The sequence below is a fragment of the Acartia tonsa genome, chromosome 14, assembly GCF_053477335.1.
Source record: "Acartia tonsa isolate MP-2025a chromosome 14, ASM5347733v1, whole genome shotgun sequence".
NCBI lineage: Eukaryota > Metazoa > Arthropoda > Copepoda > Calanoida > Acartiidae > Acartia > Acartia tonsa.
The window spans coordinates 41,962,691-42,106,869 of record NC_137273.1 but is presented as its reverse complement, the minus strand read 5'-3'; the positions used below and the strand labels follow the sequence as shown (position 1 = coordinate 42,106,869).

General features: G+C 32.1%; 4 protein-coding genes across 9 annotated transcripts; 1 reads left to right on the top strand and 3 right to left on the bottom strand.

Moving 5' to 3' along the window:
* Positions 1–33,053: 33,053 nt before the first annotated feature.
* LOC145305489 (uncharacterized) lies at positions 33,054–51,801 on the bottom strand. Its single transcript, XM_080147108.1, has 13 exons — positions 51,763–51,801; positions 50,066–50,188; positions 48,801–49,051; positions 48,383–48,612; positions 44,570–44,960; positions 44,369–44,433; positions 43,670–43,777; positions 37,391–37,489; positions 36,913–37,011; positions 36,545–36,643; positions 34,581–34,679; positions 34,272–34,370; positions 33,054–33,772 (listed from the first exon to the last, which is right to left on the bottom strand). The coding sequence occupies exons 1-13, from the start codon at positions 51,799–51,801 to the stop codon at positions 33,690–33,692; spliced, it is 1,785 nt and encodes a 594-aa protein (XP_080003234.1). The 3' UTR covers positions 33,054–33,689.
* Positions 51,802–54,372: 2,571 nt separating this feature from the next.
* Positions 54,373–64,430, bottom strand: LOC145305488 (uncharacterized). The gene is made up of 4 exons (XM_080147107.1): positions 64,349–64,430; positions 56,131–56,256; positions 55,182–55,371; positions 54,373–54,438 (listed from the first exon to the last, which is right to left on the bottom strand). Exons 1-4 carry the CDS (start codon positions 64,423–64,425, stop codon positions 54,373–54,375), a joined length of 459 nt encoding a protein of 152 aa, XP_080003233.1. The 5' UTR covers positions 64,426–64,430.
* Positions 64,431–78,362: 13,932 nt separating this feature from the next.
* On the bottom strand, positions 78,363–133,443 carry LOC145305918 (uncharacterized). 3 transcript variants are annotated; one of them, XM_080147792.1, is made up of 13 exons: positions 133,359–133,443; positions 132,659–132,781; positions 131,794–131,983; positions 130,384–130,432; positions 127,543–127,664; positions 127,023–127,273; positions 121,829–122,058; positions 120,586–120,967; positions 120,398–120,462; positions 83,296–83,403; positions 80,671–80,769; positions 80,251–80,349; positions 78,363–79,757 (listed from the first exon to the last, which is right to left on the bottom strand). In XM_080147792.1, the coding sequence occupies exons 1-13, from the start codon at positions 133,436–133,438 to the stop codon at positions 79,675–79,677; spliced, it is 1,881 nt and encodes a 626-aa protein (XP_080003918.1). In that variant the 5' UTR covers positions 133,439–133,443; the 3' UTR covers positions 78,363–79,674. The 3 variants fall into 3 exon arrangements, with proteins under 3 accessions (XP_080003918.1, XP_080003919.1, XP_080003917.1); XM_080147793.1 differs by lacking the exons at positions 78,363–79,757; positions 80,251–80,349; positions 80,671–80,769; positions 83,296–83,403 and adding exons at positions 108,772–110,618; positions 111,113–111,211; positions 111,534–111,632; positions 114,171–114,278 and having other exon boundaries at positions 132,659–132,788; XM_080147791.1 differs by lacking the exons at positions 78,363–79,757; positions 80,251–80,349; positions 80,671–80,769; positions 83,296–83,403 and adding exons at positions 108,772–110,618; positions 111,113–111,211; positions 111,534–111,632; positions 114,171–114,278.
* Positions 84,094–103,929, top strand: LOC145305679 (uncharacterized). 4 transcript variants are annotated; one of them, XR_013874679.1, is made up of 27 exons: positions 84,094–84,515; positions 84,819–84,911; positions 85,007–85,067; positions 85,553–85,590; positions 85,737–86,039; positions 86,427–86,485; positions 86,768–86,848; positions 87,257–87,305; positions 87,395–87,425; positions 87,706–87,758; positions 88,170–88,220; positions 88,527–88,626; positions 88,842–88,878; positions 89,045–89,130; positions 89,651–89,737; positions 89,836–89,918; positions 90,099–90,170; positions 90,240–90,291; positions 90,953–91,043; positions 91,698–91,752; positions 92,394–92,456; positions 92,605–92,635; positions 92,717–92,765; positions 92,837–92,872; positions 93,464–93,848; positions 94,033–94,068; positions 94,601–94,701. XR_013874679.1 is itself a non-coding variant. In XM_080147390.1 (18 exons), the coding sequence occupies exons 1-18, from the start codon at positions 93,821–93,823 to the stop codon at positions 102,939–102,941; spliced, it is 1,191 nt and encodes a 396-aa protein (XP_080003516.1). In that variant the 5' UTR covers positions 93,689–93,820; the 3' UTR covers positions 102,942–103,929. The 4 variants fall into 4 exon arrangements, 1 of the variants encoding a protein (XP_080003516.1); XR_013874680.1 differs by lacking the exons at positions 84,094–84,515; positions 84,819–84,911; positions 85,007–85,067; ... (1 more) ...; positions 85,737–86,039; positions 86,427–86,485 and having other exon boundaries at positions 86,550–86,848; XR_013874681.1 differs by lacking the exons at positions 84,094–84,515; positions 84,819–84,911; positions 85,007–85,067; ... (1 more) ...; positions 85,737–86,039; positions 86,427–86,485 and having other exon boundaries at positions 86,550–87,305.
* Positions 133,444–144,179: the final 10,736 nt, after the last annotated feature.

The window sequence follows — 144,179 nt, the reverse complement described above, 5'->3', positions numbered from 1 at the left end:
GACAGGACAACTCTAACATGCCTAAATTACCGATAAATACTATCCTTTACGGGTGTACGAACAGACCCTAATCATAGAAAAGCTTCGCTTTCTAAAAAGACAACTTTATTAAGGTACTAATGGTTATTTATGCTGTGTAATCACTTCCACACATGTATAACATTATCAAATTCCTAGCAGCTAAGCCTTTAGCATGTAGTGCCGCTTTTTTCGAAGTAGAGGGAGGTACCAGATAAAAAACCCCAAAAACTCCCAAGACTACTTAAATCTAAAATGAAAAAGCCTAAAACCACCATAAGACCTAAGTGAAGTTTCCCTAAAATGGAGAACCACATTCGATTCAGTAATAAAAATGAAATAGCCTAAAACCATCCAATGACTTATGTGAAGGTTACCTATAATGGAGAACTCAATCGGTTAAATAGTAATGGGAATCTTATGTTTATTAACTCACAATAAATCACTATATGCGGACATAATTGCACATCTTTTCTTTTAATGGTGTAAATTGTAAAATATAATGTAATAAAATGATTATCATGAAACAATTATAAACTTTTTCAGTTTCAGTTCAATTTTCCCAGTACAGGGTTTATTATTATTTTAGGCTATTTATTACACTTGTCCTAAAAGTTATATTATAACGTTTTCTTATTCGCTGGCTCAACAACTTTGGGGACTTTGATTGAATTTTGATTGGTTGATTCATTAACTTGAGTGTCCAGGCGTTTAAACCACCAATTGTAATTGACAGAAGAGATTATTTTGTGTGTTATCATTGTGGATGTACATCAATTTATTTTCTAACGTAATATCCTTTAAGATTAGTGTATTTTACTAAAGTTTATTTTAGGAGGTAAGATGTCCTCTTTCTTCTTTTCAGGGAATCTTATGAAAAGTTCCATGCAGATAAATATACATTTTGAGGGAGTGTCGGTTTAACTCAAGGACTCCCCCCCTCCCAACTAAAAATATTAAAAATACGTTAGTTGGTACCCCAACCAAAAAGTCCTAATTTTAACTATTTTAGAATTTGTAAAGACATTTTTATCGCATCTTCTGACAGCCAGACAGACAAACGAACAGACTATCTTTTAGAATAAATTCTCTGTCCTAAAATTATTTGAAAATACTGTGAATGTTTTTCTTTCTCACCAAATGGTAGTACTGTCATTAAGATTCTAGAATAAGGTGTTCATACCTAATAACATAAAAAGCGGCTACGCCTCTAGAGGCCATTGGGGGCACTTAAAAGGAGGGGGGGGGGGTATATTAAATTTTTTCTTACAGATTTATAAAAAAAAATTTTATTTCCTTTTTGGGTCAGGAATTTGGAAATAGGTGGTACCCTCCCCCAAAATAGTTATAAACCTTCCCATGACCTGTAGCAACCCTGTAAAGGTGAACAACATAGGTTAAGCGGTTTGCAAGATCCTTTGGTACAAACAGGTAGACATTCTGTTACTTTATTATCTACTAGCTGCTACGCCCCTAGATGCCTCTAGGAGCACTTGAGGAGTAGAGAGTCGAATTTTATAACCCAATTTCTTATTTTAGATTTTAAAAGAAAAAGTAAAAAAAAAAATTTTTTGGAGGGGGGCAAAATTTTCGGGGTGGGGGGGGGTATTTTTCATTTATTGGGGGGGTTAGGGGTGTTTCATCCCCCAAGAAAATAGTTATAAACCTTCCCGGGACCTATGAGAAGCTTCCCTGTTAAGGAGAACCCGATCGGTTCAACGGTTAGCGAGATCCTTCGGTACAGACACACAGACAAACAGACACTTACACACACAGACATCCTGTTACTTTAGTATAAGGATAATACAAAGTAGAACGATGTCTGTCTGTCTTTCTGTCTGTTTGTTTGTCTGCTTGTAACGAAGGATTTTGCTAACAGCTGAACCGATCAAGTTCTCCTTAACAGGATAGCTTCTTATAGGTCCCGGGAAGGTTTATAACTATTTTGGGGGAGGGTACCCGCACCCTCCCAAGAGAAATCGCCTCTAGAAAAAATTCTTCCTCCCAAAAAAATGTTATTTAAATTTTTTGAACTAAAATTTAAAATCGGGAAGGGGGGGGGCACCCGAAATTGTTTTTTCTTTTTTCTTTTAAAATCTAATTTAAGAAATTGGGTTATCAAATCTAATTCACCCCTACTCAAGTGCCCCTAGAGTACTCTAGGGGCGTAGTAAGGATACAAAGCGAATGCTCTAGGGCCATCTCTAGGTAGAAGACGTCATATTACCCCATGAGGTGTCCACCCCCCTACATAATCAACATACTCAAAAGTCAAATTCTCCCTCTCCTTCAATTTAAGTAGGTAACACCACCCCTTGCATTGGCTGTTTTTTTTCTCGTGGGTGTAGACCCATTTTAAAAAAGGTTTTTAGGGGGATGTAATAGGTGGACAACTAAGGGGGTGTAACAACAACCCCCTTTAATTTTGTCGATGGGGTTGTTACACCCCCTTCATCACCCATTGGGACGCCTTAAATTGCAACAAAATAACTAATTATGAAAATCATAATAATCAAACATTATTACTATTTCATCAAAAAAACTTTGGTAGAATTTGTGTAACGTTTCCAACGCCTAGGTTTTGGTGTCATATACATCTGCCCTATTTTATTACATTATTCCGTTCCAAGCATACCTACACACACACACACACACACACACACTCACACATACACACACACACACATACCCCCCCACACACAAACACACACACATACACTCATATTCAAACACACAAAAGGTAGGTATCCAAAGGGATAAGACAATGGCCGATAATTTGATGTAAATCCTAAATGATGATACACAAAATTACCCCCTATGTAGATTACAATCAATGGTTGAACCATTTAGACACTCAATTTAATAAACCAACCAATCAAAATTCAATAAAGGTCCCCAATGTTATTAATCCAACGAATAAGAAAAACTTTGGGGACTAGTGTAATAAACAGCCAATTGCACAAAAGGCCTACAGAAAAGGTTCAGAATTCTGTATACAAATAATTTAGCATAATAGACAAAGATCTAAAAAGATAAATAGATAAAAACCTGCTTGACCTTAAAAGGCAAAAACTATCTGTCCAGTGGTTAGTGAGGCCAACTGGTACAAAGTACAAAAAGCCTCACATACATCCTAGCTCTTTTTGTAAAACACTCTGACAATTTTAGTAAGATTGTGCGTCCATTAGGATCAAGAAAACGGCTTTAAAGTAAGTAAAAACATGATCGTTTGCAATTTATATTCATGCAAACAGACATTCTAAATATTCTTCAAAGAAGGTGTATCAACTTTTTTTTCATAGCTAGCCGGTTCTTTTAGTAAGTAGTAGATGTAAAATTTTTCATAGAATTCAGATATGCAATCGGTTTTTTTGTAGACCTCTTATTTATAAAGTAACTTAAGATTTTTAAAAAAATAATTAAGTTGGTTTTAAGGTACTAAAACGCAACAAAATAAAAGAAGAAAATGGCCAGTAAGAACAAAAATAGTAAGATCTTTAATTTGACACCTTACTTTTAAAATTCTGTTGAGTAATTATTGAAAAAATCTATTTTTTTAACCTCGGTTTAATAAAAACTTTAGACCTAAATATTTTCTCAAACAGACATAAAAAACATGGGTTCATAATACCTTTAGAATCAGAAAAATATTACGAATCCATTGTAAGCAAAATTGAAAAAAAGTAAAAAAATTAAAAATTAAACAAATGGCCAATTGTATTTTTTGTTCAGGCAACACTATCGTCTTCCCTTTTTTACCCCCTCTTTACCCCCTTCCCATTTTTATACTCAATTCAAGAATTAAGACGTTGCCTGTACAATATAATATGATATTTTCATATAATTCCTTTTATTGTAGTTTATATACTATATTGTAAACTTTTTTTTTCCATTTTGCTTACAATGAATTCGTAATATTTTTCTGATTCTAAAGGTATATATGAACCCATATTTTTTTACCTGTGAAATAATAAAATTAATGTCAAAGTTTTTATTCTTGTGGACAGAATTGAAAAAGTAAGGTGTCAAATTAAAGATCTTACTATTTTTGTTCATAATGGCCATTTTCTTTCTTTTTTTTGTTGCATTTTAGTACCTTAATATCGACTTAATTTTTTTTTTTAAAACTTAAATTACTTAAAAAATAAGAGGTCTACAAAAAACCGATTGCATATCTGAATTCTATGAAAAATTTTACATCTACTACTTACTAAAAGAACCGGCTAGCTATAAAAAAAAAGTTGATACACCTTCTTTGTATTAAAACATGCAAACTATTATGGATCTTAATGTATAAGACAGCAGCCAAAAAATTAATGCATATCCTCAATGATAATGCACAAAATTACCCCTTCTGTAGATTACAATTAGTAATTGAAACGTTTGGACACTCAAAAGTCAATGTTTCCTCCCACCCTGAAAATTATACAATATATAAAATGTATTATATATACTTCCTTTTTAAGCCGCTAGGTGTCTCTTATTCATACTTCATTGCTCGTGTTATTGCTATATTAAATGTAAAAAAATAAAGAAACTAATTAAAATTATCATATAAATATGTACATAAAAATGGTGTTACTTTAACATTAAAATACATGTTAATGATCTGAAATATTATTGTTTGATCTTTTAGCTAAAGAGGTATTGAAAGTTGAAGGCTGAAATATCAATGTGATCTATTAGTTTAGCAATTTCTGTTTCTATATATTTATTTCTTACGGCCTCAAAGCTTGTAAAGATATCGAGAGAGTTGCCTGCCAGTGTGGAACTGAAGCTGATTAATATCATTGGGATGAGAACCGGTTCTCAGCAATTATGAAAAATTATGTATAGCAATGAATTGGAGACAATTTTATACGGCTAATGGGTATTGAAATAAAATTACAATTTTTGTTCTGATGGGCCTGGTTTTAATTTTATAATTTTAAAATCCGCGGAAATCTGTTTATAATACAATGCGATAAAAAAATATTACCTTCTTCGTAACTTTAAAGGTTTGGTGAATTTTAATGTTTCATAAATATTTAAAACAAATTGATTTACGATCTATCTACACTCCAAAAATTGAAAAGTATGTATTTACAATTATTGGCGGAAAATGATAAATAGAGAGGTTTTAAGCCAGTTAGAGAACTTGCTTATAAAACACTAGCGGCTGTGCCCCTAGAATCTAGGTGCTATGTATTTCAAGAGCTAGGAAATGGGAAAAAATGGCCTCAAACCATCCCAAGACATAAATCCGGAAATAAAGTAGTTTAAAACCATCCTGGGATATTGATTTCTTGATAAGCAGAACTAAATCGGTTCAGCGGTTAGTGAGATCTTTCGTTGCAGAGAAAAAAAGCTTATTACTTTATAGATAGGATTGTTGACCATTATAATAATGAGAGTCCAATCTTCCCTGATTTTTTTATATTTTTAAAAACAAAACTTTAGGTGATACCCCCAACCTCTTGTATTACCCTAGAGGCCTGTTCTAAACAAGGATGACAACCTTCAAAAAACGATGCGCTTCAAATCTTTGAAAGGATCAAACGAACAATAACTATCTTAGATTGGCTACTCTTTAAAAATCAATGCGTTTTAAAAGAACGTATGACCATCTTATGGGTTGCTACGCTTCTTTTAGGAAACTTGAAAACATTCATTCGATTTTAAATCTTAATGAAAATTACAACAATTTTAATGTCGAGACAGAATAACATTTTCCCTTACTTTTAGAGGTTTAATTCTGTTTTCATTTTAAATTCAATCCACAAAATAATCAGTTTTGCATATAGCTTTGTGTGTGTGCATGTGTGTGTGTGTGTGTGTGTGTGTTTAAGTGTGAATGAGGCATTAAATGGTTAGAACTTTAAAGGGTAGAGATATAGGGACAGGGATAAAGTGATAATTAAATTAATTTACAATTTATAAACAGTTTCCAGTTACCAAAAAGGAACAAATAGGAATTAAAATAAGGGTTTCTTAACACAAAGTGCCGGTTGAGCACTTATACCCCCCCCCCCTCTAACCATATGAGAGCAGCATAACAGAAGGACAGACAGACAGACACAATCACTTATATAGTTTTACTAATAAAAAGATTTTAATTCATCAGTTGAAATTATTTAAACTATCTTCTTACTCCACCCTAAAGTGATAACAGTGAAGCTTTTAGGGCACTCGAAGAAAACTGGAAGAAAATTGAAAACTATGATTATCAAGCCATTAAAATCCTCAAAATGCTCCACTAAATTTTGTAACAAAAATCAAAACTGGAATTAGCATAAAATGACACAATAAAAACTGTCCTGAATTTGTATTAATTTTGAGGAACACGACTCCAGTTACGTCAAATTTTTCTTTCCCAAAAAAGGGAAGGGGGAAAGAAAAAAAGGGAAGGGGGGAAGAAAAAAGAGATGGGAGAAAAGGGGGTTTTCCCCATCTCTTTTGAAGAGATTTTCTTCCCCCCTTCCCTTTTTCAGGAAAGAAAAATATGACGTCACTGGAGTCGTGTTCCTCAAAATTAATACAAATTTGGGACGGTTTTTATTGTGTCGCATAAAATGAGTTTAAAAACTGTTTAAAACTTGAGAAAATTAAAACAAAAAAGTAGCGGTACATTTTGATTACTTTAGATGTTTGATAATTTTAGTTTCCCAATTTCTTTCATTGCTTAGTAGCTTTTGCAAAATTCTGTAAATTTATGAGTAAGATCCCACTCAAATGCACTTATTAGGTCAAACCGTTTTTTAATATGCTTTTAACTACAGGGTTCGCCACATATAACCGGACTTTTAAAAAACGGCCATAGCATCAAAACTACTTGGCCAATCAAGATGTTTGACCCCACTATAAAAAGCTTAGGTAATGACCTCTAGCAATAAAAAAATCATTGGAGGAAGATGGGCTCGTACTCCAAGCTGGCTGCGCTTATGTTCAACAAGCCAGATTCGAGTCGCGCCAGTGGTATAATCTGGATTCTCGACTAGGGCCCAATAAATCGGACCTTAGCCCATCTGTAGATGAGGTAGAGTTATGCAACTTGCTGGGGATACTGTTGGATACATTAGACAATAGAAAAGACTAGAGATCTCTATCTAAAATGGCTTGGCTGTAGTACTCCGCCAAAGTGAAACGTGGCAGATTTAGAGATGTCAAAAACGTCCAAAATCATGTAAAATCGTGAAAATTTCTTGGTTCTCGTCTCTAGACAATGGATTGCGATGACAACCCTATCTGAATCTTCATGCCATTTCTAAAGATATAGAATGTCGTTCTAGCTCAACTGTGGTACAAATAAAGGCCTCCGTGTCAAAGGGTAGCTTGAAAGTTGGGTGAATTTGGATCCTGCAGTTACTCATGTTCCCAAGGAAATGGGGACACCCAGCAGCCTGATCTTAATTTGATGGACTTTTGGGCCTCTGGCTACTTAGAAGCATGCACCAATAAACCTGCCTATGCCACAAAGACCTCCCTCATTGCCACTATCAAGGAGAACTTTGCCAGCTTGGACAGGTACATTTTGACCTGGGCCTGCCGGTGGTTGAGGAGGCGGGTAAAGGCGGTGATTGATGTTGGCGGTGATTTTATTCAATGATCTAATAGTCATATACCTAGTTGGCTTCCCAGTTTTTTAAATTTAATAAAATCTTTAAAATTGACGATTTTATGTTCATTTATTTACAATTTAGAAAAAGTCCGGTTATATCTGGCGCAAATGTATACTATACATTTGGTCAACATTAAGAACAGTTAGACTTGATAAGCGCATTTGACTGGAAGCTTGCTCACAATACGGAATATTGCGAAATCTACTATTCCCATTTATTTATAATCATTTTGCTGAATCCTTTATCCGTGAGTGCTAGTGTGGAATAGGTAAGAAGTTAAAAGCCGTCAATGCATCAAGTATTGAAGACCAATATATGTATGTGTATGTTTGTGTGTATGTGTATGTGTGTGTGTATGTATGTGTGTGTGTGTATGTGTATTTGTGTGTGTATGTGTGTGTGTGTGTGTTTAAGTGGGCTTGCAGTTAGGCTAGTTCTTTAGTAGATAATAATTGAAATAATTACTTAATTGTTTAATCTAAAATATGACTTTAACAAAACATTTAAGAGTATGATCTGCACTTCCATGGAAACCTACTTTTAAGCAGACACCATTATTTGATCCCTTTCAGTATTTTTCTTTGATTACATGACCTTTGTCTCTCTCTACTCTCAATATTAGATATAGCAGCAGTAGATACCATTTATAATGTCTCTAGTCTCCATTAAGTTTGGATAATATAAGTTATGCTTATACTACTGATGCTCTCTATATTGCCTATAAAGTGTATCAGTGATCTAAAAGGATAAGACAATGGCCGATAAATTAATGTACATACCCAATGATGATAATCAAATTATCCCTTCTAGAGATTACAATAAGTCGTTGAAATGATAGGACGCTCAACTAAATGAACCAATCAATCAAAATTCAATAAAAGTTGTAGAGTAAATGAATAAAACACTTTGGGGACTAACATAATATAAAGCCCTTGTCCTGATATAACCTCCAAAAAAACTTTTGAACATCCTCATCTCATTTTAAGCTTGGACGTCCTTGTTTGTAGCCTAATGAATCAGCCTCTGGAATCTGTAGGCTTAAATACGGATTATGTGCACTTTAACCTCCACCAATTATCATTTATTAAACCAAACCAAACCCAACCAAACTTAACCAAACCAAATAAAAAAAAACTTTAACCTCCACCAATTATTATTTACCAAACCAAACCAAACTAAACTTTAACCTCCAATAATTATCATTTACCAAACCAAACCCAACCAAACCAAACCAAACCAAAAAAAAACTTTAACCTCTACCAATTATCATTTACCAAACCAAACCCAACTTTAACCTCCACCAATTATCATTTACCAAACCAAACCAAACTTTAACCTCCACGAATTATCATTTACCAACAAAAACAAACCAAACTTTTTTTTATTTTGATTATTTGGTCACATTAAGAAAGATCATTTACCTCACCAAACTTACTGAAAGGGACAATTGTTTCAGTATATTTTGTCATTTACTAAGTTATTAACCATTCAAAAAGTGACAGTCCTTTTAGTCCATTTGGTTGAAATAAGAAAAATTATTAACCAAATTGAACTTCCTAAAAGGACAACTTTTTCATAAAATTTTTCCTGCTTGATTTATCATTTACCAAATTAAGCTTTTACAAAAGGATAGTTCTTTAAAGACATTTTATTTTAATTTATATTATAGATGAATACAACTAGCGTAAAAGAATATAATAAAAATTGAAGTAAACTATGATAATAATTATTGATTTTTAGAATACTTTGTTCTTTCTTACACTTTATGTTAACAAAAAATATGAAAAATTTTAAAAATTGAAGAAGTTTGAAAAGCACAAACTAAACAAGGATGACAACAATAATAGAAGCTCAACAAATCAGAATAAAAACATTATTGTATACAATGCTTTTAGGAAATAAGGTTTTTTTTTATAAGAAACTAGAATCTTAGAATGTGCTTTAAGATTATGCCAATAATAATAATAATAGTTGTTATGCTGGTGAGGGGGGGGGGGGTAATTTTTTCTAGGAGCTATTCCTCTTTGGAGAGTGGTGTTACCTTCCCAAAAAAAGAAAAAATTCCCTGTAAAGTCGATACAAGCAGACAGGTAGAAAGATAGACATCCTGTTACTTTATTCTAAGAACTAGCGGCTTCGCCCCTAGCCTCTAGGCGCTTTGCCCCAAGAGGTTTGATGAACCTAATTTTTGTATTTTAACCTAATTTTTTTTCTTATTTTAGATTTAAAAAGAAAAAGTAAAAAAAAAATTTTTTTTTTTTTGGGGGGGGGTATTTTTCATTTTTTGGGGGGGTTGGGGGTGTCCCACCCCCCAAGAAAATAGCTTAAAACCATCACAGGACCAGTAGGTATATTCCCTGAAGAGTTGAGCCCAATCGGTTCAGTGGTTACTGAGATCTTAAGCTTCAGACGGACAGACAGACGGACAGACAGACGGACAGACATCGTTCTACTTTGTATTATAGATAACCATCTCTTTAATACTTATCTCATAGCATTATTCCTAATCATCCTTGGACATCACAATTTTAAAAATCCATTCATATAGTTAACTTTAATTAAAACGGAATCCTCATTCAAGGTTTGAAGTTGATAATTTTAACATTCTAGCTATCCGTTACAAACAGTTGGACACAACCTCAATGTACATATAAGCTACGCTTTTAAAGATAGACTAAAACATTATGTAAAAGACAAACATTAAGGAAATATGTCTCCCCCGTTTTTAATGTAAAAGCAAATTAATGGGATGTTAAACATAGCCTTTTAAAATTACTTTTATATGCTAATAACATTGACAAAATGGAGAAAATGGAAAGAATATAATGGGAGGTAAATTGTTTTGAAAGATTTGGAAAATGTAAACAACATAGAATTCTAAGGGACCAACCCTAGCATTTAAAGGGCGAATATAGGTTCGATATGATATGAGCTTATATCAAAGGTGCCATTACATACTTTTAGAATATCTATGCCAAATTTAAAAATTCAAAAAAATCCTTAAGTAGATTTTGCAATTTTCTGTTTCAATTGAACATATAATAAATGAGATTGCCGACAAAATCGTTTATTTTAGCCCTTTACAAGACTTTTTTTTGACTATTTTGCTTAAGTTTGATTGACTATTACATTGGCACGCACCTTAAAAGATAATTTAAATGTTTATTATTTTAGATTATATACTAGTTTATTTAATTTTTTAAAAAGCATAAAAATAATTTGCGTAGAAGGGCGTCAGGAGTATTGACAGGGTAAATAATACGTCTTAAAGTTTATTTTCTGTACAAAGATCTTTGATTAATTCATGATGATATAAACAACCCTTGTGTACGCATTTTCAACACACACACACACGGCCACAAAAAAACAGGGATTTGAAATCATTCTTCCTCCAAGAAAATTTTATCAATTATTTTTTTTACTTTTTACATTATTTGATGTTTTTTTTAACTTTTAAATAATTTACTTTATGAAGGTAGAAGGAGGGTATATTTACCCCTGATTAATTGGTTTCCACGTTATTACGACTATCATTTAACGAAAGCTTTTCATTTCAACCTTGCCACGAAGCCTTGTGTGATGCTAGGGTGTTTGAGTTCTTAGGGAACCACACTAATTACAAAATATTTTCTTCGAGATTGACGGGTTTTAAGCTATAAACAGACTTATACAATTGAATATGTCAATATTTTAAAGTTATTTATAATCTATGGAATTGCACCTTTGATATAAGCTCATATCATATCGAACCTATATTCGCCCTTTAAGGGCTCAGTATTTAAAAAGGTAATAAAGAAAGGGACATAAAAGTACGGTAAAATCATCCCAAGGCTTAAATGAAATAACCTAAAACAAGGATGACAACATCCATAAAAGCGAAGCTCTGAAATAGTAAGACAAACGAACATTAACACTTATAGTAGAGTGTTAGAATAATCAGAATATAAATGTATAACATTCAAAACAATTTTGTATATAAACTGCATAAATACAGCTAGGATAATGTTTAAGAACTTGATTATAGAGATGCTTTGCTAAACTTTAATACTTTGTTGTCCAAGGAATCAATGTTAGAAAAAATTATATTTATTGGATAATTATATCATACAAAAAGTTGTTGTCAAAAAAATTAAAAGAATAGCATGTTTTAAATGAACGTTCGAACTTACTGTCAATAAAATGTAGTTATGGCGTCTTTAAGTTGTACCTTGTTGTTACAGGAATCATCATCTAAAATTTGAAGTCAATAGGACAATTCAAACAGGCCCAAATAAATGCCTAACACGCTAACAGTTACATGCCGATGGACGCACGTAAGGCACTTATTATAGTAACGCTTCGCTTTTAACAATAAATCATATTTTCTCTACAAAATTTACTTATCCCTTTATATGAGATAAATGGTTAGAGTAGGTTTCTGAATATTTTAACTTCTTAAAATTTTATGTTAAGAAAAGAGAAGCACAATTTTTAAAAACTTATATCAATTAATGTTTTCTACAAGTTAGTTACGATATTACAAGTGTCATAACTCTAAAAATTTAATCTTATATTCTGTTTTTATGGATGTCATAATTCTTTATTTCACAAGTCTCAAATGAATGATTTCCTACCTTGTGTTTCTGTGGGGATTATATCTGTTGTGCCCTAACCCTGCGGGTCTAGTACCAAGTACCCTAGATAACCTAACCTAACATGACCTAAGGTAATAAACAAAAGAAACTACTAAACCCCACCCCCTTATATAATTTCTTTTAAAGATGTGCCGTGTATAGGTGTAAGCCGTTTTGCGCTCAAAAAGGCACTTTTAGGGAAAACGTCGGTTTTAGCCAGCGAGAAAAAATATATTAATATTTCTTCTAAACAATAAATGTATAAACTTAGATGTTTTTGTTGAGTCACATATGATTCAATAATACGAGCGTCGATATAATTACCTAGCTAGGATAATCTAGCTTTACTCTTAGAAATTCAACTATCTACTATTAATGACTTTTATTTGTGGTTTAAAACCGTGCAGAAATGTGTTCATATGTTCTAACCAATAATATGACCAATTTGCTACCTTTAATTACCTCGTACGGGCGGGATGGCAGTCAAGGACCTTTTCGACTTGATATGCTGTCAAGGTCCTGGTTCAGCAATCCAGGAGAACTAAAGATGACTTTTGCGCAACATTCTTTGTCCAACACCCAAGGTTATTAGGTTAAGTAACATCCAACAGACACCAATTCTCTGTGATGCACGACCTTTTTGTCTTAGAAGTCCCAACTGCGCATGGTAACGAGTTTCGCCTGTTTTGGGCCAAGGCATTCCTCCTACTCTAACTATTTATGTCGTGCATCTAAAATAGCAGCAGTAGGAACCATTTTTAATGTCTTTAGTTATGACGCGGTGTCGGCCCGAGATTCGAACCTATCACCTTCCCGACGACGAGCGGATGCGCTACGTGTTGAGCCACGGTCGCGGGTTGTCCAATTTGCTGAGTAGATCTACAATATTTATCCCTTTTTCATAGTCCTATTCTGAATCCAAGAGGAAAAAAATATACAAAGTTTTGTAACAAATGTTGTCCACTTTTAGTTTAATAGACAGTCATGAATTTTAGACAGTAAATTAGATAAAACTCAACTAAACAAGGATAGGGGGATCTGTTAGCAAAATGAATTGAAAAGTTTTTACTCAACTACCGGCTAGAAGCCTCTAGGGGCACTTAGGGTAGAGGTTGTAGCAGTTGTAGCAGTTAGCAAAATTCTTCTGTACACACGGACATTTTTTTTTCGCCAGCCACTTGTGTATGCTGTCATCCAAGGATCTAAAGGAATTAGACAATGGCCGATAAATTCAAAAAAGATAAATTATGTACTTCCCTCATGATGATACACAAATATATCCATTTTGTAGATTAAACTAAATGGTTGAAACTTGAGAACACTCAACGTATTGAATCAACCAATCAAAATTCACAAAAGTCCCCAAAGTTGATAAGCCAACAAATAAGAAGACGTTATAAGAAAACTCTGGGGACTAGTGGAAAAAACAGCCCATTGTCTCCTCTCTCTCTGGTTGTCATTTTTACTTCTTCTATTTCTAATTTATTTCCTCGCATATTTATCTTTGTTTCCGAGAAGACAAAACTTCAATGCTCACATGGTAGAAAACAAGAACAAAATTATTTTATTCTTCGCAGCTTATACCATTATCAACATTAGTAATTTCTAACTTGCAAATATGGCTTAACACATACCACTTCCGGTCATTGTTGGGAAGGAGAAAGGCTTGAATTACGGCCCATCGCCGTGTCATAACTGAAGATTCTAAAAATAGTTCCTACTGCTGATATGTCAGATGTGCGACATAAATAGTAAGAGTAGGGGGAATCAGGAATAAGGTATAACCAACCAGTGAAATAAATCTAAAATTATATTTGGGGAAAGGTCGTCAATTCTACTATGTTTTAATATCCCAATGAAATGTGAAAATCATGTGTATTTTTCGCGATTTTTTTTCAAATCAATTCGTTGTTGGTGTAGGTTGAGGGAGATTGAAACTCAGGCGCAACCTATTACCATGCAAAGTAGGGATCTCCAGACAAAAGTCGTGCTATCGAAGCTTTGTTGTCATAAAATCATGTACATCAATAAGCAAGATTTGGTTCAGAGATACATCAAATAACATCTGGTGGTGTATCCCGTAATCTAAAGGCTAGGGAGAGTTAGCAGTTTAATATTACTTTTTTGAAAATTCTGTCTTAAATATGTTTGTAACTTGAAAGTGAGTTAATTGTATAAAAGTCTGGATAAAAACACTAAACTAATTTTGCCATGAGTTTACTAAATAAAATTACCAACTTTTTACACACAAACACACAATCCAACATACACACACTCTGAGACACATACAAACACACACAGTCTCACACAGACACACACAAACTCTCACACACACATACTTACACAGACTCACACAGACACACACACAAACACACACACATACAAATACACAAAAATTATATCTTAAAATATTATGCGCCCCTAACATCTTAAAACTCTGTATTTAAATGGTAGGAAAGAATAGAAAAATACCCATATGAAAAAAAAATCTAAATAGAAAATAATAGAGAACTGGTTTAACCAAAATCTTAATCTACAAAATATATCTTACTATTTTGTATTATGAGATTAATGTAATTATCTTATCCTTTTTTGATTTATTCTTGAATTATTGTATATGACATATTATTGGCTTCTGTACCTATAACTTATGGCTTGTTGTGAGTGAGTTGGTTGGCGTACAATGTAACAACATTATAATCTATGGATTAGCTTCAATATGAATCAAGAATACTCTTTAATCAAATAGTAATAAAACCGGTGCATCCCCCATCCCCCATAGCTCCTCGAAGTACCTAGTAAAAACAGAACCCTAACCCTTTATTACTAAATTATAAAATAAATAAGAAATAAAGAGTGCATTAACCCTGTGGGGCTACCCTGTGATCGTAAGAGATTTGAGGAAACCTTTTTTATTTTTTGAAATTATTGAAATATGTAATAATGTTCAGTTTAATTATCAGAACATTGAAATGTCATCATTTCAATATTAATTTAACTGATTGAGCAACCCCCCCCCCCCCCATAAAAAATAGAAAATAATCTTCCCGGGTTCTTCACTAAATTAGAACCAAATCTTTCCTTATGCTTATAAAAAGCTTCACTGTAAAGTAACATATAGACAGATAGACATCCTGTTACTTTAAAATAAGAATTGGCAGTGTCATATGAACATTACCATTCTTTTTATTATCAATGATGTTTTATTAACATTACTATGTGTGATATGTCAACTCCATTATACCTGCTTTGACTTTTGGCGTTCACACATTAACTTAAACTTAACAGTGGCTACCTCCCTAGCCTAAAAACAACCTATTTGTACCAGCAATTTACAAGAAGTTTTGCTTCAAACAAAAAAAAACGTTACTACTTTACATAAATGAACTAGCGACTAGTCCCCAGAGGCTTTAAGGTTACTGGAAGTGGTTGAATTCGATCCCCTAATTTTTTTTTATTTTTGCTTTAAAAAATCATTTTTTGGGGATGGGGGATGGATGTTTCTAGGGAGGCGGAGTACCTTCCCCAAGAATAATTAAATCCTTCTCTGGACCCATAAGAAGCCATACTTTAAAGGAGAACCATATCAGTTGAGCAGTTAGCAAGATCAAGGCCAATAGACGAAAAGTTAAATCTTAATTATCAAGAATTATGTCAAATACTTTGAAACCGTACGTTTGATCAAGACAGGACTTTTCTGAACATCTTATTTACGTTTTTAGGGTAAAAAGTAACTAACAGAAGAAAAAACAGACTTACAGATAAGATGTCGAATACAGAAATAGGCCCCAACAAATTTGCCCTCCCTTAAATAAAATAAGTGTGTCCCTTTTTGCATTTTTTATTCAGGGGTTCTAGGTATGTGATAATTGACGATAAAAAATGTAACATTCAAATTGTCATCATCATCATCAGGCGCATCTCTCTTTTTGACTGTTAAGTCCAGAGAATACGGACACCTTGTTCCTCCATGAATTCCTTTTTTTGGCAAGTGCTTCAGCTTCTCCCCATGTTAATTTCAAATTAAAGAGGTCCTTTTCAGTGCTCCGCCTCCAGGTCATTTTTGGTTGTCCCCGTTTACGTTTACCAGTGGTGGGGTTCCATTTTAAGCACTTTTTTGGAAACCTATTTTGTTCCATTCTGAGCACATGTCCTAGCCACCTTAGTCTTTTATATTTCACTTCTGCTTCAATACTATTGCACTTGGTCTTAGCATACAGCTCAATGTTTGATATTTTGTTTGGCCAGAATATTTTGCAAATTCTTCTTAGGCAGCTATTGTGAAATGCATTAAGTTGATTTGTTTCAGTTTTCACAGTTCTCCAGCATTCAGCTCCATAAAGAAGAACTGATTTCACATTACTGTTGTAAAGTCTGATTTTTGTTTTCAGAGCAAGTTTCTTTGAATTCCAAACGTTGTGTAGACTGTTGAAAGCAACCCTAGCCTTATCAATCCTGGTCTTAATATCAGCTTTTGAGCCATTTTCGCTGCTGATAACACTCCCTAGATAGGTGAATTTGTTGCTTTGTTTCAATTGTTCACCATTTATTGTTATATTTTGATCAGGGTTTGTAGGTATATTCATAATTTCGGTCTTCTTGACATTAACAAAGAGCCCGACTTGTCCTGCATATTTGACTAGTCTATCTGTTTTAGCTTGTAAGTGTTTGATTGTTTCTGAAATCAGTGCCAGGTCATCAGCAAAGTCCAGATCCTCTAAGTGTCCTAGTATGCCCAGCTGGAGACCACGTTTTTTGTCCTCTGTGGTTTTCTTCATCACCCAGTCAATGACCAATATAAATAGAATAGGTGATAAAATGCATCCCTGTCTAACTCCAGTGCTTATTCTAAAGAAATCAGATGTCTTATTGTTTCCAACTGAAACACAGGCTTGGAAGTTGTCATAGAATTTAGTTATCATAATTATCATCTTCTCAGGTATACCATAACTTCTTAGTATTTTCCAGAGTGTTTGTCTGTGTATGGAGTCAAAGGCCTTAGAGAAATCAACAAAATTTACATGGAGTGGCTTGTTAAATTCAACACATTGTTCAATAACCGTCCTAAGGGTGAAAATTTGGTCAACACAGCCCCTTCCAGCACGGAATCCAGCTTGTTCTTCTCTTAGTTTATTGTCAATTTTCTCATCAATTCTGTTTAAAATAATTTTACATAGGACCTTGCTTGGGATAGAAAGCAGCATAATTCCTCTCCAATTATCACAATTGTTTAAATCTCCCTTCTTAGGAAGTTTTATGATTATACCTTTAGACCAGTCCGTTGGTATCTTTTCTTGCCTCCAAATTTTATCAAAGAGATCAGTTAGAGTCCTAGCAGAAAGATCTATGTCTGCCTTAAGCATTTCGGCAGTTATTAAGTCAGGTCCAGGTGCTTTGTCATTCTTTAGACTATGTATAGCAGCTTTAACTTCTTGAATAGTTGGTGGTCGTGTGTCTATGTCTATTTTATGTCCTGGTTCTGGTTCAGCAGTAATTTCTGGTTCAGGTCTGTTCAACACTTCTTCAAAATGCGATTTCCACCTTTCAGCAACTTCTTTTTCTGTAGTGAGTAATTTACCATCTTTAGCCTTGATAGTTTCACCAATCTTTTTGTTATGTTTTCCACTTAGTTGCCTGGTTATGTTGTATACTGTTTTCATGTTACCGAAGTCAGCTGCTCTTTGGGCCTTTTCAGCCAGATTCAAATTGTAGTAACTTCATAATTACATACAACCCAAATACGCTTACAAATGACAGGATTTTAAGTTTTAATCCTTTATAGTCTCCTAGCGGCTACGCCCCCTAGAAGCCTCTAGGTGCACTTAATGTAGGAGATGGAAAAGTTGACCTTATCCCATTTTAAATTTGAGTTTCAAAAGGATAAAATTTTTTTGGGGGGGGAGGGAGAGGGGTGCAGATACCCTCCCTAAAAATAGTTTAAAACCTTCCCAGGACCTAGAAAAAGCTTCACTGTAAAGGAGAGTAATATCGGATGAGCGGTTAGGGAGATCATTCGGGACAAAAAAAACGCTTACTTCTATATATAATAGGAAAGATTGTCGCATCTCCCCCATTCCTGGTTTTTACCTAATATTTATCTGTCATCAACAATAACTTTTTATCATAGGCAAAGCAGGAAGGGAGGGGACAATGGGCTGTTTATTACACTAGTCCCCAAATTGTTATAATAATAACATTTTCTTATTCGTTTGCCTAACAACTTGGGGGGCTTTAGTGAATTTTGAGGTTGAGTGCTTATATAAAAAAGGATGATTTTATTAACCATCTTTGCGGATGTATATCAATTTATCGGCCATTGTCTTATTCCTTTAGATCCCTGAAAGCAAAGTCCTCAGGAAAATATCTGGAATCTAAAAATAGAAAATAAAGCGAAGTATTAAACAGGGATCTAAAGGGATAAGATAATAGCCGATAAATTGATGCACAAACCCCAATGATGATACATAAATTACCTCTTGTGTAATTTATTATAATTAGTGGTTGAAACGTCGAACACAACTTAATGTAGCAACCAATCAATACTCCAAGTTGTTCAGCCAATGAATAAGAAAATACTATTCTAAAACTTTGGGGTCAATCTTAATCAAATTCCCAAAAGTAGAAAGGTTCTATTAATTGTCCGTTAAGTTTTCTAATTGAGGAAAATGTCACATTTGTCCTGGGAAGGTTTTATGCTACATATTTCAAATTTATACATTTATGATTACAAAATTTTACTTTTGTAGAGGTTATTGTTTTTTTTATAAACTTTCACAAATTCTAAGGTTCTATATCAAATATATGTATATGCGAAATTGTAAAGTTTAATCTCGAGGCTGTGAGAATTAGTTTGTATATATTTTGGCATTAATAGCCAATATTGTATTTCCCACTGTTTATAACATTTTTTCAGTAAAATACAGAAAGCTATCTTTTGCTCTAAAAAACATCATTATCTGCAAATTCTTATAATTAGAAATTAAGAAAGTCTATAAGTTTTTTTTTTGGGGGAGGGGGACGGTTAATTTTTTCTAGGCGTTTTCTTGGGATGGTTGACGTATCCTCCCCCAAAATAACTATAAACCTTCGTTGGAACTATGAAAAGCTTTCATATATAAAGGAGAAGCATATCGGTTTAGACAGACAAACATCCAGTTACTTATATATAAGTATTGAATTATGAGCTAAGTTCACAAAAAAACGTCTTCTTGCTTAAAGATCCGCGTTTATTGATGGGAAAAAACAGGATTAGTCCCTTTCGTGGCAACGCCCCATAAGGGGCGATTCGTAGTATTTTTAAAATGGCTTTTTATAGGTTATTTTAGGTTAGGTGATTGAATGAATATATATATTTTCGAATCTACATTTGATAAGATTACAATTTTATAAAAATTTATAATTTATATACATGCAGACCATGGTCAACACCCTCCTCTGATATGCTTCAATCAGTGGAATCTTACAGTTGACCAGGTTCAAATTTACAGGGCTACAGTTTAAAGTGCTTTAAAGCTACACCAAGCTTAAGAAAACCAGCAGGCTTCCAATGAGATGAGAAAAGGAAGGCTGATATAAACCTACTTTTGCTGATAATTTCATTTTTTTTATTGTGTTAGAGTATTTTTTAATTAAGTCAAGTTTTTTGATGTAGGTCTATATTTTTGCATATTTTTTACTTTAAAAGTGTATTATTTTATAGTGTATTTTTAAAGTGTAATTTTTTTTGTAAAGTATTATTTTTTAGTGTTTATTTTTATGTTTGTCATTTTTTGTAGTTTAGGTATTTGTTTAGTTTTTTTTTTTAGTGTATTTTAGTAATTTTAGTATTTTTAGTAATTTGTCTTTTAAAGTAATTTATTTTATGATAACAAGTCTTTTTTCCTGAAATAAATGAGAGGATTTTTAAAAATTTAAAGTGTTAAACTTTTATTTATGAATGTTATATTTGATATGCTTATTAAGCAAATTCTTGTTGCGTAAGAAAGAAATAAGTTGTTATTTCATTTAAAATGAATTATTATATATGAAAATAAAGAAATATTTAACATTTTTATTAAGGAATGTATTTTACATAAATATCTTTATTTTCTGTGTGTATCCATTTCTCTTTCGATGTTTAAGTTAGGATTACTTCTGGAGCTTCTAATCAAGGCTTGTCCTGCAGACAAATAATGTGCATCCCTAACAATTTTAACATTCTTTTTTGGGATTGTTCTAATTTTAAAAAGTTTGATTTTGTAAGAGTAAGAGTAGATAGTCTGATTAGCAGCGGATTGGGCATATTGTGTTTATATGTTGACCAGATATGAAAAAATTGTTATGATATGAATTGTTTTACTTGTTGGTCTATGTAGTTTTTTTTTATAAGATTTACTATTTCAGTTTGTATATCATAATATTTTTGTTTTATGTTTATTTTACTAATTTTACCTTTTATGTTTGTGAGTTGATCTGAGTACTTTTGAAAAAAAACTTGCTACAATTGTTAGCAAAAAAATTTAGTTTCATTTTGAAATGTGTTTAATTTAGTCACGCACTAGTATCACATTTTTAATTATTTTAATGTTTGCACAGAGAGACATGTTCTCTCTATGACTGCCTTTCCTCAACTAATTGCCCCACAGGGTTAGGCAATTGGCCCCACAGGGTTAGAGCCCCCCTCAGGGGCTAGAAATAGGAGAAAAGCTACTGTGAAAAATACGTAGAATCTCCCCTTAAGGTGCGTTGCCATGAAAGAAACTATACCCGAAAAAAACTTAAATATAGCTTTTTTTTGCTAATCATAATGCAAACTAAGAGAAAAAATATGTGTTTCTAATTTTATCAATTTTGGCACACACACATATATACTATACACATTAACATAAAGCCAGGGATAAGGCAATGAAAGTTAAATCAATCATCCCCCAAATACCTATCAATTACCTCATGCGGGCGAGGTTGCTGTCCATGACACTTTAACGTCAGGTCCAACAACCTAGGATAACTAAGGGGAGCCAATTTCTCCTTATCTGTTCTAACACCCGGGGTATTAGCTTAAATCACACCTAATTGGAAACCTAACTGTGCATGGTGATAAGTTAAACCTGTTTTGTGCCCCGGCATTCCTCCTACATAGCAGCAGCATAAACCATTTTTAACGTCTTTAGTTATGACGTTATCAAATGCAGAAAGAAGTTAAATAATTTTGGGGGAAGCTTTATTTAGGACCTCTTTACCTCTATAAAACCCAAGGTTAGATTTTTGAACATGTAATTTTAGTGCAAATATAAACTTAATTCTTATGTATGTTTGTTCTTACTTCTTGTAATAAAGTAGGACGTTTGTGTGTCCATCTGTGTGTGTGTGTGTGCGTGTTTGTATGCAAAGAATATGTTTATACTTTACAGTGAAGCTGTTTAAAGCTCCAGGGAAGGTTTATAACTATTTTGGGGGGAGTTCAGAGCCACCCTTCTAAGAATACTAACCCTTAGAAATCCTATAATTCCATTTTAGCTAGAAATTTTACTGAAATATTTAAAAATCTGATGGATAAAAATTTGTAACTACCTATAATCTTGTTAAATCCTTTAAATACTTACACTTTACCAATTTTTAGGCGCGCAAAGTTTGTTCTACAATACTTCATAACACTCCTACAATCCTATTATATAAAGTAGTAAGCTATTTTTTTGTCTGTAGCGAAGGATCTTGCCAACCGTTAAACCTATAGGCTCTCCTTTATAGTGTAGCTTCCTATATGTATAGAATAGGTTTATAACTATTTTGGGGGAAGGTATTTATACCCTCCATAGAGAAATCACGCCTAGAAAAAACATTTACCCCCCAAATTTTTTTTTCAACTTTACTTTTTTAAAACTTAAATTAAAAATTGGGGAGTTACTTCCGCCCTCCCCTCCCCCCACTAGAGGCTTCTAAACGGGTGTAACCGCTAGTCTTATTTATATATGGTAATTTTACTTCAACGTAAAAAGAAAAGCTATTTTTAATGTTTTTGTAAGCTTGATTAAGGGTTTAGAGAGCCCTGCAAGGTTAGAACCCTAACTCCCTGAAAACTATTTTTAATTTGAACTTATTTTTCCATCAACCAGTTTTTTAGCCCATAGGTGCCGTAGGCACGGGCTAAAAAAAGCTGGTTTTAATCTTATGATTGTACATTTTTATATTCGTAGGAAGCTGGATATAATACGATGCTAGACATCGTTTTTTCGTATGGATGAAAACCGGTTCCTATCCACCGGATTCGAATGAATTATCATATTCCTTAGAACATACTTATCCTTGTAACATTATAAAAAGTAATTTTGACAAAATCCTGTCTAATGTCCAAATTTTACATAAAGTTCTTACAGTATAAAGTAGATGAGTATAGGGATTTTAAAAGGGATAAGACAATGACGGATAATTTGATGTATATCCTCAATATTGATACATAAAATTACCCATCTGTAGATTAAAATTACTGGTTGAATTATTTGGACACTAAACTTAATGAAGCAATGAAAATTCAATAAAAGTCACCAAAGTTGTTAAAACGTTATTATTATAAAACTTTGTGGACTTGTGCAATAAACAGCCCAATGTCCCCTCCCTCCCTACGCTGAGTAAATGAGGATACTAAGAATTTCCTAATTTATAATTTGCCGCTAAACTGAACCAATCATTATCAAAAATCGTCGAATAAAAACTTGTACTTTGGCACGTGATTGGTTCATTTTGTCGGCAAATTCAAGAGATCTTAAGGGATAAGACAATGGACGATATATTAATATACGTTTCCAATGATGATAAGCAAAATTACCCCTACCTTACATTAATATCAGTGACTGAAAGTTGTGTGTACACTTATAAGATAACTTTTTTCTTATCCCTAGAAGGTAAAATTTTGTTGCTTTTTAGCTATTTATAATTCATCAAGTTTACCACATATAAACAAATCTTTGTACTTATAAAGGGTAGGGAAGGGCATTAAAATGGCCTAAAACATCCTAAGACTGAAATCAGGAATTAACCCTTAACGATTGGGGGGGGGGGGGGGATTGTTGAACGCCCCCCCCTCCGGTTTTTTCTATCTCATTTTCTGTGTGTGAAAGGTAAAGATCCCAAACTGCGTGACTTTTTAAGTTTGGGTATGACACATAACTGAGAGTTGGAATTATTTGAATATCTCCATCCTGGCGGGCACAGGATGCAAACCTGGCAGGGTCATCCAGTTAAAGAGCAAAAATATTTTTTTTTAGACTAAAACAAAGCATTTTATCATACCAAAATACTAAAATATCCTCTAGTAGTACATCCTTACATGAAATACAGGTGTTCTAGTCATTTTCAGGTTCCAGGTATGATCCTGCAGGTCCTGATCCTCCAGGTCTCCAGAAATCTTTAAAATGCTCCTGTAGCCGCAATTTTTGACTTAGAGACTTCAAATTTTAAACTTAAGCTTTTCTGACATGTCTACATAACATATTGAAATTTCATAAAGATCCGCCGCCGTTTTCCTGCCGACCGCCGACTGCGGCGGCTGGCAGCTGCCAAGTATAGCTGCAGCCGCTGAAATTTATATTTTGATATTTCTAATGTAAAATTTACATAAAGATAAACATTTACTGAAAAAAAATTGTTCTTCTAGCTTCAAAAATAAGAAAATTACAGCCGTTTGAAATTTTTAAGTAAAAAAAGACCTAAAAACAAAGGTTGTTGAATAAAAGGGTGAAGGAAGCGAAAATTGACTTAGACTTATAAATGGTCGGAAATATATTATCAAACAGGGGACTTGCACACAAAAAATGTAGCCCTCTAGCTTTAATAGGAACTGAGATAATAACTGATTAAGGTGCGGCAAGGGGCCCGACTGTAAAGGGTTAAAATAGCCTAAAATAATCGCAAGACCTATGTGAAGGTTCCTTAAAACGAAGAACTCAATCGATTCAATACTTAATAAAAATTTTAAGCTGGAGGCAAAAAGCCCTTACTAATAGGACCAATGGTTTCGCCCCTGGCCTCTATGTGCATCGCCCTATAAGAGGAAAAAAATAAATGAAAATTGAACCACATGTCTCGGTATAGTTTTTTTGTTAAAAAAATAGTTTAAAACCACCACAGGACCAGTATCTGTGTTCCCTGAAGAATAGACAGACTGACGAATGGATCGACGGACATTGTTAAACTTTGAATTATAGACTCTGTAAGGAGTAAGAAAAGTAGAGAAATGTCCTAAAACCAAATTTAGATGTAAAAATTATTTTTCTTTCTTTTTAAGGGGGATGGGGGTGTCCCTTTCCCCAACTAAATAGCCTTAAACCAACGCAATACATTTCCCAAAGAGTAGATCCCAATTAGTTCAGCGGTTGCTGAGATCTTGAGCTTCATATATACAGACGGACGGACAGACATCATTCTACTTTGTATTATATCTATCTATGCATCCATCTTACTAATGCTTTTCACCAGTTTAATTTTCCATCAAATAATGTTTTCTTAACGCTAACACTAGAAATGGAAAGAAAACAATATAAAGTCAAAATGGTATTTTCCAGGGATAAGACAATGGCCGATAAATTGATGTACATCCCAAATAATGACAAAATATTACCCTTTCTATGGCTTACAATTAGTGGTTGAAACGTTTCGACACTAAATTTAATAAACCAAGTAATCAAAATTCAATATAGTCTCCAAAGTTGTTGAGCCAATGAATAAGAAAACATTATTAAAAAACTTTTGGGACCAGTGTAATAAACAGCCAAATGTCCCCTCATTCCCTGGGTGTTATACCTTGAGTTGTTGATTGGAACAGAGCTCTCCCCCCCCCCCCTATTTTAACTTTACCCTGTGGGACTCTTCTTACCCTTACCTAAAATATCCCAGAATAAGAAAAAAATACTTATATGTTCATTTATGATTCACTTTCTGTTCAAGGGAAAGTCCAACCAACAAAAACTCAGATTTTATAAAATGTATAATTGTGCAACTATTCTTTATGTACACAATGTTCTTTAATGCTGCTGCTATGTCAGGAGCTTGATGTCATTGGTAATAGTAGGGTTACCTTATACTCTTAATACTTTACATAAAGGTCTTGTAATCAAATACCATGGGTATATTCAAACTCAAGAATAAAAACATAAGGAAAAACAAAAAAAAATAAAAAGTAATCAAAATTTCCTCATTCTGATTTTGGTTTTGTTCCAGAGCAGGTTTTAGGCTATTTAGCAGGGCGTTACACAGCTTTGTAAAATATTTCTTGATTTTTCTTTTTCCTAAAGACTGGGGCTGAAGGAAAAGATTCCAAAATTTGAATAAAATAACTGCTTTGTTGTAAAAATTTATGCTTTGTATGCGTTTGGCATTTTGTGTTCTTATGGTTAGAATAGTTATTTATTGCTTAGTATTATAGACAGCTTTCCGTGGATATGAAAAAGAAAATTAATATGATGATAATCAGTTTTGTTAACCCCCAGGGGTCAAAGGACCGGGCTAACGAAACTTGTTTAATTTTATTATTTTATTCTAATATTCATGAAAATTTTCTGTAATATGATGCTACACAGGATTTTTCAGTATGCCAGAGAACCAGTTCTAATCCAGCGGATATCAATTGGTTTCGAAGCCATACTGGAAATATTTGTTTAAATAATCTTTTTGAATTTTAATAATCTGCTTTTGACAGAACAATAATGTAGAAAAACAGAAATTTTAAAGAATTTTTTTTATACTCTTTGAGGACAGTTTTCATGCATACATCAAGTGAAATATATGATCAAATTGCTTTTAATTGTATATAGTAGCCTTTTGAATCTACCACCCCCCCTCATTTTCAATCTTTGTTGTAAAGGAAAAAAGTAAAGAAAACCTTTTTCATGGGGGACGGGGTATAATTTTTTAGAGGCAATTTTTCATAAGAGGTTGTTGGTACCCTCTCTTAAATTAAGAAGCTTCATTGTAAAGGAGAAACATATTTATTAAGCAAGTAGCAAGATCTTTCGGACAGACACACTAACATCATGCTACTTTTATATAATACAAGCGGCTACGACCCTATAGATCTCTGGGGGCACTTGAGGAGGGGGGAATTGAATTGGATAACCCAATTTCTTAATTTAGATTTTTAAAGAAAAATTTTTATTTGGGGGACTTTTTTTATAGGGGCGATTTCTTTTGGGAGAGTGGTGGTACCCTTCTCAAAATAGTTAAAAACCTTCCCGGGACCTGTGAGAAGCTACCCTGTTAAGGAGAACCCGATCGGTTCAGCGGTTAGCGAGTTCCTTCGCTACAAACAAACAGACAGACAGACATCTTTCTACTTAATATAATATAATATAATATTACAATATACAATGTTTTATTACTTACAGACAAATCTTTCTTGTCCATACATGCTAAGAACTCAACTCTTCCTTCCTTCCAAACGTTTTGATGTACTGGCTTTAATTTTAGAGTAGCTATGCTCAATCTTATTACAGTTCACATCAAATGCTACTCGAAAGTCAAAACAACACAAACTATTATTTATTAAACAATGTCTTAAGCTCCAGCAGTCTAAATGATAAGACAACGGCCAATAAATTTATATACATCACCATGATACACAATATATCCCCTTCTGCAGATTACCTTTTGGAAACACGTTTGGACACCGAACTTATTGTAGCAACCAATCCAAATTCAATTAAAGTTCACAAAGTTGTTAAAAACGCACAGTTGTTTTATAAAAGCTTAGCGACTTTTATTGCATTTTAAATGGTTGGTTCATTAAGTGTCCAAACATTTTATCTACTAATTGTAATCTAGAAAAGAGTTAATTTTGTGAAACATCATTGGAGATGAATATCAGTTTAATATCAATTAGATCCCTTTTTTTGCAATTTGTACTTTCTATAGCTGTGCTAATTATGGACACAAACGTTCTTATTATAAGAATAATATCATATCTTTTTTCCATCTAAAAATGTAAATGTTTGACCCGAATAATATAACTATGGATATAGCATACGTGGATATATTGACAGGGGAAAATTTGTCGTCAATTTTGGTTGCTATTATGGACCTCAATTGTTGGTCAGTTCGTTCATCCAGTAGTGGGGAGGGGATGAAGTCAATGGGGTGGATGGGGCGGTATTGTTATTATAGCCAGCTACGAGTTTCATTTTATTAAAGTACATAAAAATATGGTGCAACATCCAAGTTATGATAGTTGGGGGTATTGTTATTTTAGCCAGCTGCGAGTTTCACTTTATTAGAGTACATGAAAATCTGGTGCAACATCCAAGTATCAATATGGTGGGGGGGGGGGTATTGTTAATTTAGCCAGCTGCGAGCAACACCTTAATAGAGTACATGAAAATCTGGTGCAACATCCTAGTATCAATATGGTGGGGGGGGGGGTATTGTTATTTTAGCCAGCTGTGAGATTCACTTTATTAGAGTACATGAAAATTTGGTGCAACATCAGAGTAACGATAGTGGTGGGGGGGGGGGGGAATATTGTTATTTTAGCCAGCTTGGAGTTTCACTTTACTAAAGTACATAAAAATCTGGTGCAACATCCAAGTTATGATAGTGGAGGGGGGGAGGGGGAGGGTATAGTTATTTTATCCAGCTGAGAGTTTCACTTTATCTCAGTACATAAAAATCTGGTGCAACATCCAAGTAATAATATATCGAGTAACCAATATCTTTGAATATCTTTTTGACATTCCAATTTGGTTTTTGTGTCACACTGGAAAATTACCTTTCTCCACCACAGACAAAGATAAATATCATAAAATAACCAGTTAGGGAGGGGACATTGGTCATTTAAATTACACTAGTCCCAAATCTAAGGATAATATTTTCTTATTCGATGGCTTAAAAAACTTTTTTATTAAAATTTGTTTGGTTTGGTTATTAATTTGAGTGTCCAAATGTTTCAACATGTAATTGAATTTACAGAAAGGGTAATTTTGTGAATCATCATTGGAGTTGTACATCAATTTATCTGCCATTATCTTATTCTTCTAGATCCCCATTAAAAAATTAAGGTTAATTTCATCCAAGCAATAGGGGGCAAATGTAGAGGTCGTCAATTTTACATTGTGTTGCCCCCCAACGACAGCTGAAAAACACGTATAGGTTTCGTGGTTTTTTTTCAAGAATTAATTTCGTTAATGGTATAAGCTAATTACTTTATCAAAACTAAGCTAGTATTTTCTTAAAAATCACAAAATCTTTCAAATGTGTTTTTTATATTTATCTTAAATAGCCACTAATAGAATATCACATTTCTTGGATAGTGATATGGACGAACGGACGAAAGTGAATTATAGAGTAGCTTCACTATAATTCTACATGCAGAAAAATCAAAAATAAGAATACATGAGAAGCAATAAACAGCTTATTTTTTCCTATAATAATCATAGTAGTTACTTTTTTACTCTAATTTGTTTTAGCAAGGAGGGAAGAAGCATTTCAGTGTTATTTTTTTTATAAACCTCTCATTTGTTGGCTTCAAAAATTAGGGGACTTTTAAAAATTTATGATAGAAAAACAATTAAAAATTTTATCTTTTAAACGGGTAATTATGTTTATTTTAATTGGGATTTTATTTATTATTCTTAAATAAAACTATGTCTGTCTGTCCTTCTGTAAATGCTTCTTTTGTCTTCCTCTTTATTTGGAAGGGGTAAAAATTTTATAAGGGGGCGGTAATTTTTTTGGGTGGGTAAAATGGTGAAATTTTTTTTACCTCTCGAAATATTTTTTCCCCGGGGGTAAAATTTGCTTGGGGGGGGTAATTGCCCCCCCTGAAATCGGTTGGCAGGGGTAAATTTTGTTTACCCCCCCAAAAAATTACCCCCGAGGTAAAATGTTTGGGGGGGGGGGGTAATTTGATAATGTAAAAAGGTACCTACCTAATATTGAAATACTATTTAATATTTAGTAGTAAAAATGCGCGCGAAGCGCGCATAATTTTTTTTGTTTGGGATTTTTTATTTTTTTTTTTTTGTTTGGGGAGGAGACGCTTGGACGTCCTTGGTCTCCCTATTGGTTACAACAATTGTTTTCCATTGGTGTACCGTGTAAGTTACACTTTTTTATCAATCAATTTTAGTATAGTTGCTGTCTGTCTGTATATCTGTAATGCACATTACCCATATCTAACTATACTTTTTTTCGCAATTTTCCCCTACCTTTAAACCTTGTAATATTGTCTATAAAGAATAATATTATGACCATAATGACATAATTTTATGGTCCTATAACCCACAAACAACAGATTCTTTAAACTTCAAAATCTTGTCATTTAAGGCCCTTTCAAAATTTATAGGCCTTCTGTGGTTCATCCTCACAAAGTATCAGTTGATCATTGAGGAGCCCTAACACTGCGGAGCTACGCAGTACTTAATGTAACCTAACCTAACCTGACCAAAAGAATTAAACAAGCAAATGAAAACTACAACCACCGCCCTTGTTTTAAAAAACAAGGGGTTTAACGCTCATCAAGGTACTTTTTGTGAAATCGCCCATAAAATGTAACTGATTTAGTCGACTAGATAACATTAAATAAAAGAGTCCATTACTGACATAATTTTATAATACAATTCTTGGTGAATAGAAATAAAAGACTTATATATTGTCGACATAACGATATAGAAACGGTATTATGACAGCATATTTATGTGTAGGGCCTAATATTAAGCTTTCCTAAAAATTAAATTTTTGTATTTTTGTGTAAGAACTGTAAAATGATGTTTGAAGAATAGTTCCTTTAATACTTGTAATCTTAATGTCCAGTTATTCTAGACGTGTGTGTGTGTGTGTGTGTGTGAGTGTGTGAATGTTTGTGTATGTATGTGTATGTATGTGTGTGTGTGTATCTTTGTGTATGTATGTGTATGTGTGTGTGTTTGTGTATGTATGTGTGTGTTTGTTATATATGTGTATGTGTGTGTGTTTGTGTATGTATGTGTGTATGTGTGTGTATGTATGTGTGTGTTTCTTGGCTGTGAGGGAGAAGACATTAGACTGTTAATTAATCTAGTACCCAAAGTTTTATAGTCACGTTGCAGATTATTCGTTAGCTCAAAACTTATTAAATTCTATTGTTTGGTTCATTAGCTAGAAGTTTCCAAACGTTTCAACAAATATTCTACAATATGGATATTTTAGTTGGGGATGGTTATCAATTCAGTATAATGTTTGTACAATAATTTATAAATGAGTAAAGAATTTGTGATAATATGTGTCCAAACGTTTCAACCACTAATTGTAGTCTATAGAATGGATAACTTTGTGTATCTTCATTTGGGATGTACATTAATATATAGGCCATTGTTTAATCCCTTTAAATCCATGGCTTATATGTGTTTATAGTTTACATTAGGGTTGGGAAGGATACTTTTTGGGCCGGATACCGGATATCCGGCTAATTTCTAATACCGGATATCCGGTGTCAGGCCGGATATCTGGCCAACGTTTCATATCCGGCAAATTACCGAATATCCGGCATTATAAATCGTCCGGATATCCAGCCAAACCGGATATACGGAAATATTCCTCCAATATTCTTAGTGTGGCGCTAAGCTTCTAGAATACAAAGAGGCTACAACCAACCAAAGGGATCTTAAGAGATAAGCCAATGGACGATAAATTAAAATTATACCCAATGATGATAATAAAAATTACCCATTCTATAGGTCAACAAGTTGGGACATTACAAGATTTTAAAAAATTGCTGAGACAACGAATTAGATTTAAGTCGATATAAACCTTTGGGCATTTACAGTATCTCTCTCTCTCTCTCTCTCTCTCTCTCTCTCTCTTTCTATATCTTTCTTTCTTTCAATTTCTTTTCCATTTTTAAACTTGTTATTCTTTTCTTTTATTTCTCTTCCTTTAATTTCTTTCTTGTAACACTTCATGTGTTTTTCCTAATAGAATTATTTAAAAAAAAAAACTTAAATTACTTAAAAATTAAGAGATCTACAAAAAAAACCGATTGCATATCTGAATTCTATGAAAAATTTTACATCTACTACTTACTAAAAGAACCGGCTAGCTATCTTAAATAAAAAGTAAAAAAGTTAATACACCTTGTCTCATTTTAAACAGCTTAGCTACTATTGGATTTAATCGTCTTTGTATTTACAACTAGCGGCTTCGAACCCCTAGCCTCATTAGATTTGACCCAAGAGGTAATCTAAAAAAAATATGGGTATTTTTTTTGTTTTTTGAATAGATAGAAATTTAAGCAAAAACACTACAGATAATATGATAATGTAATTTTTTTTGAGTATTATACTTTAAAAGACGACTTTTAAGGTCATTTTTATATACATCAAGGATGCAACAACAGATCTATAGTATAGATGTATATACAGATAACTACCTCCCCTCCTTTTTCAATGACCTTATTCGTCTGCTACTTGGCTGTATTAATACACACCACATCATTGGTTGATTTTCAAAGACACAATTGTAAGTCGGCACAAGGACAGTGAGATGGGGAGATACAGTTATTTAACCCTTTAGTGTTTTACTCTAATAATGCACCTTCCATAAGAAGCAAAGCATAAAAGTATTAGAAGACATTAGAATTAAACATAAAGCGTAAATGTTTATAAATATGAGGAATCATAAATTTAATTTAGCATAAAACTCCTGTCCTTCTACAAATATATAATTAACCTACAGAACAACAAGAAATTAAATTCTAAAGTTATTATTACCCCGATTTTTTTAAAAATCAGACTAAAAGATTTGTAGAAAATGAGAAAAAAATCTATTTTACCTCTCATACACATAGAGATAACTAAATCCCATAAAAGGCTTTAAAAAGTGGGGGAGGGGGTTGAATAAAGGTGTGTAATACCATAAAGAAAGGTATAGAGAACATCACAAAAAGCCTTAGCTTTATAAAACAATGATGACAATAAAAAATAAAATTACTGCCTGTTCCAATACTTAGCTTTCCTGAGAATTTGTAGACAGACATGCAAACATCCTGTTACTTTAGTGTGTAGTATTAAGCAAATTAAAATTTTATCATGTTTATCTCTTTCAACATTTTGATTATTTTCTGAAAAAAATATGGTAATAAATAACAATGATTTTTGCTAAATAATTTATTCAAAAACTTATTAGTAATAATCAAGTTTAATATATAAATATAATCATATAAGTTGTTAGTAAAATAGCTGTATACTATAATAATCAAGTTTAATATATAAATATAATCATATAAGTTGTTAGTAAAATATCTGTATAATATAATAATCAAGTTTAATATATAAATATAATCATATAAGTTGTTAGTAAAATATCTGTATAATATAATAATCAAATAAGCAACATAAAAAATATATTGACATCTTTTCACAAGAAAAAAAAAGTTATATTTAAAATTTTTAAGCAAATGATTATAATGGAAGTAGTATTAGTTTTGTTAAATATTGATAAGTTGTCAAAAAAAGATATATTTAAAATTGTTAAGCAAATGATAACAATGGAAGTATTATTAGTTTTGTTAAATATTGATAAGTTGTCAAAAATACACAAAATAGATTGTATCTAATAGAATTAGGTATACATATCTTACAATATGATATGTCTTCCAATATACCTATAGGTAAAACTTTTATTAGTGTTATAACAAAAAAAATAATATTACTCATTTTCAAAACATAGAAAGATTTCAAATAATAAAAGCAACAAGCATTATCCCTAAAAATCTTAGTGAAAAAATTACTTTTAGGAAAAATATAATTTAGAGACTTGCTTTAAAGTTAGGTAAGGATTAAAAAAAAGAAAATTTGAAAAGGGGATTTAATTAGTTCACTAAAATATAAGAGATTTTACAAAAAAATAAAACTAAACTTACTTTAAATATCTCAATTTAAAATTGACTTTAAAAATGAGCTTTTACAATTGCTTTGAATATAATATAAATATCATTGTACAAGTGAAACTTTACTACATAAGGTTGAAATCAAGAATAAAAAATATAGTTTAGGCAACTGTTTACATCATAATCAAAATATATTTAAAGTTTTTTTGAAATGAGGGATTGGAGTGGTAATTATCCTAAGATTTGGGGTTAGTAAGGGTGGGGGAGTTACCAAATAGTTGGCTGGAGGTTTTTTTTTTTTATAAAATATCCCCTTGTTTTAAATCCCTCATTTGGAAGTTCTTAATCAAAAATTAAATTTTTTTAAACGTTTTAAAAAAGTAAAAACTGTAGTAGGGATTTGTTTTAATAATCCTCAAAGGAACAATATGACATTATAATAAATCAGCAGAGTCTCCAAAAAAATAAGGTCACACAATACAAATGACTAATGAAGGGCTAGTATACATTGAAATTGACCAATGGCAAAATGTATACTGGCCTAACATTGTTCATTTGTATTGTTTGACATCATGTTTAGAGGCACTTTAAGCTGATTCTATTATAGTTGTTGAAAATGTATTCCCTGATTAATTTTTATTCTTTACAACCTTTGGATCTCAGGAATGCAGCAATTTCAGGTTGTCCTCCAAATTCTGCAAGCCATAAAGCAGTTTGACCTAAAAATATTTATACTGAAAATAATAAACTAATAATAAATATGTAGCAAGAATTTTTACAAATTTTGGTTTTCTATAAAACACTAGCCACTTCACACCTAGAAACTTCTATAGGAACAGGGAGGGGGGGAGGGAAGAAGACAAGCCAACCCTCCACTTTCTATTTTAGTCAAGAAAAGGTAAAAAAAGTAAATGATTTAAAACCTGGACTTAAGAAGCTACACTGCATAATATAAGTTAAGCTATCAACATACAGCAGACATCTTCTTACTTTTAAACAAGGATGTTATAAAAAGATGAAAGACATTTATGTAAGATGCAAAATATCTAGACACTAAAAAGATAAGAACATAGATATATCACAATTCAAAGGTGTAAATACTAATTTTAGATGATTATATTTTGTCATTTGTATCTTTAGTATGTGTGTATATTTATAACAAGGAAGAAAAAAATTATCTGTAAAAAAAAAAAAAATAGATAGAGAATTAAAATTTACCTGTAGTATTCTTTTCATTTAAATTAGCACCATTGTTGAAAAGGAACTTCACTATCTCTAGATGCCCCTTTAAGCTAGCTATCATCAATGGAGTGTGTCCTTTAAATAGAAACATGATAATGCACTATATAATTTATAGTTCATATGTATTCATATGTGTATGCATGTATTTACAGTTATAGATTAATGTTTAGCAGAGGGTTAAGTCAACCCACAAATATTTTTTCTTTCAATAGTGATATTTATAGTTTTATCAAAAGGAAAGAAATAATAGTTTATAAATTTTCAAATAGAGAATTAAAAACTTACCAAAATTATCCTTGTCATTTATATTAGCTCCTTTGGTGATTAGGAACTTCACAACCTCCAGATATCCTCTACTGGCAGCTATCATCAATGGAGTGTCTTCTTTAAATAAGAACATGATATTAAAGTGATCGCGAATTTAATTTTTCAAAATGCATTTTCGTTTACCTTCTTTTATATTTTAAGTAATTTTCAAAGAATTATGCCTTAAAAGTTCAGTTAAGTTAGAAAAAAATCAGTTTAAAATGCGGAGAGTGTTTCCACATGAAAATAATGTTAAAATCTGAGCATCAATTAAACTAAGAGAAAATAAGTTATTTCTTCGCTTGCAGATAAAAACAAAAAAATTGATACTTAGAAAATATTTTTGTAATATATCTCTTTTAATATTTATCTTTGAACTTTCTCTAAAATGTAATGAAAAAGTTTGGTTTATTTTAAAAAATCATTAACCAAATACCGCTTTGTTTATGCAGGTATAGTGACAAAAGAAAAATTGATTAAATCTGTAGAAAGCATGATATTTAAGAATTAAAATGTTTAAATAGAATAAACAAATATCATTTTCTGCTCATATTCAGCATAAAATATAGCAGTCTTTCTATAGTATTTACATAAAAAAAAGCATTTTATCATCGTAAAATAATCTTGTAATGTGTCGAATTTAATTATATATCTGTCATTATACACACACACACACACACACACACACACACACATACACACTCATTCACTTACCTTGGGCATTCATGTTTCCCTTTTCCATTCTCCGTCCCCCTCCTTATCTTTTGTGGTACAAATGGTACCAACGGATTTTGTTAAGTTGAAGTATAGAAACCAAACATTACTAAATATTGTAAAAGTCGCAGTCCCTTCAGTGTATTTTAAGTTGTAAGTTTGGACCAGTACGGGAAAATTTCAATAGCTATAAAAAGTAAATAATTTTATTCCCATAACTGAAAAAACATGTTATTTTATTTCAATTTTTGTATAGGTTTATTGGTAACTGACTTGATTTATTACCTCAGGAACCATCTTTACATTGTGTTTAGGATTAAGATAAAAGCCTTGCTTTAATTAATGTACATCCATGAATAACAGATTAATATTAAAAGAATATAATTTGTGTTGTCTCTTTATCTTATTCCATGTTTTGAAGTATTAAACAATCAAGTTCTGTGGAGTCCTATGTATGTTTGTGTATGTGTGTATTTGATTTAACCTGGCTGTGCTGTACTCAGAAAACGCTTATAGCAAATTAATTCATGTTTCAAAGATTGTTTCTTTTAAATATCTTTTATAGATTTTAGTTAATTAATCAAATATAATCTAAGCAAGAATTTTACCCCAAAATAAAAAAACCATAATAGCTAAAAACTTTCTCAATCTATAGTAAAATCCCCCAATTATGTGGGGGCCTAATCGTAATTTTAGCTCTGCAGTATGTTGAAGCTTTTTTAGCAAGTAGTAAATATTGAGATAGGATGAGGGTGCTATGTTACACAATCGACAACTATAAATCAGCTGACCTTATACCCATATTTGGTAATATCTTTTCGATTTTCGGTAAAAATCATTTAATCTCCCCGTAAAAAGAAATTACAAACTTTTTTGGTTAGTTTAATATGTATGTAACAAAAGAATTTATTCTACTCTAAATTTGCAAGTAAACTTCAACAAAAAGATTGTTATTTGTCGATTTTGATAGGTTTTAAGATATGTATAATAAAACTCAAAATACAACGATGTTTTCAAGGGATTAAATTCGTTTTTTTAAAGTTTGATTTATTTTTAAATGGGAAGTATTTAAGACTTAATTCTCAAAAAAGTACTCTTAAAAAACATTAATCAGTGACATATATCAACTTTTTCCCAGCTTCGTGAACACTTTAAAATACAGGATGTATAGGTATAGCAAGTCAGATTTAGTTGTGCTTTAAAGAAAAACTTTGTAGAATTAAACTTACCTTTTTTACTCTTTTCATTCAAATTGGCTCCATTGATAATCAGGAACTTCACAACCTCCAGATGTTCTCTATCGGCAGCCAACATCAATGGAGTCCATCCTTTAAATAGAAACATGATATTACAATACAGGATTTATAGTTATAGCTAGTCAGATTTAGTTGTGCTTTACAGAAAATCTTTATATTTGCATTTGAGAGGGTAGTAATAGTTATTTTTTGAAAAGTATATTTGTCTGTATTTATTTGTGTATGCATGTATTAATGTATCATTTTAAGCAGAGGGTTACCAAATATTTTGTCTTTCAATAATTATATGTATAGTTTTATCAAAAGGAAGCAATAATAGTCTGTAAAAATTAAAATATTACCTTTATTATTCTTATCATTCAATCTAGCTCCATTGTTGGCTAGGAACTTAACAACCTCCAGATGTCCTCTACAGGCAGCATTCATCAACGGAGTTTCTTCTTTAAATAAAAAAAACATGATAATACAAAACAGGATTCATAGATATAGCTAGTGCTTTATTAGTGAATTACAATACAGGATTTTAGATATAGCAAACAAGATTTAATATGCTTTACAGAAAAGCTTTATATTTGCATTCAAGTGAGTAGAAATAGTTACTTTTTGGAAATTTGATCTTCAGAAGTACAAAAAAGTACATGTATATATTTTGTATTCATTTGTGTATGCATGTATTCATGTACAGTTTTAGTTACAGTTTTGTTAAGCAGAGGGTTGAGTCAACAAACAAATATTTTGTCTTCTAATAGTTATATTTATTGTTTTATCAAAAGAAAGAAAATAATCTGTTAAAAATTAAATAGTGAATTAAAAAATTACCTCCATTATCCTTGTCATTTACATTAGCTCCATTATTGATTAGGAACTTCCCCAAGTCCAGATGTCCATACCTGGCAGCATACATCAATGGAGTCCATCCTTTAAATAGAAACATGATAATACAATACCGGATTTATAGCTACAGAGGGTCAGATTTAGTTGTGCTTTACAGAGAAGCTTTATATTTGCATTCAAGAATATTCAATCAGATACTTTTGTACGTTGCAATTAAAGGAACCTTACAAGAAATTCAACGCTTTAACTGCTGAAAGACTATTACTTAAACAAACTGCTGATATCTGGGGGGGGGGGGGGGTGGTAGTGTGATTACTATAGATTATTAATTTGTAATGACTTTCACTTACATTACACATTGAATAATCTTAATTTATTTTCAATTATTTGCTATTATAAATACAATTATTAAATGAACTGCCATAAATTGGCAAAAGGCCAATTTATTTTAAGGAAAAACTTTATATAAGGAGAGTAAAGGCACAAGATATTGCAGAGGTTGTTTATTTTACAACGTAAAAACATAAAGGAGTTGTCTTAACTTTGTTGATTTTTATTGAGCGCCATGAAGCAATTGATTTCTTTGCAAAAAGATCGCAAAATTGTTATCAAGGCTTGTGATAAAACAGGTGGCTCTGCAATTATGAATACCTGTGACTACGTGGATTCAATGAACACAATTTTGAATGCCACACACAAAGACCCAGATGGTACAGAGCACAAGTATTTTGAGCAGTTAGATCCAAATGTAGCTAGCCAGATGTTATTTAATGACTTGGATAACCTCAAGAGTGAAGTTAATAATGCTCTTAATATGCAATGGATCGATAAAGAGCAGGCTAAATGGCTGGTCCCAGACAAACCTAAAGAGGGCCGCCTTTATGGTCTTGTTAAAGATCATGTGGCCAAAGAGAAGTGGCCACAGAATAGCAAAATTCCCCCCCTGCGACCTGTAGAAAATGCATCTGGTACCACTTTTGAAAACTGTTCACACTTTGTTGACATGCACAGTAACGACATTGTTAAAAGCCTGCCGTCATACTGGCAAGATACACCTGACATGCTGCGTTTTTTTAAGTCAGAGAACGATGCCGGACCGCAGCCGCCTGGCACAATTCCGGTCACCTTGGACGTACAGTCTCTATACACAAATATACCAATTCAACAAGGTATAGAGACTTTCCGCTATTTTTTGAACCAGAGACAAGATAAATCTGTACCAACATCGTTCCTGATTATACTTCTTACATTTGTCCTTACGTGTAATATTTTGGTATTTAATAATACTTTCTACCTACAGACTATAGGCACCGCGATGGGCTCAAGAGTCGCCCCGACGTTCGCGTGTCTATTTATGGCTGGTGTAGAGCAATTGGCTCTTAAAAGATGGAAAGGCCTACAACCCCGACATTTTCGCAGATATATTGACGATATATTTTTCTTATGGAATGGTAGTGAAAATGAGCTTTTAAAATTTATTAAACATTTAAATGATTTCCATCCATATCTTAACTTTCTTAAGTTTACAGCCAGTTATGATTTCACCAAGAAAACCGTTGTTTTTTTAGATACAGTTATTTCTGTGACAAAGGATAACTTTATCAAAACTGACCTTTATGAGAAACCGGGGCGAAAATGCAACTATCTTTTGCCCTTATCCTGTCACCCCTCACACATTACAGAAAATATACCTTACTCATTAGCGTTAAGGCTAAAACGTATTTGCAGTGAAAATTTAGATTTTTTAAACAAATTAGATTGTTTGAAAATAAAGCTTTTATCACGTGGTTATAAAGTTAATTATATAACAAAAGCTTTTGATAAAGTGAAAATTATTGATAGAAATGTTGCTTTACAAAAAGTTGCTAAGCAATCTGAAATAAAACGCCCAGTTTTATCTTTACAATATGACCCCCGTTTACCCTCTATTTCAAATATAATTTTTAGATTTTGGAAAGTTATGGTAAAAAATCCTATACTAAAAAGAATTTTTCCCCACCCACCGATGATTACGTGGACTAGGCCAAAAAATCTCAGAGAATATTTAATTCGAGCCAAACTTCCTGTTTTAAATGATCGAAAATCAGAGAGAAAAAAGATTGGTTTTTTACCATCTACAATTGTGATTTTATGTAGATTAAACATTAAACAATATGATCTGAGTTTTTTTTATTTTTTTAAATTTCCTCTTGTTTCAATGGTCTTAAAAGTTGGAGCACAAATATCCTTCCACCTTATTTTGATCAGTTGATAGTAAGAGCCATTCATGATTCAACATTCAAACAGTTTTCATATATTTTTTTTATCATATTTTGTAAAATTTTTCAATTTTGCTTACAATGGATTCGTAATATTTTTCTCATTTTAAAGGTATATAAAAAACATATTTTTTTGCCTGTATTATGATATATTCAATTTCAAAGTTTTTGTTCACTGAGGTTAAAAAAATCTATTTTTTCAATAATTACTCAACAGAATTAATAAAGTAAGGTGTCAAATCAAAGATCTTACTATTTTTGTTCATAATTGCAATTTTCTTTTCTTTTAGCATTTTAGTACCATAAAACCGACTTAATTTAAAAAACAAACAAACTTAAATTACTTCAAAAGTAACAGGTCATAACAGGTAACATAAAAAAAAACGATTGCATATTTAAATTCTATGGACCATTTTACATCTACTACTTACTAAAAACACCAACTAGGTACTCTAAGTAAAAACCCAAACAGTTAAGACGCCTTCTTTGATAGAAAAACTAGTAAAACAGTCTAATTTTACAAATTTTCTGATATTTTATGTAAAATTTGGTAAAAAATCATGTAGCCAAATTTTCAACGATTTATTTGCCGAATCTTTCAAGTTCTACAAACAAAAATTATGATGTTATGTTGTTTTAACCTTGTCAAATTAGAGTGAATTTTCATTCCCATATAAACAACTCCTTAAATAGTGGATGTAAATATTCATTTATTTCCCCAGTATCATCATTTATATCCCTGGTATAATTTTTAGAAGATTTTAGATTTTTTTTGGAAGATTTTAGAATTTTTATCAATTACTAAAAGAAAGAAAAATGATACCAGGGAAATAAATGAAATTTAAAAACCAAAATTAAACCACATTTTAGCATAAAAATGAGTTTTTGTTTAAATGAGAATGATATTCCTATCCAAAAAACTGGATAGGAATACCCCATTCCAATTTTACAATGTATTTCTGGAGGACACAAGTCAAAAAATCAAACTTTAACAAAAAAAATTATTGTAAAATGAGAATAGATTTTTATTTTTGTTAAAATTTTACAATATAACTTAATCATATTTAGTTTATAATTTTGCCGCTATATGATGTTTTTAAAAATATTTAAAAGTGTATTAAAACTAAATCATATAATACCTTGACTCAAATTTTGTTTATTTTTAATCATTTAAGTTATAGTAACATATGTAATTGTTTGTGCTTAGTTGTTTTAAAAAATTAATATTAGACATTGACAGTTTGATTTCAATATCCAACTATACCATGATGTCATAAATTTCATTAATTTTGGGCAGTATTTCAAAACAGTAACCAATGATCTTAAAAAGAGAGGAACTGGTATTTTTAGTTGAAAACTATTTTCTATGCCCTGCCCATGAGATGTGGATCATCCGTCGAATGGTGTTGGAATATTTTTTTCAATCCAGTATGTTTATTTATATTTAAATTTTTGTCTTCAAATCAGAATTAGATCCGAGGTGCCAATTGTACCCTCTTTGGCATAATTTACGGATTTAAAAAAATTGATATTTTACTAAAGTTTCCTTAGAATCTTACAGCAATTTTCGTGATTTCTAAGCAGTAAAACTGTGTGAGGAAATTGTAGAATTTCAATTAGACTATCGTAATGACAGAATTGTAATGTGTTTTTACAATGACCATTGATTTATATGTATGAAGCTAAAATTACATTGCCTTTTTTTGGTAAATATACACTATGTGTCTGTGCATCAAAAGTTTAACAAAGTTTAATGTTGCTAGATTTATTTGAGAAAATAAGCACTAAACCCTATTTTATTTTATATAATGACTGTTAGACCGACAGCAAAAGTAAATGCTTAGAACAATGGAAAAAAAGTTATTACTGTCATCAAAAAAGGGGGGAAATATGTAAAATATAAAAACAGCCCAAAACCTGCTAAAAGACAGTCTGACGGCCATGGATGTTTTATAGTTGTTTCTCATATTCATTCGAATCCAGTGGATAGGAACTGGTTCTCATCCATTCGAAAAAACTATGTCTAGCATCGAATTTTATCCAGCTTTCTACAAATATAAAAATGTACAATCATAATATTAAAACCAGTTTTTTTAGTCAGTGCCTTTGGCACCTCGGGCTAAAAAAACTAGTTTTAATCTTATAATTGTACATTCTATATCCGCGGAAAGGCGTTTATAATACGATGCGAGAAATAACTATTATGCTCCTTGATAATAGGAATCTATCTATGTCTAGCTTTTTCTACACTAGTTAAAAAAAATTTGGAATTTCCAAATATGGTAAGATTAATTGAATATTTATTTTTTGGGGTTATTCTTGATCTTTTGGAAACATTGGGACAGTTTTGCTTTTTGGAGAGGGGAGGGGGCAAAATGGGGCTTTTTTGTTCATCAGGGGGGGGGAGGGGGCAGGTGGGGGCGTTGGATAGGGGGGAAGGGTGGGGGCGATTTTGGCGCTAGGGTGGAGCAATATCCCCAAGTGCCCCCTTCAGTTCGCACGCCACTGATGAAAAACTCTTGCTTAAATGATACTTTTATGAAGTTTGTTTTACAGAACTATTTTATGCTATCATTTTAAAAGTATTTTTTAAAGGCTGTAGATTACTTTTGATAAAATTCGTTTTTCTATTTTTTCTAATATTTAAGAATATAAATGTCTCTTCCAAGAATAGGTAGATTATAAATAAAAATAAAGTATATTGAACTTATTCAGACTCAATAATAACCAATCTTCTTTTTTTGTAGCAAAACTACTCTATAATTTGAAATGTCCATCGTCCGTCTGAGGCAAAGAGGGAGAAACATGATTTTCTCGGCTCCTATAAAAGATAGAACGCTGAAATTTCGTGTCAACATTCCCATAAATATGGGGCATAATTAAGTATAAAACACCCCTGTCAGTCACTCAGCATTTAGGTAGGTTTTTAGCTATTTTTATATTTTTTAATGTTTTTGGGGTAACGTGATTATCTAGGCTCCTATAAAAAATAGACAGCTAAAACTTTTTGTCAACATTCTCATCAATATGGAGCATGATTTAGTATGAAACATTTAGGATGGTCAGACCGCTTTTCTGGGGTATTTTTGTTTCCAAAGATGAAACAACAGGTAGATTTTTTAATTATTTTTTTTACATATTTTCCCATATCTTTGGTATTTTCAAAGTTTTTGTGGATAAAAGTATCAAAATTGAATTTCCTGTAATTTACTTTGACCATTACTCTGACAGTCATCATTTATAATATAAATTTTAAAAAATATAGAGAAATTATATTAGAAGGTTTTGTGAATTTTTATTCAATAATCTTAATTTTACCAAATGCCCTTTAAATCCCTATTCTAATCCATGATTCTTATGCTTTGCTACTTATGGATGTTGTCATCCTTGTGTACCTTTCAATCTCAAATTTTTTTAATCATTAGTTTTTTACTTAGAAACACATTTTTCCATTTTTTTTCTTTTGCAAAATGATTTTTAAATGATTATTACCAAAAACTTAATCAAAACGTCAAATAAAGAAAATAATTGCCTTTTGCAAAAATGTGTGCAAAAACCTGTCATATCTCATCAGAAGGGACTTAATGGATTTTAATTCTTCTTTTTTTTTACGTTTTAGGGGCTTATAACATTCTAGATTAAAGTTATCAGTAATTTTAACAGAATTTACACGTTTTTGTTGCAAATCTAGCTAAAAACGCATTTTCATATAAAAAAATGCATAGAACATTCTAACAAGAGTATTCATATGCAGGAGATCATATGCAGGGAAATATAACTTTAAAGAAAATATTTTATGCAATGTAGCAAAAAAATCTTATATTTTATCAAAAGAAATAAACCAAATGTCTGTTAGAGAAAAACAATAGAATTCATTTAGAGTGAAAAATCAATAACTAATAATTTAACTAAAAGCTATGACTAATGCACCCAGTTGTTGTTTAAACATTACTTTGGATATTGTGAATATTTGAAACTTTATTTCCCATATTAACATCAAGGTTACCTTCACTGTCTTTTTCATCCATTTCAACGCCTTGAAGAAGGAGATATTTTACATTGCCAATCTTGCCATGCTTTGCAGCTTCATGTATATTCATATCAAATTTCACCTCTAAAATTAATTAAAATATTTAGTATTGTATTTAAGGCAATATTTATTGTTTTATTTATAGTTTTTATTTCCCTCTGTTCCTGTATAAAGATTTTTAATGTTGAACCTATGTTTGGGATTTACCATATTTTCTAATTATATTACTAATAAAATGTATTTCTTCCCTGGACCCTTTTTAAACTTCCATTACAATGGTGGTTTCATACATCCAGCAATTTATTATTTATTTTGGGACAAAAAACAAACATATACAACCTACTACTTTTTAGGGGACACTAATTAAAACTTGTATACATTTTCTATCATGTTTGCAAATTAAATTTTTTAATAGTACACCAGTTAGTAAGCAGTGTTATTGTATGTACTGCAAAGTACGGCAGAGCGTAATCTGTCACTGAATAAATGTTTTTCATATTTATGTTAAGTTTGTGGTAAGGTCAACCCCCCTTTCCTCAACCAATTAAGATATGGAAATGAGCTGATTCATGTTTTTAATGTTTTATAGGTTTAATCATTTTCACCATTATGCTCATAGTTTACAACATTATGTTATAGGAACACCCTCCCACCCTCCTTCTTAAATAAATTTACCTTTAGGATTCATAACATAATATTCAGGAGTTTTTCCAAAATATTCAGTGAACCCCTTATTCTCCCTTAAAAGAAACAAACTTCTCAGTATGATTGGAATTTTGACTTTTTTGGAAAAAATATTAGCCAGAATAACAAAAAAAATTTTTCACAGAAATACATTAGAGTCAAATATCAATCAAAATCTATTGAAATACTCACTTTGTATCTTCCCAAAATAAATCTTTCTTCCATTGCCTTATTTTTCCATTTGAATAAATCTCCATTTCCTTACTGACTTCCTTGATGTACAGAATCAGAACATTTGCTGGTGTTACTTTCCCTAGACATTCAGAACCATTTTTGAACTTTGTTCTGAATCCTGAAGCCCTGTGAACAAATCCATCCTTCACAGCAACAATAGTCTCATAATCATCATTTGTTGATTTACATTTTATGAAAGCTGGCTTTGGTGATTGCAAAGCTTCCTTGCCTTCATTGGAACATAATTTGTATTTTACATTTTCATTCATTGGCATCATAACTAGATCATTTTGACTGAAGTCTCCAATATAGTTATCATCAGGTATGTCTTGAAATCTTGGAACATAACCTAAAGTTAAAGATAAAGTCTGAGTTCAAATAGAGAATAATATTTTAACAATAATTGATTAGTAATGAAAATTTAACCACTATACATAATATAGTAAGTGTGTTTACAAAAAAATTCTCATCATATTTTCAAATCTTAACATTTTCTAAGCACCTTTCACCAAACTGATCAACCAAAAACGTTATATTAACAAAAATATTTGATATTGAAAACAGGGAAAATCCAAACGTTTCATTTATTAAAATGTTTTTAGTGATATTCAATTTGTCATATATAGTTGAAACAATTTACTTACTGTTGCGGATTTATTTTTATGACAAAATAAAGCTCAATTTATTTTAAATCATTGACAAAAATATATCCCACTGTCTACAAAGGGTTGAATCTCAGAGGTTATTTAAACCTTAACTGTCAAGCCCCATTATCAGTTGGGGGGGGGGGGGCGTTCAACGTTCAACGACCCACCCCCTATCATCTTAGCTCCTATTAGAGCTAGAACACTAAAAATATATGAACATGTCCCCTCCTACACCCTTTTAATTAAAAACCTTTCAAATTTCAAAAGGCTGTCATTTTCTTATTTTTGAAGCTAAAAAACAAATTTTTCAGAAAATGTTTATCTTTATGTAAATTTTAGAATTTTTAAAATTTTAAAAGTCTCTAAGTCAAAAAATGCGGCCACAGTACGCTTTTAAAGATTTCTGGTGACCTGGAGGATCAGGACCTACAGGATCATACCTAGAACCTAAAATTGACTATTTATAATGGTTTACTACTAGAGAATATTTTAGTATTTTGGTAAAATGAAATGCTTTGTTTAAGTCAAAAAAATATTTTTGCTCTTTACCTGGATGACCCAGCCAGGTTTGCTGGCATCCTGTGCCCGACAGGATGTAGATATTAAAAAAATGTGTCATTCCAAGACTTAAAAAGTCACTGAGTTATGGTCCTCTATCTTTCACACAAAGAAAATGAGATAGAAAAAAACGGAAGGCGGGGGGCGTTGAACACTTCCCCCTACAACCGTTAAGGGTTCATACTTTTTTTATGGTGTCCATAATAATAGGATAATTAACATGATTTGTCTTGTAACACTTTTTTAAGTATGTAATGTATAGGTGCATGCACACTGCACAGGCATATGATTGTGATTAATTTGATTGTTCGGAGACTTTGGAAAATAGTAGACTATTTTAATCAAAGAATTATAATACACTTTTTACTACCTTTATACAACCACTTTTTAAATTTTCAGTAATAATAATAATAATATGTAAAAACTTCAAACATTAATAGTGTACTACTAAAATTGTAATTTTGTTAAAAAACTTCAAAGATTAGACATAATAATTTTATTTCTTTGATGAAAATGATTTATTTTTTGGGTGGGCCATAGGAGATTTTAGAGATCCATATTTCTAGGTTAGCCAGCATTGCACTGCTGTAAAATCTTTTAAAAATCCACGTTTTATTGGCAGCACTGGCAGTGGCAACAGCAACAGCTATGGTTATGACTACGGCTACGGCAGCCACAACACATTTAAAGTTCCAGCTCAGGTGTAATATACTTTTATGCCAAGCGAAAACATCTGTCTGCTTTTTCATTATGTCTAAATCAACTTGTATTTTAAGGATTTTCCTAATATGTTTGTGTGGTATCCCCCCTTACTTTCACAGCTATAGGGTAGCTTCGCTTTCAGCTTTGGGCCTATTTTGTTGATTTCCCCTTGAGAAAGAGGCAAAGCCTTGTAATCTATCCTTTTGCTGGGATTGTTTGTTTGTTAAACGCCTATTGTGTAAATAACTATAAAATCTGATCAATACTCTGGTTATCCCCTCCCTTTTCAGGGATGGGACTAACCCTCGTTAATAATCATTGTGTATGTTTACAGCATGACCCTCGAAAAAGTATTTTTAAGCATCTGCAGCCCATATTTCTCAATGAATTATCAAAAAATGTATATGTTCTTGTTCTCTGTAGATTTCCACATAAGTAGATATAAAAATATTTTTTTTACATCAATTAACAGCTGAGATTTTTTGAGCCAAAGTTTTGAAAAAGTGGCTGAGGAAAAAGTAACTTTTCAAGAAAAATGTTTTTTAAAGTAAAATGACGTGTTTTCCTCATAATTTCAATACTTTTTATAAAACTTATATAAAGATGTTTCCAAGAAATTTATTTCATGCTGAAAGCACTTTTTTCACTTGCTCTAAAAGGCATTTTTAGATTAGTGTAAATTGCAAAAACACCCTTACAGAAAGAAATCCTATAAAAAATAGTAGCAAATTGAAAGTTTACATAAACAGAAATCAAACACTTTTTATTTTATCAAAATAAGTTAAAAAACCAAAAAGTTACAGCTACAAACTTTTATCAAACATTTAATAATTTAAATGATTTTTATGTGTCTTAGATTAATTTAAGTGGGCGTGAATTTATTGGTAAAGGTTGCGCTAATCCTTCTGGTAATGAGCATAAATTGGGGAGGGGTTTATTTAAGGTCATATTAATAAGTGGGAGATATTATAAGATTTGAGGGAAAATGGTTATAAGAAAAATGTATTCAGTAAAATTTAAAAAGTAGTTTTTTTATATGTAAAAGTAACGTTTTTAAATGCAATAAAAAATGTATCAATTGTAAACTTGCTCTTCTTTCTTATTTGTTTTTTAACTGGTTGATAAAAAGTAATATACTAATAAAAAACTAAGAAATATTTAGCAATATCCAGTTTCTCAAGCACTTTTTCCAAACTTTGGCTTTAAAAATCTCGGCTGTTAATTGATGTAAAAAAAAATATTTTGATATCCTTTGATGTAGAAAATTATAGAGAACAAGTACATATGAATCTTTTAATATTTTATTGAGAAATATAGGCTGCAGATGCTTAAAAATACTTTTTCGAGGGTCATGCTGTATACTTTAACCATGTTATTTTAGTTATATGTATCCCTATTTCCGTGTTATTAAACTATTGGGGCATCGCCCGTAGAGGCTAGGGGCGATGCCACTTTATTAACAAGAAATTGAAATTTATCTGTAAAATATGGCATCGCCACTAACCTCTAGGGGCTTTGCCTAAAGAGGTTTGATCAACCTATTTTTGTAATATTTAGATTTTTAAAAAAATAGTGAAAACTAATTTTTTTGTTGGGGGGGGGGAGCTTAGTCGACCCCCCTATAAATTTTAGTTTTAAAAAGAAAAGTTTTTTTTTTTTTGGGGGGGGGGGCTTGGGTGTATCTTTCATTTGGGAGCGGTGTTTCACCCCCCAAGAAAATATCTTAAAACCATCACAGGACCACTATGTATATTCTCTGAAGAGTAGAGCTCAATCGGTTCAGTAATACTGGAATCTTATGCATCAGACAGACATCGTACTAGAAAGAAAAAACTGTTATAATTTGTCATAAACATTATCTTACCCAGGTTAGCTTTAGAATTCATCATTGCAATAAAACCTCCACCTTCAACACCAACAACACTGTCTGCTACCTTTTCCATTTCTACAATATCTTTTTCACATTTTTCTAACTCTTTAGAAACATTTTTTAGTGGATTTAAATCAGGAGTTTTATCAAAAATATGATCAGTGATGTTTGTATAGTAGTTAGTAAGGATGAGCTTGTATAACTCTCTAGAATTAACAAGGAACCTGAAATTTAAAAAAAAAACTTTTAGTTTCTAAACAAGAATCACAATACCCAAAGCAACATCAAAGACTTGGATATTCATTGTAATAACAAATAAAAGTTAAAATGATATAAAAGATATAAATATCTGACAGAGAAATTTTGATACTAAACTGGAACAACAATAAGAAAAATGTATCCAAAATCTTACCCGAAAGCTTGAAAGATAGGCTGCATGTTTTCAGAGCATTTATTTTGATAGACATAGCTTAGATAAGCCTTCACTCTTTCTGCTTTGAAATCAGCTAGACATGAATGGAAGTGATTTTTATTCAAATAGAATTCATTGACCCATTCCACCAACTCCATATTGGACATTGTATCAAATTGTTGATGAATATATTCACATCCTCTAAGATAATTCATACTTGCGACCATATCTAACAGAAGTTTAACACTCCCCTGAAAAAAAGAAAGTAAGAGCGAGCTAAGTTTTAGCCTATTCCATTCAAATAACTATTCTATTTCAAACTCTCTTATCTTAAAAACTCATAGAGATATTAAGGCACATTCAAAAGCAATATCATAAAAATTAGATTAAGATTGATTTAAATGCCATGACCCTATTACCCAGAAAAGTAAAAAAATGATAAAAATTATAGAGCATGGCCATTTTAATTAAATATTATTTAAATGGCAAAATGTAAGCATAAACCTTTTAGAATAGTTGTGAAAAATGTTAAAAATAGCTGTTTTGCCCAATTGGCTTGAAGGGGGAGGGGGTGGTGGGTGTTGTTTCTAGTTTGTCAAACTCATAGGTTGCCTAAAACATTAAAAACCTAAATAATTGCATTGTATTAATTGTCAATGGCTTTAGTAAACTTATTATCAATATTACAAAATGTGTTTGGAACCAAATAAAAGATGTTATTTAGTATTATTCAGACACATTTTAAAATACCTATACCTTGGTTTACCTGGACTTTGGATCTTAAATAAATTTTCAGAAAAAGATGAATGTTTGTGCCATTTGAAAAGCAAGATAATGTTCTAAATATGTGTTTCACACAACTAAGATAAGAGGCAATAAACTTTAAGGGGGGCATTTATAACACCTCTCCCTTACCCCCTCCCTGCAAGGCATACAGAAAATTTGATAGCATCTATAATACAATTATTCCGAAAACTCAATTTACCACATTAAGTGCTTTTCTTGTTGGTCTAGACTATGTTCTGTGGATACCATTGAGGTGCCTAGTCTAACTCACAAACCCTCTAATTAATTTAAAGATAAAATAAAGATAAGGGGGAGGAAGGGTGGTTTTTAGTTTGTTAGTGTTTTACCCTGGTTTAAAAGAATATATTATATGATATCATTGGGTTGGGTCAGAGTTAGGGCCTCCATCAGTAGTTAAGCATAGACCATAATACCCGTGACCCTTTACTTTTATTAATTCATTTTGCACAGAAATATACCTGCAAGTCTTTAATTTCATTCTTGATTTCATTGAATTCACTTTTAGCACTTGAATCAAGCTCTTCCCAATCTAGTCCAATTATATTGAGCAATTCATCCTTTTCTTGTTCAGACAGCAGCTCCTGTCAAGTTTACCAAATATCAATAAAAAGATTGAGAAGCATTTTTTTGTGTTTGAAAATTATTTACTTCTGATATGATTTAAAATTTCCAAATTTACATAAAAAGATAAATTCAATAAAAGTACTTATAAATTGGCAGATGATTTTGTTTTTTTCTATCTTATTTTTTTAACAGGAAAAGTAAGTAAAAACATACCCCCTATTTTGGAAAAGTAGAAGCCTCCTTCAGATCAAAAAAGTCAAACATTTATTAAGGATGTAAAAAAAGCTTCAAATGGCCAAAAAATGGAAAGTTTAGATTATGATCATACATAATTTTAACCAACAAAAGAAGGCCTACAAATAATCTGGAATAGACATTAATTAATAATGCACAGTTATCTCACAGAGCATATGAATGCACAAAAAAGACTTCAGTGAAACTTTTCCTGTGCATCATTTAATCTTGGCTATTCCAAATTATTTACAGTGTGCAGACATGATATTTTGGTTCAGCTCTTTTGCAGCTGGCTGCCTTTAAAATTCATAGAATTTTGGATGTATTCATTACTTACAAGGAATATTTTACTGTAAACTGTAGTTGACCAAAAAGATTTTTATTGAGTTTTAAAGGGAATGTACGCCAAAAAATTAATCTATTTATAAAATGCTATCATCTCAAACATAATATCTCCTCGTTAACAATCAAATAGCTTTTCCAATGATTTTTACTAAAGCCAAAATTGAAAAAAAAAATTGAGGATTATATTGTGGACAGACTGTCGCTTTACGGAAGAGTTTTGCTGTAGCTAATTTTAGATACCCTATCAAGAATCCTTCGGCTCAAAATAGATCCTAAAACAATAATCCTATTGTTATCGGTAATTCTACCAGCGGATTAATGAGCGGTCAACTATGGACAGCAAGTGACTGACTCTTATCAGCCAGAGGGGGTAGGGGCTTCACCCCTTCCCCCTCCCAGCACTGGAACCTACCCTTTTCCCGGCTACACCTGCGTGCCCCTCAGCACTCTGTCTGCATTACCACCAGTTCACCCCCTTCAGATGGCCTACCCTTTTCCTTCTCACTTGGATGGACCACCACCTTCTTATCACCCCTCACACTGTACCCTCCTACCCAATTGATTATCTATCTATCTATTGTAATTTCATATACTCATGCATTTGTTATAATTGTCAGTTCCAAATAAACTTTGACTCCTGTAAAAATTGAAGTACCTCTCTGGTTAGCACCGTTCAAAGCTAGGGGCTCTGTCAGGAAACCACGCCGCATCGTAAGGGGTTGAAATGCTTCACCCCTTTACAATTTGGTGTCAGTCCTGTATCAATAAAGCCCCGCATCACCAGCCGTATTCTACTTCTGGCTGAGGGATTGGACCCTTTTCAAGCAAGGGGACAGTCAACTGACAACACAGAGAAGCTCCATGACGCCAACTGACCATTGGAACTGCTGCCAAGCTGGGTGGCCAGCTGCGATTTAACCCAACTCAGGCGTTTTTACCCAGCATAAGCAGTCATTTTACACTTTTCTACACGCCTTTGTCAAGGCCAGAAAAGGTAAAATCTGTGACTCACCCACAGTTTTTGCTGTTCAACTCTGCATTGCAGATTCATTTTACTCTTTCTGACGCCTTTTGTCAAGGCTAGAGGAGGTAAAATTAATCCAATTTTAACATCTGGTTTGTACGATTGGTCAGGACCAAAGATCTAGACATGGATGTGGCTCAAAGCCTTGTTCCCGAGCAGTCGCACTAGCTGACACTCCAGAGGCCCTGGAGAATGCTAGCATATTTGTAGTCGCCTCCTACAAAAATCACCAACCAAGGGGTGTACTTTTAGCCATCAGACCGAAAAAATACCGCATTGTGGGGTTGTGTTTAGGTAGAAGCATGACCACAGTAGTATTTTGGTATTTATGTCACCTACATTTTCCACTCAGGCCAGAAAAAGTGTAGAACAAGCCCCAGGACCGGACAACATTCAAGACTTGTTGTGTAGCTGGGAACAAGCCCCAGGACATGGACAACGTTCGAGACTTGTTGTGTAGCTGGAAACAAGCTCCAGGACACGGACACAGACAGCCACACCTAGGTGGTCCCCCTGACTGTTTGCTATTTTGTGCAGCCTGCAGGACATGTGTTTCCCTGCAGCTACCCTCTGATGGATAGCCACGCCGAGCTGGTCCCCCTGACTGTTTGCTATTTTCGTGCAGCCTGCAGGATGTGTGTTTCCCTGCAGCCACCCTCTCCAGAAAAGCCCACTGCTGGAGACCTGTATTTCCTTCACCATGGTCTGTGAAGGAATGCTAGCTACAGCTTGCCCTCTGCCGCAGTTCCGCCCAACACTGGCAGAGAACGAACTACACCTCTCCAAAGGGCAGGACCTTTACTTCTCCTGCCACATGCGGGTACAGTTCCCCACCCACAATCTAGAGGAGCACATCCAGGTGGATGCCATGGTGGACTCAGGCAACCGTGTGCCTGGTTCTGCCGTCATCTCCGAGGCAGGACCTGTTGATCCCCACCAGCACTATATCATGACGGCCAATGAGGAAGGCCAGCCGCTCCAAGTTATCAGCAAGCTGCGCCATCTCTATATGGCAGTTAGCCACACATGTGTGGGGAATTTATCCCCCTGCACGGCGTCCCGGTCACTTGAGACAATGCCGAACTAGAGCTGAGCTACGATAGCCCTTTGCCGAGCCCTCTAACAGAACCATCCCATGTCATTGAGAAAGGGACCCACTGGGTAGACGCCGCGGCCATCCTGGCAGAGGACACCTTCATCAACAAACAACCTTGTCCTTCCGGACCCATCCAGGGGTGGTCCACCGATGCCAATCCTGCAGGGGAGCTTTTCAGGAGAGGGTGGCTGCAGGGAAACACACATTCTGCAGGCTGGACAAATATAGCAAAAGATGCATCTACATTTCATATTTACAGTAATATCATCCAAAATGAGTAATGAAGCTGTTATTCTGTAAATTCGGATTTGCCTATTTTTATGGTTCACAGTTTAGCAAGAAGCGTCCTGAAACCGCTTCCCATGCCAATGTTAAGTATAATGGTAGCAAGGACAAGAAGCCTAACATAAAATGTGTTGTTAGCAAATGTAAAGAGAAACATCCAATTTTCAAATGTCCAAAGGTTAAGAAAATGGAGATTCTTGACAGAAAAAAGCTGGTTGCTCAACATAGTCTTTGTGAGTTGTGTTTGAATACTGGTCACGCCATTGACATGTGCACCAAGCTAGAGAGGCTGGGTACGTCTTAACTCTCATTACCCCTGAGGAGCTTCAGTATACATGTCCTGTTTCTTGTTCCAAAACCGTCACTTCCTACAAAGATGACTCTGAGAGCACGCCGTTACGTCTCTGTGCTAACAGTTCATTTTCCTAAAGGAGCCACTCTCAATAAAATTATGGTAGGCAGCCCCACTCACTTATGCAGGAACTGTTCTTCAAATTGGGTCTTACAAAGTTTTATAACAGCATCAAAGCCACGCCTTTTGATTCTCATTTGAATTGTGTTTTCTTTTCACCTGTTCCTGAGGGACCTCTGGCAATCTAAATTACAAGAGTTTTGAATTTTGGAAAGTTAGCTGCTGGCAAATTGGCAGTGAAATCGCTGAAACTGACCAACCATGTGTTTGGATGTAAATCTATGGATGAAGTCAAGGCGTTATTTGGCATTAATAGTGTTAAATGTAGTGATGTTGTTGCTACTCTGGAGAAACTCTGATGTACCTACCTACCAAGGTGAAGAATTTGTTCTGAAAGTTTCTGTGGCAGTTAATCTAGATCTTGATAGTTACATTGATGATGTCATCATCAGTGACAATTATGGAACAGACACTTCAAAGATGATTAAGGAAGCAGGTGATATAATCAACAATGGATCCTTTCAGTTCTAGAAGATTATTTATTCTGGAGATAAAGAGGAACCTACTAAAGTCCTGGGTGTTATGTAAAAGCCTGCCACTGATGTGTTAACCAGAGTTAATCAGTATTGTAAGATGAAGGGCAAGTAATTTTTTTTAATGGGTTTGGGTAATAAATGATCAGCAGGAGATGGGTTTTTTTTTTTGGGGGGGGGGATTTCTTATTCTAATTTAAATTAGTTTATTATACAAATTGACAATATGCATATTAAAATCAATTATTGTAAATGAATGGTTTTAAAGATATTTATGGTAAACTTTCCTTAGATTTTCCTTTGCCTCCTAAAAACTGTTTAGCTTTCTCTTTCAACTCCTGAATAAAGCAAAGTATTAATCCTCAAAGTGTCTTTTAACCACATAATTTTTTGGGTTTTGAATTTTATTTTTCATACAAGTAGGTTATTTTTGGTACTGGGTAGTCACTCAGGGTATTGCTAGTTTAGGCCCAGGCATAAAGAATTATGGTAGTATCAAACAAAATTTTAAAAACTGTGATAGAATTCTCTCAAATGATTTTGGAAGAGGTCATGAATAAGGCAACAAGCATAATAAATCCAAAATAATATTTGATGACCAATTAAGGTCGTCTTTACTGCAAAGCATTGCCCCACAAAATCACTAAAATATCAAAATATTTTTTCAAATGAATTACATTGTTGGTATAGCTTGAAAGGGGTAGTCGTGCCGTTTTTGAGGTCAAGAATTGATTTGAGGGAAAAATTAATCAGAGTTTATCAATTATGAAAAAAGATGATTGAATTTATTATAAATGTTAATTATTTCAGTCATCAAGGGTTAAACATTTTTTAGTATCGCTTTGAAACTGATTACAATCTGATGGATTACAACCGGTTCTCAGCAATACTGAAAAATTATGTATAGCATCGTATTATATTCAGTGTTCTACGAAAATAAAAATATGCAATCCTAAGATTAAAACCATTTTTAGACTGTGCCTTCAGCATTTCAGGGCTAAAAAAAGTGGTTTTAATGTTATTATACGATGCGATAAATAACTATTCTTCAAGAAATTTTGATTTCAAGTTAATTACTTACTTTTCTTTTCTTTTTGGTAAGGTAAGCAGCAGTTTCTTTCAACACCAAACTGGAAGCTTTTATTTGAGGTATTCCAGAGCCCTCGGCCACAATCTCTAAAAATCTGCTTGCACGGTCAGAATACTTTGGAGCATTTTCCTTTTTTTGTGAAAAGTAATTGTGGATCTTGGAGAGTAGTGAGGTTTCTGGTCTGAAAACAAATAAATAATAAGTTTATCAATAATTTTTTAAAAAGCTAAGCTGTCTATAATTAGGGTCAGTCCATTCGCCAGTCTGTATTAGATAAATCTTATTGTTGAATTGGGCATGTTAGAAATGTGCTATCAATTTCAAACTTTGAATGATGATTTTAGTAACAGTTATGTATGATATTGGAAGGGTAGTAGCTCTATAATTGTTACAATAAAGATTATTGGCTTATTTGAAAAAAAACATCCATAACAGTGAAGCTTTGAAACTGTAGGACAAATAAACATTGACACTTGTAGAGTGTCAGAACTGAATAATCAGAATATCAATGTATATTAGTCGAAACAAAATTGTTAGTAAATTTGTTTTAAAAATTGATTAAATACAGGATATTGGTTTTAGGACATACTCACAGTTTTAGGACTTGATTATAGAGATTCTTGGCTTATAAATTGTACTTTGTTGTCCTAGGAATCAGAATTCCAAAAATCAATGTGGATTATCATATCACATTGTTTGTTAAATAAGTTAAAAGTCAACATCTTTAAGATGGATGTAAGGACATTCTAATAACAATATATTGTACCCAACTACTACAGTAATCACCATGCAAAGTTTGAAATCTATAGAACAATTCTAACATGCCTAAATTAATGAAAAAATCTATCCATCCCAGATGGACGGACAGATGTCAGACGGATGTAAAGACTGACCCTAATCATAGAAAAGATTCTCTTTTAATAAAATGGGAGAATGTTACTTTGAGTCAAAGTCCTCTGCTTGGAGAGCAGCATCACTAATTGATTGGTCTATTCCAGCCACTGACAAAATTGTTTTTGCAGCTCTTGCTCCAGCCATAGATAATTTATTCTTGTTAGCAGACATCCTAAAAAATTTCAAATATTTAACAAATAACATATTTTCCCGTATCGCTTAAAAATTGATTATTATCCGGTGAATTAGAAACGGTTCTCAGACATACTGAAAAATTATGTCTAGCATCGTCTTATATCCAGTTTTCTGTAAATAACTTAGACCAATTATTATATTAGTTTTTCTTTTAGTAATATTGTGGTATTCGGCAACCGTGAGCCATGTCTACGGCAACCCTGACCTGGGTTCGGAGAAGGGCCGAGGGCCCTCCCCCGAGTCCTGGGGAAGGGGTCAGCCGACCCCCTCCCTATGCCTAAAATTAATGATAGATTCTGACAGCCTTATTATGGTTAAGCTGTATTGTTAATTCCCCCCACCCTTTCCAGGGATGGGGGATCATTATTGCCCAAACTGATTATTGTATATGTATTATATTGATTCTGTTTATGATTACTTATTCCAATCTGTGTATTTATTGTTTGTTGTATATAACTTTAGTAAACCTTAGACCCTGAATAAAGGAACAACTGAATAGACTCTGTTTGTTACTTAGTGATTGCTAGAGAAGCATAGCTTCTCTATAATATATGTGTCCATGTCTGTTCGCACTGCCGTAGTCATTTGAACTCGGTGTCTGCCATTTAACCAAGGCGGATACCACAATATCTTATCAGCATTTCACTCTCTTATCTAATTGATTTTAAAAAATAAATTTTAACTAAAATTCTTTACCAGAACTATCAACATCTCTGTGTGTTTCAAATCTTTAAAACAAGGATGACAACATCCATAAGTAGCAAAGCTAAAAATTTATGGATAAATATCCAAAAATATCATAATAAAAACATTAAACTAAAAAAATCATGAAACCTTGTAAGATTTATAACGTGAAAATCTAGAAATCGATCTAGCACCTCAACCAATATACAAACGATCTATGATTATGTAAATTGTCAACTAGTCTAATCCCTAAAAATATCATCTGTCTATCTCCAATAGGAGTAAAAAAATCATGAAAACTTAAAAATCTAAGAATCGAACTAGCAACCCAGCCAGTAGGAAAATCTCAATAAAACTCAATATGAAAGTATTCAATCCCTGAAAATTTCAGCCGCCTATCTTCAATAGGAGTTGAGAAAATCATAAAAAACTTAAAAAATTTTGGAATCTATCTAGCACCCCAATTATTTCACAAATCTTAATGAAACTTGGTGAAAATATGAAGAAAGCAATGATGTGTCTACTACATATTTAAAATATTAAGTATTCCAAACCCTAAACGTATCGTATTTCGAGAAAAATCAAAAGGGAATTTAGAGACATGATAATATTGAAATTGGGGAATATTAATTAACGTCGCCAAGAATTCTATTTCAAGAATATGATATATATTCCCATCTCCGTTCGTTCACAAATAGCTCCCTATTTATATTTTTCTAAATATTCAAATTTCTTAATATTTATTTACGAAGTGCTTCGTAAATAAATACTAGATTTTGAAAAATAATAAATTTTTACGTTGTATATTTCTATTTCTGAAATAAATCACGCAATCTATATTTGACTTTCAAAAGTTAAGTTCGTTAAATATTAAAATTTAAAACAATTCTGATATAAAATTTACCAAATATTAGACTTTTAGGTTTTTTAACACTTCAAATTATGAAATTTGTTTTATTAAGATTATATATGATAGATGCCTATTGAGTATAGGACCTGTCAAAACATAAATACAAGGATATTTCAATTGGTTGGTTAAAACTAGCAGTGTCTTAACTTTTCAACCAAGTGATGATTTTAAATATTATCATTGGGTATATCTAACATTGTCTCAAATAAAGGTAAAAGTTAATTTTTGTTTCTATAAATGCTCATATTTAAACTTCCTATTGTAAAGGATTATAGGGGGTGCGGTGTTCACAGGGATTTTACCCCCCCCCCCCCCATATTCGATTGAATATGATTTACTTTACAGTTTACTACCATTCTCTGACAAAATAATAAAAAAGGTGAAACAAGGCCAATAAAATCTAAAATATTACATTTATATAGTTCATAGAAGCGAAGCTCCTCTATAATTAGGTTTAGCCAGTTAATCATTAAACAGCTTCCTTAAAATTAAGTTATCCATCTTAGGTAAGCTTCATATAGGTCCCCGTATAGTTTAAGGGAAACCATAAGGGATAAGACAATGAGCGATAAATTTATTTACATCCCCAAAGATTGATGCTCAACTTAATGAACAAACCATTAAAGTCCCCAAAGTTGTTAAGCCAATGAATAAGTAAACGTTATCATAAAACTTTGAATTGACAAAATTGTCCTATAGGAAGAATTATTAGGGGGGGGGGGATGTATGAAGTGAGAGAGAGTGAGTGTTTATTTAACTCCTCCCCCCCCCCCCCCAAGAAATGCTAAGATTGCATTCCTAAGATACAGGGATAGAGCAATAATTCAGACCAGAAAATTGTAGACTGATCATTAATGATATTGTCTTCCTATTGAAAACTTCGGATCATGTAACTTGTAGATGCAGCGCTGCACTTACAAGTAACATGTTGTTAAGCCATCAAATAAGAAAATATTATAAAACTTTTGGGATTAGTGTAATAAACATCCCATTGTCCCCTATCTCTTTGAACTTTGAAAAGTATATTTGATGAAAATCTTCGTAAAAAAATCCGACATAAATCTTTAATAGTAACCTTTTTATAGACGAATGTTAGGAGTTATACATTATAGAATTGTAGAATAGCTTTGCTATTAAAAAGTTAAGTAGTATGTAGTTGAAATATTGAGAAGATAAATAATATCAATGGTCAGGTTTTAAGCTAGTTTCTCTATAAAATATAAGATATCCCTAGGAACATGGGACGAAGCTACTAGTAAGTTAGAAAGTTTCCCCTCCTTCCCCTAACAAATTTTAGTTACAAGAAACAAAATCCTTTTAAGTTTTGCTCACTAATTGTTTTCCCCTTTTTTAGTGGCACAGCTGCTCTATAACTAGGTTAGGTCAGTCTAAAAGTCAAAATATCTTGCAATCAATATTAAGAAAAATCAGGGTTCTTAAGAGATAAGACAATGGCCAATAAATTGATGTACATCCTCAACAATGATACACAAAATTACCTTCTATGAATATGTCACTCTCTAGATTAAATAACTTAAACTACAATACACAAATAATCTTGTTGTATGTATTTCTATCAATGATTTTGGATCTAGTCAACCTTGTTTTTATTATTGCATGAAAGGATGGGGGAGGGGAGGGGAGGTCATGTTATAATTATCAAATTACAATATGACGTCTATTTGGGGGGGGGGGGGGGAATGACATGTATACAAGGGTCATTTAATGTGATTTAGATGTACACTTGTACATTTAAATTATGCTTATTTTGATATTCCGACCATAAACACCAAAAATAGAAAGACAGAAGGACATTTCAAAATATAGAGTAGCTTCGAAAGTTTGGAAAGTCAACTCCTAAGTCTAACCCAGAAGAATGAAGGGATAATAAATAAAAGTAAAAGTTTTCCTCCCCCACAATCTACAATACAAAGTAGAATGATGTCTGTCTGTCTGTCCCTTAAGATCTTTGTAACTGCTGGATTCTACTCTTCAGGGAATATACCTACTGGTCCTGTGGTGGTTATAGGCTATTTGTATTGTGTGGGGGGGGGGGACACCATCAACAACCCCCAAAACCTATGTGATATTTTGTTAGCAGAACTAATCAGGGCAAGTTCCAACCTTCTCCCAATCACACCTAACACATGTTTTTGTAGTTTTACAATATACATATACTAGCGGTTACGCCCCTATAAGCCTCTAGGGGTACTTAAGGTAGAAGGGGAAAAAGTCGACCTCATCCCATTTTAATATTAAGTTTTGAAAGAGTAAAAAAATAATATTTTGGGGGGGAAGTTTAAAACCTTCCCAGGACCTGTAAGAAGCTTTACTGTAAAAGAGAACAATACCGGTTCAGCGGTTAGCGAGATCCTTCGGGACAGACAAAAACGCTTACTACTTTATATAATAGGATAATTAAAAATACTGCTCCCCCCCCCTCCAATTATTTATCATTACTTTTTACACTATCTACTTTGAGAAAATTACAAGGATAACAACATCCATAAAAGCGAAGCTCTAAAATGGAATGACTGATATTAACTTTTGTAGAGTGTCAGAACAAATTAAGCATAATATTTTTGGATTATTTTTGACAAAATTATACGTTATTTTTTTTTGTAAAACTGTTAAATACAGAATAATGTTAAAAGGACAGACCTACCGACCCTAAGTATAGAAAAGCCCTGCTTTATAAAAAGTAAGGTTGGACCCCTTGCTCATATCAAAACCTCAACTTCCTGTTGTTGTATTAGTAAAGAAATATGGGAGGGATATTAAATTAATCTAATGATTTTATAAGTTTAAATTTTTAAAAGCGGAGCTTTTCTATAATTAGGGTTGAACCGTACGTCCGTCCGTCTGTACGTCTGAGATGGATAGCTTTTTTCATTAATCAAAATCAGAAATCAAAATACCAAAAATCAGATCAATCAGATGATTAGATCACATAAAAATTTGTTGTTAAAAAAGTAAAAAAATCAACATGGTTAAAATGGACGTACGGACATTTTGGTAATGATTATAGAGTTGCTACGCTTTCTAAATCGTACCTAACTACTAAAGTTATCACCATGATTATTTTTCCATGCTTCTTAGTTAGTTTAATATAATTTCTTGTATTCATTCGAATCCGGTGGATAGGAACCGGTTCTCATCCATACGAAAAAACTATGTCTAGCATCGTATTATATCCAGTTTTCTACGAATATAGAAATGTACAATCATAAGATTAAAACTAGCCCCGAGTTTTAATCTTATAATTGTACATTCTATAACCGCGGAAAGCCGTTTATAATACGATACGAGAAATAACTATTATTGTTCATTTTCTTTAAAGACAAAATTATTTTCATATAATTTAATATAATGTTAAACATCAGTTGATTTTTAAAAGCGAAGCTTTTCTATAATTAGAATCGGTCCATTTGTCCGAGACAGATAGCTTTTTCCGTTAATCTAGGCATGTTAGAATTGTCCTATATATTTCTTGCATGGTGATTTCTGTAGTAGTTAGTTAAGATTGAGAAACTCTATAATCATTACCAGAATGTAAGTACGTCCATTTCAAACATGTTAATTCTTCTACTTTTTAACAACAAATGTGATTTAATTATACGATTGATCTGATTTTTGGTATAATGATTCCTGGGACAACAAAGTACAATATTATAAGAGAAACAACACTATAATGAGGTCCTCCTAAAAATCTGAGTATGTCTATAAACATTATCCTGTATCAAACAGTTTTTCAACAAATTTAATTACAATTTTGCTTTTACTCTTATACATTTATACTCTGATTATTCAGTTCTGACACTATATCAGTGTTAATGTCCGTTTGTCCTACACTTTCAGTGCTTCGCTTTTGTGGATGTTGTCATCCTTGTTTCTATATATAATTTTGTTTGTCCATAAAGCCCATAACAGATTAATTTTTAGGGTGATAGACACGTCCTTCTTGTTTCAAGCCTTTTATAATGACTCATATAACATTTCAGCTTTTTAATTTGAATTTAGGTTGCAATTACGCAGCAGTCTAAGTAATGATTTCTCCCTTCCCCTTCCCTTCCCTACCCCATCCCCTCCCCTCCTAATGAATTATCGAACTAACCACCAAGGGAGTTCACTGTTAGCAATCTAAATAGACCACTATTTCTCCCTTGTCATAATATCCACGTATATATCCTTTTCTACAATAGGCAAATGTATGTGTGATTGTCCAATAAGATCTCATAATTGTCTAGACCCTGCAATAAATTTGTCAGTACTATGTCAACATAAGTACCTATGTAGTTATATTATAAAAAAGTTAATATGTCAATATTATCTTTATATTCTTTTAAAACAGCCTAAATCAAAAGTGCGACCAACCGAAATCAGTTGGTTTAAGAGAACACCAACAAAGTTCAAGAAAAAGGATAAAAATCTAGAATCCAAATGGATAAGTCAATGGCCGAACAATTGATTTACATCCCCAATCATGATATACAAAATTTTCCCTTCTGTAGATTACAATTGGTGTTTAAAACATTTTGACACTAAATTAAATGAATCAACCAATCAAAATTCAATTTATTGTTTAGGTCTTGGGATGTTTTGAAGCAATTTTCTGATTTCCCTAGCTTCAAAATACAAATGAGAAAGATTTCTAGTTTCTACAATAAGAAGAGGCGCTAACATTTAGAAAAATTAGAACTAATACAAGAATGACAACATATATCAAAGCGAACCTCTGTAATGGTAGGACAAATAAACTTTATAATTACTTGTAAGTTGTAGAGTGTTAGAACTGAGGGCAGAATATAAATAGATATAAGGACATATAAGATTTTTAGGACTTGATTAGGGAGATGCTTCGCTTATAACATTACTAATATTATGCATGGTTAAAAACTTAAACATTTTAATAGATATTGAAAACAGAAATATACTTTTAATTTTTCATGACTCTATACATGTTTTTTTTATTATCTTTGTCTTAAGATGTATTATGTGTTAAACTTATAATTATTAAACTTTAAAAATTGTAATTTACAGAAGGGGTTGTGTATGATCATTGGGGATGTGAATCAATTTATCTGCCATTGTCTTATCCCTTTAGATCTCATATAAAGAATACAGGACTACAGCCCCTCCACCCCCCCCCCCCCATCTAAGGTAATATGATATGAGTTGTCCATCTGAAGTCTATTATTAGGTTTTTTTTTTTTTTTTTTTGGGGGGGGGAGGGGGGAGGCTTATGTTCATCATAGCTTAGACATTTTAAAGGCGAGGCTTTTCTATAATTAGGGTTGGTCCTTCCATCCGTCACAAATGGATAGCTTTTTTTGTTAATTTAGGCATGTTTGAGATATCAAGCAGTTTTTTAACAAATTGACTTACAATTTTGCTTCGACTCTTCTGACACTATACAAGTGTTAATATCCGTTTGTCCTACTGTATCAGTGCTTCGCTTTTATGGATCTTGTAATCCTTTCTAAAATTTTCCATGACTGAGTATATACATGTCATACATTTCCCCCCCCCCCCCCATAAAATGGGATTATCATCATCATAAATAATTAATGGGGGGTGGGGGGAAAGAAAGGAAGGGGTTGAACATAGGAATAGTGTGATCAACAGCTCATTGTCCCCTCCCTCCCTGGATATTAATTTTTCCGCCTCTCTTTATGGCTTATAGCCTTATCCTTTTGCAAAATGAGGGTTTTATGGATGTTGTAATCCTTGTTATAATTTTTCCTGACTTTCCCTTTTTATGTTTTAGGTTATGTCAGTCTAAAAGTCAAAATATCTTGCAATAAAAATTAAAAGTAAGAAAAATCAGGGATCTTAAGAGATAAGACAATAGCCAATAAATTGATGTACATCCCCAACAATGATACAAAATATGGTTCTGATATCACAAAAACCAATCAACCAATATTATTTTTTTTTATAATTCATTCTATAAAAATAAAAAACTCATCAATATTTAATTTTTAAAAAAAATTTGTATAAAAAGTAAAAAAAAACACTGAGAAAATATTAGGTGTAGAGGTTTCGTGTTCTTTCTAGACAGCTATATTGGCTATTTTTCCAAATTTTGACGGAACGAAAAAATTTATTGGAAAATATCAGTAAATATTAACTTTCAGGATCGTAAAAATTTAGAAAAGATTTTAATATTTCTGTTTCATGTCCATTTTCAACCCTTTCCCTAATTATTATCAACGACTTTGGACCGTTCGTAGATAGGGGGAATATCTGAGAAATATTGACCCGTGGGTTTCAAATTTCCATCGTCAAAGATATATTGGATTTATTTCAAGTAGACATATGTCTGGAAGAAAGTTAACATATTTATTGCATCAAAATTTCAGTCTTCTATCTTTTATGGGAGAAGAGAAAATCACGTTTCTTCATTCAGTCTCAGACAGTAAATAATATGACTTTTATTTACATGAAAATTAAATTGCTCGCAAACAAAATTCACCTTTCTTTATTTTTTTCTTGATCAGCATCAACTGTTGTTTCTTCTTCCAAGTTGTTTTCATCCATAATTTTATTCATTTTCAATACCTGAAACAAGGATGACAACATTCATAAAAGCGAAGCTCTGAATAGGTAGTACAAACATACATTAACACTTGTATAGTGTCAGAACTGAATAATCAGAATATAAATGTAGAAAAGTGGAACGAAACAAAATTGTAAGTAAATCTGCTGAAAAAATGCTTAAATACAGAATATTGTTTAACATTACTAACATTTTTTGGACGATTATAGAGATGCTTCGCTTATAACAATGTATTTTGTTGTCCTAGAAATCAAAATTCTAAAAATCAGACCAATCGGATAATTCTATCACATAAAAATTTGATGTTAAAAAAGTTAAAAGCAATGATTATAGAGTGGCCTCACTTTCTAACTCGTACCTAACTCCTATAATTGATCTGGTTCTCTTTTACAGGATAGCTTCTTATAGGTCCTGGGAAGATTTATAATTATTTTGTAGGAAGATACAAAGAGAAACCGCCCAAAGAAAAAGATTACCCTACCCCCCCCCCCCAACGAAAAGAAATAGAAACAAAAATTAAAAATGGGAAATGGTCGACTCCCCCCCACACAAAAAATCTCCCTTTGTCAAAAACAAAATGATTTATTTATTCATTTTAAAATATAAAATAAAAAAATTGGGTTGTTGAATTCAACTCGCCCCTTTTTCAAATACCCAAAAAGGCCTCATGGGGTGTAGCCGCTAGTCCTATTATATATATTATTTTTTTGTCTGTATCGAAGGATCTCTCAAACCACTACTACTTTACAGTGAATCTTCTTATAGGCAATGGGCAGGTTTTTAACTATTTGGATAGAGGATATCTACCATCCCAATTAAAAATGGGGGGGGGACAACTTTTTCCCCCTCCCACTATAAGTGACCCTAGAGGCTTCTGGGGCGTAGCTGTTAGTAAAAGTTTAATTTGATAAACCAGATTGAATGTCTGACGTCACAGACTTGGTAGTTCTATGTACATACATATTTACTGCTGTGTGCTACGAGAAATAAATGTTCACCACACTAAGCTACGCATATGATAGCTGATATATTCATACAGATAGAATTAGCACATCCGCTTACAAAAAAAAAAATCAATAAATAAACCAAATTCAATATATGACATTAAAGCTTATGTAAGTTGATTATTCAGTGCTTTGCCATTAAAGATAGACTGACGGACAATATGAATTATGTAATAAACAAGGATGACAACATCCATAAGTAGCGAAGCACAAAAAATCGTAGATTGGAATACGTACAAGTAGATTAAAAGGGTATTCATTAAAATCAAGAATATATTTATTGGATAAAATAAACATGAAAACTTGTTAAATTATGTATGATGACGATGGTCAAAGTAAATTACATAAAAGATGCTAATAAAAATGGGAAAATTTATTTTGATACTGATATCCCAAAAAAGTTTGAAAATTGGATAAAAAAAAAAACACAGATATGGGGAAATATGTAAAACATATTAATATAGCCAAAAACCTGAATAAAGGCAGCCTGGCCGCCATGGTTGTTTTCTTAAAACAACAGAAAATTTAATTTTTATCACCTTAACTTAAAAAAATTAGGAAAAATAGACCATATACACTGAAGATATGGAGAAAAATGTGAAAAATATAAAAATAGCCTTAAACCTGCTAAAAAGGCAGTCTGGCTATCATGTTTGTTTTCTTTAAAAGACGGGAAATTTAATTTTGATATCTATAACTGAAAAAAATTTTGAAAATCAGGCCATAAACACTGAAGATACGGAGAAAATTGTGAAAAATAAAAAAATAGCCTAAAACCTGCTAAAAAGGCAGTCTGGCCTTTAAGGATGTTTCTTTAAACGATGGGAAATTTAATTTTGATATCTATAACTGAAAAAATTTTGAAAATCGGACCATAAACACTGAAGATATGGAGAAAAATGTGAAAAATATAAAAATAGCCTAAAACCTGCTAAAAAGCGGTCCGACCGCCAATGATGTTTTATAGTCAATTGTGCTCCTTAATGATGGGAATGTTGTCAAAAAATTTCAGCATTCTATCTTTTATAGGAGCTGAGTAAAATCCATTTCCCCCATAGCGTTACGGACGGACGGACTGACTGACGGACGGACTGACTGACGGACGGACTGACTGACGGACGGACAAAGTGAATTATAGAGTAGCTTCGCTACTAAAAAGCCTGCTACATCTATAATACAAAGTAGAACGATGTCTGTCTGTCTGTTTGTTTGTTTGTACCGAATGATCTAGCTAACCACTGAATTGATTGGGTTCTCCTTGACAGGGTAGCTTCTCATAGTTTCTGGGAAGATTTATAACTGTTTGGGGGGAGAGAACCAACACCCTCCCAAGAGACTTCTACGCAACATAAAGAGGTATCGTAGAGACTTGATCTTAAATTAGATAGATAACGTAGAGACTTGAACCAAAAAAACATTCAAAGTGCCACTAGAGGCATCTAGTGGCGTAGTCTCTAGTATCTTAAATAGCAAAAGACAAAAATGCATATTTTCTCTGTAGAAACTTGATAGACCAAGTGAGATTAAGAGTAGATGTTTATTGAACAGGGAAATCTATATTTATAGATTAGTTGTGCTTTTTATAAAAGGAAAATTAATTAATTACCATCAGAGCATTACAGATAAACAGACAGAGCATGTAAATTTTATGCTAGATGCTCATAGGTTACGAATTATAAAGTAGCAAAAAATAAAATTTAATTTTCAATATTAAAAACAATTTCCACGCATATTTTGTAGGCATAAAAAAAACTACACCTAACACAAAATCACAACACAAACTAAACTAAGCTACTAGGCTATAAACTATAGTACTGACTGTCTAGCCTGCGCGACGCGTGTCTACATTCACTATAAGTCAATAATCAATGATTTCACCAAATCACAATAAAGTCTAACTTGCGTTAAATACTAACTATGCTGTGACTATGTGAAGCCAAAAACCCAAGTAATTTTTTTTTCTGTAATTTACCAAAAAAATAAGTTGGTTGTGTGAACTTTTATATAAAAGCAAAGCTTTTCTATAGTAAGGGTCAGTCCGTATGTCTGGAACGGATAGCTTTTTTTTTGTTAATTTAGGCATGTTAGAATTGTCCTATCGTTTTCAAACTTTACATGGTGATCCTGTAGTAGTTATAATCGTTACCAGAATGTCCGGCGTTATCCTCTAAACAATTTTTATACACTATAAAAGTTATTTTCATGTCTATTTATCTATCCAGTAGTATTTTATAAGTAAACTAGAGGTTGCACCCCTAGCATCTTGAAGCTCTCTTCGAAGGGATATGAAAGAGTAGAAATATAGCCTAAAACCATACCCAGACTTATCTATAAAGATTATTTAGCCTAAAACCTAAAAGAAGCTTCACTGCACAGAAGAACTATATCGGTTCAGCAATTAGCAAGATCCTTCGCTACAGACAAAATAAAAGCTTACTCTTTATATAAAAGGACTAGTATCATTTTATAAGTAAAAAAAATTAAAATCCCTTTACATTTAAAAATAAACATCCATAAGTTGCAAAACCCAAGAGAAAGAGAAAAAAAAACAAAGTAAAATTATAATAATTAAAAGGAATCGGCTGAAATAATTTCAGAAGCAAATTTCATACTGCAAAAAAGCTACCCATCTACAACTAAACAAGGATGACAACATACATAAAAGCAAAGCTCTGAAACGGTAGGACAAACGAACATTAACACTTGTAGAGTTCAGAACAGAATAATCAGAATTAAAATGTATAACAGTCGAAGCAAAATTATAAGTAAACTTGTTGAAAAACTGCTTAAATACAGGATAATGTTTAAGGACGTGCTTGATTAAAGAGATGCTTCGCTTATGACATTGTACTTAGTTATTATAGAAATCATTATTAAAAAAATCAGATCAAAGGGACACATGAAAATGTGTTGGTAAAAGAGTTGAAAATCAACATGTTTAAAATGGACTTACGGACATTTTGGTTACGATTATAGAGTTCCTAGGCTTTCTAAATCGTACCTAACTACTACTACATGAATCACCATGCAAAGTTGGAAATCGATTGGACAATTCAAACATACCTAAATCAATGTAAAAAGCTATCCGTTCCAGACGGATGGTCGTACTGACAAACTAACTGATGGATTGACCATTATTATAGAAAAGCTTCGCTTAAAAAAAACAGCTACTTCTTTCTATTGTCCCAAAATTCCCTCATTTATTAATCAGACTAAAAACACTAAAGATATTGTGGTAGGGTGAAGCGTTTCAACCCTACAACGCGAGTTCGATTCAAAAGAGCCCCTAGCCTTTAAGATTCTATCAATAAGAAACTACAAGTAGTTACTGTTAAAGAGATATATTTAAACTGAATGCATTTATAATAAGGTTACTCGTTTATATACAAAATAGATGATAACTAGGTAAGGTAGAAGGATGTGGGGGAGATGGGGCGGAGCCCCATTCAGGTGAGCAGTAGAGTAGTAGGCTTCCATAAAGGGGGAAGGCAGACATCTCCCGGAAAAGGGTAGGTTACTTAGGGCATGACGGAGAGAGGGGCAGCGCCCCTCCCACTCTCGGCGGTGTCCAGATTGACCACCACTTCTGATGTGTAGACAATGCCCAGAGGGGGTTGGATAGAATGGTGATAAGCTGGGATTAGCGCCAGGGTGTGATTTGATAAACAGCGAAGCATAGCATACTCTTTAAAAGGCCTGTCCGTATGCCGCCTACCACAATATGTGGAAAAATAAAATATAGCTACTTGTCCTATCACCTACAGAAGACACATAAATAGTTATTTCTCGCTTCGTATTATGAACAGCTTTCCGCGGATATAAAATGTATAAATATACAATAATAAGATCAAAAACTTGTTTTTTTAACCCTGAGATGCTGAAGGCACGGGCTAAATGAAACTTTTTTGTATGGATGCGAACCGGTTCTAATTCACCGGATATTAATCGGTTGCGAATGAATACGAGAAAATAGTTACCCTACCCCCTGCTTGAATAACGATATCTTGCTGATAGCTTTAGTTTGATTAAATATAAAAGTATGTCTGTCTGTCTGTCCATCTAAACATATCAGGTTGTACTTAATAGGGATTAATCTACTGGTCCTGTGGTAGTTATGGGCTACTTTGCGGAGGGGGGGTGGGTGGTTGGGGAGGACCCCACTCACTGAACCCCCCCCCCCCCCAAAAAAAAAGGAAATTAAGAAAACTGAATACCATTAAAAATAAGGGGGATAAAGCCCCATGAGGATACAAACGAAGCTACTAGTTTGATTTAGTGTGGAATCTTTAATATACAAAAAAATTTAAAAATTTCAATGTGATTTTCAAAAAAAATTTGTGGTTAATGTGTATGTCCATATTTGCTACTTCTAGACAGAATTGTCAAGTATGGCTTTGAAACCAATTAAAATCCAGTGGATTAGAACCAGTTCTCGTCCATACTAAAAAATTATGTATAGTAATGTATTATATCCAGTTATCTACGAAAATAAAAATGTTTAATCATAATATTAAAACCAGTTCTGTTAGCCCGTGCATTCGGCATCTCGAGGCAAAGAAAAATGGGTTTTATCTTAAAAATGTCCATTCTTTTATATACGCAGAAAGCTGATGCAATAAATAAATAGTCTTAGATTTCACTTTTTAACCCTTACAGATCGGGCCCCAATTCCCACCTTAATAGATTGGGGGGGGGGGGGGGCCGGGGGGGCTCCTGGTACAGATAAAGACGTAAAATTTTTTCTGGTGGTTCATGTGTATTTTTAGAGAAAATTACTTTTTCTAGTCATAGCAGTCAAACCGCTCCTTAGCCGCTTTTTAGCGGCCAGCCGCTAAATTTTAAAACAGCTGTAGAGCGGCCAATTTTGCAGCTAGGATGACCAAATTTTAGGACGAACTTTTATTTTTCATAACAAAAAAATTACTTTTTCTGATCATCGCCGAAAAACGGCAAGTAACGGAAACCGCCATTTTCGGCGGTTACGGCGGTAAGCGGCGGTTGGCGGCGCAAATTAATATTTTTATCTGTTTATTATTGCTCAAGGATTTACCAAAAAAAAATATAGGTCTCTAGCTATAATAGAAGCCACGATATTCATGATATATGTCTGTAGTAAAAGCCGGACAAAAATCGGTCATAAAGTCGGTCAGGGAGCGGTCAAACAGTCATAACACCACTTTCTCAGATGGTCATTGATATCTAAGTATTCACCAAAAAAATTTTAGGTTTCTACCTTATACACAAAAGTCATAATGTAGAAATTAAGATTTATTTAGAATTTTTTCTAATTTTTTTTGCTACCCAACCGACTTTGATCGGACACCACGACCGACACAGACCAGATATCCTAATAAAATCAACTCTTGCCGACGTATAATTACTAAACATAAAAAGTCATAAAGTTACAGCTCTCCATCTTACCTACAAAAAAAATTTGATTGAAAAAACTAGAGGGGGGGGGGGGCTCTTTGAGCCCCCCCTCCCCGATCTGTAAGGGTTAAAACACTATAAACATAGTACTAATGGGCATAAAAAAAACTAAATATCCACTGTATAAGACAAAACATAAATTGTAAAAGGCATAAAAACATGAATATCCATGTAACGGCGTAAAAAAGACTAAACTTTAAAATATATAAGTTGTGCGTCTAAACGTAGCCTAAGGCAAAATTATTATAAACCAGCTCAGAGATATTATGACAATGACCGATAAATTGATGTACATCCCCAGTAATGATACACAAAATTACCTCTTGAGTAGATTAAAATTAGTGGTTGAAACATTTCAACACTCAACCTAATCAATCAACCAATGATAATTCTCTAAAGTCCCCGACGTTGTTGAGCCAATGTATAAGATAACATTATTATAGGACTTTGGGGACTTGTGTAATAATCAGCCCAGTGTCCCCCTCCTCCCTGATATACCCTGGTCCTAGGTCAAAATGTTTTGTTGTAACTGTTATTGTATACCCTTATATTGGAGTGTTATTACGAACAGCTATCATCCATTTGAGGAACCACTATTGAAATTTGGATCAGCTGAAATAAATTTCCTATTCGAGCCCTAGTTTCCTAAACACGCTTGGTTTTTTATTAAATGAATAAGTTAGGGTACAATGTTTGGCACTTTCGATATAAGTAAATGATAATAACAAAGCCACAGAATACGATAATACCTTCAGAAAAATCGATGAAAATAGTTTTCATACTAAATTTTGTTTTTTTTATATTTTTTCTAAAATGTCATGACAGAAGATGCAAAATGTCGTCTTAGTTTTTTGAAAGGATTAATCTTCTCTGAAATCTAAATTATCAAAATATTTTTTTTGGTAAATGATTATACGATATATGTCAAACATTTTATCAGAAAGAAATATTTAAAATTGTGAAGTAGAAACCTGAATAATTTTTCTTGTGGAAATAGTTTTCTGCAAATGTTGATAAACATATGTCTGCTAGCATTAAGATGTTTGTACTGCCAATACACGTTGGGTTTTATTTAAAGAATTTCTTTAAAATGTTTTTTTTTTACATTGTATACCAATAACGCAATATTTGCTATCAGAAAACCCCCGACTAAGACTCGCCTACGACCCGATCTTTTAGGATTGCTTTGTAATTTACATTTTTGAAAGTCTTTCAACAGTATACACAGCAAATTCTCTCTTTTTTAACTAACTTTCTGAATAATATACCTAAAGCATTTGAATTGACAAAGGCTATGCTAATATTTTTATCATTCAAGTTTATTTAATATTCTAATAAATAGCGCAACCCTTCAAGTTTATGACTACTTTTCATGAACATATGATCTAAAGAATAAGCTCTGACGCAATGTCATATAAGGATATTATAATATTCATTAAAAAAATTGTTATTTTTGCATATATGTTACATTTTACAGTGTTTTGTGGCTCAAAAGAAAGACAATTAAAAATTATTTCATATTATATAGTTTAAATTACATAAGATAACCTAGAAATAGTAAAAAATTCCCTTTCTTTTTTTGTCGCAAAAGAGAATTCAACAAAGATTTTCATTAAAAAACACCTTAGTGTAAAAATTAAAAAGTTTAAACATGGTCACAAAAAGATTCAATTAGTTTATTAAATGTTTCATTTTCAGCAAATGACGATTAATCTCTATTACAAAGAATAAAGTGTAAAAAGATATTCTCGTTTTAATTTTAAGCAACTTAAAATGCATTTTAATACCTTTTAATGATTTATTTTTTAAAACATCATTTTATAAAATGTTATTGATTTTTAAAGTTATATATTAGAATGTTTTTAAATTTTGTTAACATTTTGTTTTAAATGTAGAAAATTGGTAATTCTAAACATTCAAAAAATGATTTTATTAAATTTTCATCACTTAAATTGTATGTTTGATGAAATTTTCAACTGATAATTCAAGAAAAATTGTTTAGGTTTTATTATATTTTACTTTGAAATGTTAAAAAAATATATTATTGTCAAAAATGTGGAAGTTATACTTTCCTCAAAAAAAGACCTAAAACATGCAAATTAACACGTGTAATGAGATTTTTTTTCTTTCAGGTTTAATTTTAAGTAATTATTGATATTTTTTGTAAAAAGGATTTTATATAAAAAGTTTTAAAACTCGAGTTATGTAGTGGTTCTAATAAAGGTTGCGAATTTATGCAATTTTCTTGCAAAAAAAATTTTCTAGGATTTTAAAAATAGCAAAGGGTGTTATTAGACGTACTTACAGATACAATTGCTAAGTCATTTTGGCCAAACACTAAAATAAAGTTTTGACATCTGAGGGTCCAGCCGTGTAAAGTGTACAGCAGATAACCCAATTATTGCAGACCCTATTTTCAGCGACTCCGGTCTAATGGAAAAGCGATTTAATGTATAAACGATTTATACATTATACATTCAAAAATTTAAATTTTTCAAATTTTGATTTTTTTTGAAGTTTGAAGCTTTTTTAGCTAGTAGCAAATATTGAGATAGGACGTGGAAGCTACGCACACTTTCGGAAACTAAATTCAGTTCATCGAAATTTGAGAGTAAGAAAATGTTGCTTCGTATTATAAACAGCTCTCCGCGGATATAGAAATGTACAATTAAAAGATTTAAACCAGTTCATAATACTGGTTTTAATCTCATAATTGTACATTTTTATATTCATAGAAAACTGGATATAATACGATAATAAACATTTTTCCGTATGGCTGAGCACTGGTTCTTATCCACTGGATATTAATCGGTTTTGAAGAGATACGGGGAAAAAATGTTATGGTTGGTTGAGCGAACTTTTACCTCGTGTAGTAATATTGTTGCTTATGAAACTTTTTTCCAGGGTTCTAAAGGAATAAGACAAATTAATTTCACTTCACCCCTATTATGATAAACAAAATTATCTAATAATCTATCTACAAAAGGAGTACTTTAATTTATTATTATTTGGAAATGTATATTGGCCATTGTCTTATCCCTTAAGATCCCTGGGTTCTCCTTGGGAAATGTTACAGGGATCTAAAGGGATAAGACAATGGCCAATATACTGATGTACTGTACATCCCCAATGATGATACACAAATTACACCTATCTATAAATTACAATAAGTGGTTGAAATGTGTTGACACTCAACTTGATGCACCAACCAATAAAAGTTATTTAGCCAACTAATTAGAAAAACTTTGGGAACTAGTGTAATGAACAGCCTAATGTCCCCTCTCTCCTTGGAAATGATATTTTTTAAACTAAAATTTCCAGATTTTTCTACGTACTATACAACATTTCAAAAGTCATGGATAGAACGAAATGGTAAAAAACATAAAAAATTACACTAATGATATAATAGTTATTAATCGCAGCTTTTACGATGAAAAATTACAAGATCAAAACCAGTTTTGTTGGCCCCGAAGGGCAGAATGCTCAAGCTGAAAAAACTATTAATTTTTTTTATGATTTTTATATCAATATTCGTGGAAAATTGTACGATATCAACATTAACATAATCAAAGAGATATTATGTCTTATTGTCCTAGGAATTGCAAATATACTCAGCCTTTTGTCTGTGTTCTTAGCTTCAGATAGTACATATAATATACGTTGATTTTACATTCTTTATCAAAGCCCGCAGGCTAAAGTAACAAACAAACATGCAGGGATTTTAGGGGACATGACAATAGCAGATAGTTTGATATATGTACTTCCCCAATAATGATGCAAAAATTAACCCCTTCTGTGGATTACAATTGGTGGTTAAAAAGTTTAGACACTCTCCTTAAACATTTAATAGAAGTCCCCAAATCAACATCTAAGAAAACGTTATTATAAAACTTATTATTATGCGGACTAGTGTAATAAACAGCCTTTATTTAGGACTTGCTTTAGATGCTAACACCCATAAAAGCAAAGCTCTAAAATGGAAGGACAAACGAACATTAACACGTACATGTAATAGGAATCAATATTACAAAAAGTACATAAATCGGATAATTTCAACAATTTGTTATAAAAAAAATCAGCATGTTTTAAATGGACGTATGGACTTTCTGGTAATGATTATAGAGTTGCTGCGCATTCTAAGTCGTACCTAACTGTTATAGGAGTCATCATGTAAAGTTTGATATCGATAAGACAATACTAATCTGTTTAAATTAACGAAAAGAGCTCACCGTTACTGACGGAACGACCCTAATTATCGAAAAGCTTCACTTTTAAAAATCAGATAATTAGGATAATTACATCATACAAAAAATTGTAAAAAAATACAAATCAAACATGGTCGTTCTGGTAATAATTGCACTATTGCTACGCATTTTAAATCAATAGGACAATTCTAACATTTGTAATTTAACGAAAAGAGCTATCTGTTACACACAAATGTACATACCCAACATAATTATAGAAAGCTTTGCTTTTAAAATGGTTTTCTTTGTAGCATAACACACGGACGGATAAAACAATTTGTGAAGTTTGGACTTGAAACTTTTTAGCCGTTTATCTTGAAAACTAGCCAAGAAAATCAGGTTTATCGATAAGGCGGACAATTAGTAAAATTTGGGTTCAGATTTAAAATTTTGTATCCTTATAAGAAAGCAACAGAATGTCAGTGTGCCTTAGAGGAACTCGCATCCCGATATGGTTCTCCTTTACAGATAAGGTTCTCACAAGTCCAGGAAGATTTACAATTATTTTTTGTAGGGTAACGCCACCCTCCGAAGAGAAATCAAGTTTTCTATAGAGTATTGTCGTTTTTTTCTCTAAAAATTCACCTTTATTAAAGACGTAGCTTTTCTACAATCAGGGCCGATCTACAATTGATAGCTGACAGTTAGGTGCGTTAGAATTGTCATACTTTAAACAAGGGGGGTGGATTCCTAGAATAATTTTAAAAAATTCCATAATTAAAAAATCATTTTAAATACATCCTAAGTTTGATTTTTTAGTATAGGTATTGTTTCTTTAATATTAAAATCTGTCGAAAATGTTCGTTTGTACGACTCTCTAATATACTGAGCTTCGCTTTTCATGGATGTTGTCACCCTTGTTTCACAGATGCTAAATCTTTCATCTAGTTGGTTTCCCCTAACCGCTAGGAGAACGAATATAAAAATAGCCTAAAACCATCCAAACACACCTATAAAGCTTCACTGAAAAGTACAATAAATACGGACAAGCAATTTTCAAGATATTAAGCTTCATACAAAAAATATTACTACTTTATATTATACTAGCACTTGCGCCCCTAGCATCTAGGATCTTTTTATACTTAGAGGTAGAGAAAGGAGTGAAAAATAGCCTAAAACCATCCCAAGATCTATGTAAAGATCTTTAGCGTCAGCCAAAAAATCTTACTACTTTATATAATAGATGATAGGATATCTTCTGAAAAAACATAATATAAAAGATAATATTTGAAGAAAAAAAATTAATTAAAAAATACAAATAAACCTTATGAGAATTAGAAATTCAGACAATTATCTTTCAAACAAAAAGCAAGAAATAATTAGCAGTTCTATTTCCAATTTTTTTTGTTAGAGATTTTCTATTTTGGGGGGGGTATTTACCCCCCCAGAATTGTTTGGGGGGGGTAAATACCCCCTCCTAAATGGTTGGGGGTGCCTACGGCTACCCCAGGGTAGGGGTAAATTTTAAATGGGGGGGGGGGTAATCGCCCCATTACCCCCCCCCTTAGACGCCTATTCCAACCACTCATCCAAAGTCAAAATTTTGTCCCTTAATTGGTGAATTAAAAAATTTAAACAATTCTAGATTTAGAACCAACCAATCAAAATGCAATACAATACAATATATCCAAAGTTTTTGAGCAAACAAATTAGATAACATAATTATGGATATTAGATTAATTTACAGTCCAATGCCCTCGGGGGAGGTTATATATGTTCTTCAAAATTTGAAAACCTTGATTAGCCAAATTTAGATTCCCTAAAAACCCAAAACCAAATCGGTTCAGTGGTTAGCAAGTTCTTTCAAAACAGACAGGTAGATTCATTATCATGAGGATAATTAGGATATGGGAAATCAATTCTAAGGATGGGGTTTGAGGTTAGGTTCTAGGCTATTATCTAAACGAAAATTAACTGACAGAAAAAGAAAATAACTGACAACATCCATCAGAAGCAAAACTATTACTTTAAAAGTAAGAACAGCCAAGCATAAATAAGAAAAAAATTAGAATGACAGACGTACAAAGTTAGTTATAGAGTACATCGCATGGATATCACTTATTGGTCAGTTCATTCATCCAATAGTTACATTGCTTTTGAGTTAATTTAGACAGGTCAGAATTTTTCTACGATTTCAAAGTTTGCATATTGATTCCTACAACGATTTGAAAAGCATATCAACTCCATAATTAGATACAAGAATGTCCATATTCAATTTTTAACATGTTGATTTTTAACCAGTCTGTCAACAATTTTTTAGGTGTTATGATTATCCAATGCATCTGATTTTTAAACACTTATTCCTATTTCAACAAGGTACAATGCTATAAGTGAAGCATCTCTATTATAAAGTCCCAATAATGTAGGTACGTCCTTAAACAGTATCCTGTATTTATGCAGTTTTGCAACATAATTTCTTACAATTTTGTTTAAACTTTGTTATTCATATAAGATTTATTCAGTTCTGATATTCTTCAAGTGTTAATGTTTGTTTGTCTTACCTCATCAGAGCTTCGCATTTCTGGATGTTGTCATCCTTATTTTGAATAGATTTTTTAGAACATATTATTATAAGTATTTAGAATGTTTCCAATTAATTGCTGGCAAATAAACTTTATATAAAGGCTTAATATAAATTTAACAATTAAATCATCTGTAATGATCTTGTTATGTTTTTACAGACAGAATACAAACATACTGTTACTTTAGTACTAAATATGTAGGATTAACAAAATTTTTATGTGACTCTCATTCAACATTTTAATTATTTTCTGAAAAAATATGATAATAAATAACAATGATTTTTGCTAAATGATTTATTCAAAAACTTGTTAGTAATAATCATTTTTAATATATAAATATAATCATATAAGTTGTTAGTAAAATAGCTGTATAATATAATAATGAAGTTTGAATTATAAATATAATCATATAAGTTGTTGAAAAAAGATATATTTAAAATTGTTAAGCAAAGGATAATAATTGAAGTATTATTAGTTTTGTTAAATATTGATAAGTTGTCAAAAATACACAAAATAGGTTGTATCTAATAAAATTAGGTATACCCATCTTACAATATGGTATACCTTCCCATATTTAGGTAAACCTTTCATAAGTGTTATTACAAAATAAATAATATTACTTATTTTCAAAACATAGAAAGATATCAAATAATAAAAGCAACAAGCATTATCCCTCAAAATCTTAGTGAAAAAAATTACTTTTAAGAAAAATATAATTTAGAGACTTTAATGTTAGGTAAGGATTAACAATAAGAAAATTTGAAATGGGGATTTGATTAGTTCACTAAAATATAAGAGATTTTACAAAAAAAAATAGGATCTACTGCAGTTCACGGTAAAATATTGCTGGTAACGAATATTGCTAAAAATTTATGAATTTTAAAGGCTGCTAGCTGCAAAATGGCTGAACGTACAGATGATGGCCGCACACTATTTTAAGCGGCATAAGAAGGCCTACAAATAATCTGGAATAGCCATAAAACAATAATGTATAATTATCTTGCAGTGCAGAGAAATGCGCGAAAAAGACCTATTTTACGCGGTTTTTGTTCAGTGAAGCTTTCCCTGTGCATCATTGGATCTTGGCTATTCCAGATTATTTGTAGGCCTTCTTATGCCGCTTAAAATGTTGTGCGGGTATGATCTGTACGTTCAGCCAGTTGGCAGCTAGCAGCCCTTAAAATTCATAAATTTTTAGCAATATTCGTTACCAGCAATATTTTACCGTGAACTGCAGTAGATCCAAAAAATAAAACTTAACTTACTTTTAAATATTTCAATTTAAATTGACTTTAAAAATGAGCTTTTACAATTGCTTTGGATAGAATATAAATATCATCATACAAGTGTAACTTAACTAAATAGAGGTTAAAATCAAGAATAAAAAATATAGTTTTTTTGAAAGGAGGGGTTAGAGTGGTACTCATCTTAAAAATTATGGTTAGTAAGAGTGTGGGAGTTACCAAATAATTGGCTGCAGGTTTTTTTTTTTTAATAAAACATCCCCTTGCTTTAAATCCCTCCTTTGGAAGTCCTTAGCCTAAGTAACAAATTTTATTAAAGATAAATTTTGTTATAACGTTTTGAAAAAGTAAAAACTGTAGTACGGATTTGTTTATCAGGGAAAAGGGAATGTGATTCTGACAAACAATTCTAAAGAAAAATTTCCCCACAACCCCCTTCCCCTTTTCCTTCTCTTTTCCTCCCCTTCTTACCCACTCCATATATATAAAAAACAAGATACACCCCCACCTTACTTCCAAAGGTTTCGTGATTTTTTGTAAAATTGATTGTTGGAATAGCTGGCCTGGTTTTATAATCTTTAAAGGAACAACATGACATTATAATGAAGCAGCAGTGCCTCTAAAAAATAAGATCACACAATACAAATGACTAATTATAGGCCAGTATACATAGATATTGACCAATTGTAAAATGTATACTGGCCTACCATTGGTTATTTGTATTGTTTGACATCATTTTTAGAGGCACTTTAAGCTGATTCTATTATAGTTGTTGGAAATGTATTCCCTGATTACTTTTCATTTTCTACCACCTTTGGATCTCAGGAATGCAGCAACTTCAGTGTGTCCTCTATCTTCTGCCCACCAAAAAGCAGTGTGATCTAAAAATATAATAATAAACTCTGGTTTCCAAGATACCCAATTATACAAATTTTATACAATTTTTTGTTTTCTTTAAAACATTAGCCACTCCACACCTAGAAACCTCTATAAGAACAGGGAGGGGGGGGGGGGGGGGAGGCAAGCCGACCATCCTTTTAAATTTTTGTCAAGAAAAGGTGAAAAAACTAAATAATTTAAAACCTGGACTCAAGAAGCTTCACTGTATCATATCAGTTAAGCTAACAACATACAGCAGACATCTTCTTACTTTTATATAAGGACACTATAAAAGTAGTAGACATTTATGTAAGATACAAAATATATAGACACTAAAGAGATAAGAACATATACCCTGATTAAATAATATAAAGGTGTTTATACTAATTTTAGATAATTATATTTTGTCATTTGTATATTTAGTATGTGTGTATATTTATATTAAGGAAGAAAATAATTGTTTGTAAATAATCAAACAGAGAATTAAAAACTTACCTCTATTATCCTTGTCATTCACATTAGCTCCATTATTGGCTAGGAACTTCACAACCTCCAGATCTCCTCCTTCAGCAGCATAGAACAATGGAGTCCATCCTTTAAATAAAAACATGATAATACAATACAGGATTTATAGTTATCGCTAATTAGATCTGGTTGTGCTTTACAGAGAAGCTTTATATTTGCGTTTTAGTGAGAAGTAATAGTTACATTTTGAAAATTAGATCTCTTAGAAGTATAAATGTCTGTATTTATTTGTGTATGCATGCCTTTATGTACAGTTATAGTTACAGTTTTGTTAAGCAGAGGGTTAAGTCAACCACCAAATATTTTGTCTTTCAATAGTTATATGTATTGTTTTATCAAAAGGAAGAAATAATATTCTGTTAAAAATTAAATAGTGAATTAAAAAATTACCTCCATTATCCTTGTCATTCACATTAGCTCCATTATTGATTAGGAACTTCGCCATCTCCAGATCATCCCACAGGATAACATTCATTAATGGAGTCAATCCTTTAAATAGAAACATGATATTACAATACAGGATTTATAGATATATTTAGTCAGATCGGGTTGTGCTATATAAGTGTAAATATACACTTTTGTAATTGAGGCACCAAAAGGCATATATATATTTATTTAAGGATGTATTTCTTAATATTCTTTATCAAAAGGACGAAAATAATTCCCTGTACACAATGAAAGAGAAGATTAAGAACTTACAGAATTTTATATATACTTAGTCAGACTTGGTAATGTTTTTCATAAAAGATTTATATTTATGTTTGGAAAGGTATTTATTAATAGTAAATATACATTGTGTTGTTATTTAAATACCTATAACAGTTAGGGAGTTGAATCCATTTTTATAGAAGCAGAAATATAATCTATGATTATGGTTTGGACCCTCTAAAACTGTAATCTACCCTTCCACTTTCCCCTCTCTTGGTGAAGATATCTTCAACGCCAATACGATTTTTGAAATGTAAGATTCCACTTTTAATAGAGGCGAAATTGGAATCATGGTTTACATTTATAATATCTATGTTTATGTAATCTTTCATTACTTTTTTAACATTGACATAATAGAAATGTACCATACTATTTTAAAATTATGTCAATTGTGAAAAAAAGCATAGATTTTATATATAATTTAAACATTGTTGTATATTCATAATTAAATAAACAAAACATACAAAGAGCGTATATAAAAGATGGTTTTTTTTTTTTTAAATACTTTTAAAAGTGTATCAAATGAGTATTCAAAATTATTTTAAGAAAGTCGTTTATTAATTAATTCAAGTGTATATATTTGTAATTTTTTTGTTCAATTTATTTCAACTTAATATTTCCCTAGTAATCTCTCACCGTGTAAGTAAGCACTAAGAGGTTAATTGCTTATCTAATTGTCCATTTTTGTGGAAAATTACTGATCAATTACTGAACAATTTGGTTTGATTTGTGAGTTAAAAGTGGATGGAGTAAATAAATCATTAGACATTTATAGTAAACGTTGCTTGTATCAGTTGAAGTAGACAAGGGATGAGAAAGGCAGAGAGTAGGGCACATATAGCACATATAAATATTAATGTAGCACAGTTACGCCATAAAGTTTACTAACACTTTCGCCTAGAAGTTTACCAACACATTCTCCGTGAAGCCCAGACCATGCTTCCAACAGTATGAATCAAAACCTATTTAGGACATAAAAATATTTTCAAAATTAAGAAATTCCCCTGACAACAACCATCTCTGGCCATAGAGCTCGGCTTCCCAGCCTATAACCTACCCTAACCTAAGCTAAAATTTTTTTTTGAAAATTTTGAAAATTTGAGTACCCCCGACAACGATGAACGATTAAGGTCCAGAAATGGGCCTGATTGTTAAGTGTTAGCAACCTTTATTTTTAGAATCTTTTTTAAAAGCGAAGCTTTTCTATGATTAGGGTCGGTCTGTCCGTACGAGATAGTTAGCTTTTATTCGTTAATTTAGGCATGTTAAAATTGTCCTATCGATTTCAAACTTTGCATGGTGATTACTGTAGTAGTAAGGTATGATTTAGAAAGCGTAGCAACTCTATAATCATTACCAGAATGTCCGTACGTTCATTTTAAACATGTTGATCAAATTTTAATTTGATCTAATTATCCGTTTGATCTGATTTTTGGTATATTGATTCTTGGACAACAAAGAACCATATTTTAGGCAAAGCAACTCTATAATCAAGCCCTAAAGATGTAAGTATGTCCATAAACATTATCCTGTATCAAGCAGTTTATCAAAAAATTTACTTACAATTTTGCTTCAAATCTTATACTTTTATATTCTGATTATTCAGTTTAGACACTTACAAGTGTTAATGTCCGTTTGTCCTTCCGTTTCAGTGCTTCGCTTTTATGGATGTTGTCACCCTTGAATCTTAAAAACTTCAAACTAATAAAAATATAAAAAACTAACTAATATGTACCATTTCTACTATGTCGATTTAAATATATGATATGTTATCTTGAATGTATCATTCCAGTTTTGTCTCTATTGAAAGTAGAATGATACATTACTATTATGTTGATATAAATAAGGAAATCAATATTTATGAATACGCTGATATGTAAACATGAATGTATGAATTCAGTTTCGCCTCTATTGAAAGTGGAATCTTACATTTCAAAAATCGTATCGGCGTTGAAGATATCTTTACCAAGAGAGGGGAAAGTGGAAGGGTAGATTACAGTTTTAGAGGGTCCAAACCATAATCATAGATTATATTTCTGCTTCTATAAAAATTGATTCAACTCCCTAACTGTTAAAGGCATGCGCGTATTCATTTGAGTATGCATTTCTTTATATGCTTCATCAAAAGGAAGAAACTAATATTTCAATACATGATTTATATATACCTAGTAAGATTTGATTTTGCTTTACATATTATTATAATGTTATAGTATGTATATTTTTATCCAATTGAAGTTGTTTAAACATCACTTTAGACATTGTGAATATTTGAAACTTTATTTCTCTTATTAACATCTAGCTGATTACCTCGACTGTCTTTTTCATCTATTTTAACTCCTTGAAGAAGGAGACATTTCACAATGCCAATCTCGCGACACTCTGCAGCTTGATGTATATTCATATCTAATTTCACCTCTAAAATTAATTAAAATATTTAATATTGTATTTAGGACAATAGTTCATTTTTTATTTCAATATATTACTGTATATATTTCTAAACAAAGATTTTTAAGGTTTAACCCATGTTTGGGTTTTAAAATATTTTCACAATTATATTATTAATCTTCCCTGGATTCTTTGTAAACTTCCCTCAAAATCATGGTTTCATTGTTCTAGACATTTATTATTTTTTTGGGGACAAAAACAAAAATACAAACACACATATTCATGCTACTACCCTGGTATAAATATTCTAAATTCAATTACTATTATATTCTTAAACTTGAAAAACAGAAAAATATTAATAGAATAGTAATAGGATTACCCTTGTAATATTAACGATTTTTTAAAGATAAGTCTTATCTTATTCTTTCTTTTAAATTGTATTAGAAAAAGTCGTTAAAAATCTCTGCAGGAGATGAAGTATATATATTAAGTCATAAATATATTTCTGCTTGTAACATAAGATGTAGTGTTTATACCTATCATCAAAAATATTTAGGTTTTAGGCTAGGAATCAAAGCACTGTGGCTAGGCAGGCAAGGGGGCCGAGCGCTGTGGCTAGGCAGGCAAGGGTGCCGAGTGCTGCGGCTAGGCAGGCAAGGCTGCCCAGAGCCGCAGCCAGAGTTCTGTCGCGGGGGGGGGGGGGGGGTTGAATGATATAAATTTTCAAAATTGAAAAAAAAGGATATATCTAAATAGAGCTTTCAACTTGCCTTGTATTTATTTTTTTGAGCAAATTAAATTCTTTACTTAATTTGGGAATTGACTTTCTTCTTTGCATGAATACCCCATATATTCCCCTTAGCAAATTTTAGTATATTGGGTATATACACATATCTTAAAATTCATTTTAACAACTTTTAAGGGGGCGGAGTGTTTTTAGAAAAAAAGGGGGGGATTGCTTGAGCTGTTAGTACACTTGCTACAATAGTTTAAAGCAAACACAGCTTAGTTTAAACTTTTGCATTTAGGAATCAGTTAAATATAACGTTAAATAGAACTTCACATAAGTGAAAATAAAAATCGTGAAATGAGCTATTCAATAAACAAAGTGAAAAGACAAATAAGAAACCAAAATTATTACAGTAAGTTTTAGACTTTAATAGTTTAAATTAAATATTCAATTAAAATATTTTTTTTAATTTTTAAGTTAAATCTTTCTTTCATGTCATTTTAATTTTTAATTTTTTATGTAAGTTTTCTAAAGAGAAGCTTTTTTATAATTAGGGTCTGTACTTTTAGAAATTTCTTACAAATTTGTGTCGATTTTTGTACATTGATATTCTGTTTATTCAGTTCTGACACTCTACAAGTGCTAATGTTTGTTTGGTCTACCGTTTCAGACCTTCGCAATATATTATATATATAAATTAAAATTCTAACATTAGGAGAAAGAAAATATAAGCGCTTAGGAGAAAGACAAATTATAAATCAAAATATAGTAAACAACCAACCACAACCACAAATTGTAGATCAAAGAGGTAAAGGTTAAAATTGAATTGAATACAGAAATAAAGCTTTCTTATACATAATTAAACTTATCACTTAACTTATATTAATACCTATTTTATAACAGAGGAAGAGAATGAGTTATTTGAGGATGAAAATTATCCATTTTTAAATGATCAAATAATAAGGTAATTGGGTGTTAAATATAGGTGTTGGTGCTAGTAAACAAAACACGGGATATTGCCAGTAATTATAAGTTGAAAGTTTTCAGCCAGCAAAATATTTAGGGACCAAATTAATAGGATTGTATTTAACTATAATTGTATCATAACAAGGATGACATCTTCCATAAAAGCGATGCTCTGAGAACAGTACGGCAAATGAAAATTAATATTTTTAGAGTGTCAGAACTGAATAATCAGAATATAAATGAATAGGAGTTAACGCAAATTTGTAAGTAACTTTGTTACAAACGGACGGACCGACCCTAATTATAGAAAAGCTTTGCTTTTAATAATCATGAATTCAATAAATTATGTTAATATTATACTAAATTTAGTCAAATGGGATGTAAACTATAAGATTATTGGTCTGGCGAATCTTCAAATAAGGATATTAGTTGATTTTCACCAAAAAGTCAAGTAAATCTTATTGACAAAGGTTTATATTATAGAGATTGGCTACCTGTTCATGATGAGACAGAAAATAAAGGTTTTTTTTCAATTTAAATTTAGTTTAAAAAGATTTAAATCTATTATGTTGTGCATGACTCTTTAAAAAAGTTTAAGGGCTCTTAGACCCTAATTACTGTGTAACTATCAAATTAACTGAACTTCACAAGCAAATTATTTTTTTAGATGATTTTATTGAACAATTGAGAAAGTTGTTCATAGAGGAAAATTTGTCTTTAAGAGCCATTAACAAGCTGCTAGAATTATTATATAAATTCAAAAAGATTACAGGCAAGACTTTATGAAACAATTGATCATTATATAGCTTTTCTGTTTGATTTTTTGCTTTGTTAGGTGACATGAATTGTCACGATGTTGAGTAAGGAAGAAAAAAAAATATTTCAAATATTTTCATAAATAATCAATTTAGAAAAAATGAACGCACGAAAAATTCTTAAAACTAGCAAAATAGAAGCTGGAATATATCAGGTTACTTCTAAAAAATTACAAATTTATAAATTATTCTTCATCTAATAACATAAAAAAACATTATTTTTAAAAAATCATTTTTAGCTAATCTGGAGCTGCTCCCGGCTCCGGCTCCGAAATGCTGGTTATAAGTAAAACAGCACAATAATTAAGACTATTAAATAAGTTACTAGCATTTATTATTTAATTCATTTGGGCACATATGTACATAGTTTTATTCAGACTTCTAAGTAATGTTGAATATTAAAAGTACTCTATATTTGCCAATCATTTTTCAACAACTATGATACAGACATAATCCTTGGTTAAAGACTATAGAGTGATTCTGGCAGCACATAAAAAAAAATTGTTATCCTAATATTGTATGTGTAAATTACCATTTTTTAGGATAAATTTGAATATTTTACCTTTGATATTGCTTTGGAAATTAAGAACCAATTGAATAGGTATAATATTCAATTATTTTAATTTTATTTAAATTAATATAAATTTTGGATCATGGAAAGGAAATGAAGTTGTGGGTTTCGTTATATCTTCACAGTAGCTTTTCTCCTATTTCTAGCACCTGCGGGGCCTATTCGCTAACCCAGCGAGGCAATCATTAACACCTAACCTAACCTATTTTATATTACCTATAAAGCTACCGTGAAAATACGATGAAACTCGCAACTTTGTTTCCTTTCCATGATCCGAATTTTTTTTTAATATGGTTGGAAATCTTTCTTTAGGTTTCCTGAAACAGAAATTTATAATAACTCGAAGATTATCATTGACTTAAATTTTGATGGCATAAGCCCTTCAAAAAACAGGTTATTTTAATCCACACGTCCTTTAAACTTTACTAGCGGCTACACCCCTAGAAGCCTCTAGGGGTACTTAAGTTAGCAGGGGGAAAAGTCGACCTCATTCCATATTAAATTTGAGTTTCAAAAGAATAAAAAAATATTTTTTTTTTGGGGGGGAGGGGGTTGAAGACACCCTCCCAAAAAATAGTTTAAAACCTCCCCAGGACCCATAAGAAGCTTCACTGTAAAGGAGAACAATATCGGTTCAGCGGTTAGCGAGAACCTTCGGGACAGACAAAAAACGTTTACTACTTTATATAATAGGATATGTCTACAAATTTGATCAAAACTCGATATGGACATTAAGCGTTCAAGATTTTTAAAATTAAATATATTTTGAATACTTGTAAACATTGAACTTCTTCATTTTAGCAAATATCAGTTTTGGCCCATATCAGGGCAAATTACAAATTTCTTTAAGGTAATATATCTATAATTCATATTATTTTTATTAATCTTAGACCTACTTAATAACAATATATATGTTATGCTAATAATAAGTATTTTTAGAAATCAGCTGTATTTCCCATGCTAATGATTGGTAAATATTTTATCTCTAAATGTTAAATAATTTTTAAGCAAAATTTTTCTACAAACAATTGTTTTTGTCTTTCCCGTGTTTTCCTTATTATTTAGAACATAAGAGAAGGGGTGTTTTTTTCCTTGTTTCTGATGCTCGTTTATATTCTTATTATTCAGTTCTAATTCTCTACAAGTGTTAATATTCGTTTGTCTTACCGTTTCAGGGCTTTGCTTTTGTGGATGTTGTCATCCATATTTATACTTAATTTTATCAAGACAAGTGTAATTTAATTATCTAGGTGGTGATGGTAAACCCAAAGATGTAGGTTTTTTGGAGGGTGTAATAGATAAGGTTAATATAAAAACATATTTTTTTAAAACAACATGTTTACTTCAATCTTATTTATCTCCTTTTACATAAAATTAGATTAGCCTAGTATAAAAGCTATATTACGAACCTAGTAAAAGTGTCAAACTATGATGTAAAAAAAATAACAATTAGCCAATGAGAGGCCGCTATATATTTTTAATATAGAATCTAGTAAAAGTGTCGAACTATGACGTCAAAAAAATTAACAATTAACCAATTAGAAGCCAGTATTCACTGTAATTAACCAATGAGAGGCCGCTATATATTTTACCATTGGTCAATTACAGTGAATACTGGCTTCTAATTGGTTAATTGTTAATTTTTTTGACGTCATAGTTGCAAAATGCAAAATGTGTTTTTCAAAAAAACAAAGTAAAAATACTTTTTTTTCAGTTAAACCTCATTATTGAAAATGGTTTAGAATATAATGAGAAGATATTTAAGGTAAACCACCTAGGATTTTATTTATTTCAACAAAGCTTGGAAATTTTCATCATGCACTTTATTTAATAAATATTATTTTTGGTAATTGAAATCCGAATAAATAAATGATGAACCTCAAGTTTAACCATTATTTTTTTAAAGCATAGCATTTCTACAATTACCTTATCATCGTGAATTTTGGAATAATAATTCTAAGGAAGATTAACTTTAATATAATATGATATTGTATATGTGCAGCTATATATGTCAATATATGATCATCTGATTTCTTGAGCTTTTTTTCATGCTTGTTATATATACATGTAGGTAGAAATAGGGGCTATCATTTGCGATATACCCGCAAAAGCTCTCATGAAGGGAATAAAGCCTAGTGGGTTCTATTTTTGTCCTGATTGTGATATAAAAGGTAAATTCTAAAACATTTCAATGATCATGAAAAATATTAAGGCAATGTTAAAAAAAGAGAATACATACACAATATTTAACTAATAAAACAACGTATATCTTGTATCCATTACGGACGGAATTAATTATAGTAAAGTTTCGCTTTTAAAAACGCCAAAAAAAACTTAGGAGTTTAATCTTAAACTCAACATAAATGGCTCTTTATATCTGTTCAAGGTGTTTCAACAAAACCAAGACCTCAAGATGGTTCAAGGTAAAGGAACATCAAAAGATTACAAAGGCAGAGTTTTCAATTAAGAATTAGAGGGGTTTTAAAATTACAATCATTTTTAGATATCTATTTCATTCTTAATCTTAAGTTTATTTTTGCTTAAAGATGTGTTGTACTTGTTTGACTTATCAACTTATCAATTAACTAGGGTATGTTTTCCAAGCATTGAAAAATTTCCTACAAGGACAGACAAGTTGTTTAGAGAATTTGCTTATGACAACCATGTGAACAGAGGTATCTAAACTTCTTAAGCAAAATGTTTTTTGGTTTATAAGCTATAAAAAAATATATTTTCTTTGTTCTTTGAAGTAGTTAGAAATATGTGACAAGAAAAATAAGGTGTAGTAGGTAGGATTTTTTGGCATTCTCCTATTAGAAATATTTTTTTTAAATTTTGAAAATTATTTTAGGTTATGTTTTAGGCTAGGGGGCGAGCGCTGCGGCTAGGCAGGCCAGGGGGCCGAGCGCTGCGGATAGGCAGGCAAGGGTGCCAAGCACTGCGGCAAGAGTTCATAGTTCTGTCGGGGGGAGGGGGGGTATAAAAATTTTCAAAATTGAAAAAAAATATTTCTAAGAGGATTTCTAATAGGGTTTACATTTGTACATAATAATTTATTTTTATTTTTCTATCATATTAAAATTTAAAAGACAAATATTTTCATAAGAAACTTCCTTTTAGAAACCTTTTAAGTCTTCAGCAATAAATCTTAAAAATCTAAGTCTACTTTTTAATGAGACATGGAATTTTTTTTAGATATTAAAGAAAACCCAATTGTCAAGCTAAAAGGAATCGATTTAATAAAATCCTTTCCTTGGTGTGATATGCACCTATTGAACTTGGGTAGGTAATAAATTTTCTGTGAATATTCTGTAAAATTCTGTAGATATCAATATTCTAGTAATTTAAACTAATCAACATATCTTTTATGCTATTTATAGGTCTTGCTAAAAAGCAACTTAGATGTTTTTTAGACCGAAATAGTTGGTCTCCCACTCCCAAAATGAGCTTTAACAATGTTGAGGTTATTTTTGTCTTTAATTCAATAATTTAAAAATTTTAATTGCGGGGCAATCATTAACATTTACCTAACCTAACCTAATCTAAAATAAACTATCAAAAACTACTGTAAAAATACGACGAAACCCGCAACTTCATTTCCTTTCCAGGATCTGAATTTTTGAATCAATAATAATATATTCAGATTGCCACAGCCCGACTAAAGAAAATAAAACTACCAAAACAGCTTTTTCAGCGGAGCACGCGAAAATTACAAGTCAGTGAAGCAAATGCTATTTATTTAAAAAAATAACTTTAGAATACCTAATATTTGCTGTTTTAATAGGACTGGAAACTGTACAAAGCAGTAGAACACAGAAATTTTCTTTTATATACTGGTTAGTTATTATCATTTACATACTTAAAGCATAGAGCAGTAAACATGTACTGTTGTCATTCCTTTTTAAAAGCGAAGCTTTTCTATAATTAGGGACCGTCCGTACGTCCGTCCGAGCTATTTAGCTTGTATGCGTTATTTTAGGCATGTTAGAATTGTCCTATCCATTTCAAACTTTGCATGGTGATTCCTGTAGTAGTTAGGTACGATTTAGAAAGCATAGCAACTCTATAATCGTTACCAGAATGTCCGTACGTGCATTTTAAACATGTTGATTTTTTTACTTTTTTAATAACAACTTTTTATGTGATAAAATGAACCGATTGATCTGATATTTTGATTACTGATTTCTATTACAATAAGGTACAATATTATGAGCGAAGCATCTCTATAATCAAGTATTAAAAATGTCAGTATGTCCTTAAACAGAATTCTGTATTTAAGAAGTTTTGCTACAAATTTACATATAATTTTGTCAAATCTTATCCTATTATATAAAGTAGTAAGCTTTTTGTCTGTAGCGAAAGATCTCGCTTACCGCTGAACCAATATGGTTCTCCTTTACAGTTAATCTTCTTATAGGTTCCAGGATGGTGTTAGGCTATTTTATTTTGTCATATCGTTTCAGAGCTTAGCTTTTATGGATGTTGTTTTTATTTAAGGTCCCATTATCTTAGAGGGATTGATAAGTCAAGAACAACATCAACATTATATATACCTTTCAGTAATATGCACCCTCCTATACTCTCCAGGGTATAGTTTATTTTATTTTTTGAAATACAAATGATTTATTACTTATTAAAAGCGAAACTTTTCTATAATTAGGATCAGTCCGTCCGTCCGTCCGAGATAGATAGCTTTTATTGGTTTATTTAGGCATGTTAGAATTGTCCTATAGATTTCAAACTTTGCATGATGATTCCTGTAGTAGTGTTAGGTACGATTTAGAAAGCGTAGCAACTCTATAATCATTACCAGAATGTCCGTACGTCCATTTTAAACATGTTGTTTTTTTTCTACTTTTTTAACAACAAATTTTTTATGTGATCTAATTATCCGTTTGATCTGATTTTTGGTATATTGATTCCTGGGACAACAAAGAACAATATTATAATCAAAGCAACTCTATAATCAAGTCCTAAAAATGTAAGTATGTCCATAAACATTATCCTGTATCAAGCAGTTTTTCAACAAATTTACTTACAGTTTTACTTCAACTCTTATACTTTTATATTCTGATTTTTCACGATAGACACTATACTAGAGTTAATGTCCGTTTGTCCTAACGTTTCAGTGCTTCGCTTTTATGGATGCTGTCATCCTTGTTATTATTATCATTACTCCATAATTAAATATTGGTATATTTATCGCCAGGTTAATAATATAAATAAACACTTTCAATCTTAGTTTAGCGCCTTGGACTATACATTTGAAAGAATTGATAGAATTTTACATAGAGGAGGTAACATTGAAAAATATTTTGCAATCCATCCAATAGATCATTGATCCTTGCCAAACTGCATAGCAGACAACCAACCCTTTGATATAACGACATTTGTCTAGAAGTCCTAAATTTGCATTGTAAGGAGTTGTGCCTGTTTTTGGCCAAGGCATTCCACTTTCTTGTATTATTAATGTCGAGCATCTGATATAGCAGCAGTAGCTACAACTTTTAACGTCTTTAGCTTTGATGCGGTTTGGGCCGAGCATTGAACCCAAGCTTTTTAATTCAATTTTGAAATTTTTCAACCCCCCCCCCCCCTCCAATAGACCAACTATTTTAGGTTAGGTTAGGCTTTAGGCATGGGAGCCGATCGCTGCGGCTAAGCAGGCAAGGGGGCTAGCTCTGCGGCTAGGCAGGCTACGGGGCCTAGCGACGCGGCCAGAGTTGTGTTGGGGGAGGGGGAAGGGTATAAAAAAAATTTTAATTGAAATCAATATTTATAAGAGGATATTACTGGCTTTTTTTCCTTATCATTCGAAAAAAGAATAGGATAAGACATCTGAACTAAATAACTTTTTTTATTCATGGTTCTATATAAAAATAGTTTTAAAATCGATGCAAAATTTTACAAGATATTTTAATGCACAAATTTTTTATAGGGAAATATATTATACGGCCCCGGTTGGTCATCACCAAATGTGCATGGACTAACTCATATGCTTGTAAGTTTTCTTCTTAAAAGATTTATTTGATTTGTCATTTAGTCATGTTAGGATGGAATCATTTTATAATTTAAGTATATTTTTTTTCATCAATGTTTGACCGATCATCTGATTTCTTAAGATGACATTGACATTCTTGTTTATTAAGGAGTACTATCAAAAATTTGGGGGCCTAAAAGGTAAATTTAAAGTTTGTTTACTTTTGTATTAAACTTTTTTCCTTTACAAGTAAAAAATGTTAAAACATAACATGTCTATAGGAGCTTGGGATTTTGAATCTTTTTTTGGAACTTGGGTGAGACGGATAAGGTAAACTATAATAACAAATATTTTTTTTCTAAACAAACATTAAAAAATGAAAATCTTTAAATTTTTGAAAGGTCGGGTAACAAAAGACTCTTACAGGCAGTATACAGGTTAGAAAAAATTGTAAATTTTAAAACAAAAAAACAAGGACAAGTTTGCTTTAATATATATTTGGTGCATCGTATTATATTTAGCTTTCCATCCTATTATATAAAGTAGTAACCGTTTTTTGTTTGTCCCGAAGGATCTCGCTAACCGCTGAACCGATATTGTTCTCCTTTACAGAGAAGCTTCTTATATGTCCTGGGAAGGTTTTAAACTATTTTTGGAGAGGGTGTCTTCACCCCCCTACCCCCAAAAAATGTTTTTTTTTTTTCCTCTATTAAAACTCAAATTTAAAATTGGATGAGTTCGACTTTTCCCCCTCCTACCAGTGTCCCTAGAGGCTTCTAGGGGCGTAGCCGTTAGTGTATATAAAAAGTATAAGGTTTGAGATAAAAACCTCTTTTGTTAGCCCCAAGGGGCCTTAAAGGACCGGGCTAACCAAACTTGTATTATTTTAATAAAAAATGTCTGTAATTCGATGCTATACATGACTTTTCAGTTTGGCTGAAAACAGTTCTAATCTAGCAGATTGTAATCTTGTAATCGGTTTTGAAGCCATACTGGAAAAAATGATAAGTTTCTTTAATTTATTTGAGGTATTCTGAAATGAGTTCAGTACAAGAGAAGCTTCAGAAAGAAGAACCTAATCTGACCCCTGGATGGGGTGTGGTTAAAATTCATAGCAAAAAATATCCTTCTAAAATCATTTCTATTATAAACAACACATTGTCCTTACAGATTTTCCCAAAACACGATTACATATTTAATCTTCCTTTTGATAGTCGTGAAATTAATCAATATAAATTTGATTTAAATACATCTCAAATCATTGAAATAGAGCAAAGAAAATGTATTTTTGTTCCCTCATTGCACATAGCATTAGATGACAATTTTTTAATCCCTCTTTGTCATCATAATAAAATTTTATAATACGAGAAAAAAATTTCAGAAAAATGGAATCCAACATAATTCAAAATGCGGGTAAATATTTTATTAGAAAAAATTTGGATCTTGTCAATTTTACCGTATCACATTCATCTCCGTATTTCTAGTCTATGCAATGCTTTACTTCACTCTACTTTACCTAACCCAACCTAAAATAAAAATGAAACACATGTAAAAAGGGACATATATTCATATTTTTTTTATATTTTTTTCTCGACAGGGCCGGAGATTGAAAAAGTTAAAAATTCACAACAAGGTATTTTATTTTTTGCACATTTGTACAGTTTTTAAAACGCACGGTTACTCGGTAAATATGTCAATCTTTGTGAAAGGATATCTTTACAAAATTGAGTGTTCTGTAGGCGTATCTGATTTTATGCATGTGTTTATTTTTGCCACATTTAAACATGGATTTTTTAAAATGATACTTTTCTTGGAAAGAAAACAAAGTCGGCATTATCATCTTAGAAATATTTTTTTAATTTTAAAAATTTTTATACCTTCCCCCCCCCCCCCCTTAACAACAGAACTATGTCTCTGGCAGAGAACAACTATTTCAGGTTAGGTTAGGTTATAGGCTAGGGAGCCGAGTGCTGCGGCTAGGCAGGCAAGGAGCCGAGCGCTGCGGCAAGGCAGGCCAGGGAGCAGAGCGCTGTGGCCAGAGTTCATAATTCTGTTGGGGGGGGAGGGGGGGTGGGAGAGAGTGAGGGGTATAAGAATTTTCAAAATTTAAAAAAAATTACTTAATGACTGTTTTCTTTCAATGATCCCTTTTCTTTTATATTTAGCCTGTCCAAAAAAAAAAGTCCTAGCTACTTTTTTGCACAAAGCACCACCTGTTGTGAACCTGCAACACAGCTCAACCAATGTTGACATAAATAAAACAATAGGTAAAACATTATCTCCGTTTAGACAGCTATGGCCCCAGTGGGTTAGAGACCCTGCAGGGGCTAGAAATAGAAAAAAAAACACCAGAATAATATATTTTCAATAATCTTTATTATAGCATTTTACCATAGATGCACCTGATCCCATTAAATTTTCCAAAAGCAAACCTTTTTCACAAGAAAACTTTAGCCAACTTATAATACTTATGATTGAAATAAAGTTAACTGTCTTCTGTACACTTGCTAGCCAATCTTAATACATAACATAATACTTTACATGTACAATAAAATCTTTTAAATTGTCTATTTTTAATAAGGTAAAATAATCTATTTTGATTGTCTAGGATATCAAAAATTAGATAATTCAGATAATGAAACAAGCTCTAAAGAAGGTAAAATGATAACTTTGGTTTTTTTTACATACTATAAATTGATAATATTCATATATTGAGCTGAGATGAACAAAAACAATTTTATTCCTTTTTGCTTTTAGATGAGAAAAGTTTATCAAAAACTCTCAATTCTGATACTATTCTTGAAGGTAGCAAACTAAAAAAAATCTTTAAAAATTAGAAAAAATATGATATTTATTACTAAAACGTTTTAAAATTTTACAATTGTAGAGTTAGAGGAATATCAGAATTTTTCGGATATAGATATTCAGATATCTGATATTCAGGTATGAAAAATCACATTCTAACTGAGTAATTGAAAAAAAATAAAAGTAGCTTCATTCATACTAAAAATTGATGTTTTATAAATTTATATAGAATAGTTCAAAACTTCCCAATTTAGAGGGATTGCTAAATGAAGACTTTAACATTGATCAGGTTCATTTTAGTTTAGTTTTCATGTTGCTGTTTTATTAATAAGCAAGGATGACAACATCCATAAAAGCTAAGCTCTGAAACGCTATGACAGACGAACATTAACTTTTGTATAGTTTGAAATCGATAGGCCAATTCTAACATGCCTAAATTAACGAAAAAAAAGCTATCCGTTACAGATGGACTGACGGACCGACCTTCATTATAGAAAAGCTTGGCTTTTAAAAATATAAACATTTATTTCACTAGATTAATATCTAATGAAAACGAGATGGTAAAATTCTCATATTTTTTAAACAGGTTTTGGTAATATGTTAGTTCAATCTTTAAAACATTTAAGTAAATTTGAATAAAACAGACATTGCATTTATAGAAATTTATTTACACGCTAATTTTTTTAAATATAGGATGAACAGTTTGACAGGGTTCTACTAGAACAGGGTAAGTTTAAAAAGTTTTTTTTGACCTTGTCTGTTTAGTAGCGCAGTTTCTTCGCATTTCACAGAAGCTTTTCTACTATTTCCAGCACCTGCGGGGCAATCACTAGCCCTCAAACTAACCTTAAACAACCTTTTAAAAGCTATTGTAAAAAAATACAAAGAAACCGCCGTGCCTCGAAACCGACTAGTTCCGTCCTAGTTTCCCTTAATTTAGACTGCGAAAAAAATTTATATCAGGCTTATTTTAATACTTGATTTAGAAGCCTGTAGAGATAGGTTTTTGAATGGTTAAAGCACCTTGCCCTCAAAGGCTAATGATTTTTTATCACAAAATTTAAATAAGTGGTTTGGTTGGTGATATCCTATTATATAAAGTAGTAGAATTTTTTGTCTGTAATGAAGGATCTCGCTAATCGATAAACTGATATGGTTCTCCTTTACAATGAAGCTTCTTATAGGTCTAGGGAAGGTTTTCAACTATTTTGAGCAAAGGTATCTCTCACAATTATTGACCCTATAAGCTTCTAGGGGCGTAACCGCTAGTGTTTAAAGAAAGCACTATTTTTCTTTACAATATTCGGCAATGAAAAATGAAAATTAATCATATTGATTTCTTATATTTATCAGATTGTACAAATCTGTACAAAGAATCAGAAACGAAGCAAAATCATTCAGGTATTTTGGCGTTATCCTCTTTGGAATTTTTTTTTCTTCAATTTTTTTCAATTTTATACCCCCCCCCCCTCCCTCGAGCGCCCGCGGCTAGGCAGGCCAGGGGGCTGTTTTGCTGGGGGGGGGGGGTGGTATAAAAATTGTCAAATTTTGAGAAAAATTTCCTAAGAGGATAATACCGGTATTTTAAATGCATACTAGTCAATTGCTAAGGAACTGTACATATAAATTAAGTCAGCATTACTTTTATTAAAATCCTAGCTTGACAGTAAGATAGAGATGTAACTTTTTGTAAAAACTTTCTGAACATTTGTAATTTAGTTATCACTTTTGGTGTTTATTAGATGTATAGCTATTTAATGAATTATTTTGTAGCAATTTCTGTCTAACCTAATTTAATCTCATCGTTTTTAAAAACTTACAAACATAGTTGTTTAGTCATAGGATAACGTTTGTTATCAAACCATTTATAATTGTTTTATTTATCATTGGAACAGACTTTAAAGGGGGGGGAGGGGGTGGATGTGCCATTTCTTAAAATCAACGCAGGGACTTAGCCAAAAATGTAGTTTGATATGAAAGTTTCTTTTAAGATGTTTATTAAGGAACTGTGAAGAAACAGCGGTACAACAGCTGAAAACGGCCATCTGCAGCGGATTTTTTTCGCTGAATTAAACATATTTTTAATCATTTGAGAATATTTTTTTTTTGGCGGCAGATGGTGGTTTTCGACGGCAACGTCAGTTCCGCTACCGTTTCTTCACAGTTCTTTAATAAACATCATAAAAGCAACTGCCATGCATTGGTTTTAAAAAGTGACATATCCGCCCCCCCCCCCACACTATGTTATTATTTTTAGAAAATCAAAGAAATGAAGAAAAAACTCTTGAAGAAAGAGTTCTAAATATAGAACGAATGCTAATGGATCAGGTATGACTAAATGCACAGGAAGTCCACACTGTTGAATAATGTGCAAAATACTGATATCTTTAAAAGCGAAGCTTTTCTATAATTAGGGTCGGTCCGTCCGTACGTCCGTCCGTCCGTAACAGATAGCTTTTTTCGTTAATTTAGTCTTGTTAGAATTGTCCTATCGATTTCAAATTTTGCATGGTGATTCCTTTAGCAGTTAGCTTAGCAACTCTATAATCATTACCAAAACGTCCGTACGTCCATTTTAAACATGTTGATTTGTTTACTTTTTTAATATCAAATTTTTATGTGATCTAATCATCGGATTGATCTGATTTTTGGTATATTGATTACTGGGACAACAAAGTATAATGTAATAAACGAAGCAACTCTATAATCAAGTCCTAAAAATCTAAGTATTATTTAAGGATTATTCAGTTCTGAAACTATACAAGTGTTAATGTCTGTTTGTCCTACCGTTTCAGTGCTTCGCTTTTATGGATGTTGTCATCCTTGTTTGTGTGTTTTTTAATGTTCTTTTTCAACACTGAAATTAAGATATTAATGTTTAATTTCTGTCACGGTTAAGACCTTCAAGTTATTAAAAATACGTTGGTACACTTAAAAAAAAAACATTGTAATTTTTTTAGGAAAGTGAACAAAAAAGAAGAGATAAAGAAAAAACGAGAAGAGAAGAGCGTTTAAAGAACATAGAAAAACTTCAAACAACAATAGTAAGACAGGTAATAATATTATATAAATAAAAATATTAATTTTTTTAAAAAAAACTTAGGGTCTATTCATTTGTTATAAAAAGCTAAGCTAAGTTAGAATTTTTAAATTAACTAAAATGGTTAGATGCATTATTATCTTATCTAACCTAAAAAACATATTTGTACTGTACATATTCTTGTTAATATTCATTTGTCTTTTTAACTGATATTTTGAAAATCAATTCGTTCATGTTGTTATCCTAATTTATTTATTTCTAGATAGATCACATATCAAAACTTCTCCCTGTTATAGTACATAAAGCAGGTAGCCAAAAATAGACATATTGTAGGAAAATTTTTAAAAGCGAAGCTTTTCTATAATTAGGGTCAGTCCATTCGTCCGTCAGTTTTTTTGCAGTACTGATTGCTAGGACAACTAAGTACAATGTTTTAAGCAAAGCATCTCTGTAATCAAGTCCTAAAAATGTAAGTATGTCCTTAAACATTATCCTGTATTTAAGCAGTTTTTCAACAAATTTACTTACAATTTTGTGTCAACTTTTATACAGTTATGTTCAGATTATTCAGTTCTGATAATCTACAAGTGTTAATGTTCATTTGGTCTACTGTTTTAGAGCTTTGCTTTTATGAATGTTGTCATCCTTGTTTTTATTTTGATTGATATTTCTTAAACATGGTGTTTTTTGTTAAAAATCTTGTATTAGTAAAATAGTAATTGTAACTAATTTTAGGTCAAAAGACTTGGAATAGTGTAATGGAACTAGAAGAAATGATAAAAAAAGACACCAATGGAAGATTCAAGGATTTTTTGGTACGACTTTGTCTTAGTAATCAGTTTTAATTATGTTAAAAAATGATTATGTAGCCATTAGGCTTCATACCAAATTTCCATTGTTTTAACAACCTAAAATTATAACCAAAACAAGGTGTACAAATGCATGATAAGGAAACAGCTTATATATTTATTTCTTGACAAAACAATGACTCCACCCCTAACAATAAAAGCATAAAATCAAAAAATCTTCAGATAGAAATAAAGAAATCATTATATTCTTTGTTTTAGTTCACGAGATTAAGTGAAATAGCTAGGGATGAAAATGGTGATGTGTCCAACAAAAAATCTCTATATGACGTCATGAATTATATATTTAATTCACCAGAAGAAGCCAGCAAGTTTACAGGAAAGTTTCAAAAGCACAGACCTCCCAGGGGGGGGGGTAATGGGGCGATAACCCCCCCCCCAAACGATTTTGGGGGTGCCGTAGGCATCCCCAAAATTATTTATCCCTCCCATTTAAAATTTACCCCGGGGGTAAATTTTGGGGGGGGTAAATTAAATTTACCCCTGCCAACAGATTTCTAGTAAAAAAAATTTTTGCGCACTTCGCGCGCATTTTTAATACTATATATTTAATAAAATTTTAATTCAAAAAAATTTGCAGCGCGCTTTGCGCGCCATTTCTCCCCTCCCCCCCCCAAAAAAAAAAACTTGGACGCCCCTGTTCAAAAGTATACATATATTTTTTCATTAAATATTCAGATAAAAGCTGTTAAAAATTTGTTTCTTTAAATTAGAATAATTTAAAAAAATCACCATTTCAAGTTAATTTAGAATTTAATTCTCCTTTAAAAGCATTAGACTCAAAAAGCTTAACAATAAATATGTCTCATTAATGGAATTTTTTTATGCGTCTAAACATTGTCAACAACCCTCATTATTGTTTTAGCGTACAGAAAAATTGGAAACAAAACTGTTTTTTTGGATGATTGCCGAAACCTGTATGATATGTTAAGAGGTATATATGATTAGTTTTAGAACACAGTAATAGTGTCTGACTGATTATGACGTAACAAAAAAAAATTAGCCAATGAGAGGCCGTTATTGACCAATGGTAAAATTTATAGTGGCCTCTCATTGGCTAATTTTTTTTTGTTACGTCATAATCAGTCAGACACTATTACTGTGTTCTTAGTTTTATGTTTATTGGAAGCTCAGCTTCTCTATAATTAAATAAATGTCACAAACTCACTTGCAAGGTCATGTTTAGAAATTTATCAGTTAGATTAGATTACAAATATATATACTATTAGGGCTGGCAATCTGTTAAATTTTTGGGGTCGGATTCGGATTCTTACAAGAATCCACCCCAACAAAAGCAGATTAATCAATGGATTGCGTATTCTTGTTTTTTTCAGATTGCAAATTCTATCAATATTATTAAAGTTATTTTTTATAAATAAAAAAGATTAAATTTTACAGAGTTTTGGAAACAATCTATAGTTTTTTATAGCCTGTTTGTATTTTTAGTTTTTAAAGTAGCTTTTCTCCTATTCTTAGCCTCTACAGTGGCAATTTTCTAAACATTACTAAACCCAACCTAGCCAATTTTAATCTGCAATTTAAATGACAAATTGCGGATTCAGATTATGGGTCCAAAAATTAGGCCGGATTGTGGATTTTCAGATTCTGTGATTCGAATTGCCAGCCCTAATATATATCTTTCTTACAGGTGTTATGTGTGAAAAATCATCCTACACGGGGAAACAGTTTTCAAAAGACATAGGAATTTTTTTCAACAACATTGGCCAACAGGTAAAAAACAATAGCATCTCATAATTTGCAATTAGATGAATAAATATCATAGAGAAAAAAATAAAAGAGAAATCGAAGCAACTAGAAGACGAAAATAGGCAGTGGGCCTAGAGGCCTACTCAGCGCTGTTGCCGCGCTAAAATTTATTACTATTCCACTACTTTTCAAATGGGAGGAATAAAAATTATTTTTAAAAATATTTTTTTACTTTTTACTATTTCCATATTTAGGGCAAGAATATTAGATTAGATATTTTTTGAGTAGATATTTTTACCATTTTCTCAGAAAAAAAATCAAGCTATTGTCTCCACTTGCTTATTTATCCGTATTGTATTGTAAACAGCTTTCCGCATATATAAAAATGTACAATTATAAGATTTAAACCAAGTTTTTAGCCCTGAGATGCCGAAGACACGAGCTAAAGAAACTGGTTTTAATCTTATGATTGTATGTACATTTATTCGTAGAAAACTGGATATAATACGATGTTAGACATAATTATTTTGTATGGCTAAGAACCAGTTCTAATCAACCAGATATTAATCAGTTTGAAGCAATACGAGAATAGTTATTTCTCGTATCGTATTATAAACGGCTTTCCGCGGATATAGAATGTACAATTATAAGATTAAAACTAGTTTTTTTAGCCCCGTGGTGCCGAAGGCACCGGCTAATAAAACTAGTTTTAATCTTATAATTGTACATTTCTATATTCGTAGAAAACTTGATATAATACGATGCTAGACATAGTTTTTTCGTATTCATGAGAACCGGTTCCTATCCACCGGATTCAAATGAATACGAGAAAGATATTTAAATAAAAACAACCAAACATACAATGTATTTTTTAGACATCCGAGAAGAAGCAGATCCAGAAAGAAAAAAAAGCTTCGCTTTTAAAAAGAAGAAAAATTGCTTCAGGTAAAAAACATAAGATTGTAGAATAGTACCTAATACACAAAATAAACCACAGTAAGTTAGATTAAGTTGAGTTTGGTTTTCAAGGTTCGTCATAGATTAAAACACCTTGTGTTGTGTTACCTAATTAAAGTATTTTTAAAAGCGAAGCTTTTCTATAATTAGGGTCGGTCCGTCCGTCCGAGATAGTTAGCTTTTATTCGTTAATTTAGGCATGTTAGAATTGTCCTATCGATTTCAAACTTTGTATTGTGATTCCTGTAGTAGTTAGGTACGATTTAGAAAGCACAGCAACTCTATAATCGTTACCAGAATGTCCGTACGTCCATTTTAAACATGTTGATTTTTTTACTTTTTTAATAACAATTTTTTATGTGTTAAAATTATCCGATTGATCTGATTTTGTGATTACTGATTCCTATTACAATAAGGTTCAATATTATTAGCGAAGCATCTCTATAATCAAGTATTAAAAATGTAAGTATGTCCTTAAACAGAATTCTGTATTTATGAAGTTTTGCAACAAATTTACCTATAATTTTGTCAAACCTTATATTTTCATGTTTTGTATATTCAGTTCTGACACTCAACAAAAGTTATTGTTCGTCTGTCATATCATTTCAGAGCTTCGCTTTTATGGATGTTGTCATCCTTGTTTTAACTTAAATTGATGATTGACAGATTTGGCCTTAATGTAATTTTTGGATTTGTTTTTATAATAAATTAGTTTTTTAAAGATATCCCTGCCACTATAACATAAAAGAAAATGATTAAAAGATTCAGCTCTATATTTTTAAAAGCGAAGCTTTTCTATAATTAGGGTCAGTCCGTCCGTACGTCCGTCCGTCCGTCTGTAACTTTTTTAACAATAAATTTTTATGTGATCTAATAATCCGATTTATCTGATTTTTGGTATACTGATTCCTGGGACAACAAAGTACATTATTTTATGGATGTTGTCATCCTTGTTAAAATAGAACTTTAATGCCTAAAATTGCACAAATTATTTTATCTAGCCTTGAATGTAAAATGATTCTTATTTTAGATGCAGAAGACAACAGTTTTCTCAACGGTAGCCTGCCTTTTCCAGCTGGACCATCATCAAGTACCCCAACCCACAGTGCACCAAGTTTTCACATGTTATAAGAATAAAATCTAGTGACTGCGCCCCTAGCATCTAGGGACAGAGAGGGGCAAGAAAATTATCTTAAAACCATCCCAAGACTTTAATCTAAAAGATATGTGAACTTGTGAAGATTATTAAAATGAAAAATACAATCAGTTCAGTGATTATTGAGAACTTAAGCTTCAGACAAAAACGTTACATTAGAAAATTAGCCCAAAACCTTCCATAGACTTTAATCTAAAATCCTCGGTGATATGTGAACTTGTAAAGTCCAGTGGTTATTGAGAACTTAAGGTTCAGAAAAAACGTTATACTTTATATGATAGGATAGTATCAAAGAAAGAAAACAAAGTAGCGGGTTTCTTCGTATTTTCACAGTAGCTTTTCTCCTTTTTTCTAGCCCCTGCAAGGCTATTCTTCTAACCCAGTGGGTCACTTATTAATCCATACCTAACCTAAAATATCCCCTCATCCATATATGTGAAAATACGAAGAAACTGATAACTTCATTTTATTCGCTTGACCCAAACATTTTTCCTATTATACTCATTATGTATGTATTTGGTTTCTATTCTGAAAAATATATAAAAACAAGGATGACAACATTCATAAAATCAAAGCTCTGAAACGCTAAGACAAACGAACATTAACTCTTGTAAAGTGTCAGAACTGAATAATTAGAACATAAATGTATTAAAGTTGACTCAAAATTGCAAGTAAATTTATTGGATAATGTTAAACAAAACTATGTCAATTTGTCTGTCTGATTAGTTGAGCTTCGTTTTATGTATAACTGTATGTATAAATTAATGTTAAATATATTTTTTACTTCTTGAATAAATAATAAATGTGTAAATTAATGTATTAATGCATTTTTTTTATGGGGGGAATTTTTTATTTGTCATATCAGGGGAAGATGTTGGGGGTAGATAAAGGAGGGGCAAGGGTGGAATAACGAACGGGAGGGGTGTAAAATAAGGAGGGGTAGGGGGGGAATAAGGAATGAGATTAAGGGGGGTAAAAGAAGGAGGGGTAGGGGGGGAATAGGGAATGAGAGGGAGGGGGGTAAAAGAAGGAGGGGTAGGGAGGGGGGAATAAGGAATGAGTGGGGGGGGGGGGTAAAAAAGTATGGGAGGGGGGTAAAAGAAGGAGGGGTTGGGGGTAGATGAATAGGGGGGGGGGGGCAAGGGTGGAATAAAAATAGGAGGGGGGAGGGGTAAAAGAAGGAGGGAAATGCTTTGAAGGGGGGTAGAGACTACAGGGCCTAATATTTCTTTTTTTATAATTAGAATACTCCATATTCAATCAAAAAGATAAATTTGGTTTAAAATGGAATAATAATAGAGAATTTTAAAAATAGTTCAAAAGTTTAAGACAGGATTTGCCTTATTTTTTTTTCCTATTTTCTCGAACATTTTAAGACTTTATTTGATTTTAAATTTGTTTACTTCTAACCAAAACATTTTTGAAAAATAAAACAGAACATTTATACCCCTATGCAAAATGTAATAAAACTTGGAGGGGGTAGGGGGGATATATATTCAGGGTTTAATATTTGTTATCATTTAAATAAAAAAATTCTTAATATTCATAAAACCTAAATTTAAATTTGATTTTTCTTTCTCAAAAATATGAAAATTCTTAAATACCCCTGCTTTTTAAATTTTTTCTTTTTTTAGGGTTATTCTAAAAAATTTAAATAAAAATAAAACAGGTGCTGTTTTAGTTAATTTTCCTTTTCCATTCCTCTTCTTAAAATTTTGAATAGTCCTTATTAGTGAGAATTTCCGTTAAAATTCCAACGGAAATTATTTCTAAAAAGCATCTTACACAGTTCGAGAAATAAGGGGAAAAATAAGACAAATTCTGTCTTAAACTTTTGAACTATTCTTAAAATTCTTTATTATTATTCCATTTTTAAGCTATATTTATTTTTTTGAGAAAAACTTTGGGGACTAGTGTAATGAACAGCCTAATGTCCCCTCTCTCCTTGGAAATGATATTTTTTAAACTAAAATTTCCAGATTTTTCTACGTACTATACAACATTTCAAAAGTCATGGAAGGAACGAAATGGTAAAAAACATAAAAAATTACACTAATGATATAATAGTTATTAATCGCAGCTTTTACGATGAAAAATTACAAGATCAAAACCAGTTTTGTTGGCCCCGAAGGGCAGAATGCTCAAGCTGAAAAAACTATTAATTTTTTTTATGATTTTTATATCAATATTCGTGGAAAATTGTACGATATCAACATTAACATAATCAAAGAGATATTATGTCTTATTGTCCTAGGAATTGCAAATATACTCAGCCTTTTTGTCTGTGTTCTTAGCTTCAGATAGTACATATAATATACGTTGATTTTACATTCTTTATCAAAGCCCGCAGGCTAAAGTAACAAACAAACATGCAGGGATTTTAGGGGATATGACAATAGCAGATAGTTTGATATATGTACTTCCCCAATAATGATGCAAAAATTAACCCCTTCTGTGGATTACAATTGGTGGTTAAAAAGTTTAGACACTCTCCTTAAACATTTAATAGAAGTCCCCAAATCAACATCTAAGAAAACGTTATTATAAAACTTATTATTATGCGGACTAGTGTAATAAACAGCCTTTATTTAGGACTTGCTTTAGATGCTAACACCCATAAAAGCAAAGCTCTAAAATGGAAGGACAAACGAACATTAACACGTACATGTAATAGGAATCAATATTACAAAAAGTACATAAATCGGATAATTTCAACAATTTGTTATAAAAAAAATCAGCATGTTTTAAATGGACGTATGGACTTTCTGGTAATGATTATAGAGTTGCTGCGCATTCTAAGTCGTACCTAACTGTTATCGATAAGACAATACTAATCTGTTTAAATTAACGAAAAGAGCTCACCGTTACTGACGGACCGACCCTAATTATCGAAAAGCTTCACTTTTAAAAATCAGATAATTAGGATAATTACATCATACAAAAAATTGTAAAAAAATACAAATCAAACATGGTCGTTCTGGTAATAATTGCACTATTGCTACGCATTTTAAATCAATAGGACAATTCTAACATTTGTAATTTAACGAAAAGAGCTATCTGTTACACACAAATGTACATACCCAACATAATTATAGAAAGCTTTGCTTTTAAAATGGTTTTCTTTGTAGCATAACACACGGACGGATAAAACAATTTGTGAAGTTTGGACTTGAAACTTTTTAGCCGTTTATCTTGAAAACTAGCCAAGAAAATCAGGTTTATCGATAAGGCGGACAATTAGTAAAATTTGGGTTCAGATTTAAAATTTTGTATCCTTATAAGAAAGCAACAGAATGTCAGTGTGCCCCAGAGGAACTCGCATCCCGATATGGTTCTCCTTTACAGTTAAGCTTCTCACAAGTCCAGGGAAGATTTACAATTATTTTTTGGAGGGTAACGCCACCCTCCGAAGAGAAATTAAGTTTTCTATAGAGTATTGTCGTTTTTTTTCTCTAAAAATTCACCTTTATTAAAGACGTAGCTTTTCTACAATCAGGGCCAATCTACAATTGATAGCAGACAGTTAGGTGCGTTAGAATTGTCATACTTTAAACAAGGGGGGTGGATTCCTAGAATAATTTTTAAAAATTCCATTATTAAAACATCATTTTAAATACATCCTAAGTTTGATTTTGTAGTATAGGTATTGTTTCTTTAATATTAAAATCTGTCGAAAATGTTTTTGTTTGTACGACTCTCTAATATATTGAGCTTCGCTTTTCATGGATGTTGTCACCCTTGTTTCACAGATGCTAAATCTTTCATCTAGTTGGTTTCCCTTAACCGCTAGGAGAACGAATATAAAAATAGCCTAAAACCATCCAAACACACCTATAAAGCTTCACTGAAAAGTACAATAAATACGGACAAGCAATTTTCAAGATATTAAGCTTCATACAAAAAATATTACTACCTTATATTATACTAGCAGCTGCGCCCCTAGCATCTAGGATCTTTTTATACTTAGAGGTAGAGAAAGGAGTGAATAATAGCCAAAAACTATTCCATGGCTTAAAGCTTAAAAATAAGATAGCCTAAAACCATCCCAAGATCTATGTGAAGATCTTTAGCGTCAGCCAAAAAATCTTACTACTTTATATAATAGATGATAGGATACCTTCTGAAAAAACATATAAAAGATAATATTTGAAGAAAAAAAAATTAATTAAAAAATACAAATAAACCTTATGAGAATTAGAAATTCAGACAATTATCTTTCAAACAAAAAGCAAGAAATAATTAGCAGTTCTATTTAATATTTGCAGGGAGGGAGGGGTCAGTGGACTTTAATATACATAGACACATACTCTTAGTGTCCCAACTTTTAAACCAATAATTTTTATCTAAAGGAATGGTAAAGCGGTAAAGCAGACGTATTTGCTATTCTGACACATCCCCTACGCTTTTTTACACTCCCCTTATGCCCAGATCGATGGGGATGTGAGCTTTTTGGAGGTGTATTACAGACAAGAGGGGTATACTTTTATAGTGTTATGGTGGGGTTGACCACCCACAAGGTGTCCAACCACTCACCCAAAGTCAAAATTTTGTCCCTTAATTGGTGAATTAAAAAATTTAAACAATTCTAGATTTAGAACCAACCAATCAAAATGCAATACAATACAATATATCCAAAGTTTTTGGGCAAACAAATAAGATAACATAATTATGGATATTAGATTAATTTACAGTCCAATGCCCTCGAGGGAGGTTATATATGTTCTTCAAAATTTGAAAACCTTGATTAGCCAAATTTAGATTCCCTAAAAACCCAAAACCAAATCGGTTCAGTGGTTAGCAAGTTCTTTCAAAACAGACAGGTAGATTCATTATCATGAGGATAATTAGGATATGGGAAATCAATTCTAAGGATGGGGTTTGAGGTTAGGTTCTAGGCTATTATCTAAACGAAAATTAACTGACAGAAAAAGAAAATAACTGACAACATCCATCAGAAGCAAAACTATTACTTTAAAAGTAAGAACAGCCAAGCATAAATAAGAAAAAAATTAGAATGACAGACGTACAAAGTTAGTTATAGAGTACATCGCATGGATATCACTTATTGGTCAGTTCATTCATCCAATAGTTACCTTGCTTTTTAGTTAATTTAGACAGGTCAGAATTTTTCTACGATTTCAAAGTTTGCATATTGATTCCTACAACGATTTGAAAAGCATATCAACTCCATAATTAGATACAAGAATGTCCATATTCAATTTTTAACATGTTGATTTTTAACCAGTCTGTCAACAATTTTTTAGGTGTTATGATTATCCAATGCATCTGATTTTTAAACACTTATTCCTATTTCAACAAGGTACAATGCTATAAGTGAAGCATCTCTATTATAAAGTCCCAATAATGTAGGTACGTCCTTAAACAGTATCCTGTATTTATGCAGTTTTGCAACATAATTTCTTACAATTTTGTTTAAACTTTGTTATTCATATAAGATTTATTCAGTTCTGATATTCTTCAAGTGTTAATGTTTGTTTGTCTTACCTCATCAGAGCTTCGCATTTCTGGATGTTGTCATCCTTATTTTTAATAGATTTTTTAGAACATATTATTATAAGTATTTAGAATGTTTCCAATTAATTGCTGGCAAATAAACTTTATATAAAGGCTTAATATAAATTTAACAATTAAATCATCTGTAATGATCTTGTTATGTTTTTACAGACAGAATACAAACATACTGTTACTTTAGTACTAAATATGTAGGATTAACAAAATTTTTATGTGACTCTCATTCAACATTTTAATTATTTTCTGAAAAAATATGATAATAAATAACAATGATTTTTGCTAAATGATTTATTCAAAAACTTGTTAGTAATAATCATTTTTAATATATAAAAATAATCATATAAGTTGTTAGTAAAATAGCTGTATAATATAATAATGAAGTTTGAATTATAAATATAATCATATAAGTTGTTGAAAAAAGATATATTTAAAATTGTTAAGCAAAGGATAATAATTGAAGTATTATTAGTTTTGTTAAATATTGATAAGTTGTCAAAAATACACAAAATAGGTTGTATCTAATAAAATTAGGTATACCCATCTTACAATATGGTATACCTTCCCATATTTAGGTAAACCTTTCATAAGTGTTATTACAAAATAAATAATATTACTTATTTTCAAAACATAGAAAGATATCAAATAATAAAAGCAACAAGCATTATCCCTCAAAATCTTAGTGAAAAAAATTACTTTTAAGAAAAATATAATTTAGAGACTTGCTTTAATGTTAGGTAAGGATTAACAATAAGAAAATTTGAAATGGGGATTTGATTAGTTCACTAAAATATAAGAGATTTTACAAAAAAAATAGGATCTACTGCAGTTCACGGTAAAATATTGCTGGTAACGAATATTGCTAAAAATTTATGAATTTTAAAGGCTGCTAGCTGCAAAATGGCTGAACGTACAGATGATGGCCGCACACTATTTTAAGCGGCATAAGAAGGCCTACAAATAATCTGGAATAGCCATAAAACAATAATGTATAATTATCTTGCAGTGCAGAGAAATGCGCGAAAAAGACCTATTTTACGCGGTTTTTGTTCAGTGAAGCTTTCCCTGTGCATCATTGGATCTTGGCTATTCCAGATTATTTGTAGGCCTTCTTATGCCGCTTAAAATGTTGTGCGGGTATGATCTGTACGTTCAGCCAGTTGGCAGCTAGCAGCCCTTAAAATTCATAAATTTTTAGCAATATTCGTTACCAGCAATATTTTACCGTGAACTGCAGTAGATCCAAAAAATAAAACTTAACTTACTTTTAAATATTTCAATTTAAATTGACTTTAAAAATGAGCTTTTACAATTGCTTTGGATAGAATATAAATATCATCGTACAAGTGTAACTTAACTAAATAGAGGTTAAAATCAAGAATAAAAAATATAGTTTTTTTGAAAGGAGGGGTTAGAGTGGTACTCATCTTAAAAATTATGGTTAGTAAGAGTGTGGGAGTTACCAAATAATTGGCTGCAGGTTTTTTTTTTAATAAAACATCCCCTTGCTTTAAATCCCTCCTTTGGAAGTCCTTAGCCTAAGTAACAAATTTTATTAAAGATAAATTTTGTTATAACGTTTTGAAAATGTAAAAACTGTAGTACGGATTTGTTTATCAGGGAAAAGGGAATGTGATTCTGACAAACAATTCTAAAGAAAAATTTCCCCACAACCCCCTTCCCCTTTTCCTTCTCTTTTCCTCCCCTTCTTACCCACTCCATATATATAAAAAACAAGATACACCCCCACCTTACTTCCAAAGGTTTCGTGATTTTTTGTAAAATTGATTGTTGGAATAGCTGGCCTGGTTTTATAATCTTTAAAGGAACAACATGACATTATAATGAAGCAGCAGTGCCTCTAAAAAATAAGATCACACAATACAAATGACTAATTATAGGCCAGTATACATAGATATTGACCAATTGTAAAATGTATACTGGCCTACCATTGGTTATTTGTATTGTTTGACATCATTTTTAGAGGCACTTTAAGCTGATTCTATTATAGTTGTTGGAAATGTATTCCCTGATTACTTTTCATTTTCTACCACCTTTGGATCTCAGGAATGCAGCAACTTCAGTGTGTCCTCTATCTTCTGCCCACCAAAAAGCAGTGTGATCTAAAAATATAATAATAAACTCTGGTTTCCAAGATACCCAATTATACAAATTTTATACAATTTTTTGTTTTCTTTAAAACATTAGCCACTCCACACCTAGAAACCTCTATAAGAACAGGGAGGGGGGGGGGGGGGGGGAGGCAAGCCGACCATCCTTTTAAATTTTTGTCAAGAAAAGGTGAAAAAACTAAATAATTTAAAACCTGGACTCAAGAAGCTTCACTGTATCATATCAGTTAAGCTAACAACATACAGCAGACATCTTCTTACTTTTATATAAGGACACTATAAAAGTAGTAGACATTTATGTAAGATACAAAATATATAGACACTAAAGAGATAAGAACATATACCCTGATTAAATAATATAAAGGTGTTTATACTAATTTTAGATAATTATATTTTGTCATTTGTATATTTAGTATGTGTGTATATTTATATTAAGGAAGAAAATAATTGTTTGTAAATAATCAAACAGAGAATTAAAAACTTACCTCTATTATCCTTGTCATTCACATTAGCTCCATTATTGGCTAGGAACTTCACAACCTCCAGATCTCCTCCTTCAGCAGCATAGAACAATGGAGTCCATCCTTTAAATAAAAACATGATAATACAATACAGGATTTATAGTTATCGCTAATTAGATCTGGTTGTGCTTTACAGAGAAGCTTTATATTTGCGTTTTAGTGAGAAGTAATAGTTACTTTTTAAAAAAATAGGTTTCTTAGAAGTATAAATGTCTGTATTTATTTGTGTATGCATGCCTTTATGTACAGTTATAGTTACAGTTTTGTTAAGCAGAGGGTTAAGTCAACCACCAAATATTTTGTCTTTCAATAGTTATATGTATTGTTTTATCAAAAGGAAGAAATAATATTCTGTTAAAAATTAAATAGTGAATTAAAAAATTACCTCCATTATCCTTGTCATTCACATTAGCTCCATTATTGATTAGGAACTTCGCCATCTCCAGATCATCCCACAGGATAACATTCATTAATGGAGTCAATCCTTTAAATAGAAACATGATATTACAATACAGGATTTATAGATATATTTAGTCAGATCGGGTTGTGCTATATAAGTGTAAATATACACTTTTGTAATTGAGACACCAAAAGGCATATATATATATTTATTTAAGGATGTATTTCTTAATGTTCTTTATCAAAAGGACGAAAATAATTCCCTGTACACAATGAAAGAGAAGATTAAGAACTTACAGAATTTTATATATACTTAGTCAGACTTTATAAATGTAATGTTTTTCATAAAAGATTTATATTTATGTTTGGAAAGGTATTTATTAATAGTAAATATACATTGTGTTGTTATTTAAATACCTATAACAGTTAGGGAGTTGAATCCATTTTTATAGAAGCAGAAATATAATCTATGATTATGGTTTGGACCCTCTAAAACTGTAATATACCCTTCCACTTTCCCCTCTCTTGGTGAAGATATCTTCAACGCCGATACGATTTTTGAAATGTAAGATTCCACTTTTAATAGAGGCGAAATTGGAATCATGGTTTACATTTATAATATCTATGTTTATGTAATCTTTCATTACTTTTTTAACATCGACATAATAGAAATGTACCATACTATTTTAAAATTATGTCAATTGTGAAAAAAAGCATAGATTTTATTTATAATTTAAACATTGTTGTATATTCATAATTAAATAAACAAAACATACAAAGAGCGTATATAAAAGATGTTTTGTTTATTTTTAAAAAATACTTTTAAAAGTGTATCAAATGAGTATTCAAAATTATTTTAAGAAAGTCGTTTATTAATTAATTCAAGTGTATATATTTGTAATTTTTTTGTTCAATTTATTTCAACTTAATATTTCCCTAGTAATCTCTCACCGTGTAAGTAAGCACTAAGAGGTTAATTGCTTATCTAATTGTCCATTTTTGTGGTAAATTACTGATCAATTACTGAACAATTTGGTTTGATTTGTGAGTTAAAAGTGGATGGAGTAAATAAATCATTAGACATTTATAGTAAACGTTGCTTGTATCAGTTGAAGTAGACAAGGGATGAGAAAGGCAGAGAGTAGGGCACATATAGCACATATAAATATTAATGTAGCACAGTTACACCATAAAGATTACTAACACTTTCGCCTAGAAGTTTACCAACACATTCTCCGTGAAGCCCAGACCATGCTTCCAACAGTATGAATCAAAACCTATTTAGGACATAAAAATATTTTCAAAATTAAGAAGTTCCCCTGACAACAACCATCTCTGGCCATAGAGCTCGGCTTCCCAGCCTATAACCTACCCTAACCTAAGCTAAAAATTTTTTTAAAAAATTTTGAAAATTTGAGTACCCCCAACAACGATGAACGATTAAGGTCCGGAAATGGGCCTGATTGTTAAGTGTTAGCAACCTTTATTTTTAGAATCTTTTTTAAAAGCGAAGCTTTTCTATAATTAGGGTCGGTCTGTCCGTCCGAGATAGTTAGCTTTTATTCGTTAATTTAGGCATGTTAAAATTGTCCTATCGATTTCAAACTTTGCATGGTGATTACTGTAGTAGTAAGGTATGATTTAGAAAGCGTAGCAACTCTATAATTATTACCAGAATGTCCGTACGTTCATTTTAAACATGTTGATCAAATTTTAATGTGATCTAATTATCCATTTGATCTGATTTTTGGTATATTGATTCTTGGACAACAAAGAACAATATTTTAGGCGAAGCAACTCTATAATCAAGCCCTAAAGATGTAAGTATGTCCATAAACATTATCCTGTATCAAGCAGTTTATCAAAAAATTTACTTACAATTTTGCTTCAAATCTTATACTTTTATATTCTGATTATTCAGTTCAGACACTATACAAGTGTTAATGTCCGTTTGTCCTTCTGTTTCAGTGCTTCGCTTTTATGGATGTTGTCACCCTTGTTTCTTAAAAACTTCAAACTAATAAAAATATAAAAAACTAACTAATATGTACCATTTCTACTATGTTGATTTAAATATATGATATGTTATCTTGAATGTATCATTCCAGTTTTGTCTCTATTGAAAGTAGAATGATACATTACTATTATGTTGATATAAATAAGGAAATCAATGTTTATGAATACGCTGATATGTAAACATGAATGTATGATTTCAGTTTCGCCTCTATTGAAAGTGGAATCTTACATTTCAAAAATCGTATCGGCGTTGAAGATATCTTCACCAAGAGAGGAGAAAGTGGAAGGGTAGATTACAGTTTTAGAGGGTCCAAACCATAATCATAGATTATATTTCTGCTTCTATAAAAATTGATTCAACTCCCTAACTGTTAAAGGCATGCGCGTATTCATTTGAGTATGCATTTCTTTATATGCTTCATCAAAAGGAAGAAACTAATATTTCAATACATGATTTATATATACCTAGTAAGATTTGATTTTGCTTTACATATTATTATAATGTTATAGTATGTATATTTTTATCCAATTGAAGTTGTTTAAACATCACTTTAGACATTGTGAATATTTGAAACTTTATTTCTCTTATTAACATCTAGCTGATTACCTCGACTGTCTTTTTCATCTATTTTAACTCCTTGAAGAAGGAGACATTTAACAATGCCAATCTCGCGACACTCTGCAGCTTGATGTATATTCATATCTAATTTCACCTCTAAAATTAATTAAAATATTTAATATTGTATTTAGGACAATAGTTCATTTTTTATTTCAATATATTACTGTATATATTTATAAAAAAAGATTTTTAAGGTTTAACCCATGTTTGGGTTTTAAAATATTTTCACAATTATATTATTAATCTTCCCTGGATTCTTTATAAACTTCCCTCAAAATCATGGTTTCATTGTTCTAGACATTTATTATTTTTTTGGGGACAAAAACAAAAATACAAACACACATATTCATGCTACTACTTTTAGGGGGATACTAAGTAAAACTTGTATGTTGTTTCCAAATTAATTTTTTGGCAATTTCTTTCAAAGTGCCTTTGTCAAGCACATACAAGTCACCCTTTTTGAAATTTGAAGAAAAATAATGTAAAATAAGTAGTTGGGTAATTTTTTTCTCGTATTCATTCAAATCCGGTGGATAGGAACCGGTTTTCGTCCATACAAAAAACGAAAATTATATCTAGCTTTCTACGAATATAAAAATGTACAATCATAAGTTTAAAACCAGTTTTTTTTAGCCCGTGCCAACAGCACCTAGGGGCTAAAAAACTGGTTTTAATCTTATAATTGTACATTCTATATCCGTGGAAAGCCGTTTATAATACGATGCGAGAAATAACTATTAATAATCTTTAGGTCAGGTGGGTCAGGCTAGGTATTGGATACTGTGTAGCCTTTTTTTGGGGTAAGGCATAGGAAAAATTACCTTTCTTACTTTTTATCCATTTCAAAATACAGATGGGAGTTTTCAGTGCTCAAACTTTGCAGAAAGGTTCTATTTTTTATTTAATTTGGTAAAGTGACATTGTGTTTAAAATATTAATGTAAAGACGACAGTAGACGTGGGACAGGGGGGGGGGGGTTGAGGACATTTGATTTGTAACTGGTGACAGAAGTTCAGGATCACGGATCTTTTCAAACCTGTTTAGCCCTCCCCTATCTTCATTGTACATGAACCAGAAATTTCTGGATACACCCCTTCAAAGTTCTTTCCATATGTTGCCACAGTTTAAATTTAAATTGTAAATAGCCGTTACTAAATTATTGTTAATTACTAGCTTATATAACTATTAAATATGTAACAATGTACAGCCAGAAGTAAAAACCATACTACTTTATATAAATGGATAAGGATAATAGTTATTTTTGAAGAGTATTATAGATAGCTTCTCTAAGCCCCGGGCTAACAAAACTGGTAGGTACTAATTTTTTTTATCTTTATTAAAAATTTGAAAAAATTGTCTATAATACAATGCTATACATGATTTTTCAGTATTGTTAAGAACTGGTTCTAGTCCAGGGGATCTTTATCGGTTCTGAAGCCATACTGGAAATTTTTAGTAAGATAAAAGTTATGCTTGAAAATTGTTTAAATAGCTATTATTATGAGAAAAAAAAATTTAAAAAACATCATTTGCGTCATTTTCGCGTCATCTCTATTTTCAGATTTTTTGAAGAAGCGACCCTTGTAACTTTAATAGTGTAATTTATTGTAAAACTTGTTTAAAATATAATGGAACATGCAAATCTCATCCACAATATATTGTACAAACAGGAAAAAGGTAGTGGATAGATTAGGAGAACATAAAAATTCAATTGAATTAAATTCTGAAAAAACTATGTTATTTTTTTTTTATTTTGGCGCATTAATTATTGTAAGGAACAAAGCTTTAATGATAAATCAGATAAACAAAATGATCTTTGATACTAGGCATTAATTCTTTTAGAAGTTTAGTAGAAATATTGGCAGGTTCAAAACATAGTTTGAATTTCACTTATTGAATGTAGAAAAGTATTTTTTTTGTTGGGAGGGGGAAGGTTTGATTTTGGATATTCAAAGTATCATTGACTGAACTCCCAAGTTAGTAATAAAAATCATCTTTGTGAAATGGAATTGTGAAAGGTCTACAACTGCAGATTTATAATTAATATTTGCAAATTTTCTATTGCTATCAACGGTTTTTTTAAAGTTATGTTTTAATAACTTTTCTTTTCTTAGGTTTAATCATCCGAGGGTGCAAGAGGTCCGAGGGTGCAAGCTTTTCCGCAGTGGACCTATCCGGGGAGGAGGAGAAGAAGATGTACACCCCCGGGCAAACCTGCACCAAACCACCTGTTCTGACAGCCATGTCTCCCGTCCGGGTTTCCCCCACGGGGCTGGCCTAAAGGGCTTTTAAGTCAGCCCCTGTCAGCTCTGGAGGCCTTGGAGGCCTTTCAACTCCAACCCTCCATAACCACATCCAACATCACCCCCCCTCCTCCCCTCATCCTCTCTGGCGACATCCATCCAAATCCTGGTCCCAAATACCCTTGCTCTACCTGCTCCCGCAACATTACCCGCTCCTCTGGTGCCTTCCTCTGCAACTCCTGCCAACTTTGGGTTCATCCTAAATGTTCCCTCCTCTCATCCAAATCCGAATACAATTCTAACTGGTCCTGTCCACCCTGCATCTCTGCCTCCCCTACCCCCTTCTCACCTATTTCCCCCCAACAACCTACACCCCCACCTAAATCCCGTAGCCCCAAATTTCCATGTCCTATCTGTTCCTTAGGTGTTACAAAATCCACTGGCTCCTTCCAATGTAACTCCTGCCTCCAATGGGTCCACCCCAAATGTTCCCTCCTTCCATCCTCCACCCACTATTCTCCCTTCTGGATATGCCCCTCCTGTTCCCCCCAAAATTCCCCCCCTCCCTCACCCTCCACACCCAACTCCCCGTCTCCCCCACCTTCCCCAACAGCACCTCCATCACCACCACACCCTCAAACACCCCCGCCCCCTCCTCCCCCCACCCCTGCCCCCCGCAAACCTCCTGGTAAACCTTTCATCCTCCAATTCAACTGTAATGGTCTCCTTACCACCCAAGATGAACTCCACAACCTTATTTCAACCCTTAACATCCCAATTACCTGCCTCCAAGAAACTAAACTCTCCTGCAAATCCAATCCTAAACCTCTCCCTGGCTATAACTTCATCAGGAAGGATCGACAAGACCGACCTGGTGGAGGAATAGCCTTCCTCATCGCCGAAGACATCCCCTTCACACACCTTAACCTTAACCACCTCTCCAATAGCCCCCTTGAGGTTGATGGCATCCAAATTTCCCGCAATGGCTCCCCTCTACAAATCATCAACCTTTACCTCCCCCCACACTCCTCCTGCCCCCCACAATACACCCCTGACTTTAACCTCCTTTTTGAAAATCCAAACGACCTTATCCTAGTCGGTGACTTCAATGCCCACAACCCCGCCTGGAACTCCATCACCCTTGACCAATCTGCCATGAATCGTGGGGAGGCTCTGCTGGAAGCTCTCAATGAGAGCAGCCTCTGCCTCCTCAACGAGGATTCCCCTACCCGCCTTCCCCCCAACGGCCAACCCACATCCCCTGACCTCTCCCTATGCTCTGCCCACCTTGCCCTTGATTTCTCCTGGCACACCCTCACCACCCTCCGCTCTGATCACCTCCCCATTCTCCTCTCCCTCCCTGAAATCACCAGAACCCCCCGCCCTGTTAAAACCTTCCACAACTTCCATAAAGCAGACTGGGACACCTTCACCCTTGAAACCGAAACCCTCTTTGAAGACCTTCCTGACCCTTCCTCCTGCTCCCAAGGTGAAGCCACTTTTCGCCATATCCTTCAAACTGCCTCCAAACACACTGTCCCTGCCGGCTTCATCAAAAACCAAAACCCCTCCCTCCCTCAGTCTGCTAAACCCCTCATCCAGCAAAGAGACTCCTTAAGAGAAACCAACCCCCATGATCCTCAAATCCAAATCCTTAATGACCAAATCTCCTCAATAGTTAACCAACATTCCAACAAAAAATGGCAAGAAACCCTTTCTAAATCCGACCATAGAACAAACCCTTCCAAATTCTGGTCCCTTCTCAAATCCCTTTCCGGCAAAAACAACTCCCCTCCCTCCAACCAACCCATTTCCTTCAACAACAACAAAGTCCACACCTCCCACCTCCACATTGCTGAATCCTTCACCAGTCAATTCACCTCTGTCTCCCGCCACACTTCAAACCCTTTCTCCAGAAAAATCATCCGCAAAATTCGCCGCCGTAACCACCTTAACAGAGACTTCCAACCTTTCACCCCTGCCCTTGTCCTCGAAGCAATTAAAAATTCCTCCAATTCCTCTGCACTTGGCCCTGACAACCTTAACATCCTTCACCTCAAACACCTTGGTCCAAATGGCATTTCCTACCTCACCAAACTTTTCAACCTCTCCATCTCCGCTGCTAACATCCCTGCCATTTGGAAACTATCCAAAATCATTGCCCTCCTCAAACCTGGTAAACCCCCTGACCTCTCCACCTCCTACCGCCCAATCTCCCTCCTCTGTCCTGCTGCAAAAGTCCTTGAACGCCTACTCCTTCCCTACCTAAAACAATCCCTTTCCACCCACCCCTCACAACATGGATTTAAACCCCTCCACTCCACCACCTCCTCCCTCCTCAACCTTTCCACCACCATTGCCAATGGCTTCAACCAAAACCTCCCTCCCAGCCGCACAACTGTTGCCTCCATCGACCTTTCCAAAGCATTTGACTGCATCCCCATCCACCTCCTTCTCCAAAAAATCTCCTCCTCCAACCTTCATCCTAACATCATCAGATGGCTGTCCTGCTACTTGCGTGGCAGGATGGCTTTCTGTTCCTATCAAAACACCAATGCCTCTCCTAAAATCGTCCATACCGGTGTCCCCCAAGGCTCTGTTATCTCCCCTGTCCTCTTCAACTTCTACATAGCAGATGCCCCCCACATTCCCCCTGCCCTCACCTCCTCCTATGCCGACGACCTTAACTCCTTCGACTCCTCTCCTGACATCCCCCAGTCAGTTGAATCCATCAACTCCCACCTCTCCTCAATCGCTGACTGGGCCTCCTCCAACGGCCTCTCCATTGCCCCCAACAAATCCACTGTCACCCTCTTCACTCCCGACCGCAAACACCAATCCAACCTCCATCCTCAAGTCCAAATTAATGGCTCCACCCTTCCCCTTGAGAAAACCCCTAAAATCCTTGGAGTTACCTTTGACACCTTTTTCAATTTCAGTTCCCATGTCTCCACCATTTCCTCAAAAATTTCCTCCCGCCTTAGAATCCTCAAATGTCTGGCTGGCACCAAATGGGGCCACCAGAAGGAGACCCTCCTCACTACCTACAACACCCTCCTCCGCCCCATCACCACCTATGCCTGTCCTGTTTGGTTCCCTAACACCTCCAAAAACAACATTGACAAACTCCAAGTCCTCCAAAACCAAGCCCTCCGCATCTGTACTGGTTCCACTAAAAAATCTCCTATCAGCCACCTCCACCAAGAAACCAAAATCCTACCAGTACGGAACCACCTTTCCCTTTTATGTTCCCAGTACCTGGCCTCCTCCCTCCGTCCCTCCCATCCATCCTTCCACAACGTCACAACCCCCCCTGGCCCTAGATCCAAAAAATCCACCCTTCAATCCATGTTCCTTCCTACCCTACAACCTTTTCTTTCACCCGACAACACCCTCCTTCCTACAAACTACAAATCCACAATCTCCAGACTCCACACCTCTGCTGTTACCCAAGCCATAAATTCCTACCCCCCAAATCCTGTCCTCAACCACGCCCCCCCTGACATCAACCCTTCCGAGACCCAACTTCCCAGGCACTACAGAACCATCCTCTCCCAATTAAGATCCAACTATTGCCCTAAACTCCAAAGTTACCTCCATTCCATCAACGCTTCTCTTACCCCCAACTGCCCATCCTGTCCCGCCAATCCTACCCCAGAAACTGTCCAACATCTCTTTTCCTGCCCAAATAATCCCACAAATCTCACTCCTATGGACCTTTGGCAAAATCCCTCCCATGTAGCTGCCTTCCTCTCCACCCATCCAAGTTTCACTAGTCTTCCTCCCCTCCTCCGCCCACCTCCAGAGCCCCCACCATAAGCCCCCCCCCCCCCCCCCCCCACCATCCTTCTGATGACAACCCGGACCGGAAACGGACAAAGAACAGCCAATACAACAACAACCATTATACTCTTGGTTTACAGCCTCATGTTATAGGAAAACCCTCCCACCCTTCTTCTTAAATAAATTTACCTTTAGGATTCATAACATAATATTCAGGAGTTTTTCCAAAATATTCAGTAAACCCCTTTTTATCCCTTAATAAAAAAAATCTCAGTATGATTGTTTATTTTACTTTTTTGGAACAATCATAGAAAAAAAAAATATTAGCCAAAATAGCAATAAATTTATTAATGAGCTAAAACTCTTGAAATACTCACTTCATATCTTCCCAAATTAAATCTTTTTTCCATTGTTTCATATTGCCATTTGAATAAATCACCATTTTCTCTCCCATGTACATGATTGTAACATTTGTAGACATTACTTTTCCCAAACATTCAGAACCACTTTTAAACTTTGTCCTGAATCCCGAAGCCAAATGAACCACTCCATCCTTCATAGCAACAATAGTCTCATAGTCTTCAATTGTAGATTTGCATTTTATGAAGACTGGCCTTGATGAATGCAAAGCTTCCTCGCCTTCATTGGAAAACAATTTGTATTTTACATTTTCATCCATTGGAATCATAACTAGATGATTTTGACTGAAGTCTCCAATATAGTTATCATCAGATATGTCTTGAAATCTTGGAACATAACCTAAAGTTAAAGAATAAAGTCTGAGTAAAAAAGAGGATATAATTTAGACAATAATTGATTTATAATGAAAATAATACATATACATGAACTCTTAGTTTAGTTATTATCTTAATTCCCTATAAGAATTTATCTCACAAGAAATATAGAGCTTTAATTATTCACACTTTCACAAGAGCCTAAATTTGATTAACATAAGAAGGTATTGCATTGGTAATTTCCTTATAATTCTTGACCATGATTGTACATGTGTACATTACCTACTTTTGTCTCAGTTTCTGATAAAGCTAAAGAGTAGCCATTTTAGTGCGGTTTCCGATTGTTTGATAAAGAATTTCCAAATCTACCCCTGTCAAAGTATTACTTTACTTCACCCCTTTATTTAGTAACAGTCTGTCTTACTTAAAAACTAGAAATGACTGTATTTTTTTCATGCTGAGATTAAAAATTATAATTTAGAATATTTTGGTTATAAATATTTGACAACAATTAGGCCTAGCTATTGTAAAAAAATATTCTACAAAAATCACGAAACCTTTGGAAGTTAACTAGGGATATATCCTGTTTTTTATACAACTGAAGAGGGGTGGGTAACCAGGGGGAAAAGAGGAAGGGTGTTGTGGGGAAATTTTCCTTTAGATTTGTTTGTCAGAATATGATTCCCTTTTCCCTGGCAACAATAGAATTTGTTGGTTAAGTTTATATTACAATGTATTTTGATTAAGATTTAGGTTTTTATTACATGGAAAGGTATTGACATTTATTATTCAAATAAAAAAAATAATTAGTTAACATAAACTATTACTTCTTCTTTTTCTTTACAAAAGTAAAAAAAAATTCATTATGTTATGAACATTATCTTACCCAGGTTGGCCTTTGAATTCATCATTGCCATGAAACAACCATCTTCAACACCAACAACACTGTCTGCTGCCTTTTCAATTTCTTCAAGATCTTTTTCACATTGTTCAAACTCTTTTGCAACTCTTTCTTCTGGATTTAGGTCAGGATTTTTAACAAATATATGATCAGTGACATTTACATAGTAAGTAGTCAGGATTAGATTGTATAACACTCTGGAACTCACAAGGAACCTGAAATAAATATAAAGAAGGATTATAATTAAGGCATGTTATTTAAGATCATACAAAAATTTAGATCTACTCCAGTTTACAATAATGTTCCTACAAATGATTATCTTGAAAGGCTGATAAATAGCTGCTAACAACTGAACATATATATCATGCCAGTACATCATGTTAAGAGGCAAAAAAGGCTAGAGGGTGTCCAAAAAACCAATTGCTTCACTTTTTTCAGTATAAACCCTATAGTTTTGGTCAAAAAGAATAGCACAAATCATATTTTAGCAATGACAGTGAGAAAACAACATTGAATCTAATAACCTCAAAAGGTAAAATAGACGGTTTGTTCTTTTTTTAAAAGACAGAGCCATAATGTCTAAATGTTTGATGGGTCTGCCTTTTTTATGCCAAATTGGCAAGGATGTTAATTGTTAAATTTATTACTTTGACAAAAGACTTCCAATTGGGGGGAGGGGGGATTTTAAGCAAGGGGATGTCTTATGAAACCTTTCTCCAGCCAATTATTATATATATTTTGATTATGCTTTAAACAGTTGCCCAAAATATATTTTTTTATTCTTGATTTCATTTATATTATATTCAAAGCAATTATAACAGCTCATTTTTAAAGTCAATTTTAAATTGAGATATTAAAATTATATATGAGATATTAATTATAAAGAATAACACAAATCATACTTTAGCAATGACAGTGAGAAAACAACATTGAATCTAGTAACCTCAAAAGGAGAAATAGACAGTTAGTTCTTTTTTTAAAAGACAGACAGAGCTGCTTGTCTCAATATTTCATGGGTCTGCTTAAAGGGAGTGTGTATGTAAAAATTTCTCATCTGATTATTAATTCTTAACATTTTCTAACCACCTTTCACTATACAATCAACCAAATAACAAAAACATTGAGGATTTATGCCTTGATTTTGCAGTATTTTGGGAGAAAAAGATTAAAAAAAAGAGGGAAAATCTGAACATATTTGTTTATTATAATGTTTCTAAGAATGTTTAACTTATCATAATAGTTAAAACATTTTACTAGTGTTAATGATTAATTTTATGGCAAAAAATTGCCAATTCATGTTTTAATAATATGTAGTAATTAGGTAATAAAGATCTATTTCAAATTTGGATTATTGACAAAAAAATACCTCACTGTCTACAAAGGAATGGAAATCAGAGGTTATTTAAAATAAAAATATCCTTTTTTATTTTGTTTGACAATTAAAAACCCACATAGGAGATTTAGATTACACTTTTATCAGAGTGTTTAAAAAGAAATATTGCACCTTTATTAATCACAAAGAGAAAAGTAGGTTGCAGGTAAATTCCATAATGGTGTGTGTTTTAAGGCTTAATTACAGTAGTAGAACAATATTTTTTAAATATATGTATTCCTTATTGAATTATTGAATAGAGCCATAGACAAAATTTTTTTAAAGAGTTAACACACCTGAAAATTGTTAAAAAAAACCTTAAGTATTCACAAATAGCTTTGCTAATGTCAAGCTGACAAAAATTGATTTTAAACATATAATACATAGAATTACCATGGACAATCGAATAATGTTTAAATATTAATATCTTCTAAATACTTGGCATTATTTGTAATTTTTGAAACTCTTTCCAAGTTTTTTTTTATGATTGTCAATTTTGTTCTTATTGTCAGTTTGACATGAGCAAAGCATTCAATGAATTTTCCTGTTAAAAAAAAAAAAAATTTGTAACATAAAGTTTTTTTTTGTCTATAGTTCTTTTCAATAAGGAATACCCATATTTAGTGAATATTATCATTTTACTCCTGTTTTTAAGCCTTAAAACACACACCTTTACGGAATTTACCCGCAACCTACTTTTCTCTTTGTACACACCCTGCCTTAACCAAATAAAGGATAAACAAAAATTACCATGAAAACGGACAATGCAGCGTTCAAATAGGACCTAGAGGCAAGTAGAATCCATTGAGAATGAAATCCCAGCTGCTCCTTCTTGGCAGAAATTTCAATTTTAAGATTTGAAGTGAAAATCACTAAATTTGCCTACTATACAAGGCAAATCTACCTCTAATTCAGGAAGATTAGATACTTTTTTCTGTAAATTGTGCTCATGAGGACACTTTTTAGATCAAATAAAATCTTGTTTATGTAAAATCAATGAACCAGTTGTTATTTGACTCTAATCTGGTTAACTTGTCTTTGTGTTTTACTTGTTTTCTTAATCATCTCAAACATTAGGCCATAGAATTCTTTACACAATGTGTATAAACTTAGAATAGATATATCTAGAGAACACCTCTGCAAATCAGTTAATAAGATAACACTGGAAGAACAATCTGGCTATGTTATTGGTAGAGATGTGCACAGATTTTGGCTCAAAGGAGCATAAAGTTTTCAATTTGTTTGCACATGAGTCACCTATGAAAAGTTGCATTTCTTAGGATAAAGCTTTGCTTGGGTAAATCATATCCTATTTAAGTGTATTACCACATGAAATGTGAAATATAGACAAAGGATATATGATAATAAGTAAACTATCAAATGAAAAAAAAACTATGAATATTGTATTATTGTTGTATTTCTGAGGATAGTGTTAGCCTTCTATAAATCAGATTTTGGGTGCAGTTTGACCATCTAGATGTACTATACTGTTTGGTACAAACCCCTTGTACTAATCCTTGCTTATAGGGAAGCTTAGGATATGGCACTATGATTAGCAAACTTGAGATCTTCAGTGAACTTAATGTAACAGACCAAAAGTTCATGGCTTATTTCAATCAACCTTAAGGAGTTAATCTTCAAAATCTCTGATTGGTACCAAACAGTCTGAACAGGGAAATGGATGTCTGAAGAACTAAGGTGAGAAGAATCCTTCTCCTTCATCAATAGTTATAATCATATTCCAACTCAGCACAAACATTCCACCAAGACAGCAAGTTTTTATTAATTTTAAAGCTTTACAACAGTTTAAAGAAGAAGAGAAAATGAAAGAAGAAACAATAGCTTGAAGAAAACCTTACAGCAACAGAGTAGTAGACATACTTTAATTCATAGGGAGCAAAGGTACATTTTGTACAATTATAATAAGTCTTCCAATATGTTAAACAAAAGCTTCTAAAAGAAACAGATTTATTCCAAATCACTTAGTAGTTTTATATTATAGAAATACTTGCCTCTAGGTCCTATTTGAACTCTGCATTGTCCGTTTTCATGGTAATTATTGTTTATGCTTTATTTGATTAAGGCAGGGTGTGTTTATGCAAAGGTGGGCGAGAAATGGACCAACTAAAGTTACTTTGATACTAGTAAAAAAACTTGTTTTTAGATTTGTTATTGATTTTAAATAAAACGTATTGCTTATTTTACAAATTTATAAGTAACTATGTTGGCTTAAAGCAGGGAATCTGTTTGGAAAAATTTAGAACAAGGTCAAAAAATTTAGTTTTAGCTATAGAAGGAAAATAAGACAATTAACTGCACATCTTTAAACTCCAGAAAAACTTACAGATGATGTTTCCCACAAACAGTTTCTTAAAGAGAGATAAAAGTAAGGACAGACAGGTGGACTGTTGGACATTTTAAACTGTTTTTAACCTATTTTTGAAATGTATATAAAAAATATACTCTGACACCTGTAGAATCGAACTGCAGAGCTAAAAAAATTAGAATAATAGCCCACATCGATTTTTATTAGGATTTTAAAGTTTTTTTTTTACTATGGATTAAGTAAATTTTACTGAATCATAAACTGTCTTTTCTTTTTGGGTAAAATTCTTGCTTCAAAGCATTTTTCTTCATAATATGATAAAAAGATAATGAATGTAAAAAATAGCTCTTTTAATTTTATATTTATAATTATTCATTAAAAGTGAAAGATGTAGGATCAAAGATAAATTATAGAATAGAATCCAGGTAGAAGATTCTGCCAGGCTAGCCTGAAGTAAAATTGGAACTTTTGAAAGACCAAAATGGCTATATAACTGTTAGTAAATAACATGATTTCAGTAATTATTCAGAAAAAATATTCAAAATAAATTCCTTTTGCAATAATTTACTAAAAGCCATGTAGCCGAGAATTCAGCTTTCTCTTCCCTATTCACAATGGATTAAAAATGAATTTAATGTGCAAATTAAGCCTTAAAAAATTTAATTATGTAAGAAAATTTACAAAAATATTTGTCTCAGTACTTATATTATAAAACTAGGTTGCGCTCTTATGTTTGATTTAAATAGCTGAATTATACATGATAGCAACTACATCCATACATTAACTTGTGGAAGGGGGGGAGGGGGGAGGAAGGGGCTGACCCTTAAAAATTACAAATGTGGTCAATATAGTTTAAGAGTCTAAGAGTACCTGTTAACCATTTAACTGATTGAAATGGTCAAAAGACAAATTTTCTTCAAACACAGTACAAAATTATAATTTAAAGTCTTAAAGACATAACAAATATTCAACAGTACATATTAAATTTATTTACAATTTAAACTTATCTTGTTTTGTCCAACTAGTCATTGTGATATGTACTTTAATTCATTGATATATTGTAAAGAATTAATTTTTAATTAGTTATGATAGATAAAATCAAAAGACCTAACTTTACTGTATACTAGCATACAATATTTATGAAGCATGACACTCTAAAAGCTGAGTATTTTACCCACAAAGGAAAGAAACATCACGATTCAGTAAAATTTATTTAATCCATAGTAAAAAATAAATTATAAAATCCTAATAAAAATCGATGTGGGCAATTTTTCTCATTTTAGGCTTTGCAGTATGATTCTTCAGGTGTCAGAGTATATTTTTTATATACCTTTCAAAAATAGGTTAAAAACAGTTTAATTAAAGAATATCTTAACTACTAAAAACAGTGCTAAATATATTACACATATAGACTTACATTTCAGGATCTTAATCTATAACATTAGAAAGGACAAATTTTACACAATGCATTATAATCTTACCCATAGGCTTGAAAGACAGGCTGCATGTTTGCTGAGCATTTGTTCTCATAAATATAGCTTAGATAAGCCTTCACTTTTTCCTCTTTGAAATCAGATAGATATAAACTAAAGTTGTTTTTATTCTGATAAAAATCATTGACCCATTCCACCAAATCCATTTTGGACAATTGTTCAAATTGTTGATGAATATATTCACATCCTCTGAGATAATTCATACTTGCAACCATATCCAACAGAAGTTTTACACTACCCTAAAAATATATTCATGGAAATTAAGAGTGGGCTAATTCAGGTGGGGGAGGAGGGGACTCCAAATAATTATATTCCTATAACTTTGAGTTTGACTGTGTTTTAGTCAGGAAATCTTGATTTAACTGGGGAACAACACATTAAAAACCCATAAATGTGAAGCTGAGATTTTTGTGACTTGGGTTAAAGTAGCTTTATTTATTATTGTGAATATTAGACAAGAACTAGATAAACAATTTATTTTGAAGTACAAAAAGTAGAAAATAAATACCTGCAAGTCTTTTATTTCATTCTTAAGTTCATTGAATTCACTTTTGGCACTTGAATCAAGCTCTTCCCTATTTAGTCCAATTTCTTGAAGCAAATCATCTTTTTCTTGTTTAGAAAGCTCCTGTCAAGTGTTACCAAATTTAGGTGAAAAACTGAGAACAAGTACGTCCAAGGGAGGTAAGGTAAAGGAGTGTTACATCCTCCCTTAAAATATATGTGAGAGGTTATATATACACCTCCCTCCAATATCTCAGAAACCCCCACCAAAAAAAAAAGTTATGCTTTTTACCATGGTTATATACCCTTAATTTTTTCAAAGATGGCATCTTAATTTTTCTAATTTTTATTTCTAATAAATAGCTAGTTGGTGTTTTTAGTAAATAGTAGATGTAAAATTTTCCATAGAATTTAGATATGCTTTTTTTGTAGATCTATTATTTCTTAGGTAACTAAAGTTTTTTTTAAAAATAATTAAGTGGGTTTTAAGGTACTAGAACGCACCAAAAAAAAAAGAAGAAAATTGACATTGTGAACAAAAATAGTAAGATCTTTAATTTGACACCTTACTTTTTTAATTCTGTTGAGTAATTATTAAAAAAAATCTATTTTTTTAACCCAGAAGAATAAAAACTTTGAACTTAAATATATCATTACACAGGCACAAGATGTTTATATATACTTTTAGAATGAGAAAAATATTACAAATCAATTCTAAGTAAAATTGATATAAAAAAAGTTTACAAAATAGTAAATAAACTACAATAAAAAAATTATATGAAAATATTATACAGGTAACCTTATTTTGAGAGTAAAAATGGGAAGGGGGTAAAGAAGGGATTAAAGTAAGTGTTGCTTGTTTAATATAATATGTAAGGCCATTTTTTTTATTTAAATTTTTTACTTTTTTTCAATTTTGCTTACAATGGATTCGTAATATTTTTCTGATTCTAAAGGTATATATCAACCCATATTTTTTATGCCTGTGTAAGGATATATTTATGCTCAAAGATTTGATTGACCCATTAGTGACGAGCCGGCTTTTATCGCCCAGTTACAAAAAAATCCCCCAAAAATAGGTTCCCAGTTTCTTAATTGCATCATTCTCAATATAAATCCCCCCTCTACTACCCTGGTTTTCATTTCCCCCTGGAGCAGGCAGTTTTGCTTACTTCCGTTTGCCCCGGTATAGCTCAACAAAATTTGAAAACCCCCTAAAATACCCCTCTTAACTTTTTTGTTTATGTAGTAAAGTTTATTGGCAACTACATCCATTTGTGAATTGTTTTTATTCAAATTATTATTTTTTATATGATTTTTGTATTGTTTTTTTACGTGCTATATAGCTACACCTCGGCAATTGGGGGAAAAGTCCAAAATTTTTATTACCCGGATTTACTAATAGATCTCTTTTACAACAACAACAAAAATGGGTTTTATTAACGGAAAAGGGGTGGTACCTATAGCCAAAATCTTAAATGTGATATAAATTGTTTCGTATCTTACTTGTAGCTCTATAAATTACATGAGGTTATGTAGTTTTCAATTATGGATTGTATCGTAGTATTAGCTACTCTACAATTCACTTTTGATGTTCAAAAATTATATTTTCAATTTTTGGGGCCAAAAAACAAGGTTTCTAAAAAAAAACGGGTTTTAATACCAGGGGAAACCATGGGAAACCGCCAAAAACGGGTACCTATGCCAAAAAGTTTCTTTACTCGCGCCAGAACAGGTATATTTGCAACTTTCCTGTGGACGCCATTAGAGCAAAAAAAATACTTTTTCCGTTTTTACCATAATAAAGCTTCCCTGAAATTTTCAGCTCGTTACGTCCATAAAAGTGGCTCGGCACGAATGGGTTAAACCGAGGTTTCAAAAATATATTTTTTTAATTTCATTTTCAATTCAAAAAGTAAGATGTCAAATTAAAGATCTAACTATTATTGTTCATAATGTATATTTTCTTCTTTTTTTTGTTGCGTTTTAGTACCTTAAAACCGACTTAATTCAAAAAAAAAAATTAAATTAAATTTTAAAATAAGAGGTCTACAAAAAACCGATTGCATATCAAAATTCTATGGAAAATTTTACATCTACTACTTACTAAAAAAAACGACTAGCTATTTAAAATAGAAATTTTAAAAGTTAAGACACCTTCTTCAGGCATTTCAACCATAAAAGAATTTGAAAGGGTAATTACCCCCTTTCAATATAAATTTTTTTGGGAGGAGTTTTTGTTTCTGCTTTGATTTAAAATGTCCAAATGTAAATAAAATCAACAATTATAATTATGCTTATAAGTTTTGATTGGTATACTTGATTTTTTGAGTTCTGCTTCTCTGGTGTTGAATCCTTGTTGATTAGCAGCTATAATATTTCTAATTGTTCATCTATAATACAAAGTAGCTTGATGTCTATCTGTCTGTCTGTCTGTCCGTCCGTCCGTCTGAATCTTAAGATCTTGGTAACCACTGAACCAATCGGATTCTACTCTTCAGGGTATACACCTATTGGTCCTGCGGTGGTTTTAAGCTATTTTCTTGTGGGGGTGGGACACCCCCAACCCCCCCAAAAACAAAAAAAATCCTCCCCCCATTTTTTTATTTTTTTTTTACGAATTTTGCGAATTCGTTATTTAATCGAGAAAATGTTTTCCTGCTGGGTAGGTACGAAAATTTGCGATCTGTTCTGCTGGGTAAGTAATAGAAGATGTAATTATATCTCTTGGGGCAAAGCCCCTAGAGGCTGGGGGCGAAGCCGCTAGTATACAATATAGTGTTATCCTTGTAAACATAATTAATAAAAATTTTACAATTTAAACATATTCACGATAAACTTTCCTTGACTTTTCTTTTGACTCCAAAAAACTGTTTTGCTCTCTTTTTCAAACCCTAAATAAAAAAAAGTAAATTCATCAAAGTGTTTATCAACCACAGAACACTAAAGGGATAGTTGCAAAAATTGCATTTAAACTGTTTTTAACCTATTTTTAAAACGTATATAAAAAATATACTATGACACCAGTAGAATCAGACTGCAGAGCCTAAATTTGAATTAAATCCCCAATAAACTTTTTTGGGGGGATTTAAATATTAATTTTTACTGTTGCCGTGATCATTTTGACCGAAGCAAAAGGTTTTTTTTTATTTGGGTAAAATTCGTAGCTTTTAGAGTGTTTTGCTTCATAAATATTGTATTCTGGTATAGAGTAAAATTAGGCCTTATGATTGTACTATAAAAATTCACTAAAAAGTTAATTCTTTATAATATATCAACGAATTAACATTAAAATGTTTGTGTTCTCTCACTTATTTTAAAAACATAAAAAATGGCTGTAAAGGGTTAAATGACAACAAATGTTTATGCAATACAACAAATTTATTTTTGTCACATATACAAATGCGTTATAAAATAAGATTATTCAAACTTATTTTTTAAAATGATTTTAAAAAGAATGTATCTTTTATGTGTATGGTTTTCATTCTTTTCATTTTAATTAAATAAAAATTATTTAACTACATTGGAAATAAGTCACTTTGTGAAAACACTCTTTTTTTCAATTGTTAGGAATTGAAATAAAACAAGACTTCTTATTGGTTAGATTTCAGAATTATTTGTTTTATTGTAAATGTTAGATTTTTCAATGAAATTAATTGTTTTGGAAAAAAAATATTTCCAATAAACAGAGTAATGTTTTTTTTATTGTATCAATATAAAGTGAATTATATAAAAATGTTCTGTAAGCCACAATATTACCCGAAGTAAAAAAAGAGCTTTTGCTTCGGTCAAAATGATTACAGCAACACTAAAAATTAATTTTTAAATCCCCCCAAAAAAGTTTATTGGGGACTTAATTCAAATTTGGGCTCTGCAGTCTGATTCTATAGGTGTCCTAGTATATTTTTGACCCCCCATTCAAAAATAGGTTAAAAACAGTTTAAACATGAATTTAGTGAACTATTTATTTCTTTCTATTCAAATTAGTTTGAATTACATTAATAGGACATAAATGGCTGTTCTATTTTCACAAAAACAGTATAATGACTATTTTGGTGGTGCTTAATTGATTTCTTTTTATTGTAATACAAAATTATACAAGTTAGGTGGTATTCTTTTAACTTCTGCTTGCAATCAAACTTGTTAAATGCACTTCATACAACTATATGATTGGAGTCCCCTAATTTATCAATTTATTTTTTAAATAAATGGAGGGGTGAAGATGATTTAAGTGAATTCTAAGTAAATTAATTACCTTCCTTTCCTTTTTTGTAAGGTAGACAGCAGCTTCTTTAAAGGCCAAGCTAAAGGCCTTTAAAGGAGAAATTCCAGTAGCCTCCGCCACAATTTCTAAAATCCTGCTTGCACGGTCAGAATTCTTTGCAGCACCTTTCCTTCTTTGTGAACAGTAATTTCGGACCTTGGAGAGAAGGGAAGTTTTTGGGCTGAAAAAAATAAATAATAAGTTTATCAATTATGATTTTAAAAGCTAAGCTTTCTCTAATTAGGGTCAGTCCGTAGGTCTGTCTATAATAGATAGCTCTTGATGATTGTTAACTTTTTTGACCAAACTTTTTCATGACAAAATTACCCTATTCATCTGATTTTTATGATAACGATCCTACCACAGCAAGGTATGATATTAGAAGCAAAACTTTGCATCTATGGATTTTAGACTTCATGTTATGCCTAAGGAATAAATGAAATGAAACTTATAATTATTTTGGTGAAGATTGATAACAAGTAATGCAATTTAAAAACAAGGATGACAACATCTATAAAAGCAAAGCTTGTAGAGTGTCAGAACTGAATAATCAGAAAATAAATGTCTATTAGTCAAAACAAAATTGTATGTAAATTTGTTGAAAAATTGCTTAAATACAGGATATTGGTTTTAGGACATGTTTACATTTTTAGGACTTGATTATAGAGATTCTTTTCTTATAAAATTCTGCTTTGTTGTCCTAGGAATCAGTATTCTAAAAATCAGATCAATCAGATTATTGTATCATATAAAAGTTTCTTGTTGAAAAAGTTAAAGATCAACATGTTTAAATGATTGTAGAGGCATTCTAGTAACGATTATACAGTTGCTACGATTTAAAATAGGAGAATATTACTTTGATTGAAAGTTCTCTGCTTGGACAGCAGCATCAATGGTTGTCTGGTCTATTCCAGCCACTGACAAACTAGTTCCAAGACTTGCAGTCAGAGCAGTCAGTGCTCCAGTGTTAGCGGTCATCCTAAAAACTTTCAAATATATTACAAATAACATATTTTCCCATATGGCTTTGAACCTATTAATATCTTGTGGATTAGAACCGGTTCTCATTGGTAACAAAAAATTATCTCTAGCATTGTATTATATCCAGTATTGTATGAATTAAAAATTGTGCAATGGTAAGAATAAAACAAGTCATTTTGGCCACGCTTCGGCATCTTGGGGCTAAAAAATTGGTTTTAATTTTATAATGGTACATTTTATATTCGCTGAAAGCTGTTTATAATATGATATACGATTCGAGAAATAACTATTCTCATCTTCATTTGAAACCAATTAATTTCTGGTGGATTATAACCTGTTTTCTACGAATATAAAATTTTTTTAGCCCGTGCCTTTGGCATCTCAAGGCTAAAAACACTGGTTTTAATCTTATAATTGTACAGTTTATATCCGCAGAAAGATGTTTATAATATGATGCGAGAAATAAATATTCTTTCTGTCGTGTTCTTGACTAAAGTCTTTTAAAAGATGTTTATTTATGTATTATATACTTTTATTTACATGAAAATGATTTTTTTTGCAAAAAAAATATTCACCTTTCTTGATTTTTTTCTTGATTAGCAATATCAACTTTTGTTTCATTCTCCAATTTATTTTCATCCATATTTTTATCCATTTTTGATACCTGGAAAAAATCAATTAACTTTTTTAAATGGAATTTAATAATATGAAAAGAATTGTTATCAATTTAATCAAAGAAAATCTGTATGTTTTTTTCCAAATTGAATAAATTAAAAACTAAGATTCTCAAAGTTTAAAGCCAAAAATATTGAATTTGGCTTCGCTTAAAGCCACTTATTTATGAAAAAGTCACTTCAAACGGCAATTTTGCTTTTTATATCTTTTATATGAAAATATTGACAGGAAATTTCAGCTGACTATCAGGAATAGTAGTCGAGAAAATCACAAACCCCAAAAAAATATTTTAGACTAACATATAATGGAATTATAAAGTATCTGCTTTAAAACTAGAATTCAGGTTACTTTGTTGGAGATGAAATTCCTTATAATAAACTAACAGGATATCTGTCTGTTTGGCGTCTGTCTGTACCAAAGAATCTCGTTAACCACTGATTAGTTATCCTTTAAAGGGAAGCCTCTCTTCAGGTCCTGGGAAAGTTTAGAACTATTTTGTGGGAGGGTAACAATAAAAAAAAATTCAAACTAAAATAAAAAAATGTGGAATGGTCGACCCCCCCCCCTCCGAAAAAAATCACACTTCACCCCCCCTCCCCAAAAATTTTTTTTTGTTTACTTTTTCTTTTTAAAATCTAAATTAAAAAATGGATTATAATTCAACTTCCCCCTTTTTAAGTACTCCCAAAAGGCCTCTAGGGGCATTACTGCTAGTCCTATTATGTAAAGTAGTATGGTTTGTCTGTAGCTAAGGATCTCGCTAAACGCTTAACCGTTATAGTTCTCCTTTACAGTGAAGCTTCTTATAGACCCAGTGAATGTTTTAAACTGTTACCATCTCAATAAAAAAATTACCCCCAAAAACTCAAATTGATAATGGGGGGGGGGGGAGGCAAGTGGCCCTAGAGGCTTATAGGGGGCATAGCCGCTTGTAATAGTATAATTTGAAAAACCAGATTGAATGTTTGACGTCAGAAATATGTGGTTCTATCTATAATACAAAGTAGAACGATGTCTGTTTGTTTGTTTGATTTTAACGAAGGATCTCGCTAACCGCCGCTGAACCGATCGGGTTTCTCTTAACAAGGCAGCTTCTCATAGGTCTCGAGAAGGTTTATTTTGGGGGAGGGTACCAACACCCTCCCAAGAGAAATCGGCCCTAGAAAAAATTCCGCTCTCAAACTTTTTTTCAATTAATTTTTTTAACTAAAATTAAAAATGGGGGAGACTCCCCCCCAATTTTTTTTACTTTTTCTTTCAAAATCTAAATGAAGAAATTGGGTTATCCAATTCAATTCCCCCCTTCTCAAGTGCCCCTAGAGGCCGCTAGCGTACATAAATAGTATGACTTCCTGCGTGCCATGAGAAATAAATGTTCATTATACTATGCATATCAGGGATCTTTAGGGATAAGATAATGGCTGATAAATTGATATACATCCCCAATGATAATACACAAAATTACCCTTTCTGTAGATGAGAATAGTGGTTGAAACGTTTGAACACTAAAGTTAATTTATGAACATATCAAAATTCACTAGTCCCCAAAGTTGTTCAGCCAACGAATAAGAAAACGTTATCATAATACTTTGGGGACTTCTGTAATAAGTAGCCTACTGTCCCCTCTCTCTCTGTATGTTACCTAGCTGATATACAAATTTATACAGATAATTAAAAATAAAACAAGGATGACAACATCCATAAGTAGCAAAGCACAAAAAATCGTGGATGGGAATGTGTACAAGTAGATTTAAAGTGTATTTTTTTAAAATCAAGAATAGATTTATCAGAGAAAATAAACACATAACCTTATTTTATTTTGTATAATGACGACATAAAAGATGCTTATAATAATGGGAAAAATTATTTTGATGCTAATATCCCAAAAAAGTTTGAATAAACATCAAAGACATGAGGAAATATGTAAAACATCCATGCATCCATGTTTAATACTTAATTATGCTCCATATTAATTTGAATGTTGACAAGAAATTTCAGCCTTCTATCTTAAACAGGGGCTGAGAAATTTACGTTTCCCCAAATCTTTCTCAGTCGGACGAACATTTCAAACATTTCAAATGATAGAGTAGCTTCGCTACTAACAATTCGAATTATAGAGTAGCTTCGCTACAAAAAAACATTAGATGGAAGGACAAACGATTTATAATACTTGTGTCAGAACTTAATAATCAGAATATTTATTTATAGGTCTAACATAAAGAAATTAATGGGGCGATAGTGACACTTTTTGAAACCAAAACTAAAAGTGAAAGGAACTCAACTAGTTACAGCTCTGAGATTTGACATGGCAGTTGCTTTATAGAGGTACAATGTGGAACTGTGAAAAAACGGCGGTTGAACCGCCGCACCCGCCGAAAACCACCGTTTCCCACAGCAATTTATTTTTGCCTTTTCTCGTCAAATTAGACAATTTTCAATCATCTGAGCAATTTCATAAAAAATTCCCTTATAACATGTCAATATTAAAATCGCGTTAAGTGTTAAGTGCTAAATATATTGAACGGCATCATACTTCTAGTAAAACCACACTTCTCTTCTCCTGCATTAGTAGCCTTCCTGTTTCCCATCGTTTCTTATATTTGTATTTGGCTAGAAAAGGCGAAAAAAAATTCGACGGGAAACAGTGCTTATCGGCGGGATCGGCTGTTCCACCGCCGTTTCTTCACAGTTTCATATTATACCTCTTTAACCCCTTACAGTCGGGCCCCTTGCCGCACCTTAATCAGTCGGGGGGGGGGGGGGGGGGCGTTCAACGCCCCCCCATGTTATCTCAGTTCCTATTAGAGCTAGAGGGCTAAAAAATTGTGTAAGTCCCCTGTGTTATGATGAATTTCCGACCTTAAGTAGGTAAAGGTCAATTTTCGCTTCCTTCACCCTTTTATTCAACAACCTTTGTTTTTAGGTCCTTTTTTACTTAAAAATTTCAAACGGCTGTAATTTTTTTTATTTTTGAAGCTAGAATAAAATTTTTTTTGCAGAAAATGTTAATCTTTATGTAAATTTTATATTTCTAATATCAAAATATAAATTTCAGCGGCCGCAGCTGTACTTGGCAGCTGCCAGCCGCCGCAGTCGGCGGTCGGCGGGAAAACGGCGGCGGATCTTTCTGAAATTTTATTACGTTATGAAGACATGTAAGAAAAGCTTAAGTTTAAAATTTGAAGTCTCTAAGTAAAAAATTGCGGCCACAGGAGCCTCTTAAAGATTTCTGGAGACCTGGAAGATCAGGACCTGCAGGATCATACCTGGAACCTGAAATTGACTTGAACACCTGTATTTAATATGAGGATGTACTACTAGAGAATATTTTAGTATTTTGGTAAGATAAAATGCTTTTTTAAGTCAAAAAAATATTTTTGCTCTTTATCTGGATGACCCTGCCAGGTTTGCTGGCATCCTGTGCCCTCCAGGATGGAGATATTCAAAAAATTTCAACTCTCGGTTATGTGTCATACCCAAACTTAAAAAGTCACGCAGTTTGGGCTCTTTATCTTTCACACACAGAAAATGAGATAGAAAAAACCGGATGGGGGGGGCGTTCAACACCCCCCCCCCCGACCGTTAAGGGTTAAAGCAACTGCCATGTCAAATCTCAAAGCTGTAACTCTTTATTTATTTGAGTTCTTTAGACTTTTAGTTTTGGTTTCAAAAAGTATCACTTCCGCCTCCATCCTTTTCAAAATTGAAAAAAAATATTTCTAAAAGGATAACGCCAATATTTTGACAGTTTACAATTGAGTTAATGTTTGTTTGTTAATTGAACTATTTTTTTATGAAAGTTGTTATCCTTGTTAATAATTTATGAGCTACTAGCGCCCCCGCCCCCCCAAAAAAAATGACCCATCCACAAAAATACTTAAAAACCTTCCAAGGACCTATGAAAAGCTAAACTGAAAAGGAGAACCATATCAGTTCAGTGGTTATTGAGTTCTTTGTGTTACACACAGACAGACAGACAGATTGATATCCTGTTATTTTTTTTCAATATACAGAGATATAAATGCATTCACATTCACCACATAAACAATAAAAATGATAACTAAGTTTAAAATGATGAGACTGACTAAAAAGTGTTATCAACATGTTAGAAAACTGAAAGTGAACTTTGATACTAAACAATATTACTCACCAAGTAATAAGAAACAACAATAAGAGTTACATCCATAATCGCACAATATTTGTTATGGATAAATAATATATATCATTTCAAATTTACTTATTATCCTTATAATAAAGTAACAGGATGTCCGTTTGTCTATCTGTCTGCTGGTACTGAAAGATCTCGCTAACTGCTGAACCGATATGGTTCTCCTTTTGTTGGGTAGCTTCTCATAGGTCCTGGAAAGGTTATAACTGTTTTTGGGGAGGATACCACCAACATCTCCAGAGAAAATCACCCCTAGAAAAAATGACCCACTAAATTCAAAATGATAAGACTGACAAAAAAAGTGTTGTTTTAGAAAACTAAAATTGAACTTTGATACTACACAATATTACTCACCAAGCAATAAGAAACAAGGATGACAACATCCATTAACGCAAAGTTCTGAAACGGTAGGACAAACGGACATTAACACTTGTATAGTGTCAGAACTGAATAATCAGAATATTAATGCATGAGACTATAGAAAATTGTAAGTAAATTTGTTGCAAAGCAACTTAAATACATGATACTTTTTTAGGATATACTTACATTTTTAGGACATACTTACATTTTTAGGACTTGATTTTAGAGTTGCTTTGCTTATATTATTGTACTTTGTTATTCCAGGAATCAGTTTGCCAAAAATAAGAAAAATCAGATAATTAGAAAGTATAAAAATTTGTTGTTAAAAAAGTAGAAAAATCTACATGTTTAGATTGGACGTACGGACATTCTAGTAATTATTATAGAGTTGCTGCGCTTTCTAAGTCGTACCTAACTTTTATATGAATCAGCATGCAGAGTTTGAAATCGATCGGACAATTCTAACCTTTTTAATTTTAACGAAAAGAGTGTAACAGACGGACGTACGGACGGACCGACCCTTATAATAGAAAAGCTTTTAACAATAAGAGTTACATCCATAATTGCGCAATATCTGTTATGGACAAATAATATATAGCATTTAAAATTTACTTATGTATCCTTATAATAAAGTAAAAGGATGTCTGTCTGCTTGTAACAAAAGATCTCTCTAACCGCTGAACCGATATGGTTTTCCTTTTCAATCCTACGGACTGACTGACTGACAGACAAAGTAAATTATAGAGTAGCTTCAGTACTAAAAATGATAAAGTTCAATAGTGCTTACTTCTAACCTATAACAAGAAGATAACACATTTAACTTGCAACACATAGTAATGTGATAATGTTTAAAGAAACCGGCCAAAGTTTTGTTTACTCATTAATAATAAAAGTTAACAAAATACTCATCATTCATAGTTTAAATTTATGTAAGTGAAAAAAGGAGTTACATTTTTAGGACTTGATTCGACGTTTTCTTTAAAGTAATGACGACCTCCTTTATTTTTAGTAGCAAAGCTACTCAATTCACTATGTCTATCCTTCAGTCCGTCAGTCAGTCCGTAACGCTATTGGGGAAACATGGTTTTCTCGGATCCTATTCAAGATAGATAGCTGAAATTTTTAGTGAAGATTATATTTGCCCATCTAATATGTACATTGTTTTGTACGTTTGTCTGTTATTTGGGGTGCTAGATTGGTTCCTAGATTTTTACGTTTTTGTAATTTTCTCAACTCAAGATAGACGGCTGAAATTTTTAGGGACTAGTCAATTTTACATTCTGCATATTTTTACCGAGTTTTATTAAGATTTGTCTATAAATTGGGGTGATAGATCAATTCCAAGATTTTTAAGTTTTCATGATTTTAAAGTTTGCTTGATTTTAAAGGTTTTGTGATTTCCCTATTTCATAAAGTTTAATGTTTATTGTATGACACTGCTTTCTATTAATTTTTTTCCCGATATCCCTATGTCATTTTTGAGCTTTGTGATTTTCTCTATTACTATTCAGGATTGGCGGCTGAAATTATCAGGGATTGAATTGAATAAGCTAATATTCTACATTTGATTAAAAGTTTTCTTCAAAGTAAAGATGATTGGTTTCTAGATTTTTACGTTTTTGTGATTTTCTCAACTCCTTTTCAAGATAGACGGCTGAAATTTTTAGGGACTAATCAATTTTACATTCTACATATTTTTACCGAGTTTTATTAAGATTTGTCTACAAATTGGGGTGATAGATCGATTCCAAGATTTTTAGGTTTTCGTGATTTTCTCTATTACTATTCAGGATTGGCGGCTGAAATTATCAGGGATTAAATTGAATAAGCTTATATTCTACATTTGATTAAAAGTTTTTTTCAAAGTAAAGATGATTGGTTCCTAGATTTTTACGTTTTTGTGATTTTCTTAACTTCTTTTCAAGATAGACGGTTGAAATTTTTAGTGACTAATCAATTTTACATTCTACATATTTTTACCAAGTTTCATTAAAATTTGTCTATTAATTGCGGTGCTAAATCGATTCCTAGATTTTTAAGTTTTCTTGATTTTAAAGTTTGCGTGATTTTAAAGGTTTTGTGATTTCCCTATTTCATAAAGTTTAATGTTTATTGTATGACACTGCTTTCTATTAAATTTTTTCCCGATATCCCTATGTCATTTTTGAGTTTTGAATGTTGTCATCCTTGTTTGTAAATAATTTCTCACAAACCAAGTAGATATACCCAAAAGCTTTGAATAATATATAAACTTAACAATAAAATTATCTATAAAGTAGGATTAACTAAATTGTCATGTAACTCTCATTCAACATTTGAATTATTATCTGAAAAAATATGATAATAAATAACAATGAGTTTTGCTAAATAATTTATTGAAAACCTTGTTAGTAATAATCAAGTTTAATATATAAATATAATCATATAAGTTGTTAGTAAAATAGCTGTATTATATAATAATCATGTTTAATATATTTATAAATATAATCATATAAGTTGTTAGTAAAATGGCTGTATAAAATAATAATCAAATAAGCAACATAAAAAATATATTGACATCTTTTCACAAGAAAAAAAAAGATATATTTAAATTTTTAAGCAAATTTAATCAAAGTATTATTAGTTTTGATGAATATTGATAAGTTGTCAAAAATACACAAAATAGGTTGTATCTAATAAAATTAGGAATACCTATCTTACAATATGGTATGCCTTCCAAGATATAGGTAAACCTTACAAAATAAAAAAATATTTAATATTTTCAAAACATAGAAATAATTAAAGCAACAAGCATTATCCATCAAAATCTTAGTGACAAAATTACTTTTAAGAAAAATGTATTTTAGAGACTTGCTTTAAAGTTAAGTAAGGATTAAAAATAAGAAAATTTGAAAAGGGGATTTAATTAGTTTATTAAAATATAAGAGATTTTACAAAAAAATAACTAAACTTACTTTTAAATATTTCAATTTAAAATTTAACTTTAAAGATAAGCTTTTATAATTGCTTTGAATATAATTGTACCAGTGTAACTTAGCTACATAAAGGTTGAAATCAAGAATAAAAAATATAGTTTAGTCAAAAGTTAGAAGCATAATAAAACTATATTTAAAGTTTTTTTTTGAAAGGAGGGGTTGGAGTGGTACTTACATTACTTATCTTAAGATTTGGGGTTAGTAAGAGTAGGGGAGATACCAAATAATTGGCTGGAGGTTTTTTTTTATAAAATATCCCCTTGCTTTTAATCCCTCCTTTGGAAGTCCTTAGCCTAAGTAACAAATTTAATCAAGGAAAAGGGAATGCTATTCTGACAAACAATTATAAAGGAAAATTTCCCCACAACCCCCATCCCCTTTTCCTCCCCTTTTTACCCACCCCTCTTCAGTTATATGAAAAAAAACAAGATATACCCCCACCTTACTTCCAAAGGTTTCGTGACTTTTTGTATAATTTATTGTTAGATTAGCTAGGCCTGGTTTTTATAATCTTCAAAGGAACAATATGAAATTATAATGAAGCAGCTTTTAGTTCCTCTAAAAAAATGAGATCATATAATACAAATGACCAATGATAGGACAGAATATTTTGAAATTGAAAATAGTAAGATGTATACTGGCCTATCATTGATCGTGTATTGTTTGACATCATTTTTAGAGGCACTTTAGGCTGCTTCCATGATAGTTGTTGGAAATGTATTCCCTGATTATTCTATGGCACCTTTGGATCTCAGGAATGCGGCAACTTCAGTGTGTCCTTTAAATTCTGCATCCCATAAAGCAGTAAAACCTAAAAATGATTATACTGTATAATAATAAACTTTGTTTTCCAATGTATAACATATTAATTGAGACATTTAACACAACTCTTTGTTTTCTACAAAACACTAGCCACTAGAAACCTCTAAAAGAACTTTCAATTTGGGTCAAGAAAAGGTGAAAAATAAACAATTTAAAACCTGAACTAGTTTAAGCTATCAATAGACTTTAGATATCTTCTTTCATTTATAGGACACTATAAAAGTAGAAAGACATTTATGTAAGATGCAAAATATCTAGACAAAATATCTATAAAGAGATAAGAACATGCATATATCATAATTAAATAATACCAAGGTCTATTGATAATTTTAGATCATTATATTTAATCATTTGTATATTTAGTATGGGTGTATATTTATATTAAGGAAGAAAATAATTGTCTGTAACAATTGAATAGAGAATTAAAAACTTACCTGCATCATTCTTGTCATTCACATTGGCTTCATTGTTGGCTAGGAACTTCACAACCTCTAGATGTCCCCACCTGGCAGCATACATCAATGGAGTCCATCCTTTAAATAAAAACATGATAATACAATACAGGATTTATAGATATAGCTAGTTAGATCTGGCTGTGCTTTACAGAAAAGCTTTATAATTGCGTTTGAGTGAGTAGTAATAGTTTTTAAATTATATATGCCGAAATTCATTTGTGTATGCATGTATGTTTGTACAGTTAGAGTTACAGTTTTGTAAAGCAGAGGGTTAAGTCAACCAACAAATCTATTGTCTTTTAATAGTTATATGTATCATTTTAACAAAAGGAAAGAAATAATAGTATGTAAATGATGAAATGGAGAATTAAAAACTTACCATCATCATCTTTGTCATTCAAATTGGCTCCATTGTTGGCTAGGAACTTCACAAACTCCAGATGTCCTTCTTCAGCAGCTTTCATCAATGGATTCCATCCTTTAAAAAGAAACACGATATTACAATACAGTATTTATTGTTATGAATGGTCAGATTTAGTTGTGCTTTACAGAAAAGCTTTATATTTGTGTTTGAGAGGGTAGTATTAGTTACTTTTAAAAAATTAGATCTTTTAGAAGTATAAATGTCTGTATTTATTTGTGTATTTGCGTTTGAGAGGGTAGTTATTAAGATATATAAGTTTTCCGGAATTTTAATGTTAGGGGGAGATTTGAAATCTGCATAAAATTTTAAGGATTTTTTTTTATAAAATTCGTTTTTTGTATAATTCTTTATCTTAAAGCAGAAAGGCATTTTAAGTTAATTAATTTTGACCAATAGGATATGTGGATTTTAAACTACCTGCGCTCTAATTGGTTGAATGATGTACGCCAACCAATCAGAGCGCAGATTTTTTAAATCCACTAATCACAGATGCCAAAATTATTTAACTTAAATTGCATTTCCGCTTTTAGATAAAGAATTATAGAAAAAACGAATTTTATAAAAAATCCTCAAAATTTGATGCAGATTTCAAATCTCCCCCTAACTTTAAAATTCCGGAAAACTTATATATCTTAGTAGTTATACAGTATACGTTACGAAAACTGACCGGTTTTTAAAATGGTCTAGCCCCCCCTGTAATGAAGTTGTAACCCAATTTTTTGTATGTGTGATCTTTATATACATGTATAATGGTATTTGTTGCGGTGAATTAGATCAAAGAACATTTTCCGACATTCAGCAGGCTATGAAAGAAAATATTCAAAATGATAATATTCCGACCCTAATGTATTTTAAGTGAATTTTGGTTAAGCCGAAAAATCAAAGATTTTGAGGTCTTGATACAAACTTTTTGGGCTCAGATGACTTGTATGAGAGCTAGGAAGTCGGGTAAGGTGTCTATGGAAGCAGAATTTTATGCTGAAGATAAAACTCGACACAACCCCTATGATTAATTCAATTTTATAATGCGATTTTTCGGCTTTAGTAAAATCTACTTTAAAAAATAAGGGTCTGAATTTTTTCATTTTGAATTTCTTCTTTTATAGCCTGCTGAATGTCGGAAAATGTTGTTTGATATAATTTACCGCAACAATTACCATTATACATGTATATAAAGATCACACATACAAAAAATAGGGTTACAACTTCATTACAAGGGGGGGCTAGACCATTTTAAAGACCGGTCATTTTTCTTAACGTATACTGTAGTTACTTTTTAACTCATAAGTGATGAGCTGGCTTTTATTTCCCGGTTATAAAAAATCCCATATAAACCGGTTCCAAGTTTCATGAATGCACCATTCTCAGTATGAATCCCCCCTCTACTACCCTGGTTTTCATTTCCCCCTGAAGCAGGCAGTTTTGCTTACTTCTGTAGCTCAACAAATTTGAAAACCAAGAAAAACGAGGTCATTTCAAAATACCACTTCTAACTTTTTTGTTTATGTAGTAAAGTT

Excerpts from the sequence above, each read along its gene's own strand:
- LOC145305679 (XM_080147390.1), top strand. The coding sequence starts at position 93,821 with ATGGAATCCAACATAATTCAAAATGCGG. Across the intron at positions 95,968-96,593 it reads CAGGGTTCTACTAGAACAGG|ATTGTACAAATCTGTACAAA; the intron begins GTAAGTTTAAAA and ends TATATTTATCAG. Across the intron at positions 101,799-102,840 it reads AAGAAGAAAAATTGCTTCAG|ATGCAGAAGACAACAGTTTT; the intron begins GTAAAAAACATA and ends TTCTTATTTTAG.
- LOC145305489 (XM_080147108.1), bottom strand. The coding sequence starts at position 51,801 with ATGAATCTGCAATGCAGAGTTGAACAGCAAAAACTGTGG. Across the intron at positions 37,490-43,669 it reads GGATGAAAAAGACAGTGAAG|GATGGACTCCATTGATGTAT; the intron begins GTAACCTTGATG and ends TTCTATTTAAAG. Across the intron at positions 36,644-36,912 it reads GAATGATAAGAATAATAAAG|GATGGACTCCATTGATGTTG; the intron begins GTAATATTTTAA and ends TTCTATTTAAAG.
- LOC145305918 (XM_080147792.1), bottom strand. The coding sequence starts at position 133,438 with ATGGATAAAAATATGGATGAAAATAAATTGGAGAATGAAACAAAAGTT. Across the intron at positions 132,782-133,358 it reads CAAGAAAAAAATCAAGAAAG|GATGACCGCTAACACTGGAG; the intron begins GTGAATATTTTT and ends GAAAGTTTTTAG. Across the intron at positions 120,463-120,585 it reads TTAATTTGGGAAGATATGAA|GGATAAAAAGGGGTTTACTG; the intron begins GTGAGTATTTCA and ends TTTTTTATTAAG.
- LOC145305488 (XM_080147107.1), bottom strand. The coding sequence starts at position 64,425 with ATGAATAAAATTATGGATGAAAACAACTTGGAAGAAGAAACAACAGTT. Across the intron at positions 55,372-56,130 it reads GCAGAGGACTTTGACTCAAA|ACCAGAAACCTCACTACTCT; the intron begins GTAACATTCTCC and ends ATTTGTTTTCAG. Across the intron at positions 54,439-55,181 it reads TTACCAAAAAGAAAAGAAAA|GAGTTGAAAGAGAAAGCTAA; the intron begins GTAAGTAATTAA and ends TGCTTTATTCAG.